This window comes from Nicotiana tomentosiformis, chromosome 5, assembly GCF_000390325.3.
Source record: "Nicotiana tomentosiformis chromosome 5, ASM39032v3, whole genome shotgun sequence".
In the NCBI taxonomy this organism is placed as follows: domain Eukaryota; kingdom Viridiplantae; phylum Streptophyta; class Magnoliopsida; order Solanales; family Solanaceae; genus Nicotiana; species Nicotiana tomentosiformis.
This window is the reverse complement of record NC_090816.1, coordinates 5,782,403-5,884,486: the sequence shown is the minus strand read 5'-3', so window position 1 is coordinate 5,884,486 and position 102,084 is coordinate 5,782,403. Positions and strand designations below refer to the sequence as shown.

Below are 102,084 nucleotides of genomic sequence, written 5' to 3'. Positions count from 1 at the left end.
TAAACCTATTATTCCTAAAATGGTGGCTCCCCAAAAATAGGGGCCTAAGGCATAAGCCTTTTTAACAAGTACTCCCTCCGTTCACTTTTAGTTGTTCACTTTGAACATTTCACACTCCTTAAGAAATAATAAATGAAATATATATTTTATAATTTTACCTATAATAATGATAGCATTTTCAAAAGTCTTGGGAAATAATTTGGGGAATAAGTAGTTAATGACAAACAGAAATAAAGATTATCTTTTTTTTGATTTAGTATAGTGGACAAATAAAAATAAAAATATATTTTTAATATAGTGAATAAGTAAAAGTGAACAGAGAGAGTACAATATTAGAGTCCGCACTGTGACACACGAAAATATCGGTTGGACAACGTTTTGGCTAAGGAAGAATCATTTACGTACGTACCCAAGTAAGCAACATAGTGGTTGTTTTTCGTTTAGCATTTAAAGATGAATATTCCTGGAGCGTGTGACCACTGGTCAATTTTGAAGTGACATGAATATCATAGCAAAATATCATTTGAAATCCAGCAAAAGCAAAAATCACTAGATGATTTAGATTCAGAGGAATTCAATAGCTTCTGTGTTTGTATTTGAAATCGATTAAATGTGTATAAAACAAACTATATGTTCAACGACAAGTTCAGAATTCATAAATTTTAAATTCTGACTTCGCTTCTAATTGCTTGATTAAGTTCTGGTGCACAAAATTACTCAATACATATGTAAGTAAAAGATAGAAATTGCTCGATAGAATAATTAAAATGCGTGTAAACTGATTCGGACAAGACTCCTATTTTTTTATTAAATAAAAGGGAAATGGAAATCAGAGACGGACCTATGCAATAGGTAGATGAGTCACCGACACCGGTAAAGTTCGACAAAATTCCATATATAAATATGTATATTTAAAAAAAAAAAAAATATATTAATAATGATCATCCTATAAACAAATCAAATTTTGGTTAAATAAAAAGTCCACCCGCAGAGTCGGCCAATGGTCTCGTGCTCAAAAGAAATTGCGCCAAGGGTTGCTCCAACTTGTCACATTCGAATTTCTGATCCAAGAATATTATATTGGTCAGCAGGTCCACTAAACTGAATTGACAGATCTCTGCTATTAATTTATGGCCACAAAAACTCAAGAGGGTATCCTGCAAATAGTTTATTCTTAGGTTTCCAAACGCAGAAAATAAACTATAAATATTCTTTCTTTCCTCTTCTGTCTATCTCACCAATTGATTAATGTGCCATGCACTCCTATAAAACAACAGCGTCTCCTTTCTATAGAATATCAGTAAGCTGTCCAAGCTAATAATTGAACCTCGTTCATTTGACAAGAAGGGTTACTCATATGATTAGCAATAGCACCCGGTCTACGAGGAGTTGCTTGCACCCCGCGTACGATCACATGTTATGAGTTTGAGTCACAAAAGGAGCAACAAGTCCAACAAAGAGAATCAAAGGAAAGGGAAGTGAAAAAAAAAGTATTAAATCAAGAATATACGACTATGTGAAATTGAAGTGACCAAAAAACGTCGTTCACTAAAAAATAATAGCTATTGGGTGTGCGAATAAAATCCTACATTAATAGTTGAAAAGATTAGGAGCCTCTATATAAGGTGTAAGAATTTCTTAATGGTGTGAGACCTTTTAGGAAAACCTGTGCGAGCTTGACCAAAAGCGGACAATATCACACCACTTCGGACTAATTGAGCTCAACAATTGCTATAAGAGCACATGTTCAGTGGGTCGAGTATGGCGATGGCAGAGTGATGGTCCTGTGCTCGTTTTGCTTACCCTTACGAGCTTAGAGACACGCACAAAAAAAGAAAAAGCTAGTTGCGAACTTTGATTGCCATAAATACTCTAACGATGTGGGTGACACATAATGAATCTCGATAATTGACCCGCGGATCGTAGTAAGGGCCACGTGAAACTGGTTTATGGGGAGACCCGTAGATCGTGGTAATGGGCCACGTGGAACTTAGTTTGAAGGTGTAGATTGTTGGATGTGCGAACAAAATCTCACATTGATAGATGAAAAGATTGGAAGCCTAAAGAAAATATTATCATACAATATAATTATTTATATTAAAAGTATCTTTGACTTGATTTAGCCCAACAATATCAAATGTTAAATCGGCCTTAATATAAGAGAAGCTTATTTAATGTTGCAATATATGTGACTCAAATTTTCTTAGGATTTTTACCTAGCTATACTATATTAGAAACTTATTTACCTATTTTTTCTATGTTTTGTAGTTTTTTTAATAAGTATCTAGATTTTTCTTACAAATTGTATAATTGCTTCTTAAAAGGTCCCCACCCCATTATTAGTGCCTTCAATTAAGGAATTCAATTATATCCTTTCTTTTTTACCCTCTCCTTTTCTTTCTCATTTTTTTTACATCAAAATTCTTTAATCTACGCCAAAAATCTCTATCTTCTCTCTTCCCACCATTATCGACAACTTAATATTATTAAAAAATCGTCAATTGTATCGTACTTTTGCCGGGAGACTGGACACCACTGAAAATGAAGAAACATTCAGATCATTGCCAAAATTATTCTCAATGTCGTTCCATTAAAAAGCTTTGAATTCGATATTCATATTTTTAGATTTTGTGGTTTATTAAGATTGGATATTCTTGCAAATGATTGAGAATATGCTTTGCAGTTTATATCTCAATTTTGAGGGAGATTAGTTAAGTATATAGTTGGTTTTAGATGAAATTTCATATTGAAACACAAAAAGAAGAACTTGCAGGAATTGTATGATAATTATCAGAGGTGGATCCAAGATTTAAACTCTATGGGTTCAACTTTTAAGATTTTTGACATTGAACCCATTATATTTTTAAAGTTATGGGTTCAAACCTATTATTTTCGCAATTTTAATAAATTTTTACACATAAATTTCTATTTAGCGTCGAAAGTTATGGGTTCATTTGAATCCATAACTACCACGCTGAATTCGCTTCTAATAATTATATCATAATTGTATCATAATTATATTTGAATTGTATCAGATACATCATACATCAATGCCTAAAACATAATTGTATTATACTTGTATCACAATTGTGTCTAACTTGTATATGGTACATTAACAACTTGTTTGGATGGTTGTTACCCATTGTATTGTATCGTATTATTACTTTAAATACAATGTTTGTTTTGATTGTTACTTAAATTTTATTGTATCGTATCGTTAAATCCGTCGTTACATAACGTCTAAATGTACCACTTTATGTAACGGCCGATCTGGTGTGGTCGCGCCGTTATCTTGTCTTTTTATCTCAATCTCACCCTTCATTATTATTAAATAATTTTATTTTATCATTTACCATACTTTTTTATATAGTAATTTTATCATGTGTCATAATTTTTCTTTATAATATTGCAAGTTTATTGTTTATATTGCTGGTGTGTGATATCATGAAACGGTGGCAAACGACACAATCTATCCAAACATTGTATTTATCAAACGATACAATACAATACAATACAGTACGATACGATACATTATGAAACGATACGTAATAATTATCCAAACAAGTTGTAATACCCAAAACAATACCTGATGCAATACTAATAAATTAATATACGATTATCATATATTTGTGATACAAAATATGAAATTCGTCATGAACTCACAATTGCTCGTAACAATATATAATGAATATACAATTATCATATATTTGTAATACAATTCCTACAATATTTATGATACATATACAATTATAATACAATCGCAAATGGATTTCTGAAAAATTGAGATACATTTGTAATCTTCATCTTCTTCAAGTTTCAATCACAACTCTACACTAAAAATTTAATATAATAGTATTATAATTATTTTGGGTATTAATTTATCAGATACAAGTCACATATAATTTTGATACAGTTGTGATACAATTCTAAAACAAATATGATACAAATATCATATAATTCAGATTTTTTACCTATCATTGAAGAGAGCAGCTACAAATTGAAGTTCAAACCCATAAGATTTTAGTGAAGAGATAGCAATTTGGGAAGATTGCTATAAAAAAAAGTTATATAAATCAAGAATGCAGAGAATGATATAGTTGAACGAGTTAACTTAAGAAGAAGGATCCATCAGACTTTTGTTAATGTATAAAATATAAATCAAGTGGACCACTTTCAATAGAAAATAAATGCTAGGATAAAAGGAATAATTCATTATTTTACAATTACCTTAGAATACTCGGACTTTTAGAAAGTTGAAGCAATAAACAAGTTGGGCAATTGTGAGATACTATGATTATCTATACTATATTAAAATCAGGAAGGCGCTTAGCGAAATATCGTTCGTTTTTTTACCCTTTTAAAGTAGAGCTTATATTATACAACATAGTTATTTTATTATTTTTTTAATATTTAATAATAGTGATTTAATTAACTCCCTATTATTTAGGAATAGTCATTATTTTATTATTCCTTTAATATTTATAATATTTATTTTCAATTCCTTTCAATTCTAGAATTTCAAATCGCTTTCAATTCGTACAAAGAAAGTTTCTTTCACTTTCAACTTCATCTATATTTAGGAGTCTTTATATTTTGCCCTTTTCGAATTAGGGCTTTCTTTAATTAAAGAGTCAAAAAAATAATTAATTTTTCTTTAATAGGAAAACCTCGCAATTATCATTCCAAAATTAGGTTCAGACAAGTGAGACTTGCTCAGTTGGTAAAAGTACATTCACTCACGACCGTTAGGTCTTGGGTTCGAGTCACGCTGGAGGGGAAGTGTGAAAACACTATAGATCCTCTTAATTTGGGAGGGGTTTAAAAAAAAAAAAAAAATATTAGGATCCTTAACAAATTAAAAACTCGAAAAATGTTATGTTATGTTTATCATGACATTTTTGTTTAATAAGTATGAATATTCATTCAAGATTATCAATACAACAAATAAAAAATAAAAATAACATCTTAATATTACTTTTTATGTGGCTTTTTAAAATTTTGTACTCATGACTAGAGGTACTTTCGTATTTATATATAGCAAAACTTGCTAAATTAATAAAAATTAGTTGACCTAAATCGGGGTTATTTTGAAGCATTGTGCTATTAAGATTTCTGTTTTTCGTGCATAATATCTTAATATTTCACAATTAATGGTTGTGTTCAAACAATATAATTTAGCATTTTTATGAGATAATTAGAAGCTTAAATATGAGTAGGATGTTTGATACAGAAAAAGAATCACAAAAATCATAATGATGGTTGTCGAACAAGTTTTATTTTACAAGATCTAATGACATCCTTAGGAGGTACTCTTCATTATTATTGTTATTTAATTATTTTTCTAATATTTGAAATTTGACTATAATTAAATCAATGGTTAAATTTTTGAAATAATTAAAAAATTTGACTCTTAGTTATTAAATTGTTATATAAATTATTTTCTTATTCGTTGTAATTTTGAGAATTAGTTATATAAATCAAAATTTAATCGATCAATAAAGTTCGTAGAATTTAAACAAGCATCATTTGTAGTGAGTACAAGTTTTGGTAACTGAAAAACAAACATGAATCCTTATGAAATTGATTTGATATAACTATAAAACTATAAATTTTCTTAAGTTGGGTGTAATGATTAATGACCGAGAACTTCCTTTTTTTTGCAGTTTTTCTTTATTGGATTAGCTATATATGGTAAATACTTTTTATTTTTTGGATTTTACTCTTTATTTTATAACTCAATTTTTTTTATACTTATACTTATTGTGATAGGGTACACGTGCAACGCGCGTACCCTAAGACTAGTTTGATATGAAGCTATAAGCTGCACTTTTGGTAAGTAGTACTCGTTTGAATACTTTTTGAAGGAAAAAAATCGTGATTGTAGGGGATAATTTAGCCGATAGATGTGGGAAATTTGGGGGTACAGTTTAATCCCTAAATTTAAGGATTCCTTCTTTTATCATGATTTTGTATACAAGTAATAAATACGGATACACAATATAATTTTAAGGAACCCAAAGAAAAGTGATAAATGTGTTTTCAATATATATATAGTATAGGTAGGTAACTTCGTATCCATACCTCCTAATTAGCTGGAATAATAGAAGAAATTTTTACCCTTTTCCTCTCACAATTTTTGGCTTCATTAATTAAAACCCCAATAAATAAAGAAAACATTTTGATTATGTCTCTTATCCCTTGGAAGTTGGAATCTAGAGGTCTTTTAGGCATTTGTGGTGATAAAGATGACACGTGGACATCTTCTTTTTTTTTTTCCCTCCTCTTTCCCATCTATATTATTCAAAAGATTTATAGAATAGCATATGTGGTTATAAAGAAGGCATATGCATCCATTTTCAAGTTTTAACTTTAAAAAAATCGTAGAAAAGCAAGTATATCTTCTACTATTCTAAACTACTTTTTGGGCTAAGCAACCCCAATATGTTAGTCAAGCAATCATTTTCTATGAATCTTGCATTGGGCTGATTTACTTTATAGATTTTGACTCTATAATGAGTTAGTGAAACTATAGCTCTTGGAAAATTATTCCTTTGGGAGAAAGTTAGATTTTTATCTATGTTTGTTCATATCATTTCTATTATCTATTATTTATATTTATATTTATACTTACATAGAAGAGAGAAGGGGAGGTCGACCAAGGGCATTATGGTCATTTCAAAAATATAACTGCATTGTTTGCTTGTATAATAGGCTCAAAAGCTTGGTTGTGGCCTGTGAGTTCCTAATGACCGAGAAAACCAAAAGTAACGTTGCTTCTTTAAAAAATATAAGTATTTTTAACTAGAAAAATTATTTGTTAGGTAATTTTAATAATTTAAACGTTCATTTGATTAAAAACATACTGTGGTAACATACATTTATATATAAGAATTCTATTATCTCCTTAAGAAAAATTATTTTATTTGTTTTATGTACTGAGTATTTTTGGTAAAGAATATTAAAAAAAGTGGCAATAATTTATGTAGATTTTATTAAGATGTTCTTATATTAATATCATTTGATATCATTTTATACAAATTCTCATTAAATTGCAATTTCAATTGGAACACTTTATAAAATCAGGGAAAACATATTTAAGAATAAAATATTATTTCAAGTCCCTTTTTTATTAAAAGGATATTGAAATTTGTTCAAATTATACAAAAATAATTCCCTCTATAAAACATGATTTGAGAATATTCTAAACAAAAAATTAAGACAACTAATTTGGGGAATTGTTTTCTGTATTATATATTAGGCATCATGAGAAGTATCATTATGTTGGATTATACTTCTTCCTATATAATCAAAGTTAGTTGGGTACTTCCTCTGTGTTTAATAAAGAATTCAACATTATATAAATTTTAAAATACATAAATATAAAATTAACTATTTTAAAAAAATGCTCAACAAATAATTATAGTAAAGAAAGTGGTACTACACCCTAGAGTATCTCAATCATATCAAATGAAACTAGAAAAAAAAAAACTGTGATAGAAAAATTTATTTATTTTTAATGAATTATTCAGATATGTCTTTAAACTAGAACAAAATACACGTTTACTTATTATTATTATTTTTTCAATAAATTAAAATCACGATTATTATTTCAAAGAACAAAAAACATTTTTGCATCAACCATTTGGAAATAAAATTAATATATTTTATTATTCAAATTTTGATTAATATAAAAAGCAAAGCAATGCATTAACACAATTGAAAATACTAAAAGAGTACAACTATATATTATTTAATTTCAACAATGAGAAAGTACATTACGACTTATTTTTCAACTCACTTTTTAATTATTTTTTTATAATCAATTTTAAGTTTGGTGGTGCGGAACTATTTTTAAAAAAAAGAAGTGTAAAACCTATATAGAAATACTCTAACTTGTACTTGAAGTATTTTGTTATAATAAAATGTCAGACTTCGACAGTATTACAAAATGATTGGTATAGTAATATAATTTCAGAAAAACTAAAAATGCACACAACACAAAAGATAAAAAAAATAATACTTGTAAACATGAATCTATTAGTTATCATACAAAAGCCTATTTTCTTTCTTCTTTCCTTAAAGGAGAATAAAGTGTGTAATTAGCATTAGAGCAAGAAATATTAAAAGTAAGAAAACAATAAAAAAGAGGTCTTTTTTCAATTTTAGTCTGCGTCAGAATTACATTTGATAGCCGAAAACGTGTATAAAATTTATATAATTTTTGTATATAACATGTAATATATATGTAATATATATATATATATACACAAAATGTACAAAGAATATATATTTTTTCGGTTATTGTTTTGAGAGTGGCTATACAATATCTTTTAAAAACAAAAAGCAACAATTAGGCCCGTGCATCGCACATGGACGTTAGCTAGTTTGCTTATAAAATATTAGACCATTAACGTTAATTTTCTCATAAGATTTTTTGTTTGTTCAAAAAGAATATTTAGATCGCAATCTAAAAGGTTCATCAATTGCAAGAAAAATAAAAAGAAAGTTATTTACTAAACAAAGTGATACGAAAAAAGGGATACCCGATGATTAATAGTGTAATTTGCTCATTCATCATCTTTCAGACCCCAAACATACAATAGGTCAAGAGAGGCCTAGATGTAGATGTATTTTCTAACAACGCTCGGATCATAATAATCACATATATTTAAGATATAATTAAATAAATAAAAATATGTTCTCTTATAATTTAACCTTTAAGAAAAGATGATCATACAAATCTTTAGAGCTCAGATCATAATAATCACATTTATAATACTATGATCACATAAATCATCTTTGTTTTTGGTTTCGAGGGGCGTTATATAGTTATAGTGATCCTCACTATTTAACAAAATTTCGAACAATTAGTAAAAGTAAAACGCAGAGAAGAAATTAAGGTGCCTTGATAAACTCAGAGGGAAAAGGGATGAGGACCCAATGCGATTAAACCAAGAAATTTAACTTTGGCGGTTACAAATTATAAAAGTAATAATATATATCACTTAATTATCGTTAAACAATAAAATCCGACTGAGATACACATGTTTATCATTGAGCAGCTTCGCGTAAATATCGGTAAATACCAGGGCGAATATTTTACTGGATGAGTGTCATTTATGTTACCGTATCTTTACACAAATAGCCGGCCGGATTTATTATTTATTTTTTAGTCGGTATACATACATTATATATTGATTATATATGGTTATATACATATTATACATGAATTATATATACTCCCTCCGGTCTACAATAAATGACTATTTTACCTTTGGCACACCCATTAAGAAAATACAAACTCCTAAAAAAAGATATATTCACTAAATTAATTTTAATTAATTGTTACCTTGACATATTGGAATATGTAAAATAACGGCAAATTTTGGAAAAATAAAATTTGTTCCTTCTTAATTATGTAAATGGATATTTATTTTGAATCAAAATAAAAAAAATAAAAATAAAATAGTCACTTATTGTGGATCGGAGGAGAGATTATTATACATCCACCTAATATTTTAGTTAATTCTTCTTTGAGGAGGCCGTTATTACAATAATCCATGCATGGCTAAAGGGCTGTTTATTTTCTTATAACTTGTAGTTGTCAAACAAAGCTATACAAACCGACAATTGAGCAGAATATGTTTTTTCCATTAGAGAAAAGCTTCAAAAAGTTTAGATTCTTGAGATGGTAAAGAAAGACATAAATAGCAATAGCTAGCTCCTCCTATAGTCATGAACAGTATTAGCTCATGCAAGAAAAACAATTGAGCTAAATTTGTAAAACTTTCCACACCATTAAAATGTCAAGACTAGATCCTTTAATAGTATCTGGTGTAATAGGAGATGTATTGGATTCATTCACAAGGTCTGTAGACTTTAGTGCTGTTTACAATAATACGGAGCAGGTCTACAATGGCTGTGGATTGAGGCCTTCACAAGTTGTCAACCAACCTAGGGTTGATATTGGAGGAGATGATCTTCACACTTTTTACACTCTGGTAAACTTCTTTTCTTTCTTCTTCATGTTTGTCTCTTCTTCTTTTTCTGGAGTTTTGAAACGACGGTCAAGTTATTACCATGTAACCTACATAGATCACGAGTTTAAAAGGACAACCTAGTGCACAAGGCATCCTGCGTCCATGCAGTTCTTTTGTTTTTTCTTTTTTTTGGGAGTCTTGAAACGACGGTAAAGTTGTTTACCTAACCTATATGGATTGTGAGAGTTTGAGCCATGAAATTAGTTATCGATCCTTGTGCCAGGATAGCACCTAGCTCCTTGGGGTGTGAGCCCAGATTGTACATTTTTTTTGTCTCTTCTTCCTTATACTAGCTACTCCATAAGTGAATATAGTACTCATTTTGCTCCAATTTATATGTCGTACTTTTCTTTTTAGTTTGTTTCCAAAAGAATGTCGTACTTTTTTATTTAAAAATAATTTAATTTTAAACTTTTACTTTTTCATTAATAATGAAAGAATTTACAACCACACAAATATATTTATATGATTTATTTTAGATCATAAATTTTAAAAGTTTTTATTTGTTTCTTAAACTTCGTATCGAGTCAAACAACGCTACATAAATTAGGACAGAAGGAGTAACATTATTTTGATAAACAATATAACGTGTTTAGGTTTCCCCCCTTTTAGGTTAGATTACATATATATAATGGAGCATATGCAGAAAGTCAAAGTATTTTTACACTATCAGCTCATGTAAAAGATATATATAGGGAACTATCTGTGCATGCATAAAAGATGAGATTAATAACTTTGAAAATCTAAAATGTTACTGTCACGCCTCCTTTTTCCCGAGGGGATAGGGGAGTTTTTCCAATTTAAGTGACATGAATCGAAATGGGATTATTTATTTATTTCAGAGTCGCCACTTGGGATAATTTATGGTGTCCCAAGTCACCGATTTATTTTAAATCCCAAATCGAGGAATTTTGACTCTGTTTAAAATCTGCGAAACCAGAAGACCGGGTAAGAAATTCTGTTAACCTGGGAGAAGGTGTTAGGCACTCCCGGATTTCGTGATTTTAGCACGGTCGCTTTAATCATACATGGCTTAATCTTTTGTTTTGGGACAACATGCATAATGTCACCATACTTCATAATTTTGAGCTGATTTTTCTTGGCCTGCTCGGATGCAGATTTGTCCAACTGGTGGTCAGACTTACAACTTGCTTTGCTCATATACTGCCTCAAATATGAAGTTACATTCTCAGCTACTAATCATCAACTATCTATACCAAACAAAATGACACTAACTAACATGCTCAGAATCAATTAACTAACACCATGTATTGACAGATAAAACATCATTGAGCAACTTCAGCAACTCAAAATCAAGCATAAGTGTATCTTGAACAGTAGCTGAACAAATAATATAGATATAAATCAACAAAGATAGCTCTTTAGACTATTTAGTGGCTAAAAATAAGCTAAGTCCACAAAGTCATGAACAAATACAACACCAAACAATATTTATTCATTAACTCAAAGAAAAGAGATGAATGTATGGATATTTACATACCTAAAAAGCAAAAACAACAGATAAATGACCAAATAAAGGTCAGAAAGTCAGAGAAGAGAATTCAGCTTCATAGTAACAGCAAATAGCAGTAGAAAATAACCCACATTAGTTTTAATTCTTCAACCCAGAAATCCAGCAATAGACTCAAGACCAATGAAACCCTAGTGCAAAACCATTGTAAAATGAAAAAGAGAGTTTTGAAGTTTCAGAGAATTGAAATGTAAAACCCGTGTGTGTTTTAATGAGGGGATGGGAGTAAAATAGAAAATGAAGAGTGAATTCTGTGGGTAACCTCGTCCCTTTTTTGTCCAATCCTAAAATGTGTGAGTGAGGTCCTTTATATAGAGTGAAAAATTAGTCATGTGCTCCTAAAGATAAGGGAATAATTCTCAGAATGCCATCTCTAAATTTCAGGGAAAAGAGCATCTTTTACAATTGAATTGGACAGCTGTCCCTTTTCAGATATTTTCTTTTGACAGCTGTCCCCCTTTCTGTTTTTTTAGCATCTTTTAATTCTGAAACTATCCCTAGTTTTTTTGTTTTATTGCACTTAAGTCCCTTATAGAAACTTCTTGCCCAAACACCTAAGATTCTCTGATTTTAGTATACCTTTTGGTCCCCCATTTCTTGCAAATTACTAACTGTTATGCAACCTAATACAGAATTAAATGAATTTAAATCCTGCCTAATCTAAACATGCTAAACATATGAAGAGATATGCTAATAGTCCATTACTGATGCATTATTAAGCAGTCATTTCAAATGATAATTTTAGCAAAATCAGCAAAGTATAAATAAAACTAAGCTAAAATATGCTATAATTACCCTAAAACTAAGCTATATCATGTGAAACAACCAAAACACCAGTCTGTGAGTAAATCATACACTTAAGCAGAATGACCACGAAAGAACGGGAGGAAGTATTACCCATTAACGACATCACTGCTGGCTTCAAGCAATCCGAGCAGGGGTCGATATCGTCACACGAGCACTGGTTCATGCTCGAAAGACAGAAACAATGGCTTCCTGTAACGATAACGACCATAGCTTGGCTGAAGAGTCGAATACCAAACGATACCTCAAAGCTATGGGGGCTACTACCTTGATCCATTGAGGTTTTGAACGGAGAAGAAAGGGTCTAAGACCAATTAAGCAGAGGTGACCAATCAACGGCATGAAATCACCCTTCGACTCTGAAGGTAGTCGATTGAGGCAGGTAATAACGAAAGACAAGCCCAAGTTTGGAAAGAATCGGAAAAGAAAAATAACTAAGTTTTCTTGACTTCTTAGATTTAAAATTCGGGGAGTTTGGATGATTATTTGGGGAAACTGGTAAGGGATTTGGGATTAGGGAAGTGTGGGGATTATAGGGTGAAGATTTGGGGTTGTTTGAACGGTGACCATCGGCCGGTGGGGGTGAGGGATTTGGGGGCGGCTAGGGTTTCATTGAGTGAGAGAGATGGAGAAGTGAGAGGGGTCTGAGGGGTTTGGAGGGGGTCTCGGGGAGGGGTCTCCGACAGATATGAGGGATTAGAGAGGGAGTTGTGAACCGTTGGATGAGATGGGTTGAACGGCTGGGATTAGCGTTACTAAACGACGCCATTTTGGGTTAAGTGAGGGATGGAACGGACTGGGCTTGGGACGAGTTGGGTTTAAAGAAAAATTGGGCCAACGCTAAGGTTTTGGCCCAATTCGGAAATAAACACAGCCTTTCACATTTTTCTTTTCCTTGAATTTTTTAAATCCTAATAAAATTGATTAAAAACTTAAGTTAAGTTCTAAAAATAATCTAATTTGTAGAATTGAATTAATTATCTATTTCTAACATCAAAATAATTAATTAACTTAAAACTAATGAAAGAGAAAAAAAATACTAATTTTAAAACTAAAGGCTAAATATGTAAAAACGACCATTTTTGTGATTTTGTTTAATAATGCAATTAACTCATGTAATTATATCTAATATGCAATTAAATCTAAAATGCTATGCAATGAATATTATATATATATATTTTTATATTTTTCATAATTCTGAATATTAAATAAGCAACTAAATGCAAACAAAATTAACCAAAAAAAATCCTAAAATTCTATAAAAACGAAAAATAATTTAGAAAGATCTATTTTTGAACTTTGTAGGAGTAATTTTAGTTGGGCAAAAATCACGTGCTCACAGTTACATGTTATAACATGTCGCATTACATTAATATAAATTTTTTTACATGACCAATATATAAAAGTTAAATTATTTTCTTAATTTGGCATTGATTTCAAGATATATATATATATATATATATATATATACGTGAAATCCGATCCTCTATACATTTTTTGGAAGGTTATGGTGGATCCAGATGCTCCAACCCCGAGCAACCCAAACCTGAGGGAGTATCTCCACTGGTAAGATTATGATCGATCTTTTAAAAATATTTTCTTCGTTCCAATTTACGTGATGGCGTATAATGGAGTTTAAGAATGAAAGAAAAACTTTTGAAATTGTGGTCTAAAATAAGTTATAGAATTTTTGTGGCTATAAATCATCACAAAATACAATGAAAAATAAAATAAAACTATTATTAAATATTAAAATTTAATTAAAAATTATTGTCATTGTTGTATTAATTTTTGTTTTTGGGTGAACTAAAATGGAAAGTATCAAAAGAATAATATTCTTAGTTTTGGCATGAATCACACTTTAAATTAGATGTACTGCAGTGACCTTTGTACTCCAAACTTTTACAGGTGTACTTTCTTATTCACGTTGGCATTTTTCTTAAAAGAAATTCTATGTAATGCTTTAGAATACTATAATTAGTTTAAGATCAAGCGTAGTGTGTCTTATTACATGCAAACCTTCAAAACAAATGTATTATAAAATTTTGGCTGAGTTTGGTATCCAATATAGCATCAGTTGTAAAAATTTTGAACTTCTTATATATGATCTAGTGCTTCATTTTATAGATTAATAAGTCTTACTATCTATGAAAAAGAAAAAGAAAATATTAATCATGACTTTGGTTTATTAATTTTGCTAGGCTGGTCACAGATATCCCAGCAACCACAGGAGCAAACTTTGGTAAGTTTTCCTACAAAAAAATTAATCATGACTCAAGAGTTCTTTAGGACTGAATATTTGTTAAAACACTCAATAATTTACGACCAATTAATAAATAAGTGACATGAAGTGAATTTTTCTTAGATAAAGCATAATTTATAATACCCAGTAATTACGAAATAATCCCTGGTTAAGGTCCCAATAACAAGGGATGGCGGAAGCAGGATTTTAACTACGCATGTTATATATATACACACACATTTAATTACTTTAATATAACTAAAAATAATTTTATGACTCCTGTTATAATTCCTATCCGTATGTAAAATTAATCGGCATTTCTTTTTCGGACAAGCAATAGATTACATATGTTTGAATCTTACCAAAAATTGGGAGAGGCAGCAAAAAAGATTAATCGTGCATACATGTATATTACCTACAATAAAGTGATATTTAAACAAATAGCCGACAGATTTGCTGTTTACGTTTCCTAACCAGTATACATTTGTGAAGTGTACAAATAGCCATTCCTAGGGTTGTTATTTAGTGATTAGCCATTACTTATTTTGTCCTGAAATTTTTAACTAAAAATCTTAATTTTAGGATAATTCAGGGCATTTGTGTCCCAAAAAATTGAACTGAAAAACTGAAATTCAGGATGTATTAGCTAATTCTTAGATAACAACCCTTTTAGAGTGATTATCTAATGTCATTTCTATAGTATATATAGATTATAAATTCGTCAGTTACTTTTGAATGGACGACTATTGGTTAATTCTTCTACAGAAAAATTACTCGTGAAATTCATCAGCACCCTTATTAAAACTGGTTTATTTTACTGCACTACAGGCAATGAAATTGTACGTTACGAGAGTCCACGACCTTCATTGGGAATTCATCGCTATATTTTTGTGTTGTATCGACAATTGGATCGAGAGGTTGTGAATGCTCCTGATATAATTGATTCTCGTCAGAATTTTAACACAAGAGACTTTGCAAGGTTTCACAGTCTCAATTCGCCTGTTGCTGCTGTTTACTTCAATTGCAATAGGGAAGGTGGCACTGGTGGCCGTCGCCTATATTAAATAAGTTTAAATTATATACACTGTCAGTACAAGGAGTTTTTACATTATCGGGTCACATTAATTTACTGATAACCTATTTTATTTCAAGATTACAAATCTCATATTTAAGGAGACTTACCTATAGATATCCTTTGGGTGAAATGATAGTGTAAAAATGCTTTATAGTACTGACGATATATGTAATTGAAACTCAGAAAGAAATAATGTCTTAGTAATATGTTTCCTCAAAATTTTACTGAATTTTTAACTTATACATGGTTGTCAACGTGAGGAATTTACGTGTTACAGAGTTACATGTAAAAGTATTGATGTTCATATTTATTTCTAATTAAAAGGGGGGGGGGGGGGGTGACGTTTTTATTAAACTTTGGAGGAACTTTTTGAGAGGTTAACGCTATGGGAATTGGAGGGGATATTATCACTTTTAACCCTCGCCGTAAACTATTTATATTTGCTAGCCAAAATAATATATAAAATTTGTATAATTTTTGTATATAACATAAAAAATGTATATATATACAAAAATATACAAATTTTTCACATTTATTTTTGCTATTATTTTTACAGCGACTATGCATTGTCATTTTTTCAATTGGAGGCTTGAACACTGCTTTATTTTTCCCTATTTCTTGATTTCGATCCTTTATTTGATTAAATTAGTTGTTATGATTCCTATCTTTTGTTAATAATTGATTTTAGCATTACGAGTTAGTTATATATGTAATCTTGTGCCTAACTGTTTAAGTTGTTTGATCACTAATTAAATTTTATATGCGAATTCCAAATCGAGCTAAAAAAAAAGAGGTTAATCTGAATAGACGAATAAAAAGTAAAATCACGTAAACTCTAACAATTACTCTTCGAGAGAAAAGTGACAACCAGAAAAACCAAATTAAAATAAAAAAGAGAGCCCTCGACATGCAGATTGTGTTAGTCCAATTTGACCATTTAGCACAGGAATCTCAACTAACCACAAATAATTAAAAACACCAAATTTGCCGACTCAATCCTCGTGTACGATCACTTATCTCTTTATTTGTTAGTTTTATTTATATTTTCCCATATAATATTATATATATGGTATTTGAAATTAACTAACTGGACTTATTTAGATTCATGTCGTTCAATTAAAAAGGAAACACTCTTTATTAAGGGTTTTTTCAAGACCCAATAATCTCGAAAATCAAGCGATTACCCCAACATAGACTTCAATGTCTAGATGGTCCTCTTAGACTAACTATCGATCTGAGCATGGAAGGTTTAGGCTCACTCTGCTACCCAAAGCCTTCTCTGTAGGCTTTGCCACAAGGTTGAATTGAACCGTGGATTTCTATCTAATACTATGGATGATGGTATTCCGTATAGATGCACTACCTCATCAATATATATTTGGGCTAGCTTGCCCATAGAGTAAGTCATACTGATCGATAGGAAGTGAGCTGATCAATAGTCCCCCAAATGGCGTCATGTTGCAGTGTTGTCATGGGCGGATGCACAAGAGTGGAAGCGGTCACCGCTTCGCTGAGAAAAAATATTAAATGTTTATACTAATATTCTGCAGAAATGAAGCAATATATAATAATGACACCGCTTATTCTTAGCAAAGAGTACTTCTTAATCCACTGGTCAAGCTCATATTTGGGTTTGTAAAGGCCGTAGGTTCAAGGCTAAACCTAGACATTCTATTTTGAGAAAATGGCACTGTATGGCCACTCAAAGATTTTATTAGCCTATATTTTTATTATTGACCAAAATGACCTTTCGGTCCAATATATTTGCAACTTGTAGCCATTATCTATTTCCAATGCATTTATTTTCCCAAGGCAACATTTATTCCTAGCCTTTTTATCTTTCTTTCATTCTATCCAATGCACAGATTTTTCTTCTCATTACCACTTTCATTCCTATCCTCTTTCTTTCTCACCCTCCTTCTCACCTCTTTCTTTCTCCGTGTCATCTTCGTCTTCCTTTTATCTTTATTTGGTTATTTTTTTCTCATTTTCCTTCCCCTATCTATCTCTCATTTCAGATCTATATTTTTCTCTTTATTTTTTACTTCACACTGGAAAAACTTGTTTAAGTACTAGAAAAATCACAAAATTTTTAATTCAATTCTTAAAAAGATTTACTCAATTACGATGCATGATACAAGAGTGGCAACAAAAGTCGTGGGGTTTTCTAGTCAAGCTTCTTTTACTTCTTCTTCGGTCATAATAGTGTTTTGTGAGTGAAGATCTTTTACTGTGAGTATCGATGATGGGTCTGGATTTAATAGGGTAGTTGGATGATATTTATATGTAACTTTATATAAATATTATATATATATAGTTATACAATGTATTAAATATTTTATATACACATTGTATAAATTTTGTATATAAGTGTATCATGTATTTTTTAGTGTATATTATAAAAATTATATATAAATTGTTATAAAATGTATAAAAATTATATATATACAATTACATTGTATAAGTTTTGTATATAAAGTGTATCCTTTATATTTTAGTGTATTCATAATGTATCATTAGTGTATATTCATGGCTCTGACTTCTTTGCAGTGACCTTACAAATGTATATATGGTATATAATAAGTGTATATGTACAATTTTATAATTTATATACAATGTTTATATAATGTAAATATTGTTGGTGGGTTGTCGGTGTTTTGGAGGTTGGGGCTTCATGATTCTTTTAGGATGAATTTATGTGCATTTCCTGGGAAGAAGTAAAGGGTGAAGTGTATTTGTGCAGGTGATTATTGCTGCTATCTTCTTCTTATTTTTCTTTTTCCATGGATTCTAAAGGTCTTTGTATAGAGATGTATAATTAGTGTATTCCATGTACAATAATGTATATTTAGTGTATCTTTATGTATAAATCCATGTATCTATATACATGAGTTTTTATACAATATACATTTATTATCCTATATATATATATATATATATATATATATATATATATATATATATATACTTTATACAATTTCAACTATGAGAAGTTTTTCAGCCTTTGGATTATTTTTGGTAAGCAAAACAAAAAGAGATGAAATTGTATATACACTAATATATTGTATAATTTTTGTATATAAAATGTATCTTATATTTTTTTGGTGTACCCCTAAAATATGTTTAGTGTATTCTATGTGTTTTAGAGTATCCAAAGTATATATATTGTTCTACGATATATAAAAAGTATATATATTATTCTGCAATGCATAAGAAGTGTATATATTATTTTATAATATATAAAAAGTGTATATACACTTTATACTAGTATAAAATATGTATATTGTGTGTACAATGTATACATCACCATCTTCCTTTTCTTCTTATATCATATTTCTTTTTAGATTAGATCAATAAAAAATTTAGGCTCTTAGTAAAAGATAAAAAAATTTATAATTTATGTGTAATAGGAAGAGTTTGAAAGTTGCAGAGGTGAAAGTGCTCAAATTTTATCCAAAAAAAAAAAAAAACTCCGAAACATAAAAGGAGATGAAAGTGTTCAAAACTTAAAAAATTAATGATTTTTCGTGTGTCATAACAAACAAAACAAAACAAAACAAAACAAAACAAAAAATCCTAAAAACCTAAAAGGAACGTTTTTATGGACGTAAAAGGAATTGAATAAAAAACTAAGGTTCCCAATGCAAAAGGAAGTTCAAACTAATGTAAATAGTTTTTTCAGATACTTTACAAAAAGATTAGGTGGCCGCTGGTTTTTTAGTTGCAATTGCTAGCCCTTGTAATTGGTTTTGGGCTATGAATTATATGGTGTATTTTGTGCCTACCGATTGTCATTAGTTTTTTTCGGATGGCTAGAAGTGATAATTGCTCTTCTATTTTAGTATTTTTGTTAAAACTTTGAGGCCAAAGAGAATTGAACCGACACTTCCCTTTGCAAAAATATCCAATTACACAATTGGGCCAAGGCTTTCATTTCAACTTATGGAAAAATGATATTAGATAATACTTATTTATTTAAATACGACCCCGCTAACAAAAATTCTATGTATACCCCACTATCTTCTTAGACGCAAAACCAAAATCTTAAATTTAAGGTGAAAATATCATATCTATCCAACATAGCGCTTTAATTCGTTGTCCTCTATTTCTTCGAGCCTTTAATTTTCAGCACATGGGTTTTCAAAGACCATTTTTTTCTTAACTAGTTGGTTTTCGTATAATAAATGTTTTTCACAAATGTTTGACTTCATTTATTGTTGTGTAAGTATGAATGGGATAATTAAAAAAAGATAGAATATGCTACTTGTTGTTCTTTTTATCGTCATTAGAACAATGAATGTAGTAATTCATTTATTAAATAGAATAAAGGCACGATATCCTTGTCACTCACACATATGACCCTTTTAAGAATATTATGAAATATCCAACTATGGAATACCAGCAAATTAATAATACCGTAGGTCACACCCCTTTTTTCACTTTACCAACCCTCTAAAATGAATAAAAGTGCGTTTAAAGCTCAAAAGGTTTTCATTTAAAAAGTGACGAAAGAATGTGTTTCAAAGGATTTTTCTGAGTCGCCACTGGTTTCGGTGTCAAGTTACTGTTTAAAAAATGAATTTTCCTTTTGAAAATATATTTAGACTCTAAAACTGACTGCACCAGAGATTCCAAGTAAGGAGGTTCATTTGACCCGAAGAGAAGATACTACGCATTTTTCAAGTCCCGTGAAAGTCACAATTGCATGATCTAGTTGACTTTCAAAAATACTTTAAATTGAGGCAAAACACACAAAATTAAAATAAACACAAAAAAAGTTAGAGGTTGTCCTTACCTAAACAAAGGAAAGTGAAAAATAAAAAAAATTAAAGACCTAAACTAACCTACACTATACTTACTCCACGATATCGGTCGTAACCTCCAATTATATGATTCTATAGGGCATTCCCGTCGCAGCCTCCAATTATATGATTCTATAGGGCATTCTTGGGATAACATAATAAACTAAGGAACAACCTCAACTACAATATAAAATTCTAAAGTTTGCCTAGCAAAGTATTTCGGCTTAAGCATGCCCCTATGACTAATTAATTAAATAAAATAATAAAACGATTATGCCCAATTGTTATGCAGGATCTATGGTTGAAGTCCAATTCTAAAGTTTAATGTCACTGTGAGACCCACTAAATATTTACCCAACCGATGATCCATTTGGCTCAAACAATACCGACTATACAAATCAATTCAACATTACCCACACAAAATAATTAAGAAAACACAGAGTTCAAACATCAACTTTTCTTAGCATTAAAAATCCATTTAAGCTCTAAAATTACAAGCATAACAAAAGATAAATCAAATTGCAAACTCACGTGAAATTCATATCATAAGAGCGCATTCAGGGAAGACGACACAAATTCACTCACACAATAACAAACAATGAACAGGTTTGAAGGATAAGAGTTAGAAATGGACTTCAATGTCAAGAATTCTTTAAATTGTGCTTTTTGTATTTCCTCTCGATGTGAAGGTGAGGTCCTCTCTTGAAATGTGCACAGTCACTCTCCCACTCCCCTTCTGTTGTGAAAATGTTTGACCCCACCATTAAAATGAATCAAAAAATATTCCTTTTGCTTGTGCGCACGTGTAGGGCCAAGTTTGTTGGAATAAGAATCCATCAAAAATTAGAGGTAACGTTCCAATTTGCTTCCTATTTTAGTTCTTTTCTCTTTTTTTTTTTCTTTTTTGGTTTCATCTTTTATGAACAAAATTAAGAGTAAATATAATAATAATTGAGAGCACGTGATTTTTGCCCGACTAAAATATTCCTAGAAAAATTCACAAATAGAGTTTTTCTGAATTGTTTTAGTTTTTACAGAATTTGTAGGATTTTTAGTTAATTGTTGCTTGCATTTAGTTGCATATTTAACATTTTAAAATCATGAAAAAAATTACCAAAATGTCTAAAGTATTTCATGCATAACATTTTAGGTCTTAATTACATTTAGGATTTAATTACATAAGTTAATTTCATTATTAAACAGAAAATCACAAAAATATGGGTCATTTTTATATTTTAGCTTTTAATTATAAATTAGTAATTTTTCTTTCATTAGTTTAAATTAATTAATTATTTAAATGGTAAAATAGCTAACTAAGTTTATTTCTATAAGTTATATTCATTTAGGACTTAATTTAGGGTTTTAATTAATTTTATTAGGATTTAAAATCAAGAAAAAATAAAAAAAAGAACAAGAAAGTCAATGATTTTTATATCTATTAGGTTATTGCTATTAATCAGACTTGGAAGCCCATACCTAGTTTGGTTACTAAATGTAAAATACAAAAGTCTTGGAGGGTAGTTTAGGATAGGAGTTTTAAGGAATTTGAGGAAGTTTCTAGAATAGGGACAATTGACCCAATTTTGTTAAGAAAACAAAAGATGCTGAAATAGATATAACCAGATAAGAGGGACAGCCGTAAAAAAATTAGTTAGGAAAGATTCTTTTTTCTCTTAATTTTAGGGAGTGCACGTGGGAGGGGGCTGAAAGGAATTTTCCCCATAAAAGAGACATTCTCTCTTCATTTTGGGAGGTGGGGGTGGGGGATCTAAAAAAGAGAACACCAGAGACGGACGACCTAGAGCTAAGAAAGGCAACGACTTCTCATCTTCTTCTCCTCAAGAACCGACCCCCACCCTTGAAAAACAAAACCTAGCAGCTGCGTCTTCATTCTCGGAATTTACAAAATAAACACACGCACAAAAAAATATGCTGCTTTTCAATTTTTGTTCAAGTTTAAAAAAAATATAGAAACAAAGATACCTTTGTTCTTCATTTGTCATCTTGATTTTATGAAAACCATGGATTGTGTTTAATCAAGCTGAGGTCCTTTCGAGTTGTTCATCGCTGCTATTGTTTGGCTAAGAGCTGAGCTCCAAATTGTAGTTACTGCTTCTCCTTCAGAGTCAGAGACCCATTTTCTCTCATTTGTTTGTTGTGGCCAGTTCCCTTGGAAATCCATTTTTGTATTGAATCAAATATTGGAGAAGGCTTCATCTGAATTTCTTTTAAAGGTGCCATTTCTCACTTTGATTTCCTACTGTTTCGTTGGATTAGATAATTGATGAACTTTCCTATTCCTTATTATGATTACTGATTAGTTTCCCCTCTGTCCATACTTATATATATTGTTTTGCATGTATATGTGAGTGTCGCTTTATTTACCTATATTATGTTGTTGTTGGAAGATTTTTCTTGACTTTGAGCATTTGAATGGTATTAGTCAAATTTTGTTTGTTTACTGAAGTAAGGTTGAGTGATCAAATATATTTTGTTGCCTAATGTGAATATAATGGTTTGGACTGGTTCGAAATAAAATCCAACCAGTTTCGGTCAAGTTTGAGAGTCATCATGTATGAACGCCTAAAAACTTACTGGAAGTTATCATATTAAGTTGGTGTAGGAATTAAAGTTTGGGAGATTCTTTGTAATATGAATAGCATTGTGATAATCACCCAAATTGTTGCCACAATGACTTTATAAATAACTTGATTATTCATAGTTAGGTTTTATTCTTTGGAGTGTCTTATTTGTATTTTAAATTTGCAAACATGCTACTGAACTGAAAGAGATTATGGTTCTGACATTGCTATGTTTTGAGTATGATGATTCCATTCGTTATTTCCTAAATGACATCCCCTGCGCGAAATGAAAGTCCACGTCCTTTTAAGTATTCTGCAAAAATTGTCAACCATTTCAAATGGTAAAGCTAAGGAGTTAAATTTTTGGCTAATTTCCTTGCTTTTCTCTGTTCAAATTTATTACTTGATCCACATTAAATTCCATAATCTATGCCCTTTCACAACAACCTCAAATTTAGGGAATTTTTTTAAAATTATTAACACTCGTAGTTTGTTGTAGGCGCGATTAATAAATCATTGTGGTCATGGGTACAGTTCACGTGGCATGGTAAAGAGCATGGTCACAATACATAATTCTCAATTCGGGTGTGCATTTCATGTGACCCGGCCATAACTTCGAATAATAATAAAAATAAGCATGTCGTCAATCGCGGGTGCATTTCATGTGGCGCGGTTTGCGACGTGTGTCAAAACGACAAGTGTACGACATCGTGACTTGTTCCAGAAATAATTTCATAAATAATTAAAAGCGGTCTAGAAGATAAAAATGTACACTAGGTTTTAAAATATGTATTAAATCAGATAATTAGGCCAATTATTAATAGTTGAGCGACCGTGCTAAAACCACGGAACTCAGGAGTGCCTCACACCTTCTCCCGGGTTAACAGAATTCCTTACCCGGTCTTCTGTGTTCGCAGACCATAAATAGAGTCAAATTTCCTCGATTTGGGATTTAAAATAAATTGGTGACTTGGGACACCATAAATTATCCCAAGTGGCGACTCTGAAATAAATAAATAATCTTAATTTCGATTAATGTCACTTAAATTGGAAAAACTCCCCTATCCCCCTCGGGAAAAAGAGGTGTGACAGCTCTGGCGACTCTGCTGGGGATCGAACCCAGAATCTCTGGTTCAGGGTTCAGAATTCGAGCTTAGAATAACTGTTATACTTGTTTTTTGTCTATTATCTGATTTTTACGTGTTTGAGCTTAATGTGCTCTATGCCACTTTTTACCGCTTTGATATTGTTTGAACTGTATATAAACTGCTACGAAACCCTCCTTCTCTCTGAGTCTTCTAAATCTTCTGGGGAGCCTGCGCTTCGCGTGACTTCTTTTCTGTTAGAGTCATATCCTAATTTTAGAACGAGGTTCAGACAAGTTGCAAAGCCGGTGAAGCTTCTGTATTCCCGGTACGCTGCCTCCCCGGCTCGAGTTGTCCGCTCGGGTAAGCCAGGTCTAGAACAATACACCCAGGATTTAAAACGTAGAATAACACAGCCTCATGCCGGATCCCTAGTAGGTACGTTTGCTTGCATCACGTGCATTTGACTTAGGGGACTCAACACAGGGGTTGGGTCCGTCTAGGATAGGTGCACTCGAAAATTAAAAGACCGTCCTGATGCATTCTTTACGTGCTACTTGTGCATTAATTTGCTTGGCTTGTATGTTGACCGGCTTCTAGAGTAAGGAAAGAAAATTAAGAAAAAAAGAAAAAATCAAGAGTGAGGTAGGATAGAAAAATGCACGGTTTTGATAATCCCGATATTCAAAAATCCCGTTACTCTGCCAAAGTTTCAAAAAAAAAAAGAAAAAAAAATCATTTCAAAACAAATCATATCTTTCTGTGCATCAAGATGGACCGAACTACGCAGGTTTGATTCTCACCTGATGTGAGATACGTAGGCAACCTTCATCGGGTCCGGCCCCTTTTTGCAAAAAATAACCAGAAAATTTTAAAATGCGTTATTTTGTCATAAATAAATTTAAGGGATGTCACTTTCTGTCCAAATAGCCAGAAACGTTCCGACGGGACACAGGAAGTTTGTTTTACCAGAATAGCCACCTATGGCTCTTTTCCTAATTTTAGCCACTTAGCAAGCACAACTTTAAAATCTTCATTTCTGAAGGTCTGAAGGGCCGTTATTTGCAAAGGTGGCCTTGAGTTGTTTGAGTTTTATTTTGTACAAAAATCTTTCTTTTGGGGTCAAAAATCAAAAATCACTTGTTTTTAACCAGTCGCCTTAAATAAAATGTGCAGGATGAGCACTGTTGAAAATATACCTTTTTGAGTCGTAGACGAGATTCCACTAGGACTCCATATGTGGTGGGACGTCCTGGGGGAGGTCAGCAAGCGTTCTGTGATAAAGGCTTTAGGTGGGCTCACTGGTTTTCTGGAAATTAAACCAAGGGTTGATATAATCGAAGCTTTGATACCGTTTTGGGACCCGACACACAATGTTTTCCACTTCTCTGATTTCGAGTTGACCCCTACACTAGAGGAGATAGCAGGTTATGTTGGTTTCGAAGGAAAGTTAAGGTATCAATATCCAGTAGCACCAAGAACTATAACCCCTCATAAGTTTTTGGACCTCCTCAGTATTAGCCGGCAGGGTAAAGATGAAAATTTAGCCGGAGGATTCTGCACATTCCGTTTCTTATACAGCCGGTATGGGGACCCCCACGGATTTGAGGCTCCGGACACTGGTTTGAATCATCAGGAAAATAAAGACAAATGGGAAGCACGCAGGGGTTTGGCCTTTGTGGTGGCATTTTTAGGCACTCTGATATGCCCAAGGAGTGACAGACATATAGAATTGGGGCTCGCAGGAGTGGCCAACTTTATGGTCAAAAAGGCCAATGGCACTATCATACCGATGATTCTCGCAAAAATTTACCGAGCTTTAACCACTTGTCGAGCCGGGACAAAGTTTTTTGAGGGTTGCAACTTGCTTTTACAAATGTGGTTAGTAGAACATCTTTGTCATCGCCCAGGTTACATGAACTACTGTCTGACCGGACTTAATTGCATCGAAGAATATGAAAATCGAGTAAACGGTCATGAGTTGCCAGAAGGTACTGAGGCATGGTTCGCGTATTTGGGTTCTTTAAACTCAAATCGAATTGAGTGGACTTTCGGTTGGCTTCCGGTCGATGAAGTTATTTATATGTCCGCCGGAGTGTGCTTTCTTTTATTAATAGGTCTTCGGAGTATTCATCCATATTCCCCGCATCGGGTCCTACGCCAATTGGGCAGATACCAAACAGTCCCCTATGACGAAAATTTGAGTCCACAGGTTATTGAACTATGCCCAAAAGCCACATTTCCAGAAGAAAGGGTTCGCCAGATTTGGCACCAATGTAGGCTCCTGGAACCATAGTCTCAAGTACGAGATTTGTCCATGGGAGAAGTAGGATCCAACTACGCCACATGGTATGGTAAAAGAAGCCGGGTCGATCAAGATCCAGAACAACCCGCCAAAAGGCCCCATGTCCAGCAATTCACTGATGGAGCAAGAGAGCATAGGGTTTGGTTAGCTAAAGAAAAGGAATACCGGACTACTATAAACAAACTAGAAGAACAAATTGAAAAAATTAAATTTGATAGTAGTTTGCAGGCAGCCGAAGATGAGGGGGAAAAGAAGAGGTTGACTAGGGAAAATGAAGCCCTTCGAGCCCAAATCCAGAGAATGAAAATAGCCGCTGAGACACCGGTAAGAAGTGAGAGAGATGAGAAAATTATAACCAACCTAAGGCGGAAAGTGCATGATTATGATTTTGACTTGACAAAGGCCGAAAGGGACTTGTTAAATGCTCAAGAAAAGTTGACCAAAAGTGCGGAAGAACATGCTAGATTAGCCCACCAGTTGAAGCAGAAATATGACAAAGAAGTAGCAATTTTACAGAAAAAGTTGGTTGCCTTGGAAAATGAAATGGTCAAGCAAATAAAGGATTTCAAGACAGAAAGAGAGCATTTCTATGCATTGATTTACCAACTACAAGAAAGCATGCAACAGTTACAAGACCAAAATAACACAGATACACAAGTGTTAGAGGCTCGGGCCCAACAGATTGGACGTTTGCTTCAAGAAAAGGGTGTCATCAGAATGAGGATTAAAGAGATAGCTGATTATGTTGTAATGAAATGCCATGAATGTGAAGACATGACCAAGTCTATATTTTTTGCTTCTGTAATGACATTCGTTCGACAGGTGATGGTTGACCTAGACCACCTTCAAGAAGATATTGCCCGTAGGCCCGTGCAGAGCCGCAAGCCCTCGGAGTACCAGTGGAGGCTCTTATGTATTTTTGATTTTTTAGTTAGTTTTTGAGTCTGTATTTTACTTTCCTCGAGTTTTGTTCATCCTTGTCAAGGCTGCTTATTGCTTTATTTCGAGTATGTAGATTTTTCTTTTGTAGTCATCACTACTTTTAAGTTCTTGTAATAGAAAATACAAAAAGATGTCTTTTATTAATGAAATATTGAAAAAAATCATTTCGTATTTATTTCCCTGAACTACGTAATAATCTGATTCATGCGGCGTCATGATACGTAGGCAATCTCCATAGGATTCGATCATAGTCTTAAAAGAAAATAGAGAAAAGAAAACAAACCAAAAGAAAAAGAGAGAGGAAGAGAAAAAATGAGGGAAGAAAGAAAAGAGGGGCCAAACAAAAGAAAAAAAGAGAATGAGAATTGAAAGAGCGAAACACAGCAAAAGGAGAGAGGAAAAAATCAGGATTCGAAATTTGGGAAAAGAGCCGGGATGAAGCACATAAGCCGTCGCAAAGCATTTAGAAACGTTTAACTGCTCAGGTGCATTGCATCCCCAATATGCGATTCCCTATCTGTTAAATGCTTCAAAACTGATCAAGTTATTCTGTGCATAGAGACAGGTTCTATTTAGGTGGTTAGCTTGTTGGCATCCTGGCAAGTCACCCCTATAATACCAGATCAAAGCGCAAGGCAGTCATGACTAGCAAAGAGTCGAACACGGGTGTTGTTGACCCGCCGAGGGAGATTGTAGAATCAGAGTCTGAATTGAAAGAGGAGGTCCACAGGTTGAAGCGTCAAATGGCTGAAATGTATCAAGCCTGGATCAGGGGGCATCCTCCACTTTCATTACCCGCTAACTACACAGAAAATCCCGTTTTCATCCCACCACTGGCACAAGCCCAGAATCCCACTACTGTTGATCTTTCCCCTCAGCATGCACCAGGTTTTACCCCTTTCTACCACTACCCCGGCACCTCGTCCCAAACTTTCCATGCTCCACCAGCCAAAACAACCGCATACCCGGCTCCGATATCTGCTCCTGTTTTTGTAGCCCCTCCGTGAGCTACCCTCCACCGATCTTCTAGTGAACCCGCATTCCAAGCTCCAGATACCCAATATTATGCTCCGGAACCAACTTTCAAAGTCACGGATCCTTATTCCTACACCCCTCACTTTGAACCTCCTGTTGAAACTGAGAAACCATCCCGGAACGTGGAGCAGGATGAGATATTCAGGAAAGTGAAGAGTCTAGAACAATCTTTGAAGAACATGCAAGGGATAGGAAGCCAAGTAAGTGTGGCTTACAAGGATTTATGCTTATTCCCTGATGTCCAACTACCCGCTAGGTTCAAGATGCCCAAGTTTGACCTGTACGAGGGACATGGAGATCCCGTGGCCCATTTGAGAGGCTTTTGTAGCAAGATGAGAGGCGCTGGTGGGAAAGACGAATTATTAATGGCATATTTTAGTCAGAGTCTGAGTGGGGCGGCTTTGGAATGGTACACCCGCCAAGACGCTAGCAGGTGGTACACATGGGACGACTTGGCTCAGGCCTTTGCTCGAAACTTTCAGTACAATATAGACATTATCCCGGATCGCCTATCTTTGACCAAGGTAGAGAAGAAGCCCAGTGAGAGCTTTAGGGAATATGGTTTTAGATGGAGAGAACAAGCTGCACGGGTCAATCCTCCAATGGAAGAAGATGAGATGGTCGAGTACTTTCTTCAAGCCTTAGAACCTACTTATTTTGGCCATTTGATCTCAGCCATAGGTAAGTCCTTCAACGATGTGGTAAAGATGGGAGGAATGGTGGAAGAGGGACTCAAGTCAGGCAAGATCATGAGCTACTCCGCCATAAAAGCAACCACACAAGCAATTCAAAGTGGCACCGAAAGCCTGTTAGGCAAAAAGAAGAAAGATGATGTCGCTATGTTTGTCTCTAGATCAGGGCGTGGCCCAAGGGGTTCGCCTCACCAGTACACCCAAACTCGACCCCAACCTCAAGCCTACACCCAAGCTCCATATAATCCATCCCAACATTATTTCCCACCGCAAGACCCTCAATATTCAGTCAGACCACCCCAATACCATGTTCACCATGCATAGTCATATGCGCAACCCCCTCCTTACCCGCAATGGCGTGCTCCAACTCCACAAAATCCTTATCCACCCCCACAACCATACCGAAACCCTACTGGTCCAAGCTTTCGATCGAGGCCGGATTATAGAAAAGAGAGGCAGCAGCGGAAAGAAACCTTTACCCCTCTTGGAGAGTCGTATACCAGTTTGTTTCAAAGGTTGAGGCAGTTGGACGTTTTGAGGCTGATTGAGCCAAAGACACCAAATCCACCTCCAAGGAACCTTGATTATTCCCTCAGATGCGCATATTATTCTGATGCCCCAGGGCATGACACAGAGAAGTGTTGGCATTTGAAGAGGGCGATCCACGAGCTTATTGATACAAATCAAATTGTGGTCCAAAGCCCGGAGGCGCCAAACATCAACCAAAATCCTTTGCCGGCTCATGCATAGACACATATGATTGAGATAGTTCATGAGGATGGGGAGCCCAAGAATCCTTCCAAGTCTGTCATGATGATCCGGGCTAGCGAAAGTAATCCATTTAAAGCTCTAGATTTTGCAAAAGCAATGCCCTTGACAGTTAAAGGGGTGTCGGAGAAGCTAAGCACGCTCGACGTGAAGCCATCTGTATTGGTTGTGAAAGGGCCTCCGATTGATGTTGAAGCGAACCAGGAAAAGCAAAAAATGATTGTACCAGGGGTCCCGGGCAAGCCTTTCATAATCGTGGAAGGAGATCGTATTACCCCCGTTATTATTAAGCCAGTGACCCAGTTACCAATGGTTGACATAAAGGCCGTCCTGTGGAATTACAAATAGGTGATAGTAACATATAAAGGGAAAGAAGTAGAGGAAGAAGTCAATGAAACCGGAAGACTGACTCGTTCTGGGAGATGTTTTACCCCAGAAGAACTGAGGAAAGCCAAGCCATTCAAGGATGTCCACATCCCAGTAAAGAAGCCGGTCACCGAAGAAGAGGCTGAAGAGTTCCTGAAAAAGATGAAAATGCAAGACTATTCCATTGTAGAGCAATTAAGGAAAACACCAGCTCAGATCTCTCTTTTGTCTTTGCTGATACATTCAGATGAACACTGCAAAGCCCTGATGAAGATTTTGAATGAGGCCCATATTCCTGATAAGATCACGGTAAACCACTTGGAAAAGATTGCTAACAAGATTTTCGAAGCAAACAAGATCACTTTCTCAAATGATGAACTTCCTATGGAGGGTACAAAGCACAACCGAGCTCTTTATCTCACAGTGAAATGCGAGGATTCTACTGTCTCAAGGGTACTGGTTGATAACGGTTCTAGTGCAAATATCTGCCCTCTGTCCACTTTGCAAAAGTTAAAGATCGGCACTAAAAGGATCCACATGAACAATGTATGTGTTCGAGGCTTTGATGGAGGAGGGAAAGATTCTGTTGGTGATATAATGCTCGAATTGTCAATAGGGCCAGTTGAGTTCACTATGGAGTTCCAAGTGCTAGATGTGGTTGTCTCTTATAACTTGTTGTTGGGCAGGCCCTGGATACATGCTGCCAAGGCAATCCCGTCTTCTTTGCATCAAATGGTGAAGTTTGAATGGGACAAGTAGGAAATAGTTGTGCACGGTGATGAGAACTTATCTGCTTACAATGACACAATTGTTCCATTTATTGAAGTTGAAGATGATAAAGGTCCTTGGGTTTACCAAACGTTTGAAATAGTGTCTGTCAAGAAGATTCCTGAAGGAGAATGCATTCCAGGTCCAAAGCTACCCTCCGCGTCCGTCATGGTAGCAAATGAAATGTTAAAGAATGGTTTTGTGCCGGGCAAAGGCCTGGGTTCATCTCTGTAGGATATTGCACATCCGGTGTGTCCACGTGAAAGTTTCGGTACATTTGGTTTGCGATTCACACTCATAGGGAAGGACATGAAAAAGGCTAAAAATTTGAAAAGAAAGGCATGGTCACTTCCTAAGCCTGTTCCACATATCTCCAAGTCTTTTGTCAAGCCAGGGGTCGCAAAACGCCCAATATCAGCGGTCCCAAAACCTGTGGTCGACTTTGATGAAGAGTTGATCAAGAGGTTCCAGAGTCTGTTTGATGAGGTTAATATGGTAGAAATCGGGGAAGGTTCCAGTAATGCCGACGTGCAACTCGTTGGGCCAAATGTGAAGCTTAGCAATTGGAAAGCTACTCCTCTCCCCACCCGGAAGGAGTTTTGGTAGTTTGCTTTGTTTTTCTTTCTGTTAACTGGGTTATTCCAGGGTTGTAATCCAGATTTTTTTTTTGCTTGTTTTGATGTACAAACCCTCCTATCCTTTTATTTTCAATGAAATGCAATTTTCTGTTTTCCATTATTCCTGATAGCGTTTCATTTTTGTTTTGTTTCTTTTTTTTGTACAGTTCTTTTTATGCTGGTTTCAATGACATGACATGCATGAGGAATTTTCAGCCAAATCTTAAAAGACAATCTAATTCCGAAACAACAATCCAAGAGGTAGAGTGTGATGATGAAACAGAATATGATGAAGAAGCAGTATTTCAGGAAATCAGTAGAGAACTAAATCACTTTGAAGAAAAACCCAAGCCTAATTTGAATGAAACTGAAGCAATCAATTTAGGAGATCAAGATAATCTCAGGGAAACCAAGATAAGTGTGCATCTGGAACCACAAATCAAGGAAGAAATAATCAAAGCACTGTTTGAATATAAAGATATTTTTGCATGGTCGTATGACGACATGCCGGGTTTGAGCACTGATTTGGTAGTTCATAAATTGCCAACTGATCCGGCATTCCCTCCAATCAAGATAAAGTTAAGGAAGTTTAAGACTGATATGAGTGTGAAGATCAAAGAAGAAATCACAAAGCAGCTTGACGCAAAGGTCATTCGGGTCACTCGATATCCCACTTGGTTAGCTAATGTCGTGCCAGTACCAAAGAAGGATGGTAAGACCAGGGTCTGTGTTGATTATCGTGATCTCAATAAGGCAAGTCCAAAAGATAACTTTCCATTGCCGAACATCCATATTCTGATCGACAACTGTGCCAAGCACGAGATTGGGTCTTTTGTGGATTGGTATGCAGGATATCAGCAGATCCTGATGGATGAGGAAGATGCAAAAAAGACAGCATTCATCACACCATGGGGGATATACTGCTACCGGGTAATACCATTTGGTTTGAAGAATGCTGGGGCAACTTACATAAGGGCAATGACTACCATATTTCATGACATGATACACAAAGAAATTGAGGTTTATGTAGATGATGTGATCATAAAGTCAAAGAAGCAGTTCGACCATGTTGGAGACTTGAGAAAGTTTTTCCAAAGGCTCCGCAGGTACAACCTCAAGCTCAATCCGGCAAATGTGCATTTGGTGTCCCGTCCGGGAAACTGTTGGGATTCATAGTCAGTTGACGCGGTATTGAGTTGGACCCATCAAAGATCAAAGCCATCCAAGAATTACCACCACCAAAGAACAAAACCGACGTAATGAGCCTTCTCGGAAGGTTAAACTATATTAGCAGGTTTATTGCTCAACTCACGACAACTTGTGTGCCCATCTTTAAATTGCTGAAGAAGAATGCTGCGGTTAAGTGGACTGATGAGTGTCAGGAAGTATTTGATAAGATGAAGAGTTACCTGTCAAACCCACCTGTGCTGGTCCCGCCAGAACCTGGGAGACCTTTAATTCTCTATTTGACGGTATTGGATAATTCTTTCGGTTGTGTGTTGGGTCAACACGACATCACGGGCAAGAAAGAGCAAGCCATTTATTATCTCAGCAAGAAGTTCACTCCTTATGAGGTTAAGTATACTCTTCTTGAAAGGACATGTTGCGCCCTGACTTGGGTGGCATAAAAGTTGAAGCATTATCTGTCATCCTACACTACTTACCTCATTTCTCGCATGGATCCTCTAAAGTATATCTTTCAGAAGCCTATGCCCACAGGAAGATTGGCAAAGTGGCAGATTTTACTCACAGAGTTTGACATCATCTATGTGACTCGGACCGCGATGAAAGCTCAAGCCCTGGCTGATCACTTGGCCGAGAATCCGATGGATGAAGAATATGAGCCACTGAGGACTTATTTTCCTGATGAAGAAGTGATGTATGTTGACGAGGCTGATCATGATGAAAAGCCAGGTTGGAAACTCTTCTTTGATGGAGCTGCTAACATGAAAGGTGTCGGAATAGGGGCTGTACTCATTTCTGAAACAAGGCATCACTACCCCGTAACAGCTCAACTTCGATTTTATTGCACTAACAACATGGCTGAATACGAGGCATGCATTCTGGGTTTGAGGCTAGCTATAGACATGGGAGTTCAAGAAATATTGGTTTTGGGAGATTCAGATTTGTTGGTTCACCAGATTCAGGGAGAATGGGAGACTCGTGATTTGAAGCTCATACCGTATCGACAATGTCTGCATGATCTTTGTCAACGATTCAGGTCAGTAGAATTCAGGAATATTCCTAGGATTCATAATGAGATTGCCGACGCCTTGGATACTCTAGCGTCAATGTTACACCATCCGGATAAGACTTATGTCGACCCTCTGCATATCCAAATCCATGATCAGCATGCCTATTGCAATGTGGTTGAGGAGGAACTTGATGGTGAGCCTTGGTTCCATGCTGTCAAGGAATACATCAAATCGGGGGTATATCCGGTACATGCCACAGGCGATCAAAAGAGAACCATTCGACGTCTGGCTAGTGGATTTTTCTTAAGTGGGGGAATATTGTACAAGAGAACTCCAGATCTAGGATTACTAAGGTGTATAGATGCTAAACAAGCCTCGACTATCATGGCCGAAGTGCATTCCGGGGTTTGCGGGCCACATATGGGTGGGTATGTCTTGGTGAAGAAGATTCTTCGAGCAGGTTATTATTGGCTCACCATGGAACGAGATTGCATCAGCTTCGTTCGCAAATGTCATCAATGCCAGGTGCACGGTGATTTGATTCATTCCCCGCTATCTGAGTTGCACACAATGTCTGCACCTTGGCCCTTAGTTGTTTGGGGCATGGATGTCATTGGACCAATTGAGCCGGCAGCTTCAAACGGGCATAGGTTTATTCTGGTGGCTATTAATTACTTTACCAAGTGGGTCGAAGCTGTAACTTTCAAGTCCGTGACCAAGAAGGCGGTGGTAGATTTTGTTCATTCAAACATTATTTGCCGGTTCGGAATTCCCAAGGTAATCATCACAGATAATGCTGCTAACCTCAACAGTCATTTGATGAAAGAGGTATGCCAACAGTTCAAGATTATGCATCGAAACTCCACTCCGTATCGTCCTAAGGCAAATGGAGCTGTTGAGGCTGCTAACAAGAACATAAAGAAGATACTTCGTAAGATGGTGTAAGGTTCCAGGCAATGGCATGAAAAGTTACCTTTTGCTTTACTGGGTTATCGCACTACTGTTCGCACTTCAATAGGTGCAACTCCCTATTTGCTGGTATATGGAACCGAGGCAGTTATACCTGCGAAAGTTGAGATTCCATCCCTGCGAATCGTTGTTATAGCTGAAATTGATGATGATGAGTGGGTCAAAACCCGGCTAGAGCAATTGAGTTTGATTGATGAAAAAAGATTGGCAACAGTATGTCATGGTCAATTGTATAAGAAAAGAATGGCAAGAACATACAACAAGAAGGTGCGTCCCCCTAAAATTTGAAGTGGGTCAGCTGGTATTGAAACGCATCCTTCCACATCAGGCTGAAGCTAAAGGCAAGTTCGCCCCAAACTGGAAGGGGGCGTTCATTGTGACAAAGGTGTTGCCCAATGGTGCTTTGTATTTAACAAACATAGAAGATAAATGTGTGGATATGGCTATCAATTCTGATGCAGTCCAGAGATATTATGTATGATTTCTTTGCTTATCTTCAATCGCATTTTGTACTAGGCATGTTCAAGTTGGAATGACGAAGATATTTTATTCTGCTATCCCAAACACTTTTATCATTTATTACCCCTTTTTGAGCCTTATTTATTTTCTTTAATACCCCTCTTTTGGAATCAGAAGCAGAGTTAGAAATATAAAAGAAAAGAAAAAAAAGAAGGAAAATAAAGGCAAAAGAAAGAAAAGAGAAAAGAAAGGAGAAAAAGAAAATTAAAAGCAAAAACAAAATAACTTTTACTAGTTTGAACTACGTTCGACCTGATTCCTTTTAAGGATACGTAGGTAGCCTTACACGGTTCGGTCCCATCAAAATAAAAATTTAAAATTCCCCAGATTCGAAGAAACTGGGGTAGAAGTTTTAGTTAAAAAAGAAGAAGAAGATTTGATTCCAAAAGTTGTAATTTCGAACCCCTTCACCTTAAATTATTTTGAGCCTTCATGCCACCCTTTCTTTCTAACCCTATCCAAAACCTACACTAGTCCAAAGAAAGACCTTCTGATCAACTTTGAGGATGCCAAGTCAAGTGAGATGGAGGTACGATTTACATCATGGGTAGCACCTTTGTTCATGGGCACAAGGAAAAGTGAATAAATGAGAGAGTCTTATTGGTGAAAACCCTCACGGGCACTATAGGACGATGGCGAGTCGAGAAAAAATTCAAATGAGAGAGTCTTATTGGTGAAAACCCTTATGGACACTGTAAGGCGACAATGAGTTGAGAGAGGAGCCAATGAGAGAGACTTGCTGGTGAAAACCCCTCGGGACATTACAAGCCGAATGGGGTTCATGACTTTACAGAGAAATTGAATTATGGAAACCCTGGTTTTGAAGTATGAAGACATGGCATGAACTGAAATGTGATTAGTTGGATGGATTAGGCTGATCAATCCGAAATGCATGTTATGATCATTGGAGCCAGTTGTTTCATTCAGATAAGTCTCTTTTCCATTTTTCTTCAAATAGTCATTTCTGTTTTTTTTTCTTTTTTTTAATTCCTAATTCTCGAAGTCACTTCGCTTCGTTTCTTTTGGGTCTATTTTTCTAAGTCTCTGTCAAATTAGCCTTTTGTTAAGAAAGCAAGAAAGGATTTCAAAGCTCATTACCAGCTTTTTATTTGCACCAAGTGAAATTCGGCCAGGCACATCACAAGGGACATGATTTAGAATGAGCAATGCGGTGATAACTGAAGTTCAGGTGGTCAAGTGATTCATGAATTTGTAGGAAATGCAAGGTTCAACAGTTGTCAGAATGAAAGTGCCATATGACGAGTTGAGTGTAAGGGATTCAAGTCATTCAGAGGTTTTATGGTCGAGGTCCGATCAAAAGGTCTAACAATTCTTCGTAGCCCGAAACAGCTAATCAAAATGAAGCGGGGTAGTGACAGAAGCAGACACTTTCAGCAAGTATGCCACAAACTAACCGCCACATTTTCAAACTGACAAAATTTTCTTTGTTTTAAGCAGGGGAAAGAAATTTTGTTTGGTTTGCCAAGAATCCACCATGAGAAAGCATGCTCCAGATAAGTTCAGTTTTAAGTTTTCAGGACCCTCCTGGATAATAGGATTTAATTTCAAATTTTCAGGACCCTCCTCGATAATGGGATTTAATTTCAAGTTTTCAGGACCCTCATGGATAATGGAATCTAGTTTTAAATTTTTAGGACCCTCCTGGATAATGGGATGCAACTAACAAGCAATGAATATTTCTGGTACAAACTGGGGCAGAAAATTTTCTCTGTTTTGTCTATGTTGTTGTGATAGCAGGCGCCCACCTGGAGAACGAAGGAATTTATTTCAGTCATCAGGCGCCCACCTGGAGAACGAGGGAATTTATTTTAAATTTTAAGTCATCAGGCTCCCACCTGGAGAATGAGGGAATTTATTTTAAGTTTCAAAGTCATCAGGCGCCCACCTGGAGAACGAGGGAATTCTTTTCAAGTTAAAGTCAGTCGCAGACGCCCACCTAGAGAACGAGGGAATTCATTTCAACTTTCAAAGTCATCAGGCGCCCACCTGGAGAACGAGGGAATTCATTTCAAGTTAAAGTCAGTCGCATGCGCCCACTTGGAGAATGAGAGAATTTATTTTAAATTTTAAGTCATCAGGCTCCCACCTGGAGAACGAGGGAATTTATTTTAAGTTTCAAGTCATCAGGCACCCACCTGGAAAATGAGGGAATTCACTTCAAGTTTTAAGTTATCAGGTGCCCACCTGGAGAACGAGGGAATTTATTTCAAGTTTTAAGTCATCAGGCTCCCACCTGGAGAACGAGGGAATTTATTTTAAGTTTCAAGTCATCAGGCGCCCACCTGAAGAACGAGGGAATTCATCTTAAGTGTTAAGTCAACATCAGGCGCCCACCTGAAGAATGAGGGAATGTATTTCACGTTTTAAGTCAACATCAGACACCTACCTGGAGAATGAGGGAAGTTATTTCAAGTTCAAGTTAGAGGTGACAGAAGCTCGACTCAAGAATGCGAGTCGTTAGTTCGAGATGCACAACAGAACTATAGAAGATTCAAGATCAAGTTCCTAAAGATCTATAGATTGGAATCCTGTAACTCATAGCTGATAGACTTTCTTAGTTTCTTTTCATCTTGATTTTGGTGTAATAAGGAGTTCATCAAGCAATAGCAGCAGTAACAACAGTGAAATCACCGTTTCTCGGTAGGCCCAGCTACCGAAACTTCCAGAACTACACTAACTTGATTCCTTTATAGCCGAGGATATGTAGGCAACCTGCGAAGCAAGGTTCGGTCAAACGTTTTTAAAATGCTTCCGATGGAGTATCTAAACGGTCAAAAATCGCTCGTATTTGCTCAATGTATCCTTGCCCGAAAACTCTTCGTGTTTCCAAGCAAAGAGGGGCAGCTGTGAGCGTGTGATTTTTGCCCGACTAAAATATTCCTAGAAAAATTCACAAATAGAGTTTTTCTTAATTGTTTTAGTTTTTACAGAATTTGTAGGAATTTTGGTTAATTGTTGCTTGCATTTAGTTGCATATTTAATATTTTAAAATCATGAGAAAAATACCAAAATGTCTAAAGTATTTCATGCATAACATTTTAGGTCTTAATTGCATTTAGAATTTAATTACATAAGTTAATTTTATTATTAAACAGAAAATCACAAAAATATGGGTCATTTTTATATTTTAGCTTTTAATTGTAAATTAGTAATTTTTCTTTCATTAGTTTAAATTAATTAATTATTTAAATGGTAAAATAGCTAACTAAGTTTATTTCTACAAGTTATATTCATTTAGGACTTAATTTAGGGTTTTAATTAATTTTATTAGGATTTAAAATCAAGAAAAAACAAAAAAAAGAAGAAGAAAGTCAATGATTTTTATGTCTATTAGGTTATTGCTATTAATCAGACTTGGAGGACTATACCTAGTTTGGTTACTAAATGTAAAATACAAAAGTCTTGGAGGGTAGTTTAGGATAGGAGTTTTAAGGAATTTGAGGAAACTTCTAGAATAGGGACAACTGACCCAATTTTGTTAAGAAAATAAAAGATGCTGAAATAGATATAACCTGATAAGAAGGACAGCCGTAAAAAAATTAGTTAGGAAAGATTCTTTTTTTCCTTAATTTTAGGGAGTGCACATGGGAGGGGACTGAAAGGAATTTTCCCCATAAAAGAGACATTCTCTCTTCATGGAGGTGGGGGTGGGGGATCTAAAAAAGAGAACACCAGAGACGGACGACCTAGAGCTAAGAAAGGCAACGACTTCTCATCTTCTTCTCCTCAAAAACCGACCCCCACCCTTGAAAAATAAAACCTAGCAGCTGCGTCTTCATTCTCGAAATTTACAAAATAAACACACGCACAAAAAATATGCTGCTTTTTAATTTTTGTTCAAGTTTAAAAAAAATATAGAAACAAAGATACCTTTGTTCTTCATTTGTCATCTTGATTTTATGAAAACCATGGATTGTGTTTAATCAAGCCGAGGTCCTTTCGAGTTGTTCATCGCTGCTATTGTTTGGCTAAGAGCTGAGCTCCAAATTGTAGTTACTGCTTCTCCTTCAGAGTGAGAGACCCATTTTCTCTCATTTGTTTATTGTGGTCAGTTCCCTTGGGAATCCATTTTTGTATTGAATCAAATATTGGAGAAGGCTTCATCTGAATTTCTTTTAAAGGTGTCATTTCTCACTTTGATTTCCTACTGTTTCGTTGGATTAGATAATTGATGAGCTTTCCTATTCCTTATTATGATTACTGATTAGTTTCCCCTCTGTCCGTACTTTTATATATATATATATATATATATATATATATATATATATATATATATATATATATATATATATATATATATATAGTTTTGCATGTATATGTGAGTGTCGCTTTATTTACCTATATTATGTTGTTGTTAGAAGATTTTTTTTGACTTTGAGCATTTTAATGGTATTAGTCAAATTTTGTTTGTTTACTGAAGTAAGGTTGAGTGATCAAATATATTTTGTTGCCTAATGTGAATATAATGGTTTGGACTGGTTCGAAATAAAATTCAACCAGCTTCGGTCAAGTTTGAGAGTCATCATGTATGAACGCCTAAAAACTTACTGGAAGTTATCATATTAAGTTGGTGTAGGAATTAAAGTTTGGGAGATTCTTTGTAATATGAATAGCATTGTGATAATCACCCAAATTGTTGCCACAATGACTTTATAAACAACTTGATTATTCATAGTTAGGTTTCATTCTTTGGAATGTCTTATTTGTATTTTAAATTTGCAAACATGCTGCTGAACTGAAAGAGATTATGGTTCTGACATTGCTATGTTTTGAGTATGATGATTCCATTCGTTATTTCCTAAATGACGTCCCCTGCGCGAAATGAAAGTCCATGTCCTTTTGAGTATTCTGCAAAAATTGTCAACCATTTCAAATGGTAAAGCTAAGGAGTTAAATTTTTGGCTAATTTCCTTGCTTTGCTCTGTTCAAATTTATTACTTGATCCACATTAAATTCCATAATCTATGCCCTTTCACAACAACCTCAAATTTAGGAAATTCTTTTAAAATTATTAACACTCGTAGTTTGTTGTAGGCGCGATTAATAAATTATTGTGGTCATGAGTACGGTTCACGTGGCATGGTCACAATACATAATTCTCAATTCGGGTGTGCATTTCATGTGACCCCACCATAACTTCGAATACTAATAAAAATAAGCATGTCGTCAATCGCAGGTGCATTTCATGTGGCGCGGTTTGCGACGTGTGCCAAAATGACAAGTGTACGACATCGTGACTTGTTCCAGAAATAATTCCATAAATAATTAAAAGCGGTCTAGAAGATAAAAATGCACCCTAGGTTTTAAAATATGTATTAAATCAGATAATTAGGCCAATTATTAATAGTTGAGCGACCGTGCTAAAACCACGGAACTCGGGAGTGCCTCACACCTTCTCCCGAGTTAACAGAATTCCTTACCCGGTCTTCTGTGTTCGCAGACCATAAATAGAGTCAAATTTCCTCGATTTGGGATTTAAAATAAACCGGTGACTTGGGAGACCATAAATTATCCCAAGTGGCGACTCTGAAATAAATAAATAATCCCAATTTCGATTAATGTCACTTAAATTGGAAAAAATCCCCTATCCCCCTCGGAAAAAAGGAAGTGTGACAATAATAATAGTAATAACAATAGGAAAATACAAAAGTATGGCAAACTTAACCTAAATTCTATATTTGGACGTATGAACTAAAGAAAACACTCAATATTTCTTCTATTTTAAAGTATTAAACTTAGTCTTAAAACAAAGCTAATGTAAATTAAATATTTTAAAAATCTAGAAAACAATACTAATTAGCTAAAAAAATAAAGAAAAACTATTTTTGTAGTTTTTAAGATAAAATAAAGCAAAAAGGTTAAAATAGCCAAAAGGTGTGGTGAATAATAAAATTCTTTTTTCCTAACTAAAGATCTCGAGTTTGACCTTGAGAATAAAATCACAATTGATAATGAATGTTAATTACAAGAGTGAGTTGCTCTAGTGGTAAACACCCTCCACTTTCAACCAAGAGGTTGTGAGTTCGAGTCACCCCAAGAGCAAGATGGGAAGTTTTTGGAGGGAGGGAGCCGAGGGAAGGTCTATCGAAAATTATACTGGGTTGTTGTTGTTGATAATGAATGCTAAAACCCTATTTAGTGAACTTTCAATCGCATGAATCCGAATTTAGTTCTGGTAGTGGGTTTCAGACATCAATTGCTAATAAATACTACTACCTCCGCCCTAATTTATGTGACAAAGTTAAAATTTTGAGAGTCAATCAAGTTTTTCTTTGACCGCAATTTTTTATATGCTTTTTAGATATTTTAAATTATTAATTATTATGACTTATGATATTTTTTTACCTTAGTATCCAAGTATATAAAAATTCACGATCAAAATAAAAAAGTTGACTCTCGAACTCCGAGCTCATAGAATTGACCTCATAGGTTTCTAACTTTCTATATAATACGAAAATAAGAAACCTAACACTAGCTAGTAGAGCAACTAGTTAAAATTTTATTTAACTTTAAAAATATTTCTTGATAAGCTTATGGCTGGACTACAGAGTCCAGTTAGCATAATTAATAAAAAATAAATACAACTAGGTCTGTCACGATCCAATTTCACTGATAGGTGTGATGGCGCCCAACACTACAGTTAGGCAAGCCAACTAGTAATTTAAACCCATATTCAATTGTTTTAAAATTAACCGAGTAATTAAACTCTTCTTAATTTCAGGAATTTAAAACAATATGAAAAGATTCTAGTAAATAATAAAAAATTAATCAAGTCCAAAATTTCTACTAGTGTGTGTGCCAAGACCTGGTGTCACAAGTGTATGAGCATCTAGTAGATTATACAAAAAAATCTCAAACACTATCTGAAATAAAATAGACATAATACAAATACAAGAAGAGGCACTGGTAGCTGTAGAACGGCTCAGAAAGGCAGCTCACCACCACGCCTCTGGATAACGTGGATGTGCGATGATAGATCCTGCACAAAAAGTGCAGCAAGTGTAGCATGAGTACGTAATCAACGTGTACCCAGTAAGTATCAAGTCTAATCTCGAAGTGGTAGAGATGTGATGACCGACTTTGACACTCACTAAGGGTCAATAATAATAATTGAAATAAAAATAAAATATCTAAATCAACATGATTCACATAGTTAACAACAAAATTATTTAACCAAACAAAAATAATTAAATTCCTTCAAATGCAATAATTTCCAATCTATTAATTAAATTCATAAGCTGCAATTAAGATATTAAGGTATCATGTAATTATTATTATTAGGCACGATTTCTGCCGAGGTCATACGAACCGATCCAGAGTATCGTGTACACTGTCGAGGGACGTGCGACGCGATCCATAGATGCATCTATATTGCCGAGGCGTTCGACCCGCTCTACAAGAAAGGAGGACATTTTCTTATGTACCTCCGGAATGAGAGTATATTTATTATAAGATTATTTCGAGAGGATGAATAATTTATTTTAATAATTAAATTAATTTAAACAGAAAATTAAGTATATAAGATTTTCATCTTTTACTATCTTCCCTAACAATTCACAATATATATCAAATAATTTAATTAAATAAAGAATACAATTTACACAAGTAATTCACAGTTTGAGTCCTAAACTACCCGGACTTTTTAGCATAAATAGTAGCTACACACGGACTCTCGTCACCTCGTGCGTACGTAGCCTCCACAATTAGCAACAATTATTAATTTAATCACCTATGAGGTAATTTCCCCCCCACAAGATTAGACAAGAGACTTACCTCAACTTGCTCCAATTTAATCTACTAGTAGGCCTTTTTCTCGATTATCCAATTCTGTATGGCTCGAATCTAGCCAAAATAATTCGATACAATCACTAAAAATTATAGGAATCAATTTCATAAGAAAATACTATATTTTTCAATAAAAAATCCGAAATTAATTCAAAAATCATCCACGGGGCCCACATCTCGGAATCCGACAAAATTTACGAAATATGAACGCCCACTCAACCACGAGTCTACCCATACCAAAATTACTAAATTTCGATAACAATTAGGCCCTCAAATCCTCAAATCTATCCAAGAGGGTTTTCAAACTTTTCCAACTTAATTTACCAATTAAATGATTAAAAACAATGATGAATTTGGGTAATTTAACAAATATTGAGTTAAGAACACTTACCTCATTATTTTCTCCGAACATCTCCAAAATTTCGCCTCAATCCGAGCTCCAAATCGGTAAAAATGGAAAATGGGATGAAGTCCCATTTTCAGAAACTTAAACTCTCTGCCCAGTGATTTTTTCTACGCGATCGCAAACTTCGTCACGCGATCTTGTAGCACAAATGTTTACTGACCAAAAATAACCCTATGCGATCGCAAACAATGCCACGCGATCGTGATGCACAATATTCCAACTCTAAGCGATCACATCCCTCTTCATGCGATCACGTAGCACAAACGCGTGGCCCAGCTTTCTCTCAAGTTTCCCCTACACGATCGCAAACAACGCCACGCGATCGCGATGCACAGACTGGCCCAACCTACGGGATCGCGGACTTGCCCACGCGATCGCATAGAACAAATTTCCAGTTGCCCAATTAAGCCTACGCGATCGCAATCCAATTCACGCGATCGCATAGAACAAAGTCATCTCTGCCCAAATTACTCTACACAATCGCATACGAACTTATGCGATCGCGTATAAGGAAATTAGAAGATAATACCAGCAACTATCAGCAATCTCCCAAAGGCCAAAAATTATCCGTTAGGCATCCGAAACTTACCCGAGCCCCTCGAGACCTCAACCAAATACCAACAAGTCCTAAAATATCATACGAACTTAGTCGAAACATTAAATCACATCAAACAACGCTAAAACCACGAATCATACTTCAATTTAAGCTTAATGAAATTTAAAATTTCCAACTTCTACATTCGGTGTCTAAACCTATCAAATCAAGTCCGATTGACCTCAAATTTTGCACACAAGTCATAAATGACATAACGGAGCTATGGAAATTTTCGGAACTGGATTACGACCCCGATATCAAAAAGTCAATTCCCCGGTCAAACTTCCAAACTTAAATTCTTGTTTTAGCCATTTCAAGCCTAATTTAATTACGGACTTTCAAATAAAATTTCAAATATGTTCCTATTCCAAAATCACCATACGGAGCTATTGGAACCGTCAAATCTCGATTCCGGAGTCGTTTTCTCAAAATGTTGACCGAAGTCAAACTTAGCATTTTAAGGCCAACTTAAGGAACCAAGTGTTCCGATTTCAACCCGAATACTTGCAAATTCCGAACCAACCATCCTCGCAAGTCATAAATTAATAAAAGCACATACATGGAATTTTATTGAGGGGAGCATGCTTCTAAAAGTCAAAATGACTGGTTGGATCATTACAAGATACTTGCCCTGTGTAATCGTTTTTGCATATATAAACTTCTTCTATATTATTGTATAGCATATTAAGTCGAAATTTTTGCAAATTACAAAAAAATGCGTGACCAATCAGAACCATTACTAAAGCCAAAAAGAGCAATAACACTTGATGAAACAATAGAAAGTTGCATAGGAGAATTTGGATGGGCACAATTCTTACAATCCATTGTCATATCTCTATCATGGGTTTTCGATGCTCAGCAAACATTCATTAGTATCTTTACCGACACGTTGGCCGTTTCTGAATGGTCGTTAATAGGTGCGAGTTCAATTCTCACTTGCCTTCCGGCGTCTTCGTTTTTCATAGGTTGTCTTATCGGAGGTTTCCTTCTTTCTACCTTAGCTGACACAAAACTTGGTCGAAAAAACATGTTGGTTTTATCATGTTTTAGTATGTCTATTACCGGAGCCATAGCATCAATTTCTACAAATATTTGGATGTATTCATTTTTAAGGTTTTTAACTGGTTTTGGAGGAGCTGCAATAGGAACTTGTGCACTTGTTTTGTCAACGGAATTAGTGGGAAGTCAATGGCGTGGACAAGTTGGAATTATTGGTTTTTATTGTTTTACTATTGGATTTCTTTCTTTACCACTTATAGCTTTTGTGAATAGAGATTCTACTTGGAGAGTTTTATACCTTTGGACTTGTCTTCCTACAATCTTTTACTCAATATTGGTTCATTTCTTTGTTCGTGAATCACCAAGATGGCTTTACGTACGAGGAAACAAAGAAGAATTTGTCCTAACTTTGAAAATCCTAACAGCAAGAAGTAGCTTTAACTTTAAGCTTCTTTGGCCCCTTCATTGATTTTGAAGATCAAGAACACAATGTAAGTTAATTACTTCTCATTAATGTGGCCTACATTTACTCAAAGTAGTTTGAAAGGGAGTCTTGGAAAGTTAATTACTTCTCATTAAAGTGGCCTACATTTACTCAAAGTAGTTTGAAAGGGAGTCTTGGAAAGTTAATTACTTCTGATTAAAGGTCACGGGTTCGAGCCGTGGAAGCAACCACTAATGTTTGCATTAGGGTATACTGTCTACCTCATACCTTAAGGTACGACCCTTCCCCGAACCTTGCGCGAACGCGAGATGTCTTGTGCATCGGGTTCCCCTTTTCAATTTAATTTCCGTATTATTTTCTTCTTTAATGAAAAGAAATGAGTTTACATTTTTTTTTTTGAAAATTATATCTTAAAGTAAAGATAACTTATATATGTTGCACTTAATGTCCATTAGTTTCCCAGAAAAAGGTGTCTATTTGGTCACTAGTATAGTTAAGTTGTCTAAAAAAATTATGATGCCAATTTTGAGTGCCCATCTATGTATTTCGCCTTCAAAAAAGCTTCGGTAGGTTTCTATGATAAGCAATTTTATAAAACTACACCAATCTAAAATGAGAAGGGAAGCTTTTGCGCAATGGTAAAGTTGTCTTCGTACAACTCTATAGATCACGAGTTCGAGTAGTGGAAGCAACCACTAATGCTTGTATTAGGGTAGACTGTTTACATCACACCCCTTGGGGTGCGACCGTTTCTCGGATCTTGCGTGAACACGGAATGCTTTGTGAACCGAGCTTCTTTTAAAATAAAATAAAAATCTAAAATGAGTTGCTAAAGCGTAGAAGTACCTCTATGTGTACACGGAGTAAACAAGTCCAAATGTCTGATTTATTCAGCATTTTTTTATTTGCATGTTATTTTATGCTTTATTTTATTCATAAAGCATGTCTGATTTGTGTAAATGTCTTTGGAACTTCTAATGCAGAACTCAGAGTCAAAAATCAGTCTGTACTCGGCTATCATGATGTTGGTATAATAGAGTTGGGTTTTCAAGAGACTAATATCAGTTATGCATATTGGTTTTGATGTTGGATTGGTTTACTATGGGATGCCACTAGGAGTTGGAAATTTACCTTTTAATCTATATTTTAGTGTCACATTGAATGCATTATCAGAATTGCCAGCTTCTATGGTAGCATTCTTTCTTATTGGCAAACTAACAAGAAAAAAATCATTTTTGGGATTTGCTATATTAAGTGGAATTTGCAGCATAGGTTGTGCAATAGTTAAAGATGATTCTTTTAAAGAATTACAAATGGGGTTTGAATTGGTTTCTTTTGTCAGTGCATGTACATCTTTTGATGTACTATTGATTTACTCTGTGGAATTATTTCCAACTTGTGTGAGGAATTCAGGAGTGTCAATAGTGAGACAAGCATTGGTTCTCGGGGGTGCATTTAATCCTTTTTGGTTGCTTTTGGGAGAAATAATAGATGGTTTTCTTATGGAGTTTTTGGAATGAGTATTGGAATTTGTGGGTTATTTGTGCTGTGTTTACCAGAAACTAAAGGCAGAACATTGAGTGATACTATGGATGCAGTGGAGTACAAGGAAAGAATATTTGTTTGCTAATGATTATTGTAGCAGTACTTTTTCATCCTTAACTAGAGGTTTCAGGTTCGAACTCCAGGTATGAAGTTACTTTTGTTAGGGAAGCTTTACCCCCAATGTGGGACTTCCCATCGCGAATTCAAATTTAGTCCGTCTCCATTGCGGGGGACGACAGGTGGAAAACCAAAAAAGGATTATTGTAGTAGACATTTGTCAATAAAAGATTATACCTTCTCAAAATATGACACTGTTGGTTTTTCTATTTATAGAGTTTTGGTGGTTTTGGAAGGTGGAGTGCAGTTGTAATGAAAAAATATCAATCAAGACACTTTTATTCCTATATTTTAATCTATTGAAGGAAGAAGCACGTGAGAGGCATGTGGGTCTGTTAGTTAGTTATAACTAATTTACGGAATTGGTAGTTAGTGTACATCTTCTTCTTAGCTTCTTAAATGAGTAGTGTAGCAGTTGATATAGATGTGTATATATATAGGAGGTTAGCCTTGTAATCAGTTAAACTTTTCATAATGAGAATTCTGTTTTTTCTCTCATCCATAGATTGAGAGCAATTTTCCAGAACCTTCGATTCCGCCATTGGAGGTCAAGCTTGAGCTCAACTCTGATCTTTATTATGGTATCAGAGCAAGAGATCTAGATAGCAGTAAGCTGATGATATTAATTCCAGTTGCTGCAAATTTTCGTTTATCTGGAGATCAACTACATTTCTCGTTCGAGCTAGGATTCGATATTTTCTGCAATTAATTTTTCCTTCTTCTCCTGTTCTCGAATTGAATTGTCTGCAAAGTTCAGAATCTAAGTGAAGAACTAGCAACTTGATCAATTATCGATGTCCATGGCAATTGACGAACAAACTCCTTCTGGAAGCAGTACGAGGATCACCATTGATCATCATCATCCCCTATTCCTACAACCATGTGATACACCAGGTAGCTCGTTAATCTCTATTCAACTCACTGACACCGAGAATTATGCACTGTGGATTAGATCGATGAAAAATTGAATTAATTGGTAAAAACAAATTAGGTTTTGTGGATAGGAGATGCACAAAAGATAAATTTGATAGATCCTTACATGAATTATGGGAGAAATACAATGCTATAGTGTTATCTTGGATCATGAATGTTGTGAGTAAAGAGCTGCTTAGTGGAATCATGTACAAGTCTAGTGCACACAAAGTCTGGACAGATCTGAAGGATAAGTATGATAAGGTTGATGGATCTAAGATTTTTTATCTGCACAAAAAAATAGCTACACTGTCCCAAGGGATCTCTTAAGTAATAAGAAATTACTAAGCAAAGTAAATAGTAATAGCACTCATATAGATACAAAGGTGTACTTACCAAATGGAAAATCTTTGGACATAGCTTGCACAAGTGAATGAAGAATTGGTGAAGAAGAAACCATTAAAAATGTGTTGTATGTACCAGGTTTCAAATACAAATTGTTATCAGTTTCAACAATGACAAAAGACCTAAGGTGCTTTGTGTCCTTTTATCCTGATTTTTGGATAATGTAGAACCTTCACACTCGAGAGGTGAAGCGGATTGGTAAGGAGCTGGAAGGACTGTATAATCTGCACCAGAAGAGAATTAAGGCAAATGCTGCAGATGTACAAGTAGAAGATGGTCATGGGAACTAAGAGGATTTGGAGATTTGGCATGGCAGACTTGGGCATGCTCCTGATAGAGTGGTGAAACAGTTCCAAACATGAGTTTTAAGACAAGTAGTAATAGAATAAATGAATGTACAATCTGTCCTCTAGCTAGACAAGGTAGATTGCCATTCCCTAAGAGCTTATCCAGTACTGATAAGCCTTTTCATTTGATACATGTTGATGTGTGTGGTCCTTATAGAATACCTACTCATGATGGTTTTAGATTCTTCCTTACTAGCGTTGATGATTGTAGTAGGATGGTTTGGATTTACTTACTTAGACTCAAAAGTGATGTGATTGTATGTTTGAGACAGTTCCTTGTTCTAATAAAGACACAATTTGATGCTTTAGTTAAGACTTTGAGAAGTGATAATGACACTGATTTCTTTAACTCTGGGTGCAAAAGTCTCTTTCAATCCATTGGTATAGTCCACCAGAGTTCATGTGTGCACACCCCACAATAAAATGAGGTGTTTGAAAGAAAACACAGACACATCCTAGAGGTGGCTAGAGCAATAAGACATCAAGGTCATCTACCCTTGATGTTTTGGGGAGAGTGTGTTTATGCTGCTGTTTATGTAATCAACAAACTTCCTCTATCAGTGTTGAGAGGAAGGTCTTCATTTGAGATCCTATATAGAAGACCACCATCATTGAAACACATGAGGATCATAGGCTGTCTATGTTTTGCCAGCAAAATAGGAGGAGGTGATAAGTTTGCAGCTAGATCCACAACAACCGTTTTAATGGGATATTCCTCCACACAGAAAGGATATATACTCTATAATATTTTAACTAACCAAAGTTTTGTTAGCAGGGATGTTACATTCATGGAGCACATATTTCCTTTACAGTTACTGAAAGAAAGAAGACTACAGGTTTATCCCAATGGTGTGATATCACACACTGATCTCCCCCCAGAGTAGAGATATCACTTGAGGAGCCAACACAAGCTGCAACAACACCAGAAGAAGTGATTTCATCCCCTACAATTTCACCATCAGTAGACTCATAACAACATTTAGATGGAGAGAATTTAATTTCTCAACAAGTACCATCACTTGATACACATGCCAGTAATCAAGATCATTCAGTCTTCCCTTTACCAGACTCTAGGCCTACCAGAGGAGAAGAGAAACTAAGAAAATCAACAAGAACAGTGAAAGAACCTATATGGATGCAGGATTATGTATGGAGAGGTACCTCCACAAAGCATTCAGCAAAGGCAGCCTGTAGATACCCTTTGGAAGAGTACCTTAATCATAAAGCTCTCTCAGCCATCTATCAGACTTATCTGTCCAAATTCACTACCAACAAAGAACCTCGCAGTTATGAGGAAGTAATGACAAACCCCAGGTGGATAGAAGCAATGGATCAAGAGCTAAATGCACTTAAAGAAAATGACACTTGGTCACTAGTAGATCTGCCAAAAGGCAAGGTACCTATTGGATGCAAATGGGCGTTCAAGATAAAGTACAAAGAAAATGGTGAGATAGAAAGATTCAAGGCAAGGCTAGTGGCAAAAGGATACAACCAGATAGAGCGACTAGATTACCAAGAAACCTTTTCTCCAGTGGTTAAAATGATAACAGTTAGAGTTGTTCTAGCATTGGCTGCAACACACAACTGGAATCTGCATCAAATGGACGTTTACAATGCGTTTCTCCAAGGGGATTTGACTGAGGAGGTATACATGTGCTTACCACAGGGATTTCCTAGATAGGGGGAGAAAGTATATAGGCTGAAAACATCCCTGTATGGCTTGAAACAAGCTTCACGACAATGGAACCTGAAGCTGATTGAATCACTTATCAACTTAGGCTTCACACATAGCCACTTTGATTACTCATTATTTACAAAAAAAAGGGCACAGGAATGGTAATCATTTTAGTGTATGTAGATTATCTTATTATCACTGGGAATGATCAAAATATGATTTCAGAGGCAAAATACATACTGCAACATAGCTTCAAAATCAAGGACCTGGGAGAATTGAGGTTCTTTCCTGGGATTGAGATAGCAAGATCAAAGCAGGGAATTTTGATGAATCAAAGGAAGTTTGCACTAGAGTTGATTAGTGAGCTTGGATTGACAGGATCAAAGCTCGTAAGCACACCAATGGAGTGCAACCAGAGATTCACTACAACTGAATATGACAAGCAAAACAACTATGAAGGTGATGAGAAGCTAGGAGATGCAGGACCTTATCAAAGATTGGTAGGGAAACTTTTGTATCTCACAATGACAAGGCCAGACATATGTTATGCAGTACATGTGCTCAGTCAGTTTATGCATTGTCCCAAAATATCACACATGGATGCAACAGTTAGAGTAGTCAAATACATAGAGGGTGCTCCAAGATAAGGACTGCTGAGCTCAAATCAGTCGACCAAACTTACTGCATTCTGTGACGCAGATTGGGCATCTTGTCCAGTCTCCAGGAGATCAGTAACGAGATATGTAATGAAGCTAGGGGACTCCTTGGTGTCATGAAAGTCAAAGAAGCAGTGCACAATATCACGAAGTTTAACAAAAGCTGAGTATAGAAGTATGACAGTTGGGGTCTCAGAAATTCTGTGGCTAACTGGGCTTTGCAGAGAATTGGGTGCAGAAATTAGTTTACCAGTCGAGCTGAATTGCGATTGCAAAGCAGCAATTCAAATTACTGAAAATTCCATATTCCATGAGCGAACAAAACATATAGAGATAGACCTGCATTTTATCAGAGAAATAATACAACAAGGAATCGTAAAGACAAGATATGTGATGTCAAAGGATTAAGAGGCAGACTTGTTTACCAAGGCTCTAGGCAGATCACAACATGTGTATCTGATGAAAAAGCTAGGTATGTTCAACATTTTCACACCATCTAGCTTGAAGGGGAGTATTGAAGGAAGAAGCACGTGGGAGGCATGTGATCTGTTAGTTAGTTATAACTAATTTACGGAATTGGTAGTTAGTGTACATCTTCTTCTTAGCTTCTTAAATGAGTAGTGTAGCAGTTGATATAGATGTGTATATATATAGGAGGTTAGCCTTGTAATCAGTTAAACTTTTCATAATGAGAATTCTATATATATGTTAGTCTTGTAATCAGTTAAGCTTTTCATAATGAGAATTCTATTTTTTCTCTCATCCATAGATTGAGAGCTATTTTCCAGAACCTTCGATTCCGCCATTGGAGGTCAAGCTTGAGCTCAACTCTGATATTCATTATAATCCATTCGTAACATTTTATGTGAAGATGTTTGATTGGACACAAAATAAAATTAAAGAAGACTACATACAAAGTATCAATATTATCCTTTTAAATGAATCATGATGAAGGTTAATTATACACGTCTTTTCATTTTCTCGCTTCCTATTTGTATCAAGTGACTAGTGAATTTACCGCGCTATTTGTTGAACGTCACTTTACCTTCAGAAAGAAAGACCAATCAGTATTCGTGTGCAAATATCTTAAATTTTGATTCTATTATTTTATATTTTGATAATGTTCACAGAAATGCTTTGACATATAATTTGAGAGATAATTTTGATGGAGTGAGGATAAGGACAAATGCTTGTCAATTTTCTATGTATAAATTCTTTAAATAAGAGCGAGAATATATTTAACGTCTATACACCACATAATTGTTCGGCGAAGGGTGTGTATTAGACCACCCTTCACCTAAGATGGCTCCGCCATGGTGACCACAAATCAACGAAGTGAGATGAAAATCAGAGCAAAATACCGTTTAAAATCCAACAAAAATTAAAATTACTAGATGATTTTTACCATGTGTGGAGCTATATGTAATAACCCGGAATACTTTTAAATACTTATTAATTGTGAAATTGGATAATTAATCTTATTTATACTTATTGTGTCAAATACTTGTCAAATTTATCAATGAACGAGAGTGAAATTGGTAGAGTAATAGAGAGAAGAAGAACTAAAGAAAACTTTGAGAGAAATCTAACTGATTCTAATTTCTTCTGCTTGCTTCAGTAATGAGGTGTACCTCATATATATATACACATATCAGCTAACTAACTCCTCTAACTAACTAAGCTTACTTTTAACATAAATAACCAACTCATTAGATAATTAACTGACTGCTACACGTCAGCTTGCTATGCTCCAACACTCCACCTCAAGCTGATGCTTTGAATATATTTTCAACTCCTAGTTGATTCAACAAGACTTCATGTTGTGCTTTCCCAATGCTCTTAGTCAGCAAATCTGCCAGCTGACCCTTTGTTGAGAGATGATGAGTTGTAATTACTTCCTGGATCAGTTTTTCTCTCATAAAGTGACAATCGATGTCTATGTGTTTGGTTCGTTTATGAAATATAGGATTTGCTGCTATTTGGATAGCAGCTTTGCTGTCATAGAACAGATCAACAAGCTGATGCAATTCAATTCCAAGTTCTCTGAACAAACCTATTAGCCATGTGACTTCAGCTACACATGATGCCATGCTTCTGAATTCATCTTCAGCTAAACTTCTGGCCATAGTTTCTTATTTCTTTGACTTCCATGATGCCAAGGCCTCTCCAAATTTTACAAGATAACCTGTGACAAATCTTCTGGTATGTAGACAAGAGCCCCAATCAGAGTCACATAATGCTTGTATATGTTTAGTTTTTGTTGATGGAATTAGGAGTCCTAGAGCTGGTGATGCTTTCAGGTATCTAATAATCCTTAGAGCAGCTTCCATGTGTGATTGTTTTAGGGCATGCATATACTGACTTAGCACCTGTACTCGAAATGAGATATCTGGCCTAGTCATGGTCAAATACGAAGTCTCCCTACAAGCCTTTGATATTCTCCAGCATCATTTAGTATAGGATCTTCATGACCTGCACCTTTGTTGAATGTTCTATCATACTCGATTGAAGTAAGTTTTTGATTGCACTCCAAAGGAATACCAACTATCTTTGCTCCTCCTAGGCCAAGTTAGAGATCAACTCTAAAGAATACTTCCGTTGACACATATGTATTCCTCTGTTTGACCTGGCAAATTCAATGCCTAAAAAGAATTTTAGTTCCCATAGGTCTTTCATCTTGAACCTTTCTGAAGGTCTTCCCTGGTTTTGACTAGGGATGTTCATTTGGATCGGATATCCGAAATCCGAACCGATACGCTCAATTTCGGATTTTGGATTTAAGATTTCGGATATTTGGATCAAATTTCGGATTGTGTTTATTAAAATTTTAGATATTCGGATCGATTCGGATTGGTATAATTGTAATCCGATCCGATCTGAAATCCAAAATTATTAGGGCATGTATAAATATTACTCCATCCGTTCCAATTTATGTGAACCTGTTTGACTGAACACGGAGTTTAAGAAAAAATGAAGATTTTTGTAATTTGTGGTCCTAAATAAGTCAAAATAGGTCCCAAAATATTTGTGTGGTTATAAAAGCTTCTCATTAAGGGTAGAATCGTAAGTTTAAGTAAAAATATTTCCAAATTTAGAAAGGGGTCATTCTTTTTGGAATGGACCAAAAAGGAAATAGGTTCACATAAATTGGAACAGAAGGAGTAAACTTTAATTTCGGATAGTCAGTACTTCCTTTACATCTTCCTCCAAGTTATTACCTTTACAATTGCTGAATTTAGTTATATTGACACCATAGTACTCTCATAATTGCAAAAACATAAATTTTTCTTACTTTATTGCCTCTTTTACAAAGAAAATATACATATGAGTTTGCAACTTTAAGGCATAATAATCCGATCCGAAATTCAAAAATTCGATCCGATCCAAACTTTAAAATTCAATCCGGTCCGATATTAATTCAGATCGGATTCAGATTTCATTTGTAGAATCTGAAATCCGAATCTAAAATGTGCTAAATATGATCCGATCCGATCCATGCACAGTCGTAGTTTTGACCAACAGATCATTGTTGCTTCATGTAATGATCAAATCATCCACATATATTAGGATCACAACTATGTCACCTCCTTGCTTATGTGTCAAAACTGAGTAGTCAAAGTGGCTTTGAACAAAGCCAAGTTGTTGCAGAGTTTCAGTCAACTTGAGATTCCACTGTCTTGGTGCTCGTTTCAAACCATACAGTGATTTTTGTAGTTTGCAGACTTGTTTGGTCTCCCCTTGTTTAGTCAACCCATATGGAATAGTTATGTAAACCTCTTCTAATAGATCTCCTTGCAAGAAAGCATTGTGAACATCCATTTGATAGATGAATCAATATCTTGAAGCTGACACAATCACCACTGATCTAACAATAACCATTTTAGCTATTGGTGAAAAAGTTTCTTTGTAGTCCAATCCTTCTTGTTGGTTATAATCTTTAGCCACCAATCGTTCCTTATACCTCTCCACTCCCCCTGATGATTTATATTTAATCTTGAACACCCATTTGCACCCAATGGGAGTCTTTCCCTTAGGGAGGTCCACAATGCTCCAGGTGTTGTTTTCTTCTAGTGCTGCAATCTCCAATTTTATGGCTTCAATCCACTTTGGATCTGTAGCTGCTTCTTTGTAACTGTAGGGCTCCACAATAGATGAATAGGAGTTTAAGGCAGCCTTATAAGATGGAGTTAGATGTTCATAATAGACATAAGATGATAGAGGATAGGCACAGTTGGATTTTTTGGTAGTGACAAAATCCTGCATCCACAAAGGTTATTTTACAGTTCTTGAGGATTTTCTAAGAGTTTCAGGTTATTGCTGCTCAGTGATAGGTAATGAACTGATTATTCATCAGTAATGAACTGATTATTCAGGTTGTTGCTGCTCAGTGATAGGTAATGAACTGATTATTCATCAGTTATTGTGCTATTAGGTGGAACTGGGCATATAAAATGATCCACAGATGTGGAAGGGATTGAAGATGAAGGGCTTTCTATGACTAAGTCTTCTTGAGTGGGTGAAGGAATTGTTATGTTGCTAGTTATTGTGTTTAGCAAAGTTTTTGGTAGATGAAGTGCAAGTTCTAGTACTGGAAACAAAGGTAGAGTAGAGGGTGTGAAGTGTTTGAATAGAAACAAGTCTTCTCTGAAGACTACATTTCTACTTACCAAGAATGATCTAGCATGTAGGTCATAGAGTTTGTACCCCTTTTGAGTGGAAGAGTATCCCATTAATGCAGCAGAAATGGCTCTAGGTGACATTTTATCAGTAATATTAGGGTTTGATACATAGGCAAGACAACCAAAGGTTCACAAATGGTCAAGGTTAAGAGGATGTGAATGCAATATTTCAAAAGAGGATTTATACTGTAAGATAGCAGAGGGTAACCTATTGAGTAGATAGACAACTATATCAACACATTCTCCCAAGAACTTCAAAGGCACAACTCCTTGAAACCTTAAGGACCTCGCTATATTTAAAATTGATCTGTACTTCCTCTCTACTACACTGTTCTGCTGAGGTGTATAGACACATGAGCTCTGGTGTACAATACCATTTTTCTTAATCAACTCATCAAACTAAGAGTTAAAAAATTCACAGTCATTGTCTGTTCTCAAGATCTGAACATTAGAATTGAACATATTCTTTACTAAAACTAAAACCTGCTTCACAATAACAAAGGTTTCAGTTTTATTATTAAACAAGAATATCCAGGTGTACCTGGAGCATCCACCAATGTTAGAAAGTATCTCTTACCATCATGTGTAGGTATTCTATAAGGACCCCATACATCACCATGTACTAACTGGAAAGGTTTATTTAAACAAGTAGTGCTGATAGGAAATGCGAGTTTTGACTGTTTTCCATATGGACATACATTGCAATGATGATTTTTATCTAGTTTAAACTATTTCAAGGACTCTATTTTTCTGAGAATATCTAAAGGAGCATGACCTAGTCTATTATGCCATACAGATAGTGGCACATTAGCAGACACAGAATATCAAACTTCTCTATTGTTAGACTTTTGTAATTGTAATTGTGAAGGTAGTTGAGCTTGTGTAGGAGTTGGCTTCAGATAGTATAACTCACCGTCTTCTCTACCAATCCCCCTCACCTGCCCACTGAGGAGGTCCTGGAAGAGGCAAAAATCAGGGAAAAATGGCACACAACACTTTAGTTCCTTTGTCAACTTTGACACAGACAAAAGGTTAAACTTGAAGTCAGGAATATGCAACACATTTTGTAAATCCTGATCTTTGAATATACTAGATGTCCTTGTGTTTGATATTGACACAACACTACCAGTTGGTAGATGCACCTTTCCACCTTTTAGACTAGACTCTTTGTCCAATTTATTCAACAAACTAGAATTTGCTACCATGTGATTAGTAGCCCCATTATCAATTATCCACCTATCATCAATTATACTGGATAGAAATGAAAATATACCTGCTACTGCTGGTTGAGGAAAGCCTGTTGTTTCTTCATTCCCTTTACCAAACATCTGTAAAATTTGTTGGTACTGTTCTGGGGTAAAGTATAGTACTAAGAGAGGTGATGCTACCAGTTGCATTTGACCACTTTCACCATGATTTCCTCCACTGTTGTTACCTGCAAAATTAGCTACTGAAAACTGATCCTGACTGTCAACAGTATGCATCAGTGATCCACTATTAGTTCCAGAACCACCATTATTTCCTACAAAGTTAGCAGTAGTAAAATGAACTTCCCTTCTTATTATGCTTGAAATCAGCAGGATAACCATTCAATTTAAAGCAGTTCTCTCTGGTATGCCCTTTGTAGTTGCAGTAGTCACATATGAGGTTAAAATTTTTCCTAGGTTTTTGATGGAATCCACCTCTAGTAGACACAAGAGCAGTAATATCAGGGTTCTCTATAGGTACACCTGTATGTGCAATTACCCTCTGGCTTTCCCTTTCCATCATCATAGAGTAAGCCTTGTTAACAGAAGGAGCTGGTATCATCATGAACAACTGACTTCTAGCTTGCTCATTAGAATCATTTAGCCCCATAAGGAACTGCAGAAGTTTCAACCTTTCCATGAACACAACAAATTCTCATGATTTCTCATAGTCACACCCAGGGACTGGAGCTAGACTATCAAACTCAGCCCACAACAGTTGCAGTTTTAAGAAATAAGAAGAGATTGAGATAGTACCTTGATTAATTGCAGCAATATTCTTATGAATCTAAAATATTCTACAGAGATCAACCTTGCCGAACCTCTCTTTTAGATCATTCCACACAACACTTGCATTTGAGGAGTAAATAATTCCATTGAACAATTCAGGCGATACACAGTTCATTATCCACGGTAGCACTATGGCATTACATATCTCCCATAGATCTACTAGATTTGGACAATAATTTCCTCGCTTACAAGTACTGTCTATAAACCCTAGTTTATTTCGCCCTAAAATGGTAATTCTCATTGCTTGACTCCACACTGAGTAATTCTCCGGACCTTGGAGTTGTAGTGACATCAAAGTTGCTCCAGAATTATCATTTGAATTTAGAAATAGAGGGTGATTGTGACTTAGCTTCTCAGGAACCTCATTGCCAGTTTCCACCATTGTTGAGCTTCACATGTAGGTACAGAACTTGAGCAATTGAACTCGAACTAATCAGGTACACAACTGAGCGATTTAGATTCGAGCAGTAGGCTCTGATACCATGTCAAATTTATCAATGAACGAGAGTGAAATTGGTAGAGTAATAGAGAGAAGAAGAACTGAAGAAAACTTTGAGAGAAATCTAATTGATTCTAATTTCTTCTGCTTGCTTCAGTAATGAGGTGTACCTCATATATATATATATACACATATCAGCTAACTAACTCCTTTAACTAACTAAGCTTACTTTTAACATAAATAACCAACTCATTAGCTAATTAACTGACTGTTACACGCCAGCTTGCTATGCTCTCAACAATACTAAACTAGTGAAAGAAAATTTATTATAATATATAAAATAGTGTAACAAATAATTAATTAATGGGCTTAATTATAATTACACATACTAATTAGCAAGGTAGTAATTTTGAATGAATGAATAAATAAATAAATAAATAATAAGAGGGCCCTAAGCCCATACCTTATCTGCTAAGTTTAGGATTTTGGGATTGGAATATATTTTTATAGCCCGGTTCTTTGAGAAAGAATAGTATCAATGGAAAATATTGGGGAAACGTTGTGACGTCGGCGTGAATTCGTAGAAGCTACACTACTATTTGATTCCAATTACCAATCACTGTGTGGGAATCTTTGTGGAGAAAGCCAAGTTACAAGGTATGCGATTCTTACTGCAACAACGTATTCGATGGAATTGAGATGAAGTGATCTCATTTATAACGATAGGTTTCAATGATTTAGCTTTAATTCTGAATTTATGAAAAACAAGATTGAGATGTGACCTATTAAGTGATATCGTTTATCAATATTTTGTATCGACTGAGGTCACTGAATATCGTTTGGTTGGTGTTCTAGAAGTTGCAAGGTTGGAAAATATTTTGTTAGCGAGGTAAGTGAGACTTTAAGCTTTGATGCTTGCTTTTCTAAAACCAGTTTTGAAAAGGTATTTTCTGTGCTAGGTCCATGTGTTGGGACAAAAGTGTGTTTGGAAGAATCGGTGGTCTTAGACTAGCCGCAAATATATCATTTTATGAAAAATAAAATAAAATTATTTTATAAGTTTGATGGCGTGATACGGCAGTGAGCCATGATATTGAGTTTGATAGTTTGATACGGCTATGAGCTGCTGTTGAGTTTCATAGTTTGATATGGCTGTGAGCCATGGTGTTGAGTTGAATAGTTTGATACGGCTGTAGGCCATGATGTTGTGGCATTGTGTATGCCTTCGTACGTCATACGAGCATTATATATGTTTCTTGATATATTTGGGGTATTGTGTATGCTTCAGTGAGCATTGTGTATGCTCCGTTATATATTTGAGGCATTATGGTGCCGTTGTGGACTCATAATGTGTTGGTTAATTTCTTTCACTACAATTACGACAAGTCCTTAGTGTCTACGCTTGTTGGTTAATTCTTATTTACTATGTTGATACATATATATTGAGTTATATATATATATATATATATATATATATATATATATATATATATATATATATATATATATATATATATATTGTGTTTATTATATTGTTCTTGTTGTGGTGTGTTTGTATTTTCTAACACTTGTTCAAGAGATATTTAAAGTGGCAGGTCGAGGTTCTTAGTGGGTTATATTTACGTATAACTCACTACTTACCTGCATCTCTATGCAATTATGTTGCGGGAGATAAAGCTAGTGACTGACGAGTTCGTTCGAGTGGATCCTATTGCTGAGGTGACCAACCGCATTATTCATGGAGGTTTTCGTTTCAGCTTTATCTAGCTTGTGTTAGTTATTTCCTTCTCTTTGGGGTTTGCATACCCATCAGTTAAACTCATATTACTATGTTAGATACTCTATGGTCTTAGTGTGAGATTTGGGCTAGAGTTTTATTATTTGAGTGATTGTTGGTATTTCTATCAATTGACTAAGGAGTTGGTTGACAACTATTTCTTCTTTAATTACTAAAAATACTTTTTGACCAGCACTTATTTTTCTCTTAGTGTTTATGTAAATAGTTAAACGTATGAGATATGGATTCGCCCGACATATGGTGTTAGTTGGATGCCAATCACGTCTAGGGGTACTCTGAGACGTGACACTATAATAGTAGTTACCGAGTGTCACAACCTAATTTCCCATCCGTTTGGGTATCGTGATGGCACCTAGTCTTAGGGACTAGGTAAGCCTATCATTAATTGAAACAACAATATTATTTAAATAGAAATCTCTTACAATTCCCAAAATCGGTAGTACAAGTCATAAGCTTTACAGAGTGTCTGCTAGAAAACTTAAAAAAAAATACAACTGTCCAGAAATAAGAATAAACAGTGCAAAACGAAAACTTGAAGGTGACTCCGAGGCCTGCGAACGCAGCAGCAGGTTTACCTTGAGTCTCCACAGCAACGACCCGCATAGCTACTAACGAACAAAACCTGGATCTGCACAAAAATATGCAGAAGTGTAGAATGAGCACACCACATCGGTGCCTAGTAAGTATCAAGACTAACCTCAGTAGAGTAGTGACGAGGTACATTCAAGACACTGACTAGTCAAATAACCCGTGCCATACTAAAATAATCGAGAACAAATAGCACTGATATAAAAAGTAAGGCAGCAAGAACACCACAATTATTACTCCGACAAATAAGAAAGAATACAAGTGCAATCAATTAGACAAGTCTTTCACATATAATCTCTTCAAATGAATACCCTCCAAATATATTTCTTCCAATAAGTATCCTTCGAATATAAAAACTCTTTCAAATAATTTTCTCATATCATAATCATAAGGTACGGTTCTCAGCCCCTTGTCATATTCTCACGGCATTTCGTGCCCATATCTCTATCACAACCGCACGAACAACTCTCATGCTAAATAATTCAATACATAAAAATCCACACGATTAATTATTTTTAATAAAGTAAGGTTACAAATTTTTAACCAAGTAAGAATTCAACAAAGAAATGAGTTTATTTTAGAATTAGTTTGAGTAAAGAAAAATGACATTTCAATTTAAATAAAATATCAGATAATCTATTGCTTCAGATGTAAAACTTTTATTTTAATTTAAAACATAATAGTAACTTCTTTTATTTAAAACAACTCAATCATCAAAATCTGTTAAAAATCAGGAATATAAATCTTCAAAGTCTCGTACTAAAAAGCCCAAGCCAACATAGTACAACTAGGAATACAAACACATAGTGAAAATCAAATAATACGCCACGGCAGATCACAAGGATTGTACCAACACGGAAATGAAATAACCAAAGACATGTTTAACCATAGAGAGATGTCAACAAAAGGGCACTCTCGAGATACCGTCTCGTAGTCCCAAAAATAAATATGCAACAACAACAATGCCCCCAGGCTATCACAAATCATCACAATTCAATTCGCGACATAACCCACCTTGTCTCGCCACGTGTGCAATAATAAAGTAAGTGCCCGCTTTGTCTCGTCACATGTGCATAATAATATTCCCACCTTGTCCTGCTATATATATATATATATATATATATATATATATATATATATATATATATATATATATATATATATATATATATATATAAATAAATAATATTTCACATAAGAATCAAGGTGGCAATCCCACCAAATCATCATATAGAAACAAATCCAACAAAACAAGAATTTAGGCAAGACAATTAAATGATTTAATAAATACCAATAATTGCTCATTTAATACATAAGGGCGTCTAAGGATTTTAACCAATGTAATTTGCACATATAACCCAAGTATGTGCTCGCCACCTCGCGTACATGCCTTTCAATTACACAATTTGCACATAAGACTCAATGCCTAAGGGGTAACTCCCCCACTCGAGGTTAGGCAAAATACTTACCTCAAACTGCGCACAATCAGTCAAGTAGTATGCCCTTTCCTCTATTTTTCGACTCCGATCGGCTCGAATCTAGTCATAATTAATTCAATTCAATCAATACAAATTTTTTACAAAACTCCAAAATTTAACCCAAAAATCGCCTGTGGGGCCCACGTCTCGGAACCCGACAAATATTACAAAATACGAATACTCATTCACTCACGAGTCTAACCATACCAAAATCATCACATTCCGATACTATTTCGTCCCTCAAATCGTGATTTTTTATTTAAAAATTTTCTTCAAAAACCATCATTTTTCACAACTCAAAACACAAATTAAATGATAAAAATAAAGATAGAATCATGGAAATAAATAAATTCTAGGTGAAGAACACTTACCCAATCGATTTGCTTGAAAAATTCAGCAGGAATCGCTCAAAATCGAGCTCTACAAGTCATAAATGTGATAAAAATAGCCTAACCCTCAATTTGGAAAACTTATATTCTGCCTAGGCCTGAAAGCATCGCGATCGCGGAAGACGAGTTGCGATCGCGAAGAGGAAATGGCCACTGCCCGAAATTTGATGTTGTGCAATCGCGAACAAGAATGTGCGATCGCGAAGAAAGAAATTAATGGTCCAGGAACTGGGCTACGCGAACGCGTGAAACGGCACGCGAACGCGAAGAAGGAGAAAGCAGACGTTCGCGAACGCGTGAAACGGCACGCGAACGCAAAGAAGGAGAAAGAAGACCTTCGCGATCGCGAATGGAATCACGCGAACGCGAAGAACAATAATTCATTCTCCTCAAATTGCACTATGCGAACGCGAGGGAACATATGGCAGACCTTCCCGATCGCGAACGTGATCATGCCAACGCGAAGAAGGGGAAAGCAGACCTTCGCGATCGCGAATGGAATCACGCGAACGCGAAGAACAACGAATTCCTCCTCCAAAATTACTCTTCGCGAACGCAAAGGAAGGGACGCGAACACTATTAAGGAAACCAGATGACATAAAACGGCATTTCAAAAATAGAAGAAAATGGCCCGTAGCCCATCTGAAATACACCCGAGGCCCCCAAGACCCCGTCTAAACACACAAACAAGTTCCATAACCTAACACGGACTCGCTCGAGGTCTCAAATCACATCGAACAACACCGAAAAAAAGAATCGCACCATGAATCAAACTTAAGAACTTTCAAATCTTCCAACTTCAAAAATTCGTGCCGAAACCTATCAAACCAACCCGGAATGACGTCAAATTTTACAGGCAAGTCCCAAATAAGATAACAGAGCTGTTCCAACTCTGGGAATCGCATTCCGACCGCGATATTAAAAAGTCTACTTCCGGTCCAAATCTCCAAAAATTTAACTTTTGCCCTTCAAGCCTAAATCAGCTACATATCTCAATTTCATAGTCCGGACACGCTTCAAAGTCCAAAATCACCCAACGGAGCTAACGGAACCGACAAAACTCCATTCCGGAGTCGTATTCACATAGTTCCGGTTACGGTCAAAAATCCTAAGACTTAAGCTTCCGTTTTAGGGACTAAGTGTCCCAAATCACTCCGAATCATCCGGTAACTGAATTCAACCACGCTCACAAGTCAATACACATAATACGAAGCTGCGCAGGGCCTTATGCCGCCGAACGAGGCCTAAATTCTCAAAACGGCCAACTGAGTCGTTACACCGAGTTCGAAATAACCCAATATATTCTGTGTTTGTATTTACAAATCCATTAAATGTGTATAAACATTTAATTGTGAATCCAGTAATTAAAACGAGTTTTATATTTGATAATAAGTTCAGAATCCATAAATGTTTTTCCTGATTCCGCAACTGATTTTGTTCCTATTTTCTTAGGTTTTGATATGCAAAGTTACTCAGTATATATATCACTATAAGATAATAATTTTTTAATAAAATAATTAAGATACGTGTAAACTGATCCGGACGATACAACTATTTTTTTATTAAATAAAAGGGAGATGGATAAAGTCTCGTGCTAAACTGGATTGACAGATCTCTGCTATTAATTTATTGCCACAAAAAACTCAAGAGGGTATCCCGCAAATAGTTTATTCTTAGGTTTCCAAACGGATAAAATAAACTAAATATTCTTTCTTTCCTCTTTTGTGCATCTCACCAATTGATTGTGACATGCACTCATAAAAAATAGCACCATCTCCTTTGTATAGAATATTCGTAGCTCTCTAAGAGAATAATTGAACCTCGTTCATTGGACCAGAGGAGTTGGTCACCACCTTCCACCTACAACTCAAGATCACATGTTCAAATCATCAAAGGAGCAACAATTCCAACAAAAGGGATCAAAAGAGAATCAAAGGGAAGGGAAGTAAAAAAAAAATTAAATCAAGAATATACGACTATGTGAAATTGAAGTGACCATTTAAAAAATAAAAAATCACATTAGTAGTTGAAAAGATAATATCTATTGGGTGACATATAATAAATCTCAAAAATTAACCTGTGGATTGCTACATGGAACTTAGTTCGAAGGGGAGATTGTTGGGTGTGCGAACAAAGTATCACATTGATAACTAAAAAGATTGAAGGCTTACATATAAAGTATAGGGATCTGTTAATGGTGTGAGACCTTTTAGAAAAAATAATGCGAGCTTGACCCAAAGAAGACAGTATTGCTATGTTATTGGGTTGACTTAGCCCCAAAATATCAAATGTTAAATCGACCTTGATATAAGAGAAGCTTATTTAGTGTAGCGATAAAGGTGGTTCAATTTTTTTTTGAGGATATTTTTCATAAAACACTATAATTTAGAGCCTAGTAACTATTGTTTATCTAATTATCATTCGTAGCTACTGTTCAATTATTACTAACTTGTATCATTTGTGTTCAAACGCACATCGAATACAACTTGCGTCAACTGTATTAGTTTGCGCAACGAATACAACTTGTATCAACTGTATTAGTTTGCGCAATTGTATTCATTCGCGCAACAAATATAACATATAAAAACTGTAACCAAGGAAAATACAAGGGTGTATACAAAGAATACAACTTGTATATACTGGGGTGTATCGACTGTATTCGTTGCGCATACAACCAAGGCGAAATAAAGAAGTACATAAAAATAAAATGCTCTTATTGGTTGAATTCAAGACTTTCACTAACTAATCGAGCACTTTAACTAACTGAGATGCGAGAGCTTGTTGCTCTTTTATTTCAGTTCAAAACGATTAATCTCTTATATCATGGATTTGCTATAAGATTCAAATATAGTTATGAATAATAAAAATTTGCTAAAAGTATAGCCATGAATAATAAATATAATATATATGTTTGATGTGTCGCATAAGTTTCCCTTTTTCTTTTAGGTCATAGCTTGGAATCCATAACCCCTAATTTACTGGAATAATAGATGTAATTTTTTTCCTTTTCCTCTCACAAATTTTGGCTTCACTAATTAAAAGCCACAATAAATAAAGAAAACATTTTGATCAGGATTCTTATCCCTTGGAATCCAGAGATCTTTTAGGCTTTTGTGGTGATAAAGGACATCCCTAATCATATGAATAGCATATGTGGTTATAAAGATGAAAAATAGGCACCCTTTTTCACGTTTAACTTACAAAAATTCGTAGAAAAAGCAAGTATATCTTCTGCTATTCCAAGATACCTTTGGGCTAAGCAAACCCAACATGTTAGCCTAACCATCATTTTTATGAATCTTGCATTTTGGGTTGATTTAATGTATAGATTTTGACTTTATAAAAAAGTGCAAATATATCTTTTGGAAAATTATTCCTTTCGAAGAATGTTAGATTCATATCTGTCACGATCCAAAATCCAACTAGTCGTGATGACACCTAACCCAACTCGCTAGGTAAGCCAGTTATCAACTATCCTATTCCTATAAAATTTAACAAGGCAATTAAGTAAAAAAAATAATTTAAATCTTATACATTCCCCAAGAACTGGTAGTAAAAATTATGAGCTTCTAAGAATAGGGTTTACAAAACTGGTATGAAGTAAATATATCATCTGCTTGAAAATTTCATAAATAGAATTTTAAGAATCTAAGGCTACCATAAATAAGAGGCAGCTATAACCGGAACACAGGTACATCTTCAGGTCCAACTTCCAACGAACACAACAACATAAGCCGCCAACATCTGCACGCAAGGTGCAGAAGTATAGTATAAGTACAACCGACCCCATGTACTCAATAAGTAACAAACCTAACCTTAGGTTGAAAGTAGTGACGAGCTTGTACCAAGGTCAGAGTCCAACTCCAATAACCAACAACAGTTCATAACAAAATAAAGCAAGTAATAAAAGAAGTAACTCAAAGATAAAATGCTTAGCTTCATCATGATTTCTGAAAATAGTTCTGCCTTTCAAGTGCATCAGTGAAAACCCAAGTCATTTACCGAAATTGCAAAAATATGAGTAAGTTTGAAAATAATAATTTTTTCCAAAACTCCCTTTCAACAATAAATAAGATGTTTCATTTCCTTTCCAGATAGCCAATGGAAAAATGCATCAGTATGCTCGTAGGCCAATATGTGTGAGAAGTCATGAATGACGTGATATCGTACAACATAGGGAAAATACATCTCTATGCTTTTATGTCATGTGTCTATGTCAATGAAATGTATCTCAGAGATGAACTCATGTACTCACACTCTCAGAGTACTCAATCTCACTGTCTCACACATTCCACTCATCATTCTCAATCACTCGGTACTATATATGGCCAATCCGGCCCAGGGAAGATCTATCTCGGAATATACACATCAACTAATCATCAGTCACGCAGTACGAAGTAGGGCCAATCCAGCGTGTGCAGAAGATCCATCTCCAGGTATATATTGCTTCGGACAAGATCCATGTCTAGAGAAGATCCATCTCTCAATTATAACAACCGCGCTCACTGGGTGTGTGTGTGTAGACTCCGGAGGGGCTCCTTCAGCCCAAGCGCTATCATAAATCAGTATAACTACTGCGTCGTGCATCCCGATCCTATAAATGTCACTCATAATCAGACACTCGGCCTCACCCAGTCATCAATCTCTCCAGTCTCTCTCTCATGGGCTCACAGTTTTATGATACTATTCCGAAAACAATGATATGATGCATCAATAAATAACAACAGAGACTGAGATATGATATGCATGTGAATGCATATGACTGAGTATGTAATGCAATGAAAGCAGATCACTCAATAACAGAAATGACCTCAGTGGGTCCCAACAGGATAAACATGTAGCATAGACATGACTTCTAACATAAATCATAGCTCGATAACTCTAGTATGTATAGATTTCATGATTTCAGATAAGTTCATGTAGCTACACAGTACCACATAAATAATGGAGTCACAACACACATGGTGCACGCCCACACGCCCGTCACCTAGCATGTGTGTCATCTCGACACCAAATACATAACACGTATATTCAGGGTTCATACCCTTAGCTCCAAGATTAGAATAGTTACTTACCTCGAACAAGATGAATCCAATGTCGACCAAGCTAAATAATGCTCCAGAAATTTCATTCCGCGCATAACAACTTTTGAACGGCTCGAATCTAGTCACAATTATTTTGATTCAGTCCACACAATTTATAGGAATTAATTCCATATCAAAATAATAATATTTCCCCACAAAATCCGAAATTACACTCCAAGAATTGCTGGTGGGGCCCACGTCTCGAAATCTGATAAAATTCACAAAATTCGACAGCCCATCCAATTACGGGTTCAACCATACTAATTTTACCTAAATCCGACTCCGAATCAGCGTTCAAATATCGAAAATGCATTTTATGAAATTGTTGAAAATTCCTCCGATTTCTCTTGAAAAATCAATAATCTAACGCCGAAAACAAAGATTAATTCATGGAATATAATCACAAGGGAGTTAAGAACACTTACCCCAAGTTGTGTGAAAACATTCCTCTCCAAAATTGACTAAACCGAGATCCAAAATCCGAAAATGAAGAAAGAAACCAAAACCCACGATTTAAAGCTTCTGCCCAACGACTTCCGCATCTGCGGTCGGATAGTCGCATTTGCGACATCCGCTTCTGCGGACGTAGCTCGCACCTGCTAGCGTGGTCACTTCTGCGGCGCGCAAACCGCATCTATGGTCATGCTTCTGTGCCTGAAGGTGTTCTTCTGCGATGCCTCCCCAGCCAACACTCCCTCGCTTTTATGGCTGCTTTGTCACTTTTGCGACCATCGTACCTGCGGGCCCATTTATGTAGGTGCGAAGACACCAACAATAGAAAAATTCCAGCTTTAGCCAAAACGTCCAAAATGCTCCGAACCTCGTAGAAACTCACCCGAGTCATTCGGGACCTTATCCCAATATACCAACAAATTCCATAACATAACACGGACCTACTCGAGTCCTCAAATCACACCTAACAACATCGAAACGACGAATCACACCTCAAATCAAAATTTATGAACTTTGAACTTTCAAATTCTATATCTTGTGCCGAAACACGTCAAACCAATCCGGAATGACTTCAAATTTTGTACACCAGTCATAAATGACATAACAAAGCTATTCCAATTTCTAGAATCAGATTCCGACCCCGATATCAAAAAGTCAACTCCCCGAACTTCCCAAAAATTTAACTTTTGCCATTTCAAGCCTAATTCCATTATAGACTTCCAAATAATTTTCCGGACACGCTCTTAAGTCAAAAATCACCATACTAAGCTATTGGAATCATCAGAATTCAAATCCGGGTCATTTACATATAAGTCAATATCCGGTCAACTTTTCCAACTTAAGTTTTCCATTATGAGACTAAGTGTCTCAATTGATTCAGAAATCTCTCCGGATCCGAACTTACTAATCCGATAGGTCATAATACAGCTATAAGGCACAAATAGAGAAGTAAATGGGGAACGAGGCTATAATACTCAAAACAACCGGCCGGGTCGTTACTTTCTCCCCCACTTTAACATACGTTTGTCCTCGAACGTGACAAGAGTTGTTTCCAAGCCATCAAATCACTATTCCATCTTAACACGCACCTACCCGGGGGTGATCCCACGTCACCCTATTCTATATAGGCCTGACAACACAACATAAATGAAAGTCATTAATTTAACCTTAGCGCATAAACCTTGGAATTCAATTTACGACCTTCAGAATTTCTTTTCAAGACTCGAATATCACATGTACACACTGTATAAGTCTGAACAAGCTGCATCGAACCATAACTATAACCACAGATATAATCACCTAACATATTACACAACTCGCATGCTTGTAGCACCATTCCTGATCACAACAACTACTCCAAAACCAACCAAGTACTAGTATTAAACCCCATATCGAACAGTTCCAAAACCTTCGTACACTGCTGATAATGAAAGAAACACGCAGAAATTTCATGACCCTTTATCAGATCAACAAGTCGTGGAGCTCTCTCGCCCCAACTAGGACCAGAATCACTTTCTAAGCCGAGTTTCAATGCCGTCCTTCCAAATATACCATTTCAAACCTGATAGTACCCATTATAGGTCCAATGACCATATATTATTAAACACAACTATCCCACAGACATGCCATACTAATATAACTCAGATCCATAAACCGTGCCATCTGTGCGCCAGTACGCAACAATTCAAATGTACTCAGTCATGGAAAATGAGTCAAATGGGAGAACTGCCCCGCAAGATTAACAAGTACCGCCACAACGAAATGCTGAAAATCCACCACACGCCGTAGAATCATTACCCTATTCTAACACAAGTTTCATACCTTAACATAACTCCACTGCAATACGTGACCCCATCCAAACGCTGGTCCATATTATATACCTCGAGCCACCCTTCTCAAAATCAATAACCATGGAGAGGCAAATGACACAATGCCACACAAAACCTGAAATAACATAACCAATACGCAATTGATCATGCAATGCCCAAATACTCATATCGCTCGAATTCCTCCATGAGGCCCCCAATAGAACCGCATCATGTGTGCATATAACCAATGAATCACAACTCCTCGTAGCATAGAAAAGTAACTCATAGATCATTTCAGACCACAAATAAGTTCAATATCAACCGAATGGCACATCCCTCAATAATAGCAGTAGGGAGCCAACCAATCTGACTCGGTGTAGAATACACATCCAAATTGGGCCTATCAATGGACCCCCAAATCAACACTGGTCACTCACAAATAGATACATAACCCTCCAAAAATCCACAATTACTGAATCATAATACATACTATCATCTGGCTACCTTTGGCCACGACTTCACCGTCCACAACCATGAAACAATCTTCTCCTGAAAACTCCTAGTCTCCAAATCCATAGAACACACGAATCACCATTTCTGATCCCATCTCCACCGCCTGAAGGTCTAACACATCTCTCATACACGATCATCCCACGAAGAATACTTCTCCCATTCTTTCGTGCCACATAGAAACATCTTAAAATCATCCGTCGATCAACCAGGAGAGTGCCGCAATACCTATGACATATCCATAATTCAAAACATAGTGCGCCTTCTGAAATGTATACTCTACCCACTCAATACCAAATAGTTATAGCATTCATCTAAACATCGAAAACCGTCCATGCCCTCTAAGAATTTATGACCTCCCCTTCAAAACTAAATCGTGACCTTGCACATGCAAACCTTAATCCCACACAACACACCACATCTATCATGCCATTATATGAAAAACAAAATACGAGAACCTCATAATCATTCTAAGTCACAAGTAGAATACATATCCGATCAGCCATAAGCCTTCCATTTGATCCCATCTGGTAGAAATTCACAATACTCAACATGCTCCTCAGGCCGGTAGGAAATATCCATCTCAAACTGTGGTAGAAATCCTTGAGAATGCCTTGGAACCCATTTGGACATAATCAAGCCATCAGGACTGAATCTCTCTAACTCAACCAAGCCAAGCATGTCGCCCAATCCAAGAGTATTGCTACAAAGCACCTGTAGAAAACCCTATATCATGAGCACCCAAAGAACCGATCATATCCATTACCATACTGATCCAACCTACTACCAAGCTGCGCTATTTCTCCGAGTCCCTTCCAAATTTGTCTTCAGATTGATACTTCTCCTTGCTAAAACACTACGATCTTTAACCACAATACACCCCACGAAACCTAGCATAGAACCACAACGCCCAAGGCCCATAAGCCGCCGAATTTCCCTTTTAAGTACCCCAAAAGCACCACAACCGAGACATCCACTCCGAAAGACCTTATGTGAATTTAAAATTGTTCTTCTTCCCTTTTCTTATACTAAAATGTATAATCCATAGTCATATAGAATTATCGCAAGTCTCAACACCATCCAATGTAAATAACCGATTCTAGCGATATACGAATCCAAAAATTTTTCAATTTCCACTTATACATTTTTTGCATCCATTAGAACCTTCTCGAGAGTTACCCACTTTGCTCAAATCTAAATTGCACCGCCCAAATGGGCTGAAAGACACGTATCCCATTATCACATCAACAATCAAAGAGGAAATCCTGCCTTAACACCAGCGATCAAATTCATACTCCGTGTGCACTACATTATTCACAAATAACAACTCACTCATCCCATGATTTTCATATACCCATAAAGCGCAATATAGCCCGTATTTAGGAATTTTAGTACTCGAGTCATCCTCGATCTCAACCTCTGCAAGTCATAACTAATCCACAAGTATGCCTCAGACCAAAATTAAATTTTAACATATAACCATGAATTGAATTGTCAATAGCATGCTCCTCAGCTTGGCTCAGAACCATAGAACAAAACATTCCACAACTCACAATACCCATACTTTATTACTACCATAATACCACAGTCAGTTCAACAAATATTATTCTCAAGCTTATGCAACACCAACCATAAAATACTTGAATCATCCTCTAAGTTTGCATTTATTCTCGTGACAGTCAACTAGATTCAAATTCAAATCTCAACACATGCGCCCTGTTGGTAGAAAAGAAATTCTCCACTTACATTATAAGGAACACACCTACGTAGATTACTCTACAGGGGATAACCCACCTACTTAGCCTCAAATTGACACCTCTTTATACATTTTTACAACCATAATTACTATGCAATCACTTAATCTTCCTAAGTCTAAACTCGCCAACAAGGTATGAGAATTTAATTTGTCCCCAAAATTTAACAACTTGAAAGATTCTTCAAAATATCCATACTCGAGACTATACATTACATCAAAACGAAAATCAAGCACCAAATGGTCCCTCCTTTACATTTCAAAGAAACACTCATTGTCACATTTAAATCGCCTTAACGCATCCCACAGTTACATCATACTCATCACAAAGTCATTCCCCCACTCATCGAGCCACAAATTCCACTCATAGGGACATTACCGTACATATGAGTCCAAATGTACAAGTTACAACTGAAGCTACCAAGATTAAGCTGCGGTCTAACCCTGGCCCCAAGTCCTCTAGACTGGCCCATCACCAAAACACAGAATACTCATCTCGAACCTCATTCATGGAATCACAAGCCGGCGATGCACAATTGATATCCAGCGCTCATGTGCATATACAAATGCGTGGAAGGAATTCAAAGAGTTATGTTTCAAGTTGAATCAATTTCGCACGATAAGGAAAAAAAGATGGGAAATTATCCTAAATGCCCTGTAGCCTCTCGAAGATAAGTATGGACGTCATCATACCGATACGCAAGACTCTACTAGACACTTGCTCATGACTTGTAGAACCTATGAACCTAGAGATCTCATACTAATCTGTCACGACCCAAAATCCAACTAGTCGTGATGGCACCTAACCAAACCCGCTAGGTAAGCCAGTTATCATCTATTCAATTCCTATAAAATTTAACAAGGCAATTATGCAAAAAAAAAATCTAAATCTTATACATTCCCCAAGAACTGGTAGTACAAATCATGAGCTTCTAAGAATCGAGTTTATAAAGCTGGTATTAAGTAAATACATCATCTGTTTGCAAATTTCATAAACAAAGTTTTAGGAATCTAAGGATACCATGAATAAGAGGTAGCTACAACCGGAACGCAAGTACATCTTCAGGTCCAACTTCCAATGAACACAGCAACATTAGGCACCAACATCTGCTCGCAAGGTGCAGAAGTGTAGCATGAGTACAACCGACCCCATGTACTCAATAAGTAACAAACCTAACCTTAGGTTGAAAGTAGTGATGAGCTTGTACCAAGGTGAGAGTCCAACTCCAATAACCAACAACAATTCATAACAACATAAAGCAAGTAATAAAAGAAGTAACTCAAAGATAAAATGCTTAGCTTAATCCTGATTTCTGAAAATAGTTCTGCCTTTCAAGTGCATTAGTGAAAACCCAAGTCATTTACCGAAGTTGCCAAAAATATAAGTTTGAAAACAATAATTCTTCCCAAAAATCCTTTACACAATAAATTGTCATGACCCAATTCTCTCTCCGTAAGACATCGTGATGGCACCTAGTATCTACGACTAGGTAACAACAACAACAACAACAACCCAGTATAATCCCACTAGTGGGGTCTGGGGAGGGTAATTTGTACGCAGACCTTACCCCTACCCTGGGGTAGAGAGGGTGTTTCTGATAGACCCTCGGCTCCCTCCCTCCAAGAACTCCCACCTTGCTCTTGGGGTGACTCAAACTCATAACCTCTTGGTTGGAAGTGGAGGGTGCTCACCGCTAGAGCAAAACCCACTCTTGTCTCTACGACTAGGTAAGCCTAATAAAATTGCGAAAGTAATAAAAATGAAAGTAACAATAGCCATCACTCCAGTAATACACAATATTCCCAAAATTCGGAACATCATAAGTCATAAGTTACAGAAAGAAACTAGTACCTCTATACACTAGAGTCTAATAAAAGAAGTAAGGAAGGTAAATGACATAAGAGGGAATAAAGGGGGCCTCCGAGGTCTGCGGAAATGGCATATATACCTTGAGGTCTCCGTACAGGAGTAAGCACTCTCAGCTAGTAGCGGGGAAGGCAAGAAGTACCTGGATCTACACACAAAACCTGTGCAGAAGAGTAGCATGAGTACACCACAACGGTACTCAGTAAGTGCCAAGCCTAACCCCGATAGAGTAGTGACGAGGTCATGTCCGAGCCCCACTGGGATATAATAATAAGACATATGCTATAATAGAAATGAAGTAAAATGGAGAAGGCAACAACAAGTATTCACAAAGCAATAACAATACCGCACAATGATATAACAACAGGGGAACTCCCGAGATACCGTCTCGTAGTCCCAAAAGTAAATATACAGGGAGAACTCCCGAGGTACCGCATCGTAGTCTTAAAAGTAAATATGAAGGGAGAACTCCCGAGGAACCGCCTCGGAGTCTCAAAAGTAAATGTGCAGGTAGAACTCTCGAGGAACCGCCCCGTAGTCTCAAAAGTAAATATACAGGGAGAACTCCCAAGGTACCGCCTCATAGTCTCAATAGTAAATGTGCAGGGAGAACTCTCGAGGAACCACCTCGTAGTCTCAAAAGTAAATATACAACTCAAACCGATAAAATACAACAGTTAACAACAAGATTTCTATAGTTAATACTGGTAAAGAACTAGGAAAAATAGGAAATCAACTAGGCATGCTTCACAGATTTCAGATAAACAGTTAAAGGATGTAGAAATGCGATATTAGACTAACCAGGATAACTACACAGGTTGGCATAACGCAATTAAGAATGAAAAGCAGATTACTACTTAGAAAAATGGTATAACCCAAATTAAAAGGAAAATAAGCTGCTACTCAGTAAAATCGATTTTTACAACAAATAGACCGTGTACGTACTCGTCACCTCACGTACATGGCGCACACATATCACAACAGTACCAAATCCTAAGAGGATTTCTATCACACAAGGTTAGGCAAGCCACTTACCTCGAACGAAGCTGAATCAATCGATAACAATGCTCTTTCCACGAATATCCGGCTCCGAATGGCCCAAGTCTAGCCAAAAACAATTGCATATCATAAATACAACTATAATAGACTCATCTAATTAGTGAAATCAATACTTTAACAAAAATTCTAAAATTCGCCCTAAAATGTCGACCCGGGCCCACAACTCGGAATCAGGTAAAATTTACAAAATATGAACACGCATTCACTCACGAGTCTAACCATATCAAATTTACTAAAATCTGACACCAAATGATCCTTCAAATCCTCAAATCAAACTCTCCAAATCCCTAGTCTCAACTCCCAAATTCCACCTTAAATACACACTAACTAAGTGGAAATATAAATGGGGAAGCAAGATTATTGATAAAATATAAGAACAAGGGACTTACCTCAAGAAATAGCTCGAAAATGTTCTAAAGAATTGCCCTAAACCGAGTTTGCGAAGTCCAAAATGACACAAATCACGAAGCCCTTTGGTTTTATACACTGCCCATGCATTTCCGCACCTGCGGAGACTAGGCTCGTACATGCGCGTGCGCTTGTGCAGAAAAATGAGTGCTTCTACACAATCCACTTATCCCCCTCTGCCTCCGCACCTGCGATGAAGGGGGCGCCTGTGGAATCCTATCTGCTTCTGCGGTCTCACTTCGCACCTGCGGTTAGCCTTGCGCATTTGCAGGCATCGCAGATGCGTCCTTTTCCACGCACATGCGACCCCTGAAAAATCCACCCAACTCCGCTTCTGCACCGTATTGCTCGCACCTGCGGGCAACCTTGTGCAGGTGCGATTACAGCAGGTGGCAGAAATTTCAGATTTTTCTTCTAAGTCCGAATTCAATCTGTTAACCATCCGAAACTCACCCGAGGCCCTCGGTGCCTCAACCAAACATACAAACAAGTCCTAAAACACCATACAAACTTGGTTGAGCCCACAAATCACATCAAACAATGCTAAAATCACAAATCATCCTCCGATTCAAACTTAAAGAACTTGAAACTTCCAAATTCGACAACCGATGCCGAAACTAACCAAACCAAGTCCGATTGACCCTAAATTTTGCAAACAAGTCATATTCGATATTACGGACCTACTCTAACTTTTGGAATTGGAATCCGACCCCGATATCAAAAGTCCACTACCGGTCAAAATCTCCAAAAATTTGACTTTCGCCATTTTAAGCCTAAATGAGCTACAGACCTCCAAAACACAATCTGGACACTTCCCTAAGTCCAAAATCACCCAACGGAGCTAACACAACCGACAGAACTCCATTGCGGTGTCGTATTTACAGCGTTCTGACTACAGTCAAAATCTTAAGACTTTCCGTTTTAGGGACTACGTGTCCCAAAACACTCTAAAACCAAAACCAAAACCTCCCGACAAGTCATTTAAGTAGAAAAAGGAACAAAAAGGGGGGTCAGGGCTATTACTCACAAAATGACCGACCGAGTCGTTACATAAATAAGATGTTTCATTTCCTTTCCAGATAGACAATGGAAAAATGCATCCCGTAGGCCAATATGTGTGAGAAGTCATGAATAATATGATACCGTACAACATGAGGAAAATGCATCTCTATGCCCGTATGTCATGTGTGCATGTCAATGCAATGTATCTCTGAGATGATCTCATGTACTCACACTCTGAGAGTACTCAATTTCATTATCTCACACATTCCACTCATCATGCTAAATCACTCGTGTTACGACCCAAAATCCATTAAAGGCCGTGATGGTGCCTAACACCGCTATCAGGCAAGCCAACCATAATTAATTAACTTAATTACTCATTTTAGTATTTTTGAATTGTAATTTCCTTCAATTAAAAAGATAGAACTTACAAAGTCAGTGATAAATATTTTCGCAACTAAAATACTAAACAACCCATAACCACTCTCAAAAACCGATGTCACAAGTGCATGAGCATTAACTAGGTATTAAAATAAAATACAGCATCTGTCCGAAATACAAATTAGACAGGAAAAATATAAAATAACTCTGAAGGAGACTTTGCTGGCTACGGATCGTAATATAGAATGCAGCTAACCTAAGTCCCCACATTAACCACACCTTTGCGCCCACAAGGCCGCTAGGCATATATGTATCTGCACAAAAATATGCAGCAAGTATTGTATGAGTACGTAAACAACGTGTACCCAGTAAGTATCAAGTCTAATCTCGAAGAAGTAGTGACGAGAAGTCGACTTTGACACTCACTATGGGTCAATATTAAGATGAAAATATTTAAATAAACATGATTTATGTGAACTGTAATAATTTCCTTAACAAGCAAAAATAATTAGTTCTTTCAATTCCAATAATTTCCAATTTATCAATTAACTTCACAAGCTGCAATAAAATATCAAGGTATTGTGTAATTATTATTATTAGGCACGATGTCTGCCGAGGTCGTTCGACCCAATCCAGAGTGTCGTGTACACTGCCGAGGGACGTGCAGCATGATCCATAAATACATCTATACTACTGAGGCGTTCGGCCCACTCCATAAGAAAGGAGGACATTTTCTTATGAACCTCCGAAATGAGAAGATATTATAAGATTAACACGTGAGAATGTACAATTTCCATTAACAGTCACATATTTTTGCTCAAGAATTCACGTATCTAAAATTTCAGTCTCTTTCTATTTTCTCTCACAATTTATAAAATAATTCTAATACTTTAATTAAATAAATGATATAATTATAACAAGTAATTCATGATTTGAGTCCTAAATTACCCGGACATAGCAATATTAGTAGCTACGCACGGACTCTCATCACCTCGTGCGCACGCAGCCCCCACGATTAGCAATAATTATTAATTAAATCACATATGGGTTAAATTCCTTCTTACAAGGTTAGACAAGAGACTTACCTTGTCTCAGAGTCCACTTCCCGATCACAACATCGTGTTTCAGTCCCAATTCTATGCCGAAAAATTCAAAACTATCCAAATGTTATACAAAATAATTAATACATGCTCAATTATTCGAAATTAGACTATTAAATTAATTACCCAACCCAAAATGTTAAAATTCCTAAAATTCACCCGGGCCCACATACCCGGATTCCGAAAGTTTTCAGAGGAAATCATTACCCATAATCTCAAGAACCCAAATATATAATTTTCATCCCATTCCATAATCATTTTCGTGGTTAAAATCTCATTGTTTCTCAAAACCTAAATTTTTTATCTAAACCCTTGATTTTCACGATTTACAGGTTATAATCTATGTATTTAACTCAAAGTGTGTAGAATTAACTTACCTTCAAGTTTCTAGTTGAAATCCTCTCTCAAAAAGCTCCAAAATCGCCCAAGAATGGAGAGAAATGGGCAAAAATGGTTGTTTTTCTGTTCTTTAAGCGTTCTGCCAAACAACCCTTTCGCTTCTGCGGCTCCGCGTCTGCGAAAATACCCCTCGCAGAAGCAGTTTTCCTCCTGGCCGACTCTCCCGCTTCTGCGATCAGCGGCTCACACCTGCGAGTCCGCTTCTGCAATTTGTACCTTCGCACCTACACTGGCTTCCGCATCTGCAGCCCTTGGACCTCTCCTGCGGTCGCGCATCTGCGCCCAGATCGACCGCATATGCGACTTCTGGGCTGTCAACTCTTGGTTGCTTCTACGAGCTTTGGGCTCGCTTCTGCAAGCTCGCACCTGCGACTTGCCCTTCGCAGGTGCGATTACACCAGAAGCTTGGTGCAACCGTTGCTCCTCCAAAATTCCAAACTTGGTCCGAGCCTTGTCCGGTTAACACCTGAGGCCTTCGGGGCCCCGCCCGAACATACCAACAAGTTTTAAATCATAAAACGGACTCGCTCGAACCCTCAGAACGTGTAAAACAACATCAAAACTAAGAATCATACCTCAAACCAAATTAATTTAACTTAGAATTTTAAAATTCTTCAAACTTACTCTGAATGCGCTGAAACATACTTAAACTACTCGTAACGACACCAAATATTTTTTTGCGTGCAAGTCTTAAATCACCATACAAAACTATTCCCAGTTTTGGAATTGCAAACAGACCTCAATTACTCCACAACCTACTCCAAACCGAATTTAAAGAACCTTAAACCTTTTAATAGTTGATGTTTACTATTAAGTGCCGAAACGTTCCCGGGTTATCCAAATCTTGATTCGAACATATGCCCAAGTCCATAATCATCATACAAACCTATTGGAACCGTCAAATCCCGATTCCAGGGTCGTTTTCTAAAAATGTTGATCGAAGTCAAACTTGCCCTTTTTAGAGCCAAACTAAGAAACTAAGTTGTCACGGCCCCAAATCCAACTAGTCGCGATGGCACCTAACCCAAACCGTTAGGTAGGCCGATTACCAACCCTCCAATTCCAACGAAATTTAATAAGGAAATTAATTAAAAGAAAATATATGGAACTAATATTTCTCCCCAAGAACTGGTAGTACAAATCATGAGCATCTAAGAATAGAGTTTACAAAGCCGGTATGAAGTAAATACATCATTTGTTTGAAAAGTACATAAACAAATTTATAGTTCTGCCTTTCAAGTACATCAGTGAAAATCCCAAGTCGTTTACCGAAGTTTCCAAACATATAAGTAAGTTTTAAAACAGTAAAGTTTCCCAAAAATCCTCTCAATGAAAATTAAGATGTCTCATTTTCTTTCCAGACAACCAGTGTAAAACAAATGTAACATTATGCCCATATGTCAACATGTCTGAGAAATCATGAATGATGTGATACCGTACAATATGAGGAAAATACATCTCTATGCCTGTATGTTATGTGTGCATGTCAATGCAATGTATCTCAGAGATGAACTCATGTACTCACACTCTCACATATTCCACTCATCATGCCCAATCACTCGGTACTGTATATGGCTAATCCGGCCTAGGGAAGATCCATCCCGGAATATATACATCAAGTGATCATCAGTCAGTCAGTACCGAGTAGGGCTAATCTAGCCCGTGGATAAGATCCATCTCAAGGTATATAATACTTTGAACAAGATCCATGTATAGGGAAGATCCATCCCTCAATAATATCAACCACACTCACTGGGGGTGTACAGACTCCGGAGGGGCTCCTTCAGCCCAAGCACTATAAACCGCACGCACAACTCACATGCTATAGTATCAATATCTGGATCAGCACGGACAACTCACGTGATGCACAGACAAATCACGTGCTATGTAAAGCCTATAAGGATTGCTGCAGGCGGGAAGCCCCGATCCATATAATAATAATAATAATAATAATAATAATATATAAAGCCAATATGGCCTGCTGCGGCGTGCAACCTGATCCCATTATTATCCTCACAATTAGGCCCTCAGCCTCACTCAGTCATCAATCTGTCCAGTCTCTCGGGCTCACAATGTCATGAAACTAGCCCAAAATGATGATACGATGCATCAATAAATAACAATAGAGACTAAGATATGATATGCAATGGAAGGAATATGACTGAGTAAGAAATTTCAATTTAAACAAATAATTCACAGCAATATGACCTCAGTGGGTCTCAATAATACTGGCACATGGCCTCAACATGATTTTTAATATGATTCTCAACTCAATTTCTTTAATATATAAAACTGCATAGAAAATGCAAAGATTATTTGACTACAAAATTTAATGGAAAATATTACGTCACAATTTCTATGGTACACGCCCACACGGCCGTCACCTAGCATGTGCGTCACCTTCAAAGAATTCACATCATACGTATATTCAGGGTTCATACACTCAGCTCCAAGATTAGAAGATTTACTTACCTCAAACAAGACAAATCCAAGTGCCGAGTAAGATCAAAATGCTCCAGAAAGTCCATTTTGCATGTATCAACTCCTAAATGGCTCGAATCCCAAGTTGTGTGGAAAACTTCCTCTCCAAAATTGCCCAAACCGAGCTCCAGAATGACCAAAATGAGAAACATCTCAGAAACCCTCATTTTTAACACTGCCCAGGCATTTCCGCACCTGCGCATCCGCTTTTGCGGACAAAAATGCGCGCCTGCGGACAGAGCCAGCCTTCCAAATCCTTGCATCTGCGGCGCCCTTCTCGCATCTGCGGGCTCGCAGATGCGCATTCCCCTTTGCACCTGCATTCTCCCCAGGCCAACTCCACTCCCGCATCTGTGCCAACCCTACCATACCTGCAGCATCGCACCTGCGGCAAGGACCCTCGCAGGTGCGATCACACCAGAGGCAGCAGTTCCAGCATTTCCTTAAGTCCGAATTTGATCCGTTAACCATTCGAAACTCACCCGAGGCCCCTGGCACCTCAACCAAATACACCAACAAGTCCTAAAACATACCACAGACCTACTCAAGGCCTCAAATCACATCAAATAACATCAAAATCTATGAAGTTTGAACTTTCAAATTCTATATCTTGTGCCGAACCACGTCAAATCAATCCAGAATGATTTCAATTTTTTCACACCAGTCGCATTTCACATTACGTACCTATTCCAATTTCCAGAATTGGATTGCGACCCTGATTTCAAAAAGTCAACCCCTCGGTCAAACTTTCCAAAATTCAATTTTCGCCATTTCAAGCCTAATTCCACTGCGAACCTCCAAATAATTTTCCAGACACGCTCCTAAGTACAAAATCACCATACAGAGCTATTGGAATCATCAGAATTCAAATCCGAGGTCGTTTACATATAACTTGACATCCGATAGAGTTTTCCAACTTAAGCTTTCCATTATGAGACTAAGTGTCTCAATAGATTCCAAAATCTCTCTGGGCCCGAAATAACTAATCTGATGGGTCGTAATATAACTATAAAGCACAAATAGAGCAGCAAATGTGGAAACATGGCTTTAATAATTAAAACGACCAGCCGGGTCATTACATTCTCCCCCACTTAAACATACATTCATCCTCGAATGTGCCAAGAGTTGTTTCCAAGCCATCAAATCACTATTTCATATTACCACGCACGTACCCGGGGGGTGATCCCATGTCACCCTATTCTATATAGGCCTAACACACAATATAACTGAAAAACATTAATTTAACCTTAGCCAAAAAACCTTGGAATTCAATTTCCAACATTCAGAATTTCTTACAAATCTGAACAGGCTGCATCGAGACATAACCATAACCACAGATATAATCTCCTAACATATTACACAACTCGCATGCTCGTAGCACCATTCCTGATCACAATAACTACTCCAAAACCCGCACGGTACTTGTAACAACCCGACCGATCATTTTGAGCTCTAGCGCATTGTTCAATGGTCTGAGGCCTTGAGTAGCTTCACTTTAGGTATTACGACTTGTACGCGTGGTTAGAATTTTATTTTGGGAAGTTCGCAGTGGATTTGGAAAGAAAATTCTAATTTCGGAAGCCTTAAGTTGGAGAATTGACTAAAGTGTGATTTTTGAGTAAACGACCTCAGAATCGGGATTTGAAGATTCAAACAGGTTTGTATGATGATTTTGGACTTGAGTGTATGTCCGGATCGAGTTTTGGATTATCGGGGAGCGTTTCGAGGCCTATTATGGAAGTCAGCATTTTGGCAGAATTTTATAAATTTGAGTTGAAGTGAATTTCAATGTTTCAATGTCAATTGGGCATTCAAAGCCTGGAAATAGCTTTGTATGGTGATTTTAGTACTGGGAGCGAGTCCGAATGTAGATTTGGAGGTCCGTCGGTTGGAATTTGAAGGTTTTTTGAGCAATTTGACCGGGAGTGAACCTTTTGATATCGGGGTCGGATTCCAATTCTGGAAGTTGGAGTAGGCCTGTAAGGTCAAATGTGACTTGAGTTGCAAAATTTGAGATCAATCGGACATGATTTGATAGGTTTTGGCATCGATTGTAGAAGTTGAAGTTTCAAAGTTCACTAAGTTTGAATTGGAGGGTGATTCCTATTTTTAGAGTTGTTTGATGTGATTTAAAGCCTCAACTAAGTTCGTAATGTGTTTTGGGGCATGTTGGTATATTTGGTTGAGGTTCTGAGGGCCTCGGGTGGATTCTGGATGGTTAACGGATCGAGTTTGAACTTGGAAGAAATGCTGAGGCAGTTAATATTTGGTGCAATCGCACCTGCGTTAAAAAGGCCGTAGGTGAGAGCTCGCTGGTGCGAAGGAGAGGAGGCTGGCCAGCAACCGTAGGTGCAGAACATTTGGGCGCACCTGCGAAGGCGCATGTGCGAAGTGGGCAACGTAGGAGCGGGCGATGGGCGCAGGTGCGGCGCATGTACCGCAGAAGCGGACACTCAGTTGCGCTACACGGGGCGCAAATGCGGGATTGTTGGGCCGACCTGGAGCCGCACCTGCAATAGAATTTCCACTAGTGCAGAGCTGCAGAAGTGGCTATTTGACCGCAGATGCGTAGGTCGGACCTGGGCAGTGATTCTTCTAAAGACAGGGGGTTGGACTCATTTCCACCCTATTTCTTCATGGGCGCCGACTTTGGGAATGATTATGGAGCACCATTTTCATCGTCAATAATGAGGTAAGTGATTTTTACTAGTTGTGAGTTAAATACAAGGTTTATACATGGATTTAGACATGAAAATTTGTAGAAATTTGGGATTTTGAAGAAAGACCTAGAAATTGGTATTTTTGCATTTTGACCACGAATGTGGGCATGGAAGTGGGAATAAAATATATATTTGATTTCATTGTGTTATGGGTAATATTTATCTTCGAACATTTTCAGAATCCGGGCACGTGGGCCCGAGGGTTGCTTTGTCGATTTTTTGAGGGGAGTTGGAAATTGTTATAAATTTATTAATTATGCGTATTTGAGTATATTTTGATTGGGTTGCATCTTATTTGACTAGTTTTGGATCGACGGTCATCAGTTTGAGTTGTTGGAAAGGCTTTGGATCCGGTTATGGAATTTCGGAGCGAGAAAAGTCTCCTTTCTAACCTTATAAGAGGGAATTAATCCCATAGATAAATTGAATTAATATGCGCTTCCATTTGTGGGGGGCTATGTACGCATGAGGTGATGAGAGTCCGTACGTAGCTACTAGTTATGCCTATGTCCGGGTAGTTTTAGGTTTACACCATGCCTTGTTGATACCGTTATTTGATTACATTATTATTGCCTTGAAAATAATTGAGATCAAGTATGCTTATTAAATGCCTTGAAAAGAGTGGAAGTTGAGGATTTCGAGACTTGAAAGTTTTCATTGAATTTCGTATTTTTGATAAAGAATTAAAGAATATTATAATAACTTAATAAATCTATGTGCAACCGCATCACAAATATATTCCACGAGCGGGGTAAAGTTCCACTACTCTCATGGGAGCGGGCCGTTCGCCTCGGCAGGCCAATAGATGCATCTATGGTTCGTATCGTTCGACCCTCGGCAGTGCACAATTTATATTTACATGTTGGTTCGTGATGTTCGACCCTCGGCAGAGCACGATTTATTTTTATGTTGGATCGGGCCGTACGACCTCGACATGATTTGCGCATGATTGAATTGTTTGCTTTGGAATTTATGATAATTGATATTGCTTCATTGGCTTGATATACAAGATGATAAACGATCAACAATAAATTTGGAAATATCTTATTAACAAAAGAATTGTTTTACTTATTTCATGATATTGAGCTTACACCCGTTCTACGTAATCCATGCTTAATTATATCAATGGCATTTTATTTATAGTTCATAGTAAGTGCCGGAGCCGACCCCTCGTCACTACTTCTTCGAGGTTAGGCGGGATACTTACTAGGTACGCGTTGATTTATATACTCATGCTACACTTGCTGCACATTTTTGTGCAGGTACATTTATGTCTAGTGGCCTTGTGGGCGCAGAGACACGGTTATTGCGGTGACTCAGGAGAGCTGCACTCTATACCACGATCCGCAACTAGTAGAGTCTCCTTCAGAGTATTTATATTTCTCCTGTCAAAATTTGTATTCCGGACAGATGTAGTATTTTATTTTACACTCCTAGTTGATGCTCATGCACTTGTGACACCGAGTTTTGGGGTGACTATGGGTTGTCCTTTATTGAAATTGTTAAGATATTATTATTTACTCTGTAAATTCCATCTTTTACCTTTTATATGAAGGAAATATGATTTCACAAATATTAAAACAAGAACCAAATTAAGTAGTTATTTTTGGCTTGCATGACAGCGGTGTCCGGCGCCATCACGACATGTTAGGAGTTTTTGTCGTGACAATATGGTATCGGAGCACTAGGTTCACTTAGGTCTCACGAGTCATAAGCGACTCTAGTAGAGTCTTGCGGATCGGTACGGAGACGTCTGTACTTATCTTCGAGAGGCTACCGGGCTAATAGGAGCACTTCCCTTCTTGATTCATCATCGTGCGACTTGATCCCTTTGAGGCTTATGCCTTCATTTCCTTCCTATTCAATATTCTGCGACGTGAAGCGCTTGTTATAAATTTGGAATCGAAGCATTTTAATGGTACAACATATGTGGTGCAGGATGTTTCTCCTTGCGTATTTGATTGGGCTATTGTCGTCGCCTTGAGGAAGGTCGTTTTGTCATTTAAGCTCAGTATCAGTAATACCTAAAGTTCTGAGATTTGGCATTGATTTTTATGACGATTCGTGCATTGCTATCGCATAGTGTTTGTATAATGGTAGGATGCTTGACTATGCGTCGAGATAGTGAATGACTTGAAAGGAGGTTTTACTCAGTGCATGATTAAGAGATTCAATATATTATTTCCGGTGGAGGAAAGGCAATAGGACTACGAAAGCTCAGGTTTGGGTCGATGTGGTAATGAGACTTGGTATTTTCGAGCGCGGTGGAATTTTCATCTGTGATGTGGTGACGTCGTCCTTGATGGAATGTATTGCGTTCGCCGGTGTTATAGTCTTCTTCAAATCGCCTTTGGGGTAGAGTATTGTGAATGGTGCCGGGGACGCGGCTGTCAGAGATCGCAGTGTGCTATGGTTCAGTACTGAATTGGTACTTCTAGTAATGATGGCTCGAGAAAGATGATCTTCTTAGAGGTTTAGAGTTGGTGGAGACTCATGTGTTCGAATGTTACAGAGATGGATTCGGGTTTGAAGAAACAATTGGGCAGCGAAGGACGAGGAAGGACATGTAGGAGGTGTCTTGTGATGGTTGAATTGTTAGGAGGTCAAGTGTGAAAAGTAGAAGTCGATGAGTTGCTTAAAGGAGAGGGTTTGGCCAAAGTGGGAGAGTGGTAGAGTAGGTTTAGAGTTAGTGGAGACGCATGTGTTAGGATGTTACGGAGATGGATTCGGGTTTGGAGCAACAATTGGGCAGCGAAGGACGAGGAAGGACATGTGGGAGGTGTCTTGCAGTGGTTGAATTATTAGGAGGTCAAGTGTGAAAAGTAGAAGTCGATGAGTTGCTTAAAGGAGAGGGTTTGGCCAAAGTGGGAGAGTGGCAGAGTAGCATATGGGTTCTGTGGTAGGATAGCCACATGCCTTGAGGGAAGCTTAGAGCAATTTGGGAATCATGATGGGCAGTGACTAGGACCATGGATTTTATTTGGATGCAATGTGACTTCGAGTTTGGAATGTATCGTCGCACCTTTAGTTGATGTCAATGGGGAGTGAATGGACTTGTACGACTGGTGAATGAGCACGGGCTGAGGGTGGTTTATTGATTTCGTATTAATTGTACTCGATGCAACGCTGTTGGAAGATGTCGGCATGTAATTTCCACCAGTGGGTTATCTCCTGTGAGCAGGTTACCAGTCGTGTGGTGTTGGCGAAGCTTCTATGAAGGATTCTACTGGCTATCCGGTAAGAGGTCGAATATGTAAATGTGGCCAGTTATTCAGAGTGTTCATGAAGTGTTAACAGAAGGAATTCAAGGAATTTGGTGGGTTGATTGGGCAAAATCATGTCAATGGGGGATAATGAGTCTTGGTGGGTTCCAGAGTTATGCAATGGTAGCTCCAAGCTAAGTGGGAGAGCCGCACCGCCTACGATTGGATTGCATGGCTATCTAATTGTTAGGTTTCTGGCTATCTGCATATTGGTGGGTTATTACGACTAAAGAAAGAGAACATCAATGGTAATTTGAGCAAAGGATTTGAGGAATATGTGCTATGATTGGACTTATCTATTCATGTTCAGGCTTTGGAAGGACTCAGAGTTTATGCTTCGTGTAGAAGTGAAGCACAAGGAAAGTGATCCAGCCGGGTGCTTCTGTGAGAGAGTATTCATGTGCTAGCAGGGGGTTGATCATAATTGGGAACAAGTGAGAGTGGGTGACTCTCAATAATGGTCCTATTGGATTCAAAAATGTAAAGTGCGGTGCCTAAGGATATCGAGTCTGTAGTATGGTTAAGTATCGAGCTTTTGCAGCAAATTATGAAAGGGTCCGGGAGTGATCTACGTTATCTTCGGTCTATGGTGCAGCATTGGAGGAATAGGGGAAAGTAACTTTAGATTCATAGAGGAATTATTAAAATGAGTGTACCAGTTGAAGTTGCGAATATGCGCACAAAGAGGGTATGAGATCATTCGTGGGTTTTGAGACAACGTGGTCTCGTGAAATAAGATCACTCAGGATGAGTGCAGATTTGGGTTCATTATGTTTTGAATGGAAACATTGTTATTCCTATGGCAAGTCCAGAGTAAATGAGAAGAAGTTGGATCGGTTAGCAATGGTTGAATTAGCATGATGGTGGCAATGATCAGTTCCTTCCGCGTGTTAAGTTATACATGTAATTTGTAACGGTACGTGCGAGGCTTGACGGTCGCCGTAATTGATTTTATTTGGGGGAATTTGGGTATTATGACCTGTTATGCATAGATGGATCCTAGAAGAGTTATGGTGGTTTAGACCACTACTTGAGGACTATATTTTCTGCGGTTATTGAAATTCAGTCACGTGTGGCAATGGTTCTCCTGAAATGAGTTAAGTGAAAGGTTTCTATATGATGATGTGTGCACCCTATTAGTGGTTCGGGAGTAATTATGAAATTCTTGTACTCTCACGTATTGGTATGTTAGGTGCAGTGAGCGGTATGGGAATTGAAAGTTGAGGATCAAGGTTGCAGTTCATGTCGACAAGGATGTCAAGAGCTCGGATGAGCAGGGAAGAATTCAGATGTTTAGAGTGAGCTGGTATTGTCTTTAGCGTCACATGAGATGGGTGTCCTGTGTAAGGGGCTTTGTGTTCTAATTTGCGGATTTTCGATTTGCTTTACAGCCTTAGTATGACCGGTGGTATGATGGGCAGACTTGTTACCTGGTGTGGAATGGTCGTGGGAGCATGCCCCACGGGGAGATTTGTATAAGTGTGACATGTCAGTCACTTGATTGTTAAATATTGAGACTGAATATGGAGATCATGGTAAATATCGCAAGTGCGAGAGTTTATGCCTGAGAGACATTCTATTCCTTGGGTTGTGGACCATGTGAGTTCATTTCAGATTGACGTTTGTTCTTATATGTCGTGAATAGGTCATTGTGGGTCCTTGAGAGGCTATTTAGCCAAGCATGGTATGATCAGAATTAGTTTGAGGTCAGTGGATGGATCTAAAAGTGAATGTGGGATCTATATCAGGCCGGATGTGTTCATTCCAGCATAGTGTTGTTTTCGGAGGGGTGTTCGGGCCTTGGATAATATTTCTGTTGTCGGCCCTTCCGTGTAGTCCCTATTGTGCCATGTGGGTTATGAGGCGGTTTGATTATTCACACTCATATTGAGATCCCGTATAGTTTGTGGAATTATGTGAGCAGGATGGCTCTCGAGATGCAAATCATATATCACACCTTAGTTATGCCTGAGTTTTATAGCGTATGACGCTACCCGTCTCCCCAGTATTTGTACTATGCACTGGGCGTGCCTATGGTTAATATTCGGGCATTTCATGAGTATGAGCATTACGGCTTGATGTGTGTTTTCTTTAGATTATTATATGTGGATCGGGTGGCACGCCGTGATGGGTATATGGTTGGATCAGGTGGCACGCCGCCACGGATATATTATTAGGATTGGGTGGCACGCCGCCCCGGGTATCATGGTTGGATCGGGTTGCACGCTGCAGCGGTATCATATGTGGATCGGGTTGCACGCTGCAATAGTGTGATGTTGAATACTGTTCCCCATATCTATCCTTGTGTGTTTTATTTCTTATTTTCTACGGAAGGATCATAAAACCTTTTCGGTTGTTTAATTAGTTATGTGGGTCGAGTAGTTCATTCCAAGATTCGTTTTCCTTATGTATTACATTTGAGTTGGTAGCTTGTTAGTACATTGTGGCATCATATGAGGCTTTTGGCAGTGTCGGAGGTGGATTATTGCCTGAGCAGCTTGTACTGGGTGAGACGAGGTTATTGGACTTGGGATCGGTGTGATCAGATTTATATGAAGCATATTAAAGAGTAAATGTTATTAATCAGTCCAGAATGAGGTAACGGTTCTTGTAAGGAGGAGAGACTCCATAAATTATGATTCGGCAGGTGGTTATGAGTTCTACACATTTTCTCTGTCGTGGCAGTATTGCGAGAGTTGAAGCAAGGCTTAATTGGTCATGAGGTACACTACGGGCTTCGGGTTAGTGGAAAGTTTAGCTGTTGTGCTTTGGAAAGATTGCCTTGGGAAAATGAGTTATGCAATGCATAGTAAGAATTTGGTAAGGGTATACAATCACGTGTTGGTACATCATGTAGTGATGGATACAATGTTCGTATGTTAGAAACAAACTTGGTAGAGGATTTCAGATGCTGAAATTAGGCTCTAAGGCTTATTTGACTAAATAAAAGGGAAAATCTTCAGATTGGCTCGAGCTAATGTGCCAAACTGGGTTGTGGTGGCACAAATAGGTGCACGAGTTATTGAACAATGATTTTGGACAACTCCAGAGCAGTTCTTAGCACGTTCGAGGACGGATGTATGTTTAAGTGGGAGAGAATATAACGACCCGACTGGTCATTTTGAGCTCTAGCACGTCGTTTAGCGGTTTAAGGCCCTGCACAGCTTCACTTCAGGTATTATGACTTGTACACATGGTCGGAATTTAATTTCGGGAAGTGCGGAGTGGATTTGGAAAGAAAATTCTAATTTCGGAAGCCTTAAGTTGGAGAAATTGACTAAAGTGTGATTTTTGACTAAACGATCTAGAAATCGTAATTTGAAGACTCCAACAGGTTCGTATGATGATTTTGGAGTTGGGCGTATGTCCGGATCGAGTTTTGGATGACCCGGGAGCATTTCAATGCCTATTATGGAAGTCAGCATTTTGGAAATATTTCATAAATTTGAGTTGAAGTGAATTTCAATGTTATCAATGTCCGTTTGGGATTTCGAGCCTAGGAATAGCTTTGTATGGTGATTCTGGTACTGGGAGCGCGTCCGAATGTGGATTTGGAGGTCCGTAGGTCATTTGGCGAATTGGAATTTGAAGGTTTTTGAGAAGTTTGACAAGGAGTGGACTTTTTGATATCGGGCTCAGATTTCGATTCTGGAAGTTGGAGTAGGTCTGTAAGGTCAAATGTGACTTGTGTGCAAAATTTCAGGTCAATCGGACATGATTTGACAAGTTTCGACATCGATTGTAGAAGTTGAAGTTTTAAAGTTTACTAAGTTTGAATTGGAGGGTGATTCATGTTTTTAGCATTGTTTGATGTGATTTAAAGGTCTAACTAAGTTTGTAATGTGTTTTGGGATGTGTTGGTATATTTGGTTGAGGTCCCAAGGGGCTCGGGTGGATTCTGGATGGTTAACGGATCGAGTTTGGACTTGGAAGAAATGCTGAGGCAGCTGATATCTGGTGCAATTGCACCTTCGTGAAAAGGGCCGTAGGTGGGAACTCGTAGGTGCGAGCCACGAGTCGCAGGTGCAAAGGAGAGGAGGCTGGCCAACAACCGCAGGTGAGGAACATTTGGGCGCACCTGTGAAGACGCAGGTGCGAAGTGGGCAACGCAGGAGCGAGCGATGGGCGCAAGTGCGGCGCATGGACCGCAGAAGCGGACACACAGAAACGCTACATGGGGCGCAGATGCGGGACTGTTGGTCCGAGCTGGAGCCACACCTGCGATGGAATTTCCGCAGGTGTGGAGCCGCAGAAGCGGCTATTTGACCGCAGGGGCATAGGTCGGACCTGGGCAGTGATTTCCACCCCATTTCTTCATGGGGCCGACTTTGGGGACGATTTTGGAGCACCATTTTCATCGTCAATCATGAGGTAAGTGATTTATACTTGTTGTGAGTTAAATACAAGGTTTATACATGGATTTATACATGAAAAGTTGTAAAAATTTGAGAATTTGAAAAAAGACCTAGAAATTGGTATTTTTGCATTTTGACCACGTATTTGGGCATGGAATTGGGAACAAATCATATATTTGAGTTCATAGTGTTATGGGTAATGTTTATCTTCAAACATTTTCGGAATCCGGGCACGTGGGCATGAGGGTTGCTTTGTTGATTTTTCGAGCGGAGTTGGAAATTGTTATAAATTGATTAATTATGAGTATATTTTGATTGGGTTGCATCTTATTTGACTAGTTTTGGATCGATGGTCATTGGTTTGAGTTGTTGGAAAGGCTTTGGAGTCGGTTATGAAATTTCGGAGCGAGGTAAGTCTCCTTTTTAACTTTATAAGAGGGAATTGACCCCATAGGTGAATTGAATTAATATGTGCTTCCATTTGTGGGGGGCTACGTACGCACGAGGTGACGAGAATTCGTACGTAGCTACTAGTTATGCCTATGTCCGGGTAGTTTGTGGTTTACACCATGCCTTGTTGATACCGTTATTTGATTACATTATTATTTCCTTGGAAAAAATTGATATCGAGTATGCTTATTAAATGCCTTGAAAAGAGTTGAAGTTGAGGATTTCGAGACTTGAAAGTTTTCATTGAATTTTGTATTTTTGAAAAAGAATTTAAGAATATTATAATAACTTAAGAAATCTATGTGCAACCGCATCGCAAATATATTCCGCGAGCGGGGTAAATTTCCAGTACTCTCATGGGAGCGGGCCGTTCGCCTCGGCATGTTAATAGATGCATCTATGGTTCGTGCCGTTCGACCCTCGGTATTGCACAATTTATATTTACAAGTTGGTTCATGTCGTTCGACCCTCGGCAGTGCATAATTTACTTTTATGTTAGATCTGGCCGTACGACCTCAGCATGATTTGCGCATGATTGAATTGTTTGCTTTGGAATTTATGATAATTGATATTGCTTCATTGTCCTGAGATACAAGATGATAAACGATGAACAATAAATTTGGAAATATCTTAGTAATAAAAGAATTATTTTACTTATTTCATGATATTGAGCATACAACCGTTTTACGTAATCCATGCTTAATTATATCATTGGAATTTTATATATAGCCTATAGTAAGTGTCGGAGCTGACCCCTCGTCACTACTTCGTCGAGGTTAGGCGGAATACTTACTGGGTACGCGTTGATTTACGTACTCATGCTACACTTGCTGCACATTTTTGTGCAGGTACATACATGTCTAGTGGCCTTGTGGGCGCAGAGACATGGTTATTGCGGGGACTCAGGAGAGATGCACTCTATACCACGATCCTCAGCCAACATGGCCTCCTTCAGAGTATTTATATTTCTCCTATCCAAATTTGTATTCCGGACAGATGTAGTATTTTATTTTACATTCCTAGTTGATGCTCATGCACTTGTGACACCTGGTTTTAGGGTGATTATGGGTTATCCTGTATTGAAACTGTTAAAGAAATTATTTTTTACTCTGTAAATTCTGTCTTTTACCTTTTATTTGAAGGAAATATAATTTCAAAAATATTAAAATGAGAGCCAAAATAAGTAGTTATATTTGGCTTTCCTGACAGCGGTGTCAGACGCCATCACGAAAGGTTAGGATTTTGGGCCGTGACAGTATTGGTTTTGAACCCCATATCAAACAAAACCTCGTTCCAAAACCTTCGTACACTGCTGATAATGAAAGAAACATGCAGAAATCTCATGACCCCTTATTAGATCAACAAGTCATGGAGCTCTCTCGCCCCAACCAGAACCATAATCATTTTCTAAGCCGACTTTCAATATTATCCTCCTGAATATACCGTAATCAAACCTGATAGTACCCATTCTAGGTCGAATGACCTTATATTATTTAACACAACTATCCCATAGACACGCTACATCAACATAACTCAAGCCATAACTGCGCAATCCATGTACCCAAATATGGGAGATGTCTCAAGGAAGAGAACCGTATTACAGGTTCGACAAGCACCACCACAGCCGTAATGTTACAGCCAACTCCTCAAATTTTATGAAGAGGATAACCGTAGGTGCATGTGCACAATTGTAGAGGAAGGAAATTAATGAATCAGATAAATTATCATAGAAAAAATATTTCCACACACGGCACAGACAACTTACGTGCCAATAATATAAATCGCATGGGATGGTCACAAGCCTCCAGTCCCAGCATATTATACAAGAGCAATTAAATATGTACACATGTATATGATAATGAAATAGGATTCTCATGCTCCTGGACTGGTATAAATAACACGCCATAGTGTAAGCATGTGCAAGGTATGCTATCATACTTCAATTCGGCAAGTTAACGTAGAAATAGTAACTACCCCGTTTATTCAGGGAATTAGCCTCTTTGTAACCTCAAATATAGTCCAGATAGTTCTCAACAAAAGGTACATATACCAGAAACGTTATAACTTTATGCTTAACGGTTAACTCTAGGCATATCCTAGACTAAGTATTCTTCCGAGTATAAATACTTGCCCCGATGCCCGCACATGGGATCAAACCTCACATATGTGCACACTCATAGAGTGTAGTTCTCACAAATAATTAACGAAACTAGTGCTTCCACTAAGTTTAAATAGTGCTCACCTCAAATAGGCCGCAGCCCTGAAACAATATGCTTCTGAGAACTCCCAACTTCAGAACTCGAATGACTACACATCTTTCATGCACGATCATCCCACGAGGAATACTTTCATAATTCTTCCGTGACACATATCAATAATTTGAATATCAGCAGTCTATCAACCAGGTGAGTACTGCAATACCAAAGAACATACGTAAATCAAAATAGAGTGCGCCTTCTGAAATGTACACTCGACTCACGCAATACCAAATAGTTATAGAATTCATCGAAACATCGAAAACCGTTCATGCCCTCGAAGAATTTATGACCTCCCTTTCAAAACTAAATCGTGACTTTGCACACACCAACCTTAATCTCACACAACACACCGCATCTATCATGCCATCATATGAAAAATACGAGAACCTCATAATCATTCCGAGTCACAAGTAGAATACATATCCGATCAGCCAGAAGCCTTCCATTTGATCCCATCCGGTAGAAAATCACAATACTCAACATGCATCTTCAGGCCGGTAGTAAAATACCCATCTCAAACCGTGGTAGAAATCCTCAAGAAAGCCTTGGAATCCATTTGCACATAATCAAGACATCAGATTTAAATCTCTATAATTCAACCAAGCCACGCAGGTCACCAAACCCAAGAATATTGCCACAAAGCACCTGTAGAAAACCTCTACATCATAAGCACCCAAAGAACCGATCATATCCATTACCATACTGATCCAACTTACTACCAAGCTGTCTTATTTCTTCGAGTCCCTTCCGAATTTGTCTTCATATTGATCCTTCTCCTTGCTAAAACACCACGATCTTTAGCCACAACTCACCCCACAAACCTTAGCATAGAACCACCATGTCCTACGTCCCATAAGCAACTGTATTCTTCTTAAGCACCTTCAAAAATACCACAACTGTAACACTCACTCTGAAAATACCTTACATGAATTTGAAATTGTTCTTCTTACCTTCCTTATACTAACATGTCGAATCCATAGTCATACACAATTTTCGCAAGTCCAGGCACCATCAAATGCAAATCTCAGTTTTTTATCCATACACAAGTCCGGAGAATTTCTCAATCGCTATATATAAACCTCGAACCTATAGGAACTTTCTCGAGAGTCTCCCCCTTTGTTCCAATCCAAATTACACCGCCCAAATGGGCCAAAAGACACGTTCCCGTTAGCACGACAACACTCCAAGAGGTAGTCCTGCGTTAACACCACTGATCAAATTCATACTCCATACACACTACATCATTCACAATTAACAACTCATATTTTCATAAAGTGTAATGTAACCCATATTTCAGGAATTTCCTTGATCGAGTCATCCTCGATCCCAACCTCTACAAGTCATAACTAACCCACAAGTATGCCTCAGACTGAAACTAAACTTTAACATATAGCCATGAAATTAAACCGTCAGCAGCAGGCTCCCCCACTTGGCTCAAAACCATAGAACAAAACATTCCATAACTCACAATACCCATACTCTATTACTTCCATAATACCATAGTCAGTTCAATAAAAAAATATATTCTTAAGCTCATGCAATACCAACTATAATATATCTCAATCATCCGCTAAACTCGCATTTATTCTATTGACAATCAAGTCAACTTTCTCAACCAGATTCAAATTCAAATCTCAACACATACGCCCTGCTGGCAGAAAAAAAACTCTCCAATCACATTATAAGGAACACACCTACGTGGATTACTCCGCAAGGGATAATCCACCTGCTTAGCCTCAAATTGACATCTTATTATACCCTTTTGCAGTCACAATTAATATGCAATAACTTAACCTTTCTGAGTCCAAACTCATTACCTAGAAATGAGAATTTAATTGTCCCAAAATTTAACAATGTGAAAGATCCTTCAAAACATTCATACTCGAGACTGTACGTCACATCAAAACAAAAATCAGGCACCCAATGGCCTTTCCTTTACATTTAACGAAACCACTTCTTGTCACATTCAAATCATCTTAACACATCCCACAGTTACATCGTACTCATGACAAGGCCATTCCACCGCTCATCGAGCCACAAATTCTACTCGTAGGGACATTACTGGACATATGAGTCCAAATGTACAAGTTACAATTGAAGCTACCGAGCTTAAGCTGCGGTCTAACCATGGCCTTAAGTCCTTAAGACTGGCCCATCACCAAAACATAGAATACTCACCTCGAATCCCATTCATGGCATCACAAGCCCGTGATGCAGAACTGATACCGAGCGCTCATGTGCGCATACGAATGCGTGGAAGGAATTCAAAGAGTTATGTATCAAGTTGAATTAATTTGGCATGATAAGGAAAGAAAGATGGGAAGTATATATCCTAAATGCCCTGTAGCCTCTCGAAGATAAGTATGGACGTCATCATACTGATCCGTAAGACTCTAATAGACACTTGCTCATGACTTGTAGAACCTATGAACCTAAATCTATGATACCAACTTGTTACAACCCAAAATCCAACTAGTCATGATGACACCTAACCCAACCCGTTAGGTAAGTCAAGTACCAACTCTCCAATTCCAACAAAATTTAATAAGGCAATTAATTAAAAGAAAATATATGAAACTAATACATCTCCCCAAGAACTGGTAGTACAAATCATGAGCTTCTAAGAATAGAGTTTACAAAGCCGGTATGAAGTAAATACATCATCTGTTTGAAAAGTACATAAACAGATTTATACGTTCCAAGGCTACCATGAATAAGAGGCAGCTACAACCGGGACGCAGGTACATCTTCAGATCCAGCTCCCAACGAACATAGCAACATCAGCAGCCAACATATGCATGTAACGTGCAGAAGTGTAGTATGAGTACAACTGACCCCATGTACTCAATAAGTAACAAACCTAATCTTAGGTTGAAAGTAGTGATGAGCTTGTACCAAGGTCAGAGTCTAACTCCAATAACCAACAAAATATTACAACAACATAACGCAAGGAAGTAACTCAAAGATAAATTGCTCAGCTTAAACCATGATTCCTGAAAATAGTTCTGCCTTTCAAGTACATCAGTGAAAATCCCAAGTCGTTTATCGAAGTTGCCAAAAATATAAGTAAGTTTGAAAACAGTAATTTTTTCCAAAAATCCTCTCAATGATAATTAAGATGTCTCATTTTATTTCCAGATAACCAGTGTAAAACAAATGCAACACTATGCCCATATGTCAACATGTGTGAGACATCATGAATGATGTGATACCGTACAACATGAGGACAATACATCTATATGCATGTATGTCATGTGTGCATGTCAATGCAATGTATCTCAAAGATGAACTCATGTACTCACACTCTCAGAGTACTCAATCTCACTTTCTCACACATTCCACTCATCACGCCCAATCACTCGATAGTGTATATGGCCAATCTGGCCCAGGGAAGATCCATCCCGAAAAATACACATCAACTGATCATCAGTCACTCAGTACCGAGTAGGGCTAATCCAGCCCGTGGAGAAGATCCATCTCCAGGTATATAATACTTCGGACAAGATCCATGCCCAGGGAATATCTATCCCTCAATAATATCAACCACGCTCACTAGGGGTGTACAGACTCCAGAGGGGATCCTTTAGCCCAAGCACTATAAACCGCACGGACAACACATGTGCTATAGTATCAATATCCGGATCCGCACGGACAACTCACGTACTGCATGGACAACTCACGTGCTTTGTAAAGAGTATAAGGCCTGCTGCAGGCGGGCAGTCCCGATCCACATAATAATAATAATAATAATAATAATAATAATAATAATAATATATAAAGCCAATATGGCCTGCTGCGACGTACAACTCGATCCCATAATTATCCTCACAATTAGGCTCTCGGCCTCACTCAAACATTAATCTCCCCGGTTTCTCGGGCTCACAATATCATGAAACTAGCCCAAAATGATGATATGATGCATCAATAAATAACAATAGAGACTGGGATATGCTATGCAATGGAAGGAATATGACCGAGTATGAAATTTTAATTTAAACAAATAATTCACAGCAATATGACCTTTGTGGGTCTCAATAATACTGGCACATGACCTCAACATAATTTTTAATATGGTTCTCAACACAATTTCTTAAACACATAAAACTGCATAGAAAATGCCAAGATGATTTGACTAGAAAATTCCACGGAAACAATTACGTCATAATTTCTATGGTGCATGCCCACACGCCCATCACCTATCATGTGCATCACCTTTAAACAATTCACATAATACGTATATTCAGGGTTCATACCCTCAGCTCCAAGATAAGAAGAGTTACTTACCTCGGACAAGACGAATCCAAATTCCGAGCAAGATCAAAATGCTCCAGAAATTCAATTCTACGCGTATCAAATCCTGAACGGCTCGAATCCCAAGTTGTGTGGAAACATTCCTCTCCAAAATCGCCCAAACCGAGCTCCAAAATGACCAAAATGAGAAAAATCTCAGAAACCCTCATTTTTAACACTGCCCGGGCATTTCCGCACCTACGGTGCCTGGGCTCGCAGCTGCGCATCCGCTTTTGCGGACGAAAATGCGCGCCTGTGGACAGAGCCAGCCATTCCAAATCCTCGCATCTGCGACGCCCTTCTCGCATCTGCGGGCTCGCAGATGCGCATATTCCTTCAAACCTGCGTTCGCCCCAGGCCAGCTCCAGTCCCGCCTCTACGCCAACCCTGCCGCACCTGCGGCCAAGACCCTCGCAGGTACGATCACACACCAGAGGCAGCAGTTCCAACATTTCCTTAAGTCCGAATTTGATCCGTTAACCATCCGAAACCTACCCGAGGCCCCCGGGACCTCAACCAAATACACCAAAAAATCCTAACACATACCACAGACCTACTCGATGCCTCAAATCACATCAAACAATATCAAAACAACGAATCGCACCTCAAATCAAAATCTATGAAGTTTGAACTTTCAAATTCTATATCTTGTGCCGAAACACATCAAATCAATCCAGAATGACTTCAAATTTCGCACACAAGTTCTAACATATATCCGAATTTCCCTACCAGGCTTGTTTCCAACATACGAACATCGTATCAATCATTACACATTGTACCAAACATGATTGCATACCTTTACTTAATTCACACCATGCACCGCATAGTTCACATGACCATAATAATGTCCTCTGACAACAATAGCCACAATTCCACGAATCTGATGCCCACAACACATGTCATGACACGTATAAGTCCTGTTCTAACTCTTGCAATACCGCCACGACGGAAGAGATGTGTAGAAATTCATAACCAACAGCATAGTCAACAAATCATTTAGTCCCTCCCCTTGACAGGAACCATTACCTCATTATGAACCAAATAACGATATTTACTCTTTAATATGCCTCATATAAATCCGATCGCACTGATCCAGGCCCAAAAATCTCAACTCACCTAGTACAACTCGTTCCGGTATAAGCCACCACAATCACTACCAAAAGTCTCATAAGATACCACCATGTGCCAACTAGCCAGAAGCTCAAATGTGATACATAACTCTGGAAAGAACTACTCAACCCACGTAACAAATTAATCAACCAAAAAGGTGTTATGAACCTCCTTCAGAACATGAGAAACAAGACACGCAATAATAGATATGGGGAACTGTAATCATCATCACACTGTTGCGGCGTGCAACCCAATCCAACCATGATACCCGTGGCGGTGTGCCACCTGATCCAGATAACATACCCGTGGTAGTGTGCCACCCGATTCACACTTAATAATCTAAGGAACACACACATCGAGCCGTAACACTTATACTCACGAAATGCCCGAATATCATCCATAAGCATGCCAAGTGCATAATGCGAATCCTGGGTAGACGGGTAGCATCATGCGCTATAAATATCAAGTACAACTAAGGTGCGATATATTATATGCATCTCAAGAGCCATCCTGCTCACATAACACTACCGCTACGCGGGACCTCAACACATTGTACAAATAATCAAGTCGTCTCACAACCCACATGGCACAATAGAGTATTACATGAAATAGCTGACGATGAAACAACATCCAACGTTCGAATACTGGTCCATAAGGAGTGCTATGCTGAATGAATACACCCAGGCTGGTGTAGAGTACACATCCACATTTGGACCCATCAACGAACCTCTAATCGATTCTAATCATACCATGCTTGGTCAAATAACCTCTCAAGGACCCACAACTACCAATTCATGACACATAAGAACAATCGTCAAATTCGAAACAAACTTTCACAATTCACATTCAACTGAATAGAGCGCCTTTCAAGCCTAAACTTTCACGTTAGCGATAGTACCAAAATATCCATACTTGGTTCCAATCTTTAATCAATCAAGTGACCACACATCATACTTATACAATCTTCCTGTGGGGTACGCTCCCATGACCTTCCGAACCAGGTAACAAAGTTTGCACATCCAGACCACCAATCATACAATGCTGTAAAGCGAATTGAAAGTCCGCAAATCAGTACACAAAGCCTTTTACACATGACACCGATCTCAGGTGACACTGAAGACAATACCAGTTTACTCTAAATATATGAATTCTTTCCTGCTAATCCGAGCTCGTGACATTCTTGTCAACACCGAACTGAAACCTTGATCCCCAGCTTCTTATTTCCCATGCCGCTCTCTGCACCTAACTTGCCAATACGTGAGAGTTCAAGAATTCCATAATAACCCCTGATCCACTAATAAAATAAACACTCCATGATATAGCAACCTTCCACTTAACTCATTTCAGGAAAACCGTTGCAACACGCAACCGAATTCTCATAACCGCAGAAAATACAACCCCAAGTAGTGGTCTAAACCACCATAACTCCTCTGGGATCCATCTACACATAACATGCCATAATAATCGAATTCTTCTCAATAAATCAAATTACGGCGGTCGTCAAGACTCGCACGTACCGCCACGATCACACATACAACTTACACGCTGAAGGAACTAATCATTGCCACCATCATGCCAATTCAACCATTGCTAACTGATCCGACTGCTTCAAATTTTACCCTAGGCTTTCGTTAGAAATAACAATAGCTCCATTCAAATTATATCGAACTGAATCCGCACTCGTCCCGAGTGACCCCATTTCACGAGCCCACATTGTCTCAAAACCCACGAACCATCTCATACCCTCCTTGTGCTCACATTTACATCTTCAACTGGTACAACCATTGTGATAATTCCTCTATGAATCCGAAGTCATTTTCTTCCATTCCTCCAATGCTACACCGCAACCCAAAGATAATTTAGAACACTCCAAGCCTCTTTCATAATCTGCTGCAAAAGCTTGAAACTTAACCACACTACGGACTAGAAATCCTTAGGCACCACACTTAAAATTTATTTAATCCACTAAGACCGTTGTTGAGAGTCACTCACTCTGACTTGTTCTCAAATATGATCAAACTTCAAGGCCATGCTAGCACATGGACACCTTCTCAAAGAAGCATCCGGCTGACTCACATTCTTTGTACATCACATCTACACGAAGAATAAACTCTAAGTCTTTTCAAAGCCTGAACATAAATCGATAAGGCCAAATATATCACACATTCCCCAAATCCTTTGCTCAAATTACCATTGATGTTTTCTTTCCTTAGTTGTAATAACTCACCAATACACCGATAACTAGAAACTACATAGGTAGACAACCACACAATCAAATTGTAGACTGTGGGGCTCTCCCACTTAGCTTTGAAGTTACCATTGCATAACCCTGGAACCACCTAGACTCCTTATTTCCCATTTACATGATCTTGTACAACCAACCAGCCAAATCTCTTGCAACCTTTCTGTTAAACATTTCATGAGCACTCTGAATCACTAGCCACATTCACTTATTCAATCCCTTGCCGGATAGCCGGTAGAATTCTTCGTAGAAACTCCATCACCTTCGCTCAACCGCTAACCTGCTCATAGGAGATAACTCACCTGTGGAAGTCCCATGCCGACATCTCCCAATGAAGCTGCACTGTGAACAATTATTACGAAACCAATAAACCCTCCTGAGCCCGTGCTCATTCACCAGCTGTACAACTCCGTTCACTCCCCGTTGACATCAACTAAAG

At 37.1% G+C, this 102,084-nt stretch overlaps 6 protein-coding genes and 1 pseudogene across 7 annotated transcripts; 5 read left to right on the top strand and 2 right to left on the bottom strand.

Moving 5' to 3' along the window:
* The first annotated feature begins 9,767 nt into the window (after positions 1-9,767).
* Positions 9,768-15,748, top strand: LOC104111381 (protein VERNALIZATION 3-like). The gene is made up of 4 exons (XM_070201934.1): positions 9,768-10,001; positions 13,880-13,941; positions 14,577-14,617; positions 15,446-15,748. The coding sequence occupies exons 1-4, from the start codon at positions 9,804-9,806 to the stop codon at positions 15,679-15,681; spliced, it is 537 nt and encodes a 178-aa protein (XP_070058035.1). The 5' UTR covers positions 9,768-9,803; the 3' UTR covers positions 15,682-15,748.
* A 6,447-nt stretch (positions 15,749-22,195) lies between these two features.
* LOC104093532 (uncharacterized) lies at positions 22,196-27,569 on the top strand. Of its 2 annotated transcripts, none has more exons than XM_070201933.1 (2): positions 22,196-22,728; positions 25,338-27,569. In XM_070201933.1, exon 2 carries the CDS (start codon positions 26,479-26,481, stop codon positions 27,406-27,408), a length of 930 nt encoding a protein of 309 aa, XP_070058034.1. In that variant the 5' UTR covers positions 22,196-22,728; positions 25,338-26,478; the 3' UTR covers positions 27,409-27,569. The 2 variants fall into 2 exon arrangements, with proteins under 2 accessions (XP_070058034.1, XP_070058033.1); XM_070201932.1 differs by having other exon boundaries at positions 22,201-22,728; positions 25,338-26,624.
* Positions 27,570-44,810: 17,241 nt separating this feature from the next.
* LOC117277027 (organic cation/carnitine transporter 3-like) lies at positions 44,811-46,708 on the top strand. The gene is made up of 2 exons (XM_070201931.1): positions 44,811-45,634; positions 46,572-46,708. Exon 1 carries the CDS (start codon positions 44,860-44,862, stop codon positions 45,610-45,612), a length of 753 nt encoding a protein of 250 aa, XP_070058032.1. The 5' UTR covers positions 44,811-44,859; the 3' UTR covers positions 45,613-45,634; positions 46,572-46,708.
* LOC104097392 (organic cation/carnitine transporter 3-like) lies at positions 46,548-47,218 on the top strand (annotated as a pseudogene).
* Positions 47,219-50,747: 3,529 nt separating this feature from the next.
* LOC117277026 (uncharacterized mitochondrial protein AtMg00810-like) lies at positions 50,748-51,236 on the top strand. Its single transcript, XM_033656451.1, has one exon. It carries the CDS (start codon positions 50,748-50,750, stop codon positions 51,234-51,236), a length of 489 nt encoding a protein of 162 aa, XP_033512342.1.
* Positions 51,237-55,076: 3,840 nt separating this feature from the next.
* On the bottom strand, positions 55,077-56,005 carry LOC138891872 (uncharacterized mitochondrial protein AtMg00820-like). The gene is made up of 2 exons (XM_070175554.1): positions 55,913-56,005; positions 55,077-55,502 (listed from the first exon to the last, which is right to left on the bottom strand). Exons 1-2 carry the CDS (start codon positions 56,003-56,005, stop codon positions 55,077-55,079), a joined length of 519 nt encoding a protein of 172 aa, XP_070031655.1.
* A 48-nt stretch (positions 56,006-56,053) lies between these two features.
* On the bottom strand, positions 56,054-58,342 carry LOC138891871 (uncharacterized). Its single transcript, XM_070175553.1, has 4 exons — positions 57,983-58,342; positions 57,607-57,787; positions 56,863-57,446; positions 56,054-56,323 (listed from the first exon to the last, which is right to left on the bottom strand). Exons 1-4 carry the CDS (start codon positions 58,340-58,342, stop codon positions 56,054-56,056), a joined length of 1,395 nt encoding a protein of 464 aa, XP_070031654.1.
* Positions 58,343-102,084: the final 43,742 nt, after the last annotated feature.

Excerpts from the sequence above, each read along its gene's own strand:
- LOC138891871 (XM_070175553.1), bottom strand. The coding sequence starts at position 58,342 with ATGGTGGAAACTGGCAATGAGGTTCCTGAGAAGCTAAGTCACAATCAC. Across the intron at positions 57,788-57,982 it reads TAAAAGAGAGGTTCGGCAAG|TTCCTTATGGGGCTAAATGA; the intron begins GTTGATCTCTGT and ends AAACTTCTGCAG. Across the intron at positions 57,447-57,606 it reads TGCTCTTGTGTCTACTAGAG|GAAATAATGGTGGTTCTGGA; the intron begins GTGGATTCCATC and ends CTAACTTTGTAG.
- LOC117277027 (XM_070201931.1), top strand. The coding sequence starts at position 44,860 with ATGCGTGACCAATCAGAACCATTACTAAAGCCAAAAAGAGCAATAACA.
- LOC138891872 (XM_070175554.1), bottom strand. The coding sequence starts at position 56,005 with ATGTCACCTAGAGCCATTTCTGCTGCATTAATGGGATACTCTTCCACT. Across the intron at positions 55,503-55,912 it reads TACATGCTAGATCATTCTTG|GATTTTGTCACTACCAAAAA; the intron begins GTAAGTAGAAAT and ends TTGTGGATGCAG.
- LOC104111381 (XM_070201934.1), top strand. The coding sequence starts at position 9,804 with ATGTCAAGACTAGATCCTTTAATAGTATCTGGTGTAATAGGAGATGTA. Across the intron at positions 10,002-13,879 it reads TTCACACTTTTTACACTCTG|GTTATGGTGGATCCAGATGC; the intron begins GTAAACTTCTTT and ends ATTTTTTGGAAG. Across the intron at positions 14,618-15,445 it reads AACCACAGGAGCAAACTTTG|GCAATGAAATTGTACGTTAC; the intron begins GTAAGTTTTCCT and ends ACTGCACTACAG.
- LOC117277026 (XM_033656451.1), top strand. The coding sequence starts at position 50,748 with ATGGTAATCATTTTAGTGTATGTAGATTATCTTATTATCACTGGGAAT.
- LOC104093532 (XM_070201932.1), top strand. The coding sequence starts at position 25,399 with ATGTGGTGGGACGTCCTGGGGGAGGTCAGCAAGCGTTCTGTGATAAAG.